General features: G+C 34.3%; 11 protein-coding genes across 16 annotated transcripts; 6 read left to right on the plus strand and 5 right to left on the minus strand.

The window, feature by feature from the left end:
* Positions 1-10,211: 10,211 nt before the first annotated feature.
* On the minus strand, positions 10,212-11,945 carry LOC140892239 (serine/threonine-protein kinase-like protein At3g51990). Its single transcript, XM_073301055.1, has one exon. The coding sequence runs from the start codon at positions 11,820-11,822 to the stop codon at positions 10,464-10,466; it is 1,359 nt and encodes a 452-aa protein (XP_073157156.1). The 5' UTR covers positions 11,823-11,945; the 3' UTR covers positions 10,212-10,463.
* Positions 11,946-14,984: 3,039 nt separating this feature from the next.
* On the plus strand, positions 14,985-21,601 carry LOC140888623 (uncharacterized). Its single transcript, XM_073296322.1, has 3 exons — positions 14,985-15,931; positions 16,951-17,005; positions 21,025-21,601. The coding sequence occupies exons 1-3, from the start codon at positions 15,046-15,048 to the stop codon at positions 21,599-21,601; spliced, it is 1,518 nt and encodes a 505-aa protein (XP_073152423.1). The 5' UTR covers positions 14,985-15,045.
* Positions 21,602-33,944: 12,343 nt separating this feature from the next.
* Positions 33,945-38,406, plus strand: LOC140891703 (agamous-like MADS-box protein AGL15). Of its 3 annotated transcripts, none has more exons than XM_073300310.1 (8): positions 33,945-34,344; positions 34,987-35,062; positions 35,389-35,453; positions 35,720-35,819; positions 36,249-36,290; positions 36,511-36,552; positions 36,693-36,862; positions 38,101-38,406. In XM_073300310.1, exons 1-8 carry the CDS (start codon positions 34,163-34,165, stop codon positions 38,162-38,164), a joined length of 741 nt encoding a protein of 246 aa, XP_073156411.1. In that variant the 5' UTR covers positions 33,945-34,162; the 3' UTR covers positions 38,165-38,406. The 3 variants fall into 3 exon arrangements, with proteins under 3 accessions (XP_073156411.1, XP_073156412.1, XP_073156413.1); XM_073300311.1 differs by having other exon boundaries at positions 36,517-36,552; XM_073300312.1 differs by lacking the exon at positions 36,249-36,290 and having other exon boundaries at positions 36,517-36,552.
* Positions 38,407-74,422: 36,016 nt separating this feature from the next.
* On the plus strand, positions 74,423-81,492 carry LOC140886582 (F-box/WD-40 repeat-containing protein At3g52030). 3 transcript variants are annotated; one of them, XM_073293240.1, is made up of 9 exons: positions 74,423-75,049; positions 75,754-75,957; positions 76,361-76,415; positions 77,838-77,936; positions 78,275-78,378; positions 78,971-79,060; positions 79,194-79,333; positions 79,958-80,042; positions 80,896-81,491. In XM_073293240.1, the coding sequence occupies exons 1-9, from the start codon at positions 74,886-74,888 to the stop codon at positions 81,254-81,256; spliced, it is 1,302 nt and encodes a 433-aa protein (XP_073149341.1). In that variant the 5' UTR covers positions 74,423-74,885; the 3' UTR covers positions 81,257-81,491. The 3 variants fall into 3 exon arrangements, with proteins under 3 accessions (XP_073149341.1, XP_073149342.1, XP_073149343.1); XM_073293241.1 differs by having other exon boundaries at positions 74,911-75,049; positions 75,794-75,957; positions 80,896-81,492; XM_073293242.1 differs by lacking the exon at positions 74,423-75,049 and adding an exon at positions 75,083-75,224 and having other exon boundaries at positions 75,794-75,957; positions 80,896-81,492.
* An 878-nt stretch (positions 81,493-82,370) lies between these two features.
* On the plus strand, positions 82,371-84,276 carry LOC140886584 (N-terminal acetyltransferase A complex catalytic subunit NAA10). The gene is made up of 2 exons (XM_073293243.1): positions 82,371-82,804; positions 83,799-84,276. Exons 1-2 carry the CDS (start codon positions 82,505-82,507, stop codon positions 84,087-84,089), a joined length of 591 nt encoding a protein of 196 aa, XP_073149344.1. The 5' UTR covers positions 82,371-82,504; the 3' UTR covers positions 84,090-84,276.
* A 1,387-nt stretch (positions 84,277-85,663) lies between these two features.
* LOC140886590 (glutamine--fructose-6-phosphate aminotransferase [isomerizing] 1) lies at positions 85,664-94,746 on the plus strand. Its single transcript, XM_073293250.1, has 11 exons — positions 85,664-86,027; positions 86,661-86,833; positions 87,924-88,032; positions 89,226-89,371; positions 89,649-89,813; positions 92,102-92,462; positions 92,870-93,120; positions 93,292-93,406; positions 93,490-93,745; positions 93,821-93,989; positions 94,154-94,746. Exons 1-11 carry the CDS (start codon positions 85,817-85,819, stop codon positions 94,235-94,237), a joined length of 2,040 nt encoding a protein of 679 aa, XP_073149351.1. The 5' UTR covers positions 85,664-85,816; the 3' UTR covers positions 94,238-94,746.
* A 186-nt stretch (positions 94,747-94,932) lies between these two features.
* Positions 94,933-98,822, minus strand: LOC140887526 (protein RETICULATA-RELATED 4, chloroplastic-like). The gene is made up of 8 exons (XM_073294804.1): positions 98,056-98,822; positions 97,342-97,410; positions 96,960-97,091; positions 96,830-96,883; positions 96,687-96,731; positions 95,748-95,887; positions 95,526-95,651; positions 94,933-95,438 (listed from the first exon to the last, which is right to left on the minus strand). Exons 1-8 carry the CDS (start codon positions 98,542-98,544, stop codon positions 95,390-95,392), a joined length of 1,104 nt encoding a protein of 367 aa, XP_073150905.1. The 5' UTR covers positions 98,545-98,822; the 3' UTR covers positions 94,933-95,389.
* A 1,768-nt stretch (positions 98,823-100,590) lies between these two features.
* On the minus strand, positions 100,591-101,219 carry LOC140893031 (uncharacterized). Its single transcript, XM_073302102.1, has one exon. The coding sequence runs from the start codon at positions 101,147-101,149 to the stop codon at positions 100,838-100,840; it is 312 nt and encodes a 103-aa protein (XP_073158203.1). The 5' UTR covers positions 101,150-101,219; the 3' UTR covers positions 100,591-100,837.
* A 788-nt stretch (positions 101,220-102,007) lies between these two features.
* Positions 102,008-103,771, plus strand: LOC140890885 (phenylacetaldehyde reductase-like). 2 transcript variants are annotated; one of them, XM_073299032.1, is made up of 6 exons: positions 102,008-102,252; positions 102,381-102,550; positions 102,658-102,849; positions 102,925-103,087; positions 103,189-103,375; positions 103,483-103,771. In XM_073299032.1, the coding sequence occupies exons 1-6, from the start codon at positions 102,033-102,035 to the stop codon at positions 103,625-103,627; spliced, it is 1,077 nt and encodes a 358-aa protein (XP_073155133.1). In that variant the 5' UTR covers positions 102,008-102,032; the 3' UTR covers positions 103,628-103,771. The 2 variants fall into 2 exon arrangements, with proteins under 2 accessions (XP_073155133.1, XP_073155134.1); XM_073299033.1 differs by having other exon boundaries at positions 103,489-103,771.
* Positions 103,772-104,637: 866 nt separating this feature from the next.
* On the minus strand, positions 104,638-105,591 carry LOC140888624 (mitogen-activated protein kinase kinase kinase 20-like). Its single transcript, XM_073296323.1, has one exon. The coding sequence runs from the start codon at positions 105,589-105,591 to the stop codon at positions 104,638-104,640; it is 954 nt and encodes a 317-aa protein (XP_073152424.1).
* A 6,344-nt stretch (positions 105,592-111,935) lies between these two features.
* On the minus strand, positions 111,936-114,714 carry LOC140888625 (zinc finger protein WIP2-like). Its single transcript, XM_073296324.1, has 2 exons — positions 114,247-114,714; positions 111,936-112,400 (listed from the first exon to the last, which is right to left on the minus strand). Exons 1-2 carry the CDS (start codon positions 114,712-114,714, stop codon positions 111,936-111,938), a joined length of 933 nt encoding a protein of 310 aa, XP_073152425.1.
* Between the last annotated feature and the right edge of the window lie 7,182 nt (positions 114,715-121,896).

A 121,896-nucleotide genomic window follows, 5' to 3' on the forward strand; every position in this document is an offset into this window, starting at 1 on the left:
CGAAACGGGGTCCAACTTGTTTTTAGTTGGGCCAATATCTAACCAGAATTTTAGTGGGCTGGCCTATGATTTGAATAATTCGTGGAGTTTCAGAAGATACTTTAAAATTAATAGAAAGTTTTCTATTTAACAACTTAAATTATAACATTTTTCGGGTATAATCTATCTATCTCCTATATCTATATCTATATATATATATATATATATATATATATATATATATATTTATATATATATAATATATATATAATATATAAATATGTGAATAAATTTTCATCACTTCAATTGTGAATTTACTCTTTCACCCCTATCAAATATTTCTGTACAACACAATAATAATAACTAATATTATTTTACTAATAATAATAATAATTATTATTATTATTATTATTATTATTATTATTATTATTATTATTATTATTATCAATTACAACAAAACAAAAATTTAAAAAAACCCAAAAAATGCTCTCCTCCTCCAAACCTCCACGCCTCTTCAGTCTTCACCCTTCCCAACCCATAGACTCACGCAACCCACTGAAATACTATCGCATTTCATTTCAATTCTTCAATTTGTTATTACGCCTTCATGCTTTCTCACACATGCGAGGACTGGTTCGATCTAACAAATCAAATTCACATCGTAATGATGGACATACCATGAATGAATATTACTTTATCGCTTAATAACCAAAATTCATTACATCTATCTCCTATATAAATGTGTGAATAAATTTTCACCACTTCAATTGTGAATTTACTCTTTCACCCCTATCAAATTTTCTTGTACAACACAATAATAATAACTAATATTATTTTACTAAATTATTATTATTATTATTATTATTATTATTATTATTATTATTATTATTATTATTATCAATTACAACAAAACAAAAATTTAAAAAAACCCATAAAATGCTCTCCTCCTCCAAACCTCCACGCCTCTTCAGTCTGCACCCTTCCCAACCCACAGACTCACGCAACCTACTGAAATACTATCGCAATCGGAAACACAATCTCGCTACGGAACACGATCGAACCCATCTATCTCCTTCATCATACGACATACAGATTATTTCATTTCATTTCAATTTTTCAATTTGTTATTACGCCTTCATGTTTTCTCACACATGCGAGGACTGGTTCGATCTAACAAATCAAATTCACGTCGTAATGACGGACATACCATGAAGGGATATTACTTTATCGCTTAATAACTAAAATTCATTACATCTATCTCCTATTCTCTTATATAAATGTGTGAATAAATTTTCAAATAAATTTTCACCACTCTAATTGTGAATTTACTCTTTCACCCCTATCAAATTTTCTTGTACAACATAATAATAATAACTAATATTATTTTACTAATTATTATTATTATTATTATTATTATTATTATTATTATTATTATTATTATTATTATTATTATTATTATTATTATTACTGTACAACATAATAATAATAACTAATATTATTTTACTAATAATAATAATAATAATAATTATTATTATTATTATTATTATCAATTACAACAAAACAAAAATTTAAAAAAACCCAGAAAATGCTCTCCTCCTCCAAACCTCCACGCCTTTTCAGTCTTCATCCTTCCCAACCCACAGACTCACGCAACCCACTGAAATACTATTGCAATCGGAAACATAATATCGCTACGGAACACGATCGAACCCATCTATCTCCTTCATCATACGGCATACAGATTATTTCATTTCATTTCAATTCTTCAATTTGTTATTACGCCTTCATGCTTTCTCACACATGCGAGGACGGGTTCGATCTAACAAATCAAATTCACGTCGTAATGATGGACATATCATGAAAGGATATTACTTTATCGCTTAATAACTAAAATTCATTACAGTCTCACCTTTATTTTAGTGAATGACTAATTATAACTAAAATTTATTACAGTCTCACCTTTATTTTACTGAATGACTAATTACTAATGAGTTGCAGTAGGAAATTTCTTTCTATTTATTTATTTAAAAATTTGATTGATTTGTCTAAAGATTAATTATTAGTTTAGATTGTTTAAGATTATTAATATTAAATTCTAGCCTCACAGTCATTTTTTTGAATGACTAATTAGTAAAGTTGTAGTAGAAAATTTCTTTCCATTTATTTAAATTTGATTTGTATAAAGATTACTTAGTTTTGATTGTTTAAGATTATTAAATTTAAATTCTACATAAATATATCTTTTAAAACTTTAGTTAAACTTTCGAGAGTAATTACTATTGAGAGTTTTTTTTTTTTTTTTTATAAAAGTGACTTGATAATTAATCAAAACAACTTCCAATTTTCATCACTCAATCATATTAATATTAAAAAAAAACTCTCGAAAGTTTAAACAAGGCAAATGCTTTTGGAGTAGGTGAATTGGTGTCTGAATGTGTATGCATACATATAAATGAATGGTCAATTCTAAAATTCTGCAAATTCGTTCTAATTGTGCCACCGTGCGTTTGCATCTAAATGGTTAGAAAATTTAAATAAGAATCACAATACATATTTTATTTTAGTGTTAAATATTTAGACTAAATAAGTTATAGGTTAGTGAATGTTACATTAAATTATTAGTTACAAATTAATAAATTATAGTAAAAGAAGCTTAACTTGAGATCTAGAAAAGTTTATAAATATTATATTTAGTGAATATTTGAATAAGTATCCATGGGAGATAACGTTGTTTATAGATGTTGATATTGCTCAAGATTTTAGATTTAATTAGCCTCACTATCATTTTTCTGAATGACTAATTAGTAAAGTTGCAGTAGGGAATTTCTTTCACTTTATTTAAATTTGAGTTGTCTAAAGATTAATTAGTATTGACTGTTTAAGATTAAATATTAAATTATGCATAAATATGTCTTTTGAAACTTTAGTTAAAATTTTGAGAGTAACTATCGAGAGTTTTTGATAAGTATGATTGAGTGACAGCTTGAAGCCTTGAACTTCGACTTTAAAGAGTTTGCTTATATAAAAGCAAATTCAGTCACTGATAATTAATATGATAAATGTCGCTGCAATTATTCTTTTAAATATATATGAGAAAAATTATGAGTTTGTTTAAAGTCTATTCCATTTTATGTGTTATTTTGATGAAAGTCCGACAAGTTACCCGTTATGCAAGAGAAGACAAGATCAACTTTTGTTACAGAAGGAAAGTGATTCTGATGAACACAATGTAAGTTCGTAAAATATAATTACCTAATTCAACATTATTATTTCTATATAGTTTCTTCCAGGCTCCAAACTATCACAATAAAATTCTGGGATGATCTCGCACTGAATGGATGAAAACCTCTAGAAGAAATTCGTATTCAAAACTCAATCGTTGCCTTCTGAAATCTTAAAATGAGTATGTATAATGGAATTGTCATAAAATTTTGTATCATTCACTTGTGTTATGTTCATGAATAATTTGGTTCATCCTCTTATTAATAATCCAAGATTTCCTAGGTTGCAGTCAACATTTATAACTAGAATGCTACAAAACCCAAAATGCAGCGAAGCAGAAAAAATAAATTACTTATGATACAAAAAAATCATTGTTCTTTTTTTTTTTTCACTTAAAGTTATTTTCTGCTACTTAACAAAAACTTTTTGGCATAGGTTGGAAATTATTGTGGGAAAACAGGATTTAAATATACCATGGGCGAAAAAATCAATCAAGGAATGCGAGGAAATCAAACTAAAGCAATGGTGGATAAAAACGATTCTTTGAAGCAGGTACAAACATATTAAAGCTCGGTATATCATTTTCAAAATAGATTTTCATAAGATAATGCTACTAAATGTATAATATAAATATAAATATAAATATAAATACAATATAAATAAATTAAATAGGTTCATGTAAGCGAATTTATGTAATCAATAAATACTGACAGTTTTATTCTTTTTGACAGAACATGTATTACTGCTTTAAGGCAACTATATGTGATATCAAAAATCAATCAAAACCAAGGTATAAAACATGTGCCAATTGTCTAAAAGCAATCACTAAAACAACAAATGAAATCAGTTGTGCACAAACCAAACTGTTTAGGTTGTACAAAGATAAAATCATACACTCATATGTTGTATTGATGTTAAAAAAATATCTGCCTATACTTTGATACAAAGTGAATCGCTACAGGTATCGTTTAACAATGACTGTGCAAGATAATGACAATTCAGCAAGACTTACGTTATTTGAAGATGTCGCTTCAGATTTTATTGGTTGCTTTGTAACGAAATACATTGAATTACTCAATAAGGTATACATAATTCCTACCAAAAATCCAAATCTCAAGTTTCAAATTTAGTGTTTACTAAACTCTCCATTCAACTTATTTAGTGATCTATCCATTGAAATTATATAATTACATTGAAATTGTAACACCCGGTATTTTTAAATACGTAAATCCGCATGCATAATTAGGATATTTAATTATTTAAATTTTAGATTTATGGGTTAAATAATTATGTGAATTATTTGTGCATGATTTAATTTATTTTTTTAAGCATTTAACCCATAATTAGTGATTTTTATGATTTTTAGTATTTTAATTATTTTATCGCGTAGACGGGACCGTGGACGGACGAGATGACAACTTTCTAGCCAATTAATTTCATGAGCCTTTTTATGCCCTAAAATATTATTTTGAGTTTTATTATCTCAAAATTTTTAGTATTTAATTTTATATAATTTTAGGAGTCCATTTTTATTCAAAATAAGCCAAAATATTGACTTTTTAGTATTTTTAAAATTTCCTTAATTATGTATTTCGAGATTTGTAAATTATTATCAGATTTTAATTGTTAGTTAGAGTTTTAGGTTATATATTTTGAATTTAAAAACCCTTATTTATATATTTTAATTATCCTAAAAACCTATCTTTATTAAAATAAAAACTCTAACCTAATCTACCCCAAACCCACCGATCCCTCACGCTCTCAGCCGCCACCCCCACTATTCATCATCTTCCTCAACCGAGCAGCCCTAAGGAAGAACACCATAGCCACGTTTTTGAAGGTCCAAAGCAAGTCGTCGTCGTCCCGTCGTCTCGGAATCGTCACACGCACGTTTTTCTCTTCAATTTCGGTGAAAGGCATGATTTTCTTCCACTTTTTCGTACCTATCAGATATTATATTGTGTGGATTGTGTATGCATCAAAAACTTTCAAGTTTTTCAGAAGATGGTTCGGTTGTTTCAGTTTATGCGTAAGGTTCTTTGTTTTCCTTCTTCATGATCACGTTTTCAGGTCCACCATGGATGGTATGGCTGCTGGTCAGAGTCCTAAGTAGGGTGAGGAGGGTCTGGACCGAATGGCTCGAGGGTCTCGAGCCAAACGAGCCAGGAAACCATCTAGAGTCGATCGGGTCCCAAGGAGTCGCAGTCTAGGGTTTCGGGATTAAGGGCTTCGGGTTCGACGAGCAGGCTGCATGGGGGCTGGGGCTGGGTCAGGTCAGGTCCGCCCAGACGTGGGCTACGTCTGGGCGGCGGCGCTCCGGCCAGGGGCGGCCGGAGCAGGCCGGCCATGGTGCTCACGGCCGCAGCCGAGAAGGGGCTAGGGATCGGGTTCTAGGGTTTTAGGTGTGGTCCGGGTCGGGTCAGTGGTCCGGGTCGGGTCAGTAGGGTAGTGGGTCGGGTTAAGTTGGTTCGGGTCCGGGTTTGGTGGGTCGGGCTCGAGTCTTTTTATTTTTAAAATATTTTATGAATTAATGGGTTTTTGGGTCTATTAATTAGAAATAAAATGGGTTTTAAAATTTTAATTAAGTTAGTCCATTAATTTTATGGGCTTTTGAGCCCATAAAAGTTATTGGGCCAGTCTTTGGGCTTTTGGGCCCATTGGGCCAGTTTAAGTTGTTATTGGGCCTATAATGCTTTAATGGGCTTTAATTATTTAATTGGGCTTAGAATAATTTTTATTGGGCTTAAATATGTTATTGGGCCAGTCTCAGTGTTAATGGGCCAGATTTAAGTAAATGGGCTTGAGTGTTAGGGCCAGCAGTCCAGGACAATCCATGAGAAAATTGCATGTGTCCTGATTATATATTTAATTATTTTTATGCATTGAAGTTATTTTAATATTTACATGTTAGTAAGAAATTTAAATTAAATATATATGAAGGACACACATTTTATTTAAGTGCATGCATTCATGAAATAATTTTATGCATAATTAAATGTTTAAGGTTGAGCAATAATGAAATATTTTATGTTGGAAGTTGAAGTAGTGTGATAATTTAAGGGGGATTCGTCCCCATATGTGAACTATTGAAGGGCAGTTTACTGCCAATTTAAGAGGTGATTCGTCACCGCCACGTACGTTGGTTTTCACGCTGATCAGTATTTAATGTATGATTTAAGGTTACACTACGGATACAACCATGCGATGTTAGAAAATAAATTGCTCAACAATGTTTATGTATTATGTTATTTAAGTTAAGTTATGTTATGTTATGAAATTTTCAAGCATGCTCATTCATGTATATGTATGTATTAGTATTTAATTGTTTTAAATTATTTTAAACCCTTGTTATGTTAGCATGTTGGGCATCTAGGCTCACTACACTGGTATGGTGCAGGTGAGTACGTTGAGGATGAGGTTGTACCCACCGGAGGCGAGGATGTATGAGCGGGCATGCAGTGACCCCGTGACCGTGATAGATGTCTGAGTCACATGCATGTTTTTGATTATGTCAGCACGTTACATATTTTATATTATTTTTTCAGTGGTTGTGAGTTTTGAATATTTTATTGAATATTGTCAGTGCATGCAAATTTTAATCATTTTATTTATGCGGTATTTTTAATTAAATGTTTGACTCAGATATTTATTTTATTTTAAAGAATGCATTTTATTTAAGTATTTAATTGTTTATTTATTTAGTTATTTTTAAATATTTTTATTCTGTGCATATATGTATGGGCATATATGTACATATTTTATTTAGTAAGTAATAAAAAAAAAATCGCATATTTATTTATTTAATAATTATAGAGTTAGGGTCGTTTCAGAAATTATATAATTACAAGAACTGCTTGAAACAAAAATTCCTATTTATCTTTACAACACAATCAAGGGAGAGCATGTGTTTCTTTTCAAGATGGATCAAGAAATTCATAAACAGAAAAGACTCTGTCTATAGTAGTGGAATGCTTCCAAAAGCTGCTGTAAGAAATCTTCGACACAAAAATATATAAAACCGAAGAGGCGCAAACCAGTTGCAAGGATCGCAAAAGAAAAAAAGAGAGAGATTCATTGAAAACTACAAATAAGCAAGATGATGTGAAAAAATAAAAAAAAACCAAGATATAAAACCATTGACATCGAAGATGACAATAACATAGCTGTATTTACTCAAAGAAAAAGACGACTATTGAATCAAAAAAATGAAACAAGAGTTAAAGTTATTAATGTGCAAAAAGAAAAATATTGATTAATTAAATTCTTGACATGTGTAGTATTATTTTAATAGTTCTTTCTGAATAAAACTATTTTAAATAAATGAATGATTCTTTCCACATATATTTTGACATTAGTGGTATTAATGAATGATTTTTTTTTTAAAAAAAAAAATTTCGTTGCATTTTTTTCATATATTTTCCACGTGCAGCGCACGCGCTTTTTTCCTAGTGGATATAAAATGAGTCATCGATGGAGTCTCGTTTTCAACCTTTAATTGCATTTTGGAATTCTCTATTTTACATGAATCCTCTATTTACATATTTTTTTAGAATTAAGTTGTACAATATTAATACTATATTTATGTGTACACACATAATAATTAATTGCAGCTAAAGGTGTATTACCAATTACATTTTGTAAAAATAAAACAATACTTTTTTGAATCATCTTTACATATATCAACTTATTTCTATAAATATTGAGTGCATCGGTATCATGCACCAAAACATATCGATTAAGCGAAATATTTTTAGAGAAGAGACACATAAAAAAAAAATTAAATATATTATCTCGCAAAGTCCATGACTCAACTTTTTCAAACATTTGTGGGAAATTGTATCAACACTAATACATCAAATCATATCAAAATTTTGTAATGGAAAATTCGATGCTACCATCGGGTAGCTACCTGAAAGGTGCATCAAATGGTCCAAACTCAATTGCATTTGATTTTGACAGACGGTAGTATTCGTCTGCCAACATCAACCCTTCTCAAGATGAATGGCGCTGAGAACCGGGAGGTCCTAGTGTTGCATTCTTGTTTTTAAAAAATAAATAAATAAATAAGCAATAAAAAAAAACTTGGCAAACATTAGTTTGCAAGAAAATCATTATAATTAAAATAGAAGTTTTCCAATTATGCCTTCATAACTTCATTAATTAAATTAACTTATACACACATATGGTAAGTGTTTTTTTTCATTGTTATGATTGAAAAAGGATAAAAGAGAAGCAATTTAAGGTCAAACATTGATGAGTGGAGACTTCACTTTTGCAAGTGCTTACTCCTATGAGAAATATATGAGGTCTCAAATTCACATGCAAATGGAGATGCACTTGACCTGTAAAGGCGAGGAATAGCATTCTTATGCATGCTGCTCTTCACTAAATGACACTGTTACTTTCAAAATGTTATGTTTTTTTGCTGAGAAATAGTTTTTTTCAAGTGAATGTGTATATTTCATGGCTTTCTTTCTTGTAAATGTGTGTGAGATTTGGCTGGATTAATGACAGGTCTCTATAACTGTATATGAAGATGCTTGGACTTTGTTCAGTCCCTTTCTATGCAGCTGTCTTGAAGAAAGATACAAGTATTTTGCTTTGCATGTATTGGATCTGTTAAATTACCCACAATCCCACCTAAATATCATTTCATTTCAACCAACTACTAGTGAGAGATATGTGAAACAAATGAAAGGTGGATGCTACACAACATACTCGACCGAGCATAGAATATTCCGAAGATATGCTCTCGCATATGATGCATGTCTCAAAAACAATACATACACGGTCAAAATGTCAAAATAAAAGACTTCTTTGGAAGTATTCAAATCATAAGATTCTATGCTACACCCGGTGTATTTATATTAGGATGTTTGAATCGAATATCTCGTTTGAAAATAAAAAAAAAGTACCGGTGGGTTTAAATGTTTATTTTTTTCGCAAAGTTGGTTCTAGCTCATTTGAAACCACCAAAGTGAGCACGAAAATAAAATGCAAAATGTATTTCATTTAATTTTATAAAATGATCTTTATTTTCAAACGAATACTAGGAGTTCGCAAATAGGACAATGGTTAGGTAATGTTTTGCAGTTGACCTATTTATAAACAAAGTCACATGGCTCATTCCCCTATACAACAGTAAAAAAGCTACACATAGTAAGCGATAGGATAACTGTAACTAAAGTTAAATCAGTGTTAAAATGAGAATTTGAAGTTAGGTATATAATTGAAATGGTCCCTCGAATCCAAACCAAAAGAGAATTCTTAGCAGCTAAGGTGTAAAAAGACATTACAGCATTCAGTGAGGACCATTTACAGATGAGAGATACACCAGCTAGAGTTCAAAAAGAAATTGAAGGAGAAAGTTACAAAACATTAGAGGAGAAATAAAAAATAAAAAAAAAATCACTAAATGTAGCTTTAAGTATACCTTTTTTCTACCGACCATGTTTGATCATGATATTAAGAGTGCGACTCAAATATTTTAAAGAATACATCAGATGACACCAATATTTTAAAAAATACATCAGATGACACCGAGATTACCCAACAAAGCTTTTCCAACAACCTTTAGGCTTAGAATTATGCTGATATGGTCTACTTTTTCGTGGCATAGTGCCATAAACTTACCTCAATAGGACATTGTGTGTGTTCGAATCCACTTTAAAACTAAAACCTCCAATCCATTGTGATCAAATAAAATTGTGCTGATATGGATAAGACAAAATCATTCAATAAAGTAGGATTCGTCAATCATGGAATCTAAGTTAATCAGTCACATAGGGAAACTTTAAGATTGACAAGTTGTCTAATTATTGTTTCTTGAAATGAAGATCAACAAATCACAACGTGATTATTGTAATGGATAAGGATGCTAAACGTACTATGAATTTGTCTAAATTTCTTGAAGAAAAGGGATCTTCAAATGAATATCATGATATTTGTCCTGGAAAGCTTGGGAATAATGAACTCGAAATGATGGCATCAAACATGTTTTAACTCATGTCAATACTATCAAGTGATCCTAGAATAGCTGAATACAAAGTGAATTGGACAAATTATCCTCACTATCAACGGAAAATATTACAATGGGAACACAAGTAGCAATTGACTAGCCCGAAAACAACGAGCTTAACAAGCGACTGATCGATGTGCTACAGCAACGAAACATCAACTAGAGCTGCTAAAGCACACATGTAGTCCAACCAAATACCATATGGAATCAACAACAAAGGTGTATTCAGCCAATGCATGACTAACTAGTTCCCCTTCAAGGAAGAGTCTTCATCTCTGTTATCACCAAGAACCATGGTCCTAACAGTAGCCCCGTCGAGGAACCTTTTACTATCAAATCTAAAACTAGGAACATGCTTAGTTGATTCCATCTTAGGTCCATCGTCCTGATTGCGAAAACTAGATTCGCCTTTAGGACCAGCCATCAACTCCATCAAATTGCTCCTAAACCCCAAGTCGGAGTACACTCTCCCCGGAACATTGAAGGGTGTTGCATCTCTAGCATCCCTATTGTTAACACCACCATTTTCACCACCCACCCTTCTTGAGTTCACTCGAACGCCTCTCGATTGAACAGGTCGCCCCACGGACTCCACCATCAAACAAGGGTTAGCAAATCCATTCCAAGAATGATCTGGGACCAATTTATTCAACCCACTAAAGCATTGCACAACGTCCTTCATCGAGGGCCTCCTCTCCCTACAAGGCCTCACGCATTTTGCAGCCACAACTGCCAATAGTTTCCTCACCGAAGGATCCTTAGGAGGTGCAACCTTGGGATCATATATACTCAACAATTTGCCTCTCCTTATCAAAGGAATAGCCCAATCAACAATACAAGGCGGCGAATGGCCCACATCAATGGCTTTCCTACCACTAATAATCTCTAAAAGCAATATACCAAAACTAAAAACATCAGTTTTAGTACTCAAGTTATCAGGGGTCACATAGCATGGATCCAAATACCCCATCGTCCCCGCTGGTGGAGTAGACCTCAGCTTGTAATCATCTACACACCTCAATGCCAGCCCAAAATCCCCCAATCTTGCATTGAAATTCCTGTCAATCAAAACATTAGCAGACTTGATGTCCCTGTGAATCACAGGGGGAGTCAAACAATGAAGCGTATCAATGGCTTTTGCAGTTTGCAAAGCCAACTTTATCCTTCTACCCCACGAAAGAGGCCGAGAATTCGAGTGCAAAACATCATAGAGAGTGCCATTGCTCATGAATTCGACCACCAAAAGGCGATCTTGGGAGTCATTATTAGTGAACCCAACAATGTTAACTAATCTTGGGCTCTGGAGCTTGGACAAAATCTCAATTTCATTCTCAACCTCATTCGGGTTCTCAAAATGCGGCAATGCTTGCGCGGTTCTTGACGGTTTCTTCACCGCCACTAGGCGGCCGCCTCGGAGGACGCCTTTATACACCAGTCCATGGCTGCCTCTGCCAAGTAGTTTAGTGTCCGAGAAATTGTTTGTCGCTAACTCAAGGTCTTTGTAGTTAAATTCTTGAATTTTGATGGACGAAGAAGTCGATGTCGAGGCAAGCGAATCGGTGGTGCAGATTGCTGATTCTGTGTTGCAAGAGAGATAACCCATCGTCAAAATCCAGAATTTCTAAGAATCGAGCGAAAATTGCATGCGTAATCGTGTGTCTGCGTTCGAAAATTTGGAAATTGAAGTGGGGAAAATGCTAGAAATGGAGGATGAAGCAGTCCAGAAGAGTAGAGAAAGATGTTGAATGTGTGGTAGACTGATAATCGATAGTAATATATACACGAATAAAATCCAAGATTTTGGGTTTGAATCCGGTTAATTTTTTATAATCGGTCTGCGGTCATTTTATTTCGAAGTTTTTTTTAAAAATTTTTTTTGGAATTATATTTCTGAGCTATCTCATTTGGGGTTAGTCTATGCTACACCCGTAGTGCTTCTCCTCTATTTTATTATTATAAGATCACGTGGAACCCATATATTTTTATGGAAATTAAAATATGTCTTGATGATCTAATGGTTGATATTTGACCACATCATGGGGGAGAAGTACTCCAGGTGTAGCATAGAATAATCCCTCATTCGAATTGTGTTTGAATGGAGATCCAATAACTCAGATTTTTTCACTGGAATTTAGTTTTTTAACATTTCGTGTGTAAAAAGAAAAAGAAAAACCGTCAAATTTAATATGTATATAAGTTTTGAAGCTCTATTAAATTCAATATCTTTCACCATACTTGAATTTAATATGTAGCTGATAGGGCTGGGTTACCGAACCAAAATACCGACTTTTCGGGATAACGTACCGAATTTTTTTTTCGATTTTTAGACATTTTTTTGGTATATCGAATTTTTTTCCAGTATCTATACGGTATCAATATGAATTTTTTCCATATCAAAATTTCGAATTTTCAATATCGATATCTATATGAATTTTTTTCATACCAATATTTTAGATACAGCATACCGAAAATCCACCCCTATGTAGCTCTATGAAGTAATAGCTTAAATTCATATGTCCGTGTGAATTTATCGAATTTTGAACATATTTTTAAACAATTGATATTGTGAGGTCTCACATTTGACGACTATATTCGGCGTACCATTCAGCATGTTTATATCATCACCCGCATCCATCCTAGCATTGCTTCAAGTAAAACACACTTGATTTTGGAATTTTAAATGATGTACTCTCTAAAATGAAAGCATACTTTATTAATATGAGTAATACATATAAAATATTTTAAGTCATCTTCAATTGTACAAAACTTTAGAATCTGTCATTCTTGCATGAAATCGATTCATTCATACTATCATTAGTTTAGAAGCTTGCCAAGCGTCACTCCTTATCTGTACAATCTATCGACACTGACAAGCACTCCCCGTATTCTTTGGTCCGGGCGTCGCAAATAATATCATTAAAATCTGTTACATGCATATTGATTCATTGAATTAAATGCGTGGAAATGAATAGGAAGAATAGAAACTAATTAAAATTGGAAGATAACTTTTGTTTGTGGAATACGTGAAGTGATAACAAGAAAGAAACATAGAATGAGACGGCTCATTTACAAAGTTGGGACAATGGGTCCGTCCTCGAGTAAGATTTATCCATTCATGCGTGACAAACATAAATGTAAGGTCTAGTTGGTTGAGATTTTGGTAGAAATATTATGTTAAGTAGATGGATTGAGATTTTTTATTTTTTATTTTAAAAAATAAGATGGATTGAGTTATTCAAAAAATACAGATTGGTTCGTCTTGCTAATCTGTTTAGATTTTGGTATGTTGAACAAATACTTCATCGATAAATAAATATGAATTGTTTATGTTAAATTTATCTGAAAGTTTAACCATATATATATACGTGTGTAAAAGTTAGTGGTTTAACAATAATTTAATTAGGCTAAAAATCCCGTATTAAGGCGTAGTTTGGGAGTTGTGGATTTTTTTAGCAAAGACAAAAAATTAAAACTTTGATTTTTGAGGGATTTTAATCGAATTATAAGACTATAAGAGAATAAAACATGGTAAAATTTTATTTTTTTTAAATATGTGTGAAAATGGATACTTTTTTCTCTCTCTTCCAACCTTCAAATTAAGCCTAATTCCTAAATATAGTAAAGTGTATAATTTATTGGCAAAATTGATTAATTTAAATTTAATATATAATAAATAATTAGGCCTATGTTATTAATATCAGGGGAGAACCCAAGTAACGACAAGACAGAGAAGTTGATGCAATCATATATACTAATCAAGATGATTAACAGAAAAAGGCTGATTTTTCAATCACTTTTGGCCTCAAATACGACATGATGTGCTAAAGCGTCTATAGGTATCGAGAAAAGGCTGATTTTTCAATCACTTTTGGCCTCATTTGCCTCAGATTCCATTTGTGGCTACAAACAGCACAATTTTGCGGGCCATTATTATATTATTACATGTAAAAAGTCATAAAACCTTTAAAACTTACAATCTGTTTCTTTCTCACACATCATTTTAATATCAATATTTTATGTAAATACACAATTCAAAATCGCCCTTTAAAAAAGCTCAAGTGTTTGACTTTTATTCAGTCGGATAAAAAGATTGTTACAATTAAATTTCGAACACAATATTTCATGTGAAACTTGAGACACTGTGTTAGATGAACTATATGTCATCAGTCATAATCAACTTTTTACAGTTCTTAAATGCTCTATTTTTTTTTTTTAAGATTAAATTTTATGTAGAAATATTTTGTTTATTTATTTGAAGTAATTTAGATTGTAATGTAGCTATCTTAACGTGTGATGAACAAGTGCAAGACAAAGGTGAAAGACATAGGACAAAATGCTAGTGGTCAAGTGGTACTACTGCCTACCCGACAACTAAGTCCTACGGCCGTTATGTATGTTTTGGGCCCAAATTTGACCCAGATTTCGGATCAAAACCCAACCCATTTTTCAGCCCAAGTTGTTCCCCAGGCTCAGGCCCAACCCACGGATCAGTTCAGGATTCAAAATTTTAGCGATCTTGAAAAAGAAAAAAAAAATGTTTGTTTTTGTTAAAAAAAACACCCAAATTTGGACAAAATGAAAGCAAGGAATAATCCATTTAAACACAACAGAATATTGGTTGAAATCTCATTGCCCTTCCTTTAAGCACAATTTTTGTTGGGCATTTTACAGTACAAGGCAAGTTGAAGAATTCAGAACTTGAAAAAAACAAACATAAATTCATGATTGCACCATAACTATATCAACCAAACCACCATCTATTTCTTTGAAAACGCAAATGAATTCAAGATAAATGAAATAATAATCATCAATAGTTCCAAAATAACATGGGAGGCACCCCAGGCCATGTATCACTTGGATTTGCTTTCATAATAATTGGCCTTTGGCATCTTTTCAATTGCACCAAACTTCATGTTCTCCACCCAAAATCCTACACAACCTTCCCATGGTTCCCACCTCCAAGGCTTAAGTACTTCGAACCCATTTCAATCATGCTGGTCTCCGTAGTTTTCGCGTCGACAGAGCTTTTCGTGGGGCGAAAACCGATACCCCTAGACGGAACCATCTCCTCCAAGAATCTCCCACATTTGGAACACTCAATCATAGCTATATCCTTTTTCGTCTCATCATTTTTCAGCATCGTTCTCCACAAAATCGCGCCTCCGGCTCAACATGGGCTAGTTTATTTGCTCCAAGCCACTGCATTTAGCCAACAAGCGCTGATTCTCCATCTTCATTCAACGGACCACATGGGAGTTGAAGGGAGATACCATTGGCTACTTCAAATTGTCACATTTGTGTCACTAATCACCACCCTTTTGGCCATTGGGCACCCCAAAAGTTTCTTGAATGCATTTGTAAGAGCTTATAGTGTTATTCTCCAAGGTGTCTGGCTCGTGGTCATAGGCGTCATGTTGTGGACACCACAATTGGTTCCTAAAGGTTGCTACTTGAAGTCGTCGGACGTAGGGCGAGACATCGTCTCGTGCCACGGGGAACATGCCCTAGAGCGAGCCAAAGCCTTAGTTAACATTCGGTTTGGTTGGTATATGATGGGATTAACTATTTTCTCGACGACATTTTATTTGATGATGAGTAGATTATTTCACCCTCAAGAAAGGATTGAATATCAACCATTGTGTTACAAGTGCGGAGAGCAAGATGGAGGGAAGTATAATGGCGAGAATGTACATGATCACAAAAATTGCCTATGTGAAACAAACATTTGATTTATGGTTTGTTAAAGATAGAGAGCCCAATATGGATTCTGTTTGATTAGTGTATTTTAATATATTCCTCGAATGAAATTAACTACTCAAATTTTATTTTATTTGATAAAGATTATGTTTGTGAATATTGTTGTGCATTATTGTGTTTTGGGAAAATTATTAGTTAACAGTGTTTTTATACGTGAAACAGTAATATCTATAATATATATATATTTTTTTCAAATCACAATTTGGAAAATATGATAAAGATAAATTGATAACAATATGTATTTTTTTCGAAAATATTTATTATCATGAATGAAATATATCTCTATAATTTGGGAAATATATTCAATATTAGCTTTATGTCTAATCAGATTATTTTTTATGACATTATATATGAGGGCAATGCTGCATGTACAACCAAATTTGTACATCAATTTGTACAACACAAAAAATTCAATACATAAATTTCATTTATCAAAATCTCATGATATATTGAATATAAAATATCACGATATAATAACAAAATCTCACGATATATTTATTGTAAATATCGTTGTATACGATATATGTTGTATCTCTAGCATTATTCTATATATGATTTTATGGGATCAATTGAAATCAAGAGTGTCACCGAATCACCATATCTCAAAACTACGAAAATCTTAAAATGATTTAATTTTCAGAATTAGTCAAATTCAAAATAAGCAATTCATTCGAAACATATCCATTTGACTCCCAAATAACAATTCTGAAAATCTCTTCCGCCATTTCCCAAAATAGTCACAGAATCAATACAATTAACTCCTCCTTTCCTTTTATACTAAAAATCAAATCTCTTGAAATTAAAATTATCCTTTCCTCGTATATATATACACACACACATGCCGCATTCTCACACACAAGACATATATATCCTATACATTTTAATTTTAATTTTAATTTAATATATTCTAGCTATGGAATCAAAGATTTTGGGATATATCATCCTGTGTATCCTTGTACTGAATACTTGTTCAGCAAATGGTGATATCTCAGGGAACATAAAAAAGCAAGAGAATCACGATGTGGATTGGTATGATTGCACAGATAAAGAGTGCTTGGGTTATTGTGTGTCAGCTTGTTCCAGCCTCAGCGTCAAGTCAAGTTGTGACAAACAATCAACGTGTCTATGTACATGTTTGGGCTAGGGCGAGTAATCGATTTTTTTTATAGGAAAAAAAAAAAACCATCATTTAAATAAAAGAATTGATATTTTCATGTTTTGTACTCTTTGACTTCTTTTATTCTCCCGTCTCCGCCCCAATTATATGCTCAAAAAGATGCCCAAAAAATTTATAAAATTAATATATATAAAAATTTTAAAAAAATTTGGGCCACCTGACTATATTCCGGGTGCCCAACATGTGGCTCTCCCCCTCAATAGTATAGGGGAGAAACGCCCATGTTTGGAGACGTTCAATCACTACAAGGTCTCTTTTTCAAAAAGCTTCAAGTATTTTCTTATTTTCACATATTATATTTTTACTTAGTTTTTTTATTATATTTTCTTGTTATATACTTGCTTAGTTTCTTTTTGGGGAAAAGTCTAAGTTTCGCACGTGCTTGAGTTAACTAGAATAAGGAATTTTGGTGTCATGATTAGTAAATTTATACATTCCCTTATCCGATGAACATGGGAAACATGCATACTCGTTTGATTTCATGTGTTATTTCTTGTTTTTTGTTTACTGTTTCGCGAAAAAAAAAAAAAGGATTTCCGATTTGTATAGGCTTTGATTATGATTCGGATGGCTTGTTAATTAGATTGTAGTCGACGTAATACGATAGAGATTTGAGTCGAATTTAAAATTTTCATATATAATTTTAGTTAAAAAATGGCAAAAATTATAGAGACGAGTGATTAATCAAATTTCACTATCTAATAATTATATTATAAAATATTATATATATTTTTAATGGAGAAATAAGATAAAGGGTGATAATAACAATTTTAAAACTATTAATATTTTTCTGGAAAAATGTCAATTTTAGTTATGCGTCTATTTGTGTGTGATATTTTTAGTCATGTATATTTTTTTGTCGGTGTAAGTTTATTTGTAATTTTCATATCTCTCATGTGATTTTTTTCTCAACTTCTATCTACTATATCTCAAAATTCAAACTATCTCGATAAAAGCGTGACTAATTTAAAAATATCATATCTTAATAAAATAATATTTTTTAATAAAAAATATCAAAAACAATTTTTTTTAAATATGTATGCACATATCGTGTGCCATGAGACACTAGTATAAATTATGCTTTTGGTATTAATATAATAGTAAAAATCTTTATATTTTAAAATTATTCGATGTTTATGAATACTTTTGTGCATTATAGTGTTTTTTTGCGGATTACTAATAGCAGTTTCATATATTTATACATGAAGCAGTAATTGTATAACTAGCGTCTCTTGCACGCGATGCGAGCATATACATAAATTTTTTTATGTTAATTGATTTTTATGTTATTTAAGAGCTCGCATGATGAATTAGATATTCAAAATTTGAAGCTTGATAATTATCGAATCTAAAAATTTAAAAATACAAACAAAGATAGCGAGTGTTAGTTTGATAAATAAGATAAAATATATTGGCTAAAATATAAAATGACTAATTTGTCTAATAATTTTGGTTTTGTTGGGAATTAAAAGTTAGGATAAATCCATCTCAAACTTTACCAAGAAGGTGTTTGACAGAGTTTATAATTAACTCTTGAAACAACTTATAAGCTCTCTATATGTTTGATAAATTTTTTTATCAAACATCTTATAACCTGTCAAAATAAGTTGTTTGACAGCTTACAAGCTGTTTTTAAAAAGTAAGGTGATCCCAATTTTTTTTAAAAAAATATATCTTATTTTGATATTTTACTTCTCCATATTATTCTTATATATTTTATTAAATTATCATCATGCCCTCTACCAATTTTTTGTACATAATTTTTAAAAAAAATCTAAATTAAAATTAAAATAATTTATTTTTAATATATGTTTAACGTTTATGATAAATTTAAAACTATTTTTTGTATATATATTAGTATTTATATTATTTTCATAGTATTATACCCTTTTTGGTAATTTTGACAATAAAAAGATCTTATAATAGCAAACACATCAACATCTTTAAGTTGTTTAAAATACATTTATCCAAACACGTAAACATCTTATTTTTAAAATAAGATCTGACAGCTTATAAGCTTCTAAAACAACTTATAAGCTCATAGAACTTATAAGTTGATTTTAATAAGTTTAGCCAAACATCCAATTAGTTAATTAAAGAGTATCTACTATAATAAGATATATAGTAAGAAGATATAATATTTTTTTCCAAATCACAATTTAGGAACATGATAAGGATAAATGATTTGAAATATATATATATATATATATATATATATATAGTTTTGATTACATGAGCAATTATTATGGGCAATTACGTGAGCAACAGTTGACGTGACAATCACTCATTGGTTGTACAAGGTTCCATGTCAGCTGTTACTCATGGTAATTGCTCATGGTAATTGCTCATGTGATCAAAACTCATATATATATATATATATATATATATATATATATATATATATAAGTAATCTGGGAAATACTTTTATTAGGCTTTAGTTGAATCACATTTTTATTTTGATGATATTATGATTTTATGTCATCAAATGAAATCAAGAGTGTCAACATGACACGGATAAGCGGAAATTTTTGAAGTGATTGAATTTTCAAATAAGTAAAACATTAAGCAATTCATTGAAAACATATCCATTTCACTCCCAAATAATAATATCACCATTTCCCAAATTAGTCACAAAATAAAGAGAATTAACTCCTCTCCTTTTTTTTTTAATAGTAAAAGTCAAATATCTTAGTATCCACTATTCAATTTATACATATATATATATACCTATTTATTAGGTAATTAAGAGGACCATAGCATGGTCTCTTGATATGATCACAAAAGAAAAATTACAAAAAAATTACAAAAACAAAAAAAACAAAACAAAACAAAACTTAACCGCATGCACCACTCAATTAGGTTGGAAAACAAAAAAGAGAAAGAGGTTATACAGTTATCCACATCTTCCCAAAAACATGGAAATGAAGTTATACAGTTGTAACGCCCAGAAATTCGTCACGTAAATCCGCATGCATAACTAGAAGATTTAATAATTTTAGAATAATGTGAAAATGTGTTAAATTAATTTTATATGTTATTATGTGAATTATGTGATTTATTGGCATGTTTTAAATATTGTTTCTGCATTTAAATCGGTATGATGTGATTTATGAATTTATTTGAGAAAGTTTATTTTATGATCACGTAGGCGGGACCGTGGACGGACGAGATGTTAGTTTTCACCCAAAATATTTTATGAGATTTTTAGGAGCCTTAAAATATTATTTTAAGTTAAGATTTTAAGAAAATCATGGTATTTTTATATATGTATATTTATATGTCCGTTTTTACCCAAAATAAGTCATTTTAATGACTTTTATTAAGCTTTAAAAATCCCATTAATAATAATTTCTGGATTTACTTAGTTTTAGCAAATTAGAATGTATTTTAAATTTTAAAATTAGAGTATTTAATTATCCTAATTATCTATTAATTATTTAACCTAGATTATCCTAAATATTATACCCTAAATCCCACCCAAACCCACGCCTCACCTCTTAGCCGCCTCCATCACCATCTTCTCCACCATTTTCACGTTCCATCAGAGTTTTTCCAGCCCCATAGCCGATATTTGAAGGTTTTTGGATTATTTAGAAGATCCGTTCGTCCCTGCGAGCTCGATACGCGTCGTTTACGTCGTTTCGTCTAAATAATTATCAAGGCATGTCTCGAATCCATTCTTGGCCACCATTTAAATCATATTACAAAGATTTTATGCTTACAAGATCTGATATTGCATGTGTTATGATCTAGAAAAGAAAACATTAAAGTTCATGCATGTTCCTCACGTTTTTGCACTTCATGGCTCGGTTTTGCACTATTTCTGGACATGGCTTGGTTCGAACTGCTAGCTGATCATTCATGGGTCTAGGTGGGTTCATAGGGGTCGGTTTAGGCAAGGTGGTTCACGGCTGGAAGGGCTGGAACCAAGGGAAAAGGGGCTGGGACAGCAGCTAGGCGGGCAGAGGGAGCTGTCTGGTTTATGGGCCTTGGCCGAGCCATGCAAGGCTTGGCTCGGGCCAGGCCTGGTCCGAGGGATGCACTTGGACCCTGGGGTGGTCCAGGTGCCGGAGCTCCGGCCTTTGGTGGCCGGAGCTGGTCGGAACATGCAAAGTATCATGGGCTGTCCAGAAAAGGGGCCTGCGCAGGTTGCATGGGGTTTAGGGGTCTTGACCGAGCCATGCAAGGCTTGGCTCGAGCCAGGCCTGGTCCAGGGGTTGCACCTAGACCCTGGGGTGGTCCAGGTGTCGGAGCTCCTGGTCAGAAAGTTAAGGGGAGTAAGGGCTGTTCCATGTGAGGGGCTGCGTGGGGTTTTCTTGGGATTTAGGGGCTGTGGCCGAGCCATGCAGGGCTGGCTCGAGCCAGGCCCCAGGCTAGGATTTCACCTGGACCCTGGGTGGTCCAAGTGCCGGAGCTCCGGCCGGTGGTGGCCAGAGCAAGGTGTTTAAGGGGCTAAGGCGGCAGCTGCCGCAATGGGGTTTGAGGATAGGTTAGGGTCGGGTTCTATGGTTTCAAGTGAGCCGGGCTCGGGTCTTTGGGTCCGGGTCCGGGTTGGGTCAAGTCTTGATGGGTCAAAATATTTTTAGTCCGGGTCTAGATTTTATTATTTGGGCTTGGGTCTCTTATTTTAATTAATTAAGAGTTTAAATAGTTAATTGATGGGTTGGGCTTGATTAATTAATTAATTGGACTAATTTAATGGGCTTTATTAATTATTGAGGTGAACCCACTAATTTTTCATGGGCCGTGTGATCCATGAGAATTATTGGGCCAAGTCGTGTTGGGTTTAGTAATTTAATGGGCTAATTTTTAGGTTAATGGGTCGGACTAAGAGTTAATGAGATAATTAATAATTATTAAATTAATATTGAGTTAAGCAATTTAAATGGGCTTAATTAATGTTTTAAGTGAGCTCATTAGTTTGCCATGGACCTGGGGGTCCATGAGAATTGATGGGTCAGGTCATGTTGGGCTTAATGCTTATTGGGTCAGTCTAGGAATTTATGGGTTTAAGTCAAGTGGTCAGCAGCTCGAACAAGTCCTTGGAAAAATAAATGTTCGTAAATATATATTTAATTTATGCATGCATTTTTATTAGATATATAAGTATTATTTTTAAGAAAATAAATTAAATATATATTTACGGACAAATTTTCATGAAAATAAAGAAATAATGAGAATTTTTATGTTCATGCATCATGTAACAATTTTTACGATAATTTTAAATGCATGTTAAGAAAAAATATATTTTTATGGAAGTTGAAGTGAAGGTGGAAAGTGATGTGGTTGGAGGCCGGGATACCTGGGTCCGGTGACCTTTCTAATGATGTATAAGTATGATGAGCTTATGGATCCAGCTGAGAGGGCTGGTGAAGTGGCAGCACAGAGGTGGAAACCCCACCGCCGCGTACGTTGGTTTAAGATTGATCAATCGCTCAGTATGATGCCACCGACATGGATACGACCTGTTGAGAACTAAGAAATCATGATATGTTATTTTTACGAAAATTATAAAGTATGATGAATTATGTTATAACATGATGATTTAACAGTATGATTATTTATTTATGTTTATATGCATATAATTTTAAGATCATGCACGTATAATTATTATTCACGTATTTTATATGATGTGTGCTTGTGTGTGGTTTCATTTTGTTATGTAAGGATAGAACGTGCTGAGCCTCTAGGCTCACTAGATTTAAATGGTGCAGGTGAGCAGAATGTTAATGAAGTTAATGTGTTCCCGACTGGCGGCGAGGGCGTATGAGTATCCAGGCGGCTAGTACCCGTGACCATCGCTCTATTATGAATTTTATGTTGAGACTAGAACATTTATGTCCGCATAGGTTTTATCATTATAGATTTTTAGTATATGCATGATTTTAGATTTAAGTATTTATTTTCTAAGTTTTCATGAATTTTTGTGAAAGAAATATTATTTAGGAGTTTTATTATGGCATTCATATAAATTATTATTTAGTAATTATTTTTAAGTATTTAATTGCATGCGTGTACTTTTATTGTATCTTTGGTGTATTTGTATTTTTAAATTAAGTAAAGTTATTTTTAAGTATTATATATATATGTATGGGCATATATATATTTATATTCATTATTTTATTATCAGAGAGTTTTTAAAAAAAAAAAATTCACTAGAAGTTCTAGGATGTTTCATTTGGTATCAGAGCCTTGGTCCTTGGAGGGTGACTAGCCTGCTGCATGGAACTCAGAAGCCGCACTGCCAGTCTGTAAGTTTTAAATGATTTAAATTATGTTTTATGCTTGGAACACATGACTTATGTTTTAACGATTTATGAAAGTAGAATTTAAAATTATGACAGTCTTAAAGTTAAAAACACTTAGTTATGCAATGCGGTTACGTGAAGAATTTACGGAAATTACAGTATGCTTTTGAGACGTATTACACACGAGGATGACTAGAATGATATACTTTTAGAAAACTAAGTTTGATAATTTATGAGACTTAAGTTTGACATTTAGATTTGTAGATTAAGTTATGAATTGTATATTTAAGTTTGACAAGTTAGAATTTTTGATATTTAAGTTGAATTTTAAATTTGCAAATTAAGTGATGTTTTTGGGATTTAAGTTTGGAAATTAGTTCTGGAAATTTTTTTATTCATTTGTTATTAGACGACTAAGTTAAATCCAATTTCGAGGACGAAATTCCATTTAAGAGAGAGAGAATTGTAACGCCCAGAAATTCGTCACGTAAATCCGCATGCATAACTAGAAGATTTAATAATTTTAGAATAATGTGAAAATGTGTTAAATTAATTTTATATGTTATTATGTGAATTATGTGATTTATTGGCATGTTTTAAATATTGTTTCTGCATTTAAATCGGTATGATGTGATTTATGAATTTATTTGAGAAAGTTTATTTTATGATCGCGTAGGCGGGACCGTGGACGGACGAGATGTTAGTTTTCATCCAAAATATTTTATGAGATTTTTAGGAGCCTTAAAATATTATTTTAAGTTAAGATTTTAAGAAAATCATGGTATTTTTATATATGTATATTTATATGTTTGTTTTTACCCAAAATAAGTCATTTTAATGACTTTTATTAAGCTTTAAAAATCCCATTAATAATAATTTCTGGATTTACTTAGTTTTAGCAAATTAGAATGTATTTTAAATTTTAAAATTAGAGTATTTAATTATCCTAATTATCTATTAATTATTTAACCTAGATTATCCTAAATATTATACCCTAAATCCCACCCAAACCCACGCCTCACCTCTTAGCCGCCTCCATCACCATCTTCCACCACATTTTCACGTTCCATCAGAGTTTTTCCAGCCCCATAGCCGATATTTGAAGGTTTTTGGATTATTTAGAAGATCTGTTCGTCCCTGCGAGCTCGATACGCGTCGTTTACGTCGTTTCGTCTAAATAATTATCAAGGCATGTCTCGAATCCATTCTTGGCCACCATTTAAATCATATTACAAAGATTTTATGCTTACAAGATCTGATATTGCATGTGTTATGATCTAGAAAAGAAAACATTAAAGTTCATGCATGTTCCTCACGCTTTTGCACTTCATGGCTCGGTTTTGCACTATTTCTGGACATGGCTTGGTTCGAACTGCTAGCTGATCATTCATGGGTCTAGGTGGGTTCATAGGGGTCGGTTTAGGCAAGGTGGTTCACGGCTGGAAGGGCTGGAACCAAGGGAAAAGGGGCTGGGACAGCAGCTAGGCGGGCAGAGGGAGCTGTCTGGTTTATGGGCCTTGGCCGAGCCATGCAAGGCTTGGCTCGGGCCAGGCCTGGTCTGAGGGATGCACTTGGACCCTGGGGTGGTCCAGGTGCCGGAGCTCCGGCCTTTGGTGGCGGGAGCTGGTCGGAACATGCAAAGTATCATGGGCTGTCCAGAAAAGGGGCCTGCGCAGGTTGCATGGGGTTTAGGGGTCTTGGCCGAGCCATGCAAGGCTTGGCTCGAGCCAGGCCTGGTCCAGGGGTTGCACCTAGACCATGGGGTGGTCCAGGTGTCAGAGCTCCGGCCATGGGTGGCCGGAGCTGGTCAGAAAGTTAAGGGGAGTAAGGGCTGTTCCATGGGAGGGGCTGCGTGGGGTTTTCTTGGGATTTAGGGGCTGTGACCGAGCCATGCAGGGCTGGCTCGAGCCAGGCCCCAGGCTGGGATTGCACCTGGACCCTGGGGTGGTCCAGGTGCCGGAGCTCCGGCCGGTGGTGGCCGGAGCAAGGTGTTTAAGGGGCTAAGGCGGCAGCTGCCGCAACGGGGTTTGAGGATAGGTTAGGGTAAGGTTCTATGGTTTCAAGTGAGCCGGGCTCGGGTCTTTGGGTCCGGGTCCGGGTTGGGTCAAGTCTTGATGGGTCAAAATATTTTTAGTCCGGGTCTAGATTTTATTATTTGGGATTGGGTCTCTTATTTTAATTAATTAAGAGTTTATGTAGTTAATTGATGGGTTGGGCTTGATTAATTAATTAATTGGACTAATTTAATGGGCTTTATTAATTATTGAGGTGAGCCCACTAATTTTTCATGGGCCGTGTGATCCATGAATATTATTGGGCCAAGTCGTGTTGGGTTTAGTAATTTAATGGGCTAATTTTTAGGTTAATGGGCCGGACTAAGAGTTAATGAGATAATTAATAATTATTAAATTAATATTGAGTTAAGCAATTTAAATGGGCTTAATTAATGTTTTAAGTGAGCCCATTAGTTTGCCATGGACCTGGTGGTCCATGAGAATTGATGGGTCAGGTCATGTTGGGCTTAATGCTTATTGGGTCAGTCTAGGAATTTATGGGTTTAAGTCAAGTGGTCAGCAGCTCGAACAAGTCCTTGGAAAAATAAATGTTCGTAAATATATATTTAATTCATGCATGCATTTTTATTAGATATATAAGTATTATTTTTAAGAAAATAAATTAAATATATATTTACGGACAAATTTTCATGAAAATAAAGAAATAATGAGAATTTTTATGTTCATGCATCATGTAACAATTTTTATGATAATTTTAAATGCATGTTAAGAAATAATATATTTTTATGGAAGTTGAAGTGAAGGTGGAAAGTGATGTGGTTGGAGGTCGGGATACCTGGGCCCGGTGACCTTCCTAATGATGTATAAGTATGATGAACTTATGGATCCAGCTGAGAGGGCTGGTGAAGTGGCAGCACAGAGGTGGAAACCCCACCGCCGCGTACGTTGGTTTAAGATTGATCAATCGCTCAGTATGATGCCACCGACATGGATACGACATGTTGAGAACTAAGAAATTATGATATGTTATTTTTACGAAAATTATAAAGTATGATGAATTATGTTATAGCATGATGATTTAGCAGTATGATTATTTATTTATGTTTATATGCATATAATTTTAAGATCATGCACGTATAATTATTATTCACGTATTTTATATGATGTGTGCTTGTGTGTGGTTTCATTTTGTTATGTAAGGATAGAACGTGCTGAGCCTCTAGGCTCACTAGATTTAAATGGTGCAGGTGAGCAGAATGTTAATGAAGTTAATGTGTTCCCGACTGGCGGCGAGGGCGTATGAGTATCCAGGCGGCTAGTACCCGTGACCATCGTTCTATTATGAATTTTATGTTGAGACTAGAACATTTATGTCCGCATAGGTTTTGTCATTATAGATTTTTAGTATATGCATGATTTTAGATTTAAGTATTTATTTTCTAAGTTTTCATAAATTTTTGTGAAAGAAATATTATTTAGGAGTTTTATTATGGCATTCATATAAATTATTATTTAGTAATTATTTTTAAGTATTTAATTGCATGCGTGTACTTTTATTGTATCTTTGGTGTATTTGTATTTTTAAATTAAGTAAAGTTATTTTTAAGTATTATATATATATGTATGGGCATATATATATTTATATTCATTATTTTATTATCAGAGAGTTTAAAAAAAAAAAAAAAATTCACTAGAAGTTCTAGGATGTTTCAACAGTTATCCTCACATTTCCTCTATCACAATATCTATCTTTGCACTCCAAATCAAACACTAATATGAGTAATACCGACTTACTTTAGCAAAAGTATCATAGATAAAAATATAATTTTTTTTGTTGGGTTACGTTTCACACATAGAGCGTGTGCGATGTCGCTAGAATATATAAAAGATCAAGGACAACGCGATCTGGATCAATATTGCACAAATAAAGGGTGCTTAGGTTATTGCATGGTAGTTTGTTCCAGCCTCGGTGTCCAGTCAAGTTGTACCAATTTCACGTATCAGTCTGTCTGGATAGGGCTAGAAATCAATTGTTTGATTAAAAAAAAGTTCATGATTTAAATCAAAATAATTGATGTTTTCTTATTATGTATTCTTTAACATATTTTATTCTCTCCATCTCAAATATATGCTCAAAAACATATGCAACTATTTCGTAATGCAATAAATAAGGAAATTCGTTAATGGAATAAATAAGGAAAAATAAGAGCCTTTAGTTGAATTCGCTTTTGTAGTGATATTTTTAATCTATGTATAAAACAAACAAGTTCATATATTTGAGATTGATGTAAACACAAAAACTCATTTTGCGAGTTAATTTTGTAACATAGATATCTAATCCTACTAGACTCATAAAAAAATCATCTCACAAGTCAATTTTGTGATATAATTCTCTGATCCTACCAGACTCTAAAAAAAAACAAAACAAAACTCCTCTTACAAGTCAATTTTCTGATATTCTATCCTAACAAACTCATAAAAAATATTATTTTTTATGTAAAAAATATTTTAAAAAATATGGATAGGAGTCGATCCAATTAGCAAAAGACTAGTACTCATATATTATATATGGGTGGCTAAGATATAATATATAATCTCCACGATTTAAACTTAACTTAAATAAGTAAAATAGAGTCACGAGTCGTGGCCGAAACTCAAACCACTACTAAGAAGATACAGAAATGAGAATGAGATCCAGCCTGCATTACTCATCTCTGCGTTTTGTATTTTGCTAATTAGGGGTTTTCCATATGTAGACAGTTTTAGGGACAAATTTTGTGGAATTCTACCATTAATATAATAGAAAGTGCTTTTAGAAATACTATTATAGATGCGAGTAAATATTATTTCCAATAATATTTTGTAAGTAAACACAAAAAGTTAAGAATTATGGCTTTGATTTTAAATCACAACTCGTGTTAATCAACTGATATTCAAGTACTTGATCGTTATTCTTAGATGATCCTATAATAGTTATTTGGTAGGAATGACAATAAGTCAAATCTATACCTAACTAAACAAGATCGGGGAGGGTCCAGGGTTTGGCCCAACCTGTTCTGAACTCGTCCTGCCAAAATATATATATATATAACTATAAAATATATATGTAATATTATATTAATATATAATTATATTTTTATACTAAAAAATTAATACTTTACCTACATTTTGAGTTTATAGTACTTTTGGATTAAAATGAATTTATTTATTATGATATGTTTAATAAGAAAATATATCATTTTAATTTTTTATTGTTAATAATTATTAATTAAATATAATTTGATAAATTTTAACTTGTAAGAAAATTTTTTGTCTTAATATTATTAATATAAATTAAAATATTAAATTTAATGATTTTTGTTACCTTTTAATTTAAAAAAATTTATTTAATAAATTTAAATTTATATAAATTATGACGGGTCCTACTGGTCTAACCCATATTGGACCCGGATGAGATGAGACGGGTCTTAGGTTTGGTCAAACCCGCCCCAAACCCGTCCCGTTCTCATCACTATTATTTGGTATGATGTTTTGTTACACCAAATAAAACACAGCTCGTGTTGACATAATTAGGGCTGGGTATGGTACGGTATACCATACCGAACTACGATACCGTACCGTACCATACCGGTATGAAGAAATTCATACCGGTACCATACCAAAAATTTGATATACCGACAAATTTTGGTATATCGAAAAAAAACTCGGTATACCGAATACCGTGAAAAATTTTAAAAAAAAATAATTTCGGTATATTCGGTATACCGAAAAAAAAAATTTATATACCGATACCGATACCGAAAATTTCGGTACGGTAGTATACTGATTTTTCGGTATATTCGGTAAATTTTTCGGTACGATATGACGGTATTTTCGGCATTTGGTATTTTCCCCAGCCCTAGACATAATGATATATCTATATATTAATATATATATATATATATTCTATATTTTATTTTATTAAAGTTGAAAGGATTGGTAATTTGGTATGACTAACCTCTTTTATTTTGCCATTTAGTATATATTTAATTTAAGTACCAAAATATCATTTTATTATCCATTGATAACCACTTATTTATGAAAATGTCATGTTTACAAGATTAATTCATTTACCTACAAAAGAGCACTATTCAAAATCGTTCTCTAATTTTTTTTTGGCTTTTATTATATAAAAAAAATTGTATCAGCACACAGCACGTACTCCCAAATACTTATTATTTATTAAATTTAAATCTCCTTTATTAACTAACTTTGGTATATGATAGGGTTAACTATTTTCTCCAAGTCGTTTTATTTGATGATGAGTAGATTATTTCACCCTCAAGAAAGGATTGAATATCAACCATTATGTTACAAGTGTGGAGAGCAAGATGGAGGGAAGTATAATGGCGAGAATGTACATGATCACAAAAATTGCCTATGTGAAACAAACATTGATTCATGGTTTGTTAAACAGATAAAGATAGAGAGCAACTCAAATTTTATTTTATTTTATTTTATTTGATAAAGATTATGTTTGTGAATAATTTTGTGCATGTGTTTTGGGAAGATTATTAGTTAACAGTTTCATATATTTATACGTGAAACAGTAATATCTATAATATAATATATATTTTTTTCAAATCATAATTTGGAAAATATGATAAAGATAAATTGATAACAATATGTATTTTTTTCGAAAATCTTTATTATCATTATCATGAATGAAATATACCTATATAATTTGGGAAATATATTCATTAGGCTTTATGTTTAATCAGATTATTTTTTATGATATTAAGATTTTTTATGTGATCAATTGAAATCAAGAGTGTCACCGTCTCAAATATGCGGGAATCTTAAAAATGATTTAATTTCCAAAATGAGTAAAATTCAAAATAAGCAATTCATTCAAAATATATCCATTTGACTCCCAAATAATAATTCAGAAGATCTCTTCCACCATTTCCCAAATTAATCACAAAATGAATAAAATTAACTCTCTCTTTCCTTTTATACTAAAAATCAAATCTCTTGAAATTAAAATTATCCTTTCTTTATATATATATATATATATATACACACACACATGCAGCATTCTCACTCACCGCACACACATATATCGTGTAAAATGAAATCATACTGTTCTAGCCTCAGTGCCGAGTCAAGTTGTGACAAAAAAAAAAAAACCAATTGTTTGATAAAAAAAAATTCGTCATTTGAATAAAGGGAATAGAATTGATATTTTTTTGTTTTGTATTCTTTAACACCTTTTATTCTCCCGTCTCTGCCCCGATTGTATGCTCAAAACGATGTGCAACCATTTCGTTAATGGATTATTAAATAAGGAAAAATAGGAGCTTTGTTTGTTGAATTTGCTTTTCTAGTCACATTTTTAATTATGTATAAAAACAAACAAGTTTATATATTTTAGACGTGGGTGGGAGCTAGAGCATTCTTTAGCACAATTTAATGGAATGAGATAGGTTGCATATACATTTGAGTTCTAAAGAACACTTGAACTTAATAAAAATGTTTAGAAATCACTAGCATATTTTTTCTAAGTCCTTATAGAAATCTCTAGAATGATGTAGGAGGGTCTAAGTCTAGAATGATCACTTATAAATAGTTATGAAATATCCGTTGAGTCTAAGTCTAGAATAATCATTTATAAATAGTTATGAAATATTCAATGAATGGAAGGATTATATCGATCTTAGTCGGTCATTTCTAAGTCGAGTAGTATAAATAGGAGTGAATCATCCAAGTTTTGATAATCCTAATCACTACAAAGTATCTTTTTCGAAAAGCTTCAAGTGTTCTTTTATATTTTTGTGTTATATGCTTAATGTGATATTAAGTTTAGCCACTCTTTGGCTCAGTATCATCGAATGGACCAGATAGGTGTATATTCAGAGAACACTTGAACTTAATAAAAATATTTATAAATTATTTGCATAATTTTTATGAGTCGTCCTTACTTTAGAATTCTCTAGAATGATGTAAGAGGGTCAAAAGGTCTAAGTCTAGATGATAATTTATAAATAGTTATGGAATATCCAAATAATATTTACTGAAAAGATAGATTAGATCGATTTTAGCCATTCATTCCCAAGCTGAGTAGTGTAAATAGGGGCGAATCATCCAAGTTTCGAGAAGTACTCAAGCCTATATGTGTCAAAACGGGCTATTTATGATATTTTGGTAAGTATGGATGAACTTATAGAAAATTTAAATAGTCTAAAGGTTTTTAAGATTAAAGGATCAAGGACAACTTATAAGCTCATATAATTTATAAATTGTTTTAGGAGCTTATAAGTTATCGGGTCTTATTTTAAAAACAAATTGTTAAAGTGTTTGGATGAACTTATTTTAAACAACTCAAAGAAGTTGATGTATTTGGTATTATAAGATCTTTTTATTGTCAAAATTAACTACCAAAAAGAGTATAATACTACGAAAATAATGTAAATAGTAATATATATACAAAAGTTTTAAAATTTATCATAAATATTAAAATATATTAAAAATAAATTTATTTTTAATTTTAATTTAGAAAAAAATTGATAAATTATGTAAAAAAATGGGCAGAGGATATGGTAAGAATTTAATAAAATATATAAGGATAATACGGAGAATTGAAATATCAAAATAAGATTTTTTTGTCAAAAAACATTAAAGTGTTTATAATTTCTGCATAACATCCTTTTTCAAACAAATTTAAAGTGTTTATAAGTTCTGTCAAACACACTCCTAATGATATATACTGACTTAGAGAATAAATCATATTATAAATACAAAATACTATATATATTTAATTTTATTTTGGAAACTAAGTAATCAAATTTGGAATAGAATTACTTGTCCTTCTCTAAAAGCCCCGATATTAAAAAGCAGTAGATTGCACGATATATTTAATTTTAATTATGTTGGGCTATATATTTAATTCTATTATGGTACATAACTTCAAGGGAATCAAAATAAAATTATTTTTGTTAGAATAGTTTTGTTGTCTTTTCCAATGTTAATCCAAGATTTAGTATAAAATTTCTTAGCAGTCCCAACAAAGTGCCAAGGCTAGAAAAACAATAAATTGCACCGTAAATTTAATTTTGTTTCCGTGCAACTTTAAGGAATAAAAATGAAATTATGTTATCATTCAAATTTATTTATTTATTTTTTTTTGCAACAATCTTCATTTATTGTTTCTGTAAAATAAAATAAAATGATTAAAGAACATATATATAATTTCCATGAAAATATATATTAGGAAATATAAACTACCCTATTTAATTATTTTGAAATATAGAAAATAGTAATAAAAAGGAAATTTAAAGAAAATTAAGACTATATATCGTATAATATTTAAGAAATAATGGTTAGAATAGTAATTTCTCTAAATCTTATTTTAAAAACAATATACTCTATATTATGAAAAATAATTATTTGGTTTAAAATTCTAACAAATTATTTCTTAAATACAAAATTCCAACTCTCAATCTGACTTATAATTATAGTAAGCTCGACCCCAAACCCATTTTCCATCCTCAAGCCAAATTAGTTGAACGAATTATTTAAGCTATATCTAGGAATATACTGTAATATAATATTACTATCTAAAGATAATTTAATTTTCAAAATGGTAATGATGAATTTTTAGGCGAGTTACCGATTAATTTTGGCAAGATAAATCAGCAACTCCAACTAATAAGATAGAGGTTTAAGATTTACTATATTCCATCCAAATATAACTTTGAATTTTTGTTATCATCAATAAACGAGATAGTAAAAGCGTAGTAAAAAAATAAAAACAAGATATAAATATATAAGATTCACTTATAGATGTTCAATCCAAAGATAAATTTGAAATATTGATAAATGATATATTAAAATCGTGGTAAAAAGATGAAAAAAAGATAGAAATATATCAGATTCACTAACATCTATATTCAATCCAAAGATAAATTTGAATTTTTTTTTATCATCAATAAATGAGATAGTTATTCAATCCAAAGATAAATTTGAATTTTTTTTATTCATCTTAGTAAAAACTTTTGAAAAATTGAAACCAGTCTAAGTCAAAAGCAATGCCATCCAAATATCAAAAGAAATCAAAATAGTGAAATACACACACATTTTTGTTTCGGGAGAGTGTAATTTATTTTGGACTCTTTAAAAGTTTACCAAATGTAGCCACGTTTTTTTACTTCCTTTGCAAGTATCTCATTTGAAATTCCTATCTTATTATCTTCCTATTTTTAGGATAACATTGTAAATATGAAAATGAGTAAAAATAGATTCTATTTTCTCTAATCATATCTCCCTCCAAAATCTATATATATATTTTACACAAATATAAAATAAAAAAATTGATAAAAAAATGGAAAGTGGGACCAGCGTGAAAATACAGAATTTCAAAAAAAGGAAAGTCTAATCTTAATGAGGCAACAAGTACGATAAAAAAAGAAAAAAATAATAAAGAGTCATGCATTGAAATGCATACAAGTATAGGCCATGCAGAAAAGAGCTTCCCAATTCGATGCCATTTGTGGACTCACAAAAACCTCTGCCTTCTCTCTCCCGTCTCTCTGTATTCTCCTCTTTTCTCTACACTAGTCTCCTTTTCCATTTCAAGTAAAACCCAAAAACAAACTCTATCTTTGACTGTAAAAACAAACAAAGATAAAAACAAACAAAGAAAAAAGAGAAAGAGGCGAGATCTGGTGTTTTTGATCTGCGATTCTTGGTGGGTTTTGGGAGAGGAAACATGGGTAGGGGCAAGATCGAGATAAAAAAGATCGAGAATTCGAATAGCAGGCAAGTTACCTTCTCCAAGAGAAGGGGTGGCCTTTTGAAGAAGGCCAGAGAACTGGCTGTGTTGTGTGATGCCGATGTTGCTGTTATTATTTTCTCCAGCACTGGGAGGCTGTTCGATTTCTCTAGCTCCGAGTATGCATGTTTCGTATGTTTGATTTTTTTATTTTTTTTTGTATTTATTCGTTTGATTGCATGTGTGTTATTTGGTTTTGATGTATTGATTCTCCTTTGCTTTTTTTGCTTTATAATTTTTTTAATAGATAAATAACTGTGATGAACTTTGGATTTTTATGTTCTATAACAAAAATGTAAAGATCAATTTATTCTTCCGGTTATTGTTCCGGAAAGCAATTGTCTCTATGTAGTGTAATCTTTGTTGAAAAGATTTCCCAAGTTCCCCTGTTTATTAGATCTGTGTGCATACGAATAATCTTGTATTTGGATGTTTGTTGGTTTATCGAAAGTTATTGTTGGTTCTAATGGTATAATTCCATAGCAGCCTGAACATAAAGTTTCGATAGTTTTCATAGTAGGCTCAATTATTGTCTCCAAAGAATGCTCCGTATAATTGGTTCGATTTTGAATTTGTGTGAATCGAACACATGACCTTGGCCTCATATGAATTGTATGTATGGGCAGCGTTTGCTTTACTAGAAATTATATTGGTTTCTAAATTTATGTGTGTATATATATATATATAAGTCTTTTGTTTTTTTTTTTCAAACAAGAAAGGATTTTGATTTTAAAGCGTTAAAGATTTGCACATGTTTTCAGCATGAAAAAGATACTTTCAAGATATAACAAGTGCCAGGATTCTCCTCCGGTTCCTGCACTGGAGTACAAGCCAGAGGTATGCTACTATATCTCTGAAGCATGAAAAGTATCATTTCGAGATATATTTTTTGTCGGATTATCGTAGACAAGATGGATCAAAATAATTAGCAAAAATCCGAAGTTTGGTATTGGACCTACTATAACTCTGAAGCTTTTTAGATCCGATGCTGATTCGTTGAATGAATTCGGAGAAGAGATTGATCTTTGTGGGGTTTGTAGGTTACACGCCATATTTTCTTATGAAGTGCCAATTTTGACGTAGTAAAGGATGTTATTGTACATTTACAATAGAGTGATTAAATTTTGGTGCCTTTCTGTGAATTGAATTTTTTTTTTAAACAGGAGCAGCAACACGAGGAAGTGGATGAACTCAAAGAGGAGATATTGAAACTCAAATCAAAGCAACTGTATGATTTCATTTTACACGACATCCTTCGATATAAATAAACATCCCTCGTATTTGCATTTGGATTGAACGATTTGGATTTGAGAAAAGATTTCAAATGACTTCATTTTTTGGGAATTTGACATCCATTGCATTACTTAACAAACACATAAAAAATTAAAATGGATGGATTTATGGATTTGCAATTATAGATTCGAAATCCTTAGCTCCAAATCCAACAATCCAAATATAACCTAAATTATATACCATATTGGTTGTTATTTGCAGGCAATTGTTGGGTAAAGACCTCACAGGCACCGGCCTACAAGAACTGCGGGAAATCGAAGAACAATTGACCGAAGGGCTGCTGAGCGTTAAGGAGAGGAAGGTGCACATATATGTTGAATTTTTAAAATAATTTGTTTAGATATCCCATTATCTTTTACGTTTCGTCGTAGAATTCCAGGCAAGCGCAAATTCACCTGGCCATATATAGTGTTTATCCTCAAGATCCCTTTCGGTGATATTCTTCACAGCCAGTATCATTTTTTCTATTGGCGGGGAGATGTTCACACGTGCCGTTATGGCATTAAGGATTCTCTCCTGAAAAATTCGATACCTGGACATATAGCCTCATAACACTGCCATCTCCTATATCATCATCCATTGATGTATGTAGTGCTCCTAAGTATAAAGGAGATCAATGTTTGAAATTTGTTTACTGAATTATTAAATAAAGTAATTCGATATATTTTGTTATCAAGATGTGTGTTTTTGGATTATTTCGAGTCCAATGATGTACCTTCTGTAATTCCAGGAGCAAATATTAACGCAGCAACTAGCACAATCTAGATTACAGGTGTGTGAAAAACTTTCATTACTATCGATCAGTTGCTAGGATAGAAAAGGTTTCTTTCTGGAAAGATAATTGACCTTCTCATTTGTGTCACGATTGTGCATATTGTTTGATAGATTCTGATTTTGGAGAACGGAATTTTAACCACAACAATTTCCTTACAAGGATCCATTCTTTTTCCTTATTTGAATGGAATTTTGCTATGATTAGCTTTTCTATGCAGGAACAGAAGGTTGTGTTGGAGAATGAGACCTTACGAAGGCAGGCAAGTGTTCCTAGGATATTTGAATTTTCGACATTACATATATATCTAAAAACATTACGCACACACATATACAAACCATTTCTTGGCTTCCAAAAGAAAAAAAAAATTCATATCTTGGCTTAATATGAAATAAAATGTAGGTTCAAGAGTTTCAAGGTTTTCTATCGACCACCAATTTTCCGTCACCACCTTATATTCAGTATCAACTAATGGAAAAGTGCAACTCAACCATCAAAGATGGCTCCAGAAGCCCTGAAACTACATGTGACAATTGTCTAGATGAAGACTCCGACACCACCCTTCACTTAGGGTATTCCGTTTCCTTTACGTTCCTGCATTTTTTCTTAGTTCCATCTACTCTTTCCCTATAATTGCACAACTAACATATTGTTTGGGGCAATTTGATCCATGAGGTTTGCAAACAAGTGTATATCTTCTCATGAATATATGGGAATTCAATATTTCTATTAGAACCGATGTGGTACAAATACATTATAGGTAGTTGTTTGAGATTGCTTCCAAAATTTGTGAAGGAAAAACTCAAAACACTCTTTTGGAAGTAATCTCAAACACTACCATATTATGATGTTGTCAAGATTTTGTAATCTCGACAATATCATAATACGGCAGTGTTTGGGATTACTTCCAAAAAGTGTTTATGAGTCTTGATATAATTTTATTGGTGTGTGGTTGGAATTATTTAGTCTACTGTATTCATCCCTTCATCCCTTCATCCCCACTGTCTTATATATGGTCATGGAAACGAGATTGTTTTTTCCATCTTTTTTTTTCCCACCATGTGCGTCGCATCATTTAGGTAGTGTTCATGCTGAAAAGTGTTTCATAGAAGTGTTCGGTAATCAACCAAAGTCTCACATTGGAAGATCAAGGAAAGATCATGGTCTAATATATGGAATATTATCTCCATTGGTATGAGTCATTTTGGGTGAAAACCAAAAGCAAATCCATGAGGTTTAGACCCAAAACAGACAATATCATATCATTGTGGAGATATCCGGATTTCGTTGCAAGAAGCAATCCCAAACACTACCTTAAATGAATCCATTTCAGTTACTATTCCATGTGGAGGACAGAAAACTGCTTCATTCTTGTTCTTATGAACAGATACCACAAGATGAGAATATGACGGACGTATTTTGGCTATCTTCTTATGATTCCATGGATGTAAAATTAGAAGATTAAATCTCTCATAGTTTTGTTCTGCATGGGTGATCTTTGTTTCTTTATCATCTTGCCAGCAAAATCATGAAGATTATTACTGTCTGTGTGCTCTCTGAGCAACTGTTTTCGATACAACACTACGTAAAGATTTTGGTTTCATGTGTACATGCTCCAGTCATATTTTCATGTTTAACTTCTTCATGGGTGCTTCTGAAGTCTATGACTCCTTCCGTGTTAAAAAACCGAGATAGACTTTAAGAGTTGTAGTCTTTTGATCATTTGTACTGGCGATTTAAGGGATGTAAGGTCTGTAAATGAAGTGTAAGAAATTTACCGGTTCTTAAACACACTCGCTCTCTTGTCCAGGCCCCCCGCTGGTATTCGTACGAAGAAGGCAATTGAGACTGAAACACATTCCAGCAGTTCTTAGACTCCAGTGGGTTTGCAATGATCAGTTTCTGGTTGTTATGCCTACGGTTAACTATTCCGTTAATTTCTCTCTGTAATGGAGTAAGCACGATTTTTTCGTTTGCACTTAACCAAGAGTCGCTTGACAATTAGATTGTGTTTATTCTCATATGAACTTCTCAGGTGTATAATGCTTGTCCATTTGATGATATGCTATGTTGGCATTCTATCCAGACTGCATCTTTATAATTTCTTGACATTGATTCTGGCATAGCTTCTTTGAAAATTGCAATGGTGTACTGGAACCAAGGACTTGAGTTTTCAACTTTACTTTTCGTATGTACTTAACAGTGTATGTATTTAACAGTTTAGAAACTGATCATTTGGATTATAAGTGTAAAAATTATAAGATGCAAGGAAAATTAATGTAAAAAACATAAAATGTAACAGAGGAGAATGCAAAATTAGCTTGTTTAGAAACGCACATAAATTGTGGCATTCACTATGGTAAGATTGGATACTCACGTCTCACTGTTCATTAACAAATTCTTTAACTGATGTAAACCACAAAGTATAATCTACACAAAGTCTACATCATGTTCTGTTTCGAGAGCCGAAAATTGGCTAGCAGTTGATTTCTGGTCGCCAAGACCTCAGAGAACAGATTGTTTGATTGTTTCTCTATATCCTGCACCAAACTTTCCACCACTTCCAATCTTGTCTTCAGTTTCTTGATTCTCTCATCCCATTCTTTACCCGATATCGCCTCGGGGACCCTCTCCAGCATGTCGTTTAACTCATCGACCTCTTTCGCAACACACTTCAATCCTATCATCTGACTAAATCTCAAGTCCAGGCCTTTGATCAAAGAGTCTTCGAACCTGCCCGAAACTCTTCTTAGTTCCTTGTAAGGTTCAGCATCACTGCACAGAAAAGATAGTATTAAACCAAGTGCGCAGTATCCGATCATTTTTGTCACCATTAAAGCTTCAAGAGCCACAGATTCCTTCTCCGAGAATGGTTTCTCCTCTGTGACAAACAAGCCAGTTTCCTCTTTCAACTCCAATCCTGGATTTCTTGAAGTGATTCTCTTGAATTTTTGTGCCGCGGAATATTTTGGATTTTCTAACTGATTCAGAGCATGGAATATTGAAAGCTTGGCTTCATTGAGGTGTGCAATAGAGGAGGTAATGGCATTCAACAGGTGCAGAAAGTTTAAGGTGAAGTTGAGGTAACTCTCGATGGCTCTGCCACCCCATGTACTCGTGGGATAGTCTATTTCCACCACCAGCTTAGCTAAAGCCTTGCTGGCAACATGTATTAGCTCGAAACATTGGGATAGCCCGGCCAGTGACCGGGGGTTCGATCCAGATTCATTTAGAAACGAGGCTTGGCTCATGAAATTCGATATTTTGGATCGAAATTCGCGTAAAGACGCCGATAGAGCCGGCGAATTCGGGTGGTGATCTTCCAGCTTGGAAAAAAATTTGAGGGATTGGCCAAGTTTTTGAAGTTTAGGTACCATGTCAAATAAAAATCTTAACTTGTTTTGGTTGATTTGTGTTTTATATATGGTGGAGGCAAGTTACTTTCATAAACAAGTGGCATGAATGATGAAACCATCAAAGTCTAATTGTGAGTTGTGACTTTTGAGTTGCTTTGGATAAACATTTGCTTGAATTATTTATTCAATATAATTAAAGTTAAACAAAACCAGCAACAGGCTATATGTGGTTTTCTCTATTGTTTTGAGAAGTTTGAATCTAATAATTTTTATTTACTTATTACTCAAATTTGACATTTTGGATGTTAAAATATACAATTTCGAAATATCTACATAGCACGATTCAATTATTTTATTTACGTCAAATGATATTATATTGAAGATCTGTGTGTCAAAAATTTAGATGGCATTTGGCGAATTAGTTTATATTAAAACTTCTAACAAGTATTCCAGCTTATGATTTAGAAATTCGATTCATTCTATCGATGACTAAGCATAATTTACAGGTTATTACGTTAGTTCGAAATTTAATTTACAAATTATTACGTTATTCAAAATTTTATAAAATGCGTATGGAATGATACCGATTGATGACTTTTCATTTAGAAAAAAAATAAAAATAAAATTGATGGCCCTAATTTAAATTTTTTTTTTTTTTTTTTATAAATTGATATAATCGGTTGGTAATCAAACAAATATTCTTATCCGTATCATATTTGCGACACGCATTCGATAAGCATCAGGTGCTTCTTTTGCACGCATTAAACATTTAAAGTCCGAAGGCCGAAAGCTCAGTCTATAAAATATGTTACACAAAATCAATATTTTCTGTATCTTTAATTATTAATAATAATAATTTACTGATAAACATAAGATTTTGAAACTTGGCTTGCAATTTAATTGATTTTTTTCTTATGTATTTGATTCTTCCTGGGAAAGAATCACTAATTTTTGTGCCAAAAACAAAAAATACATCTTCTCATTACAAAATATATCTTCTTATTTAATAAAAATATAATAAAATCTATTTTAGTTATTTTGTATATGGGATATAATTAGTATATCTTAATAAATATATTTTTTATCTTTATTTATACATTTGAGTTTTTAAACGATCCAATAGTAAAAAATAATAATTAAAAAATTGATTTGTAATTTAATAATATAGATAGATAGATAGATAGATAGATAAAAACAAATAAACACTTTTTTTTATAAACTTCAAAGATTTTCTAATATAAATAAGATATATGTTAGATTTAGATAAGTAACGAATTTACTAAAATATATTTATATGATATTTATAATTAAATAATAATTTAATATTTTTCTCATTTGGTAGGGTGTTTTTGGTACTTGAAAGAGTTGTACCAAAAACATAAAAAGGTTAATCGAAGGCTGTGATGCTTTATAATATAGTAGTATTTAATAACATAGATTGGTATCACGTGCTAAAAAAAACTCCTATTTATAAAAATATATAATAATTGAATACTAAGATAACTTATGGTTCAAAATAAATTTTATAACAATAAAGATTACATAATATCAGAGTTGGTGTTTAAAAAAAAGATGAGAGATGAAGATATCGATGAAATAATAAAACAAATCTTAATCATCTTATAACAAATTAGAAGTTTTGAATTATAAGATATTGATGAGATAATAGCACAAATCTTAACGAAAATATTTGATTAATTTGGAAAAAAATATGTTTATGTTAATTATGAAGATAAGTTGAGATTACTTTTGGTGGAATAGAATAGATTCTATAATCATTAACAACGAACGAAAAAAAATCAATTTATTTATATGAAAATTAAATTAAGTGGTCAATATCTCTCCAGTATTGAGTTTATAAAATATATATATATTTAAAAAGGAATATTTTATTTCTTAAATTTCTCTTGAAAAGATTTTATTTAATATTTTTTGTTTTTTTTGGATACGATGTAACAAATTATTTATTTTCTTGAATAAGTTGATTTGAGATATTGATAAGCTTATTATAATATTTATCAAATCATATCTAATATATATCTTTCTTTAATTGTGTAGATTTAATATGATCAAATCACAAGAATCCTACACATGAAACAAGTTGAAGAAAGCTATAATTCTAGCCTATATATTGAGACAGGCGTGCACAAGAAAAAGTAGAGAACATATAGAGGGACCGATCGATAATTAGAGAGACCAATTAAGAGTTACTTAATAGCTTCGAACGTTGAGAACGAACTGAAGATTGTCGGAAGCTTATATCGGTCGTGACTACTTGAAGCATTGAAGAACACTTGAAGATCATTGATCGGAGAAGTGTGCTGCTCACGTATTTTGGCTTCAAGATTTTTATCCTTGTATCGTTTTACTATTATATCTTTCATAGAATTTTTAGGAAAAACTTTTATTCGTTTATTATTTTCTCAAATGATTGGAGAAAATTTATTTTTACAATAATTACTAGTTTTAGGGTTTGTAAAACTCTTTGAATTATTTTTTAGTGAAAGTTTTGCCCTGAGGCACTGCAAGAGTATTTTATACTCTTGCTTAAAATATTTGAGTTTATTTATTTGGTTGCTTGTTTATTTTATTCACGCTTAAATTATATTCCGATGCAAATTACTCAAGGTGTTATTGTAGGTGTTGTCAACACCTTGTGACAACACCTCAAACTGTTTATGTGCAACCCTTTTTCCCTTACAATATATATACACTAGAACAAAGGGTTTGGTTTGATCAGTCTCGATCTATAATTTATTTAAGTAGTTTTAAGTTTTAACTCTGAAAAACAAAGTCGAGCAAAGTCAAGCATAGAGAAAAGCGAAAATTAATTCCCAAGACTCGTAGGGCGTGGAACATGCACAGGTACAGCTGTCAAATGGGCAAACCCATGGCGGGTGGGCCGGCCCACCAAAAACTCACCTTTTGGCGGGTCGATGGCGGGCTGAAAATCCTCAACCAAACCCAACCCAAGGTGGGTTGCGGGTTAGGCGGGCCGGCCCACGGGTTGGATCACGACAAATAAAAATAAATAAAAAATATTATAAATATCATTTCATAAATAAATATTAATAGAAACATATTAATAAAAATTTTAATTATTGATTTCATGTGTGTAAATTTTATATAAAATAATTAATACAAAAAAATCACAACTTTTATTTAAAAAAATACAAATATAACAATAAAAATAAAAATAAATTATAAATTTTCTAGGCCCGCGGGTTGATCGAGCAAGTCATCAGTTCCTGGGATTTACAAGAAGAGCAGAGGTAAAATATTAATTGTTATTGTTATTTTACTTGTAGATTTTAATCGTAAGGATTTGATACCAATGATATGGAATCGTTTCATATCAGAAAATAAAAATTTTTAAACTTCCGCTGCTCCGGGTATCAGATCTGACTGATCTGAAAACGTGTTCCAACAGTGGTATCAGAGACAGGTTGTTCTCAGATCAAACGATTAATATTTATCGATTGTACAAAATTTTGGCCTCGGTTTTTGAAAAACAAAACAAAATTTTTTAAATTAAATTTTAAGGAAAACACGGGCACGGGCAGCGATGATCGCTGCCCAGGGCAGCGACGGGCTGCCCAGGCCCCACGTGGGCTGCCCTGTCCCACGTGGAGGCGGGGCTGCCCGGGAACATCCCGGGCAGCCCGGGAAAATTAAAATTGATTTTTAGAATTTTAAATTTTTGAAATTTTAGTTTTTGGTCCGATCGAAAATTGTTTTGATTAGACCACGAGGCATCGGGTCAAATTGTTTGAGTCCAAAATTTTTAAAATTGATTTTTGGATAAATTTGAATTTTTGGAAAATTTATAAGTTTTATCCGTTAAATTAGATTTTATAAAATTAATTATTTTGGTACAATTGATGATAAGATATGATCTTATGATTATATTAGATAAATTTTGATTTTATCTTTTTAATTATATTGCCATTGCATGTTATCCAATGATTTAATTATTGAATTAATTATTGAATAAGAGGATGATCGATTGTCATAACCAATTTTGTAGGTGTATGTTAGGTTGTTTACATTTGGTTTTTATTATTGTTGTTGGGTTTTATTAATGGGCTTGATTTATAGCCCAAATTGATTTATCATTTGTAATAAAAATGGGTCTGATTTATGGCCCGTTCCCACCCTTAAATATATATCCCCTACTTGTCATCGAAATTTATTGTAAATTTATTAGACTTAGTGGGAGATAAAGATTTGAAGACAATGGTGGGCCCAACAGACAATAAAGACCGAAAAAATTTAAATTGGAAGCTCAATGTAATAGGATTGCATTGCATACTTGTATATCACCTAGAATTGGACTTAGACTCGTGATTGGCAACACGGGTCGATAAGATCTAGGCATCGATCATGCTTTATATAATATTTGATATTATTGTTGTATGCATGTAATATCTGAAAAATCCATAAATCTATTCATGATTTATTACAATAAATTTTAATGATTTTAAGTTATTTCATTTTATTATTTATGATTTAAACGTTATTCTTAATTAAATATTATGTGTTGTGTAAATGATTAAAAAGTTTATGTTTCAGGTATTAAAATATATGTTTATTTGTTGTATTAAATTATTTTATTAGAATTTATTCTGGACTGAGAATACAAGTCTAGCCTACGAACGATATCGTAGAAAATAATTCTACGAGTGTTTTGAGTATAATATTGCTATGATTTTATTTTAATCATCGGGATGAGAAAATTTTATTAGTTCGAGTTGAGGTGTGTTGGTTTGACTTTGTTTTGGATAGTCAGCACATGCTTTGAAATTATTTCTCCACACCCTACTTATCTATCGGTTTCCCTACACCATTACTACCTTGTCCCCTTATCTTCTCCCCCATCTATTATCTCATTCTATTCCCTTCCATACGTATCATCTTCTTTTCCCTTTTTCATTTTCTCAACCTTCATCCTCCAACTCGCCACCCTATGAGCAGCTGCTGAATTGTGCTCATAACTCCTTCATCCGGTGTCCAAAATTCATTCCGTTTGAAGGGTCATCTTCTTTACATCCGTATCTTTGATTTGAGTTATGAATCGCTATTTTTGGTGGTTGTTTCAGCCTAGATCGAAGCCATTTTGTAAGACATTTCTGCACAGATTTTCTATTCCCTTTCTTCTTGTATTTTGTCTTTGATTCTTGGTGTATTATCACCATATAAAAGTGTTATTTGATCTTAGGAACAGCTTAACAACCTCTTGGATTTCATCTTCCTTTGGTTACCTTTTTAGCATGTTTCAATTCCGTTTGAGTAAGATTATATCTCTACCAAGATCCAAGATAGTTCCGTTCTTCAAATAACAAGGCAAGTATTTTAAAGTATTTTTAAACCATCATTCAAGAATATAAATATTTTGATACGAAAAGGTGTATGTTTATGTGATCATTTCAAGGATTTTATGAGTTTGAAGAGCATGATTTATGTTTGTTTGAAATTGTGAAGAGTAAGTCGTTTTTGACGTTTTATTGAGTATGATTGAGAGTTAAATGTTTCTTTTAAGTTTTGAAGAGTTTTAGTAGTTTTGAAGAAAGTTATTTCAAGTATTGTAGTGTGAAAAGTATGATTGTTATGATTTAGAAGTATTTGAGTTAACTTTTAAGTTAAAACTTTGAAATGAGACATGTGTTTGGTAGCACCGGATTAACGACACCGGTTATAATTTTTAAGATCAAAATTAGTGTACTAATTTAAATGATATGAGGCCAATTTTATTGGTAAGATAACTTATTTATCTACAATTTTTGTGTTTTGAGTTTTGTCAAAATCGTTTTGGATGTTTGGCCAAAATCTCCCCAAAGTGTGTCGGTTATTTTGAATTTCTTTAACTGACCCTTCTCGGGAGAATGCTTATAACTTTTTACTGAAAACTCCAATTAAGGTGAGGTTTTCGGCATTGGACATCCAAGATCAATAGCTACAACTTTCATGTTTACCAAATTTCCAAATTACGCATGCAAAATAGAGTTTTAGGGCAAGACAGCTGACCCATGCGCAGGGCATGCGCGCCAGCGCCAGAAATATGGCGCCCCCGCGCATGGCCTTCGGGTTTACACTTTTATTTATGTTATTTTAGGGTCCTAAATTTATGGTTATGATTTTTGAAGGCTTCTAAAGTATATTTAAGAGTTTCTATGCAAAAAATTTCAAGTTTTAAGTCAAGAACGAAAAGAACGACTTATGTGGATCGATTACATTATGTGATGCATGTACATGTCTAAGTTTCATTCATGAAACCTATGTTCAATATGAAATTATGATTTTTATCATCTATGACATGCATGAAGTAATGGAGTAAAGTTTTATGTTCATGAAATGAAAGTTATGACGGAATTTACGATGAAACAATGATGTTTCATAATGAATGAAATGATATGATGAATGATGTTAAGATGAAGCATGATATGATATGTTGATGCATGAAAAGATTTTGATGTCTTATGTGTCTTTGTGGTGGCAAACACGGGATTGGTGCTCCGGTTTGGGCTCCGGAGAGGGCCTTTCCAAACATGGCTCAAGAGACAGATAAGTACACGGGACTGGTGCTCCGGGATGAGCTCTGGAGAGGGCCTTTCCAAAGAACGAATGTTATGAGGCTTAGTGCCATATGCTTGTTGATCAACAGGAACTATGAATGTGCCCATTATGACGGTTGCCACAATTTCACATAATTCATCACCCCAAAGTGATAAGTTTTTATGTTATGTTCATGGTTTATGTTCATGAATAATTGTATGCTCAAATTGCATGATTTACATTAGATGTTATGTGTAAACGTTCATTTAAGAATGAAATGGTAAAGTTTTGAGAATATGCATGAGGTATACTTTCAAGATTTAAAGTTAAGTTGATGTCCAAGTTTAAGTTTCTTGCATCTTTTAAGAGTTTTGAAGTTCATGTTCAAGATTTTAAGTTTAAAGTTCCATTATGTTTATGTTAAAATTCTTCAAGTTCAAGGTATCATGTTAGGTATGTTCAAGTCATTTTAAGTTTAAATTATTTTGAAGCTATAATGACATCGATATGTATATTTTAATCTTGTTGAGTCCTTTAGACTCACTATACTTGAATGGTGCAGATGGTTTAGCAGTTTTGATTTAAAAAGCTCTGGTAGCATGGCTGAAGAGTCCAAGAGGCGAAGTCATTACATGACACGACAGTTCAGAAGCTCTGATGTATTTAAAGCAAAAATATTTACCTATGCTTATTTATATCATATTGTTACAATATTTTATGTACGATGTTTAAGAGTAATGATTTAATTATTTGAATTGTCAATCTTTTAAAGATGAGTTTTGAGGATTTCAAATGGTTCGTATTTTAAATATTTATTTCAGATAATGTTCTTAAGTGAGTTCTTTGATTATTTTTAATTGTATTTTATATACATAATTAATTAATTGAACTCAATTTTCCCTATCCTCTTTAAATGTTAGTAGTAGGTTTTGACGTTCCGTATTTTAGATGGTCTTGACAGTAGGGTTGCATCCGTATTTCTTAGACTTCAAGAACATTGAGACACGATTTTTATTGTTAAAAATTTATATTTTATTTTCTTTGGGAATTAGTGTGATGCACACCCTACATCGTTTAAAGTTTAGAAAAATTTCTCACTCTTTTTCCGCAACTATTTTATTAAATGTGTGAGACCTCGGTTCTAAACAACTAATCTCGGTATTAAACAACAATTAGGCAATCAAGAACCAAGATTAAAAGCAATAATTTTTTTTTAAATGAACAGTGCTTCGCTCGATCTGCAAGATCTTGCAGATCGAGCGAGCCAAAAATCTCAAGCCTCTGTCCGAGGCAAAACAGCCCTCGCTCGATCCGCAAGATCTTGCGGATCGAGCGAGCCACAAAAATCCTAAAACAGAGGACTGAACGTTTTCTCTCGCTCGATCCGCAAGATCTTGCAGATCGAGCGAGGACAGAAACAGGGCAAAAAAAAGGAACAGCAGAAGCTAGCTGAAACTCAATCTCACACATTCAATATACAATCATGCATCAAAACATACTATCTCCAATTAATACATGAAGTTCTAGAGTCGATCAACTACGCATATGGAAATAACATGAAATCGAGGAGCTCGTATAATCGATACAACATAAACAACGAAGTTCGAGATCTAAACATGTTCTAACATAAACTAGTAGACATGCCGACACGACTTCTAAACCGAGTCTCACTTCTACATCTTTCCCTCGAAGCTAACCATGCCTCTTATGACTTGGTCCTGCCCCACCTGTTGCCAAGTACACATGCAAAACAAAGCAACAGCCGGATAACCGGTGAGAATGATAATCCCAGTAAAAGCAACATATCAAATAATAAATAAACAACATGCTATCAAGACAACATATTCAAGTCAAGGTTAATGATATGCATGTCTTTAAAAACTAGGATTTCGATTCTGATAAACAAGGGATTGCTGCAGTGCTTTTGGGATCCCGAGGATGAGATCACCTAACGACTCACCGACTCTCCCAATCGAGGTGGTGCCACGTATCCCACTCCTCTAGACTTTGAGCAACTATAATGAGTATGCTAGCACCAGACGAAATGACTACGACCCAGGCCACTCAATCATAGTTCCCAAACGTCTAAACAAAAAGGACGGTTCTGCCCGCTGAAAGCAAGATTGGCTCAAGATGAATGCATAACAGAAACATAAACATAAGCCACATAACAAAAGTCCAAGAAATCAACAAGACACAAGTTCTTCATGCTAGAACAAGTGTACAAACAAGTATGTGATTTAAAAAGGGAAACTCAAGAACTAAGCTGTCTCGAGTATGCTATCCCGCTACGATGACTGCTTTTACCTTTCAAGGCAGTAGTTCCAACTTCTGAAAAGCTACAACAAAAGATTGTATCAACAACTATACAACCTAAACAACAATCAACGATTCATGGAAATCTCTTTACCGTTCTTCGTCCAACTCTCGACGATCAAATGCTGCTAACACAGGGCTCGACAACTCCAACGAATTTGTACGAATACAAGAGATGATTGATCAATAACCACGATCAACTTACAAGCCAAGTTCATAACTCAAAACGGTTCGAAACTCCAAAACTCAAACCCACGGCATAATGACTATAACTGAACAAACCGACAACGCAGACAGCAGTTCAATACCAATATCAACTCAATTCAATGCTAATACAACAATAACAAGACAAACCCAACAAATCTCAAAACCATGATTTTCGAAAATAGCTTCCAAAAATCATAACAATTCTGAACGTCGTTCTAATTCAAAACCGACAGATAATAAACGATCAGAACTCCGCCAAGAACAACATACTCGAATCTAGAATGATTCTAACAACGTCCAAAAACTAGAATGTATCTGATCGTAGAAAAACTTACGATATAACGAAGCTCTCGCTGCAGTGATCGCTAAACTGCCTTCAGAAATAAATTCCAACGACCGGATCGAGCTCGGAAGGAAATCTGAAAGCTCAAAACTCAAAAGAGGAGTTTCAATGGAGGCTCACGGTTTTGGAGAGGAAGATGGAGGCTTCTCCAATTAAAATCTATGTGTAGATAATATATAAAAATCAATATTTGCGTTTTAGTCCCTGAAATTTCCAAAATTTGCAAAAAGGACCCTGATCAAAATCAAACCGGCTCGAGAACTCTGTAATCTCTGATTAACTCAAATAAACTCATTTAAGATAAAAACGAGGCGTTACAATTCTCCCCCACTAATAAGAGATTTCGTCCTCGAAATCAACGAGAACCACAACTCATAAGATAGAATAAAGAACTAAAGACAGTAAGAAGAACTCACGTCATCCGAATAACTCTGGAAAACGCTGTCTCATGTCAGACTCTGTCTCCCAAGTCGCTTCCTCGACTCCGTGACGGCTCCACTGCACCTTCACTAACGGAATCAACTTGGTTCTGAGTTGCTTTTCTTTTCGATCAAGGATCTGAATCGGTCGTTCAAAATAGCTCAGAGTCTCGTCTAACTCGGCTTCGTCAGGCTGAAGGATATGTGAAGGATCTGGATGATACTTTCGCAGCATAGAGACGTGAAAAATGTCGTGAATACCAGATAAATACGGAGGAAGTGCAAGTCTGTAGGCAAGATCGCCTATCTTCTCGAGAATCTCGTACGGACCGATGATGTAACACCCGGTATTTTTAATTACATAAATCCGCCTGCATAATTAGGATATTTAATTATTTAAATTTATGATTTATGGGTTAAATAATTATGTGAATTATTTATGCATGATTTAATTTATTTTTAAGCATTTAACCCATAATTAGTGATTTTTATGATTTTTAGTATTTTTATTATTTGATCGCGTAGACGGGACCGTGGACGAACGAGATGACAACTTTCCACCCAAATTATTTTATGAGCCTTATTAGAGCCTTAAAATATTATTTTGAGTTTTATTATCTCAAAATTTTAAGTATTTAATTTTATATAATTTTAGGAGTCCTTTTTATTCAAAAATTAGCCAAAATATTGACTTTTTACTATTTTTAAAAATTCCCTACTCTAATATTTCGGGATTTAACTTTCCCATCAGATTATTTTTATTATTAGGAATTTTTAAATAAGTGTTTTATGGTATAATATAATTCTAATTAAGTTATTATCTTAATTAAATTCTATTTAACCTAAAACCCTAAACCTAATATCCCTAACCTCACGTCCCAAAGCCTTAGCCGACATCTCCCTTTTTCTTCAGCACCTCCATCGACTGAACAATCTCCAAGAAGACTCCATAGCCGATCCTCTTCAAAGTTTTAAGGTTTCTCGTCGCCCGTCGTCCCGGAAACGTCCTACGTGCGTGCTAAATTGATTTCTACGGTGAAAGGCATGTTTTATTTCATCTTTATTTCACCATATCAGTGTTATATGTGCATGTTGTGTATGCATCAAGATCCTTAAGAACTTTTCAGAAAATGGCATGAGTTTGTTGAGTACCTCACGTTTTTTTTTCATTGGTTGGCATCATCTCACGTTTTTTTATTGGCAAGGGTGGTTCATGGCTGCTGGCAGGGGTCTTCATGGGTGTGTGAGGGTCCCTAGGGTCGGCCTAAACCAGGGCTAAGGGCTGGAGATGGCTAGGAAGAGGCTGGGCATGGCTGCACAAAATCTGTGCTGTTCGCGCAGGTTTAGGGGTTCAAGGAAGGGAGCTTCGTTCTCCTTCCTCAGACCACGGTTTAGGGTAAGGCCGGTTGGGTTAGAACCCCATTTGAGTTTTCTAAGTTTTTGCAGAAGGTTGCATGGGCTTTCGTGGTCGGAGCTTCGAGGACGAAGGGTTTTCCCGCAGCTGCTCGGGTCTGCGCGACAGTGCAGAAGGGCCGGGTTGCAGGGCTTCGTTCTCACTCCATAGTCGACGGTTTGGGCTGGTTCTTGGCTTGTTGGAAAGGTCTGGATGTGAGCTAAGTCCTAGGGGTGGTGCTCCGGCCGGTGGGTGGCCGGAGCATGGCGGCCGCCGGCGTTCTTTGCAACTGCTCGTGGCCGCAGCAGTGCAGGGAAGAGGGTGATCGAGTTGGGGCTTTGGGAGTGGTTCCGGGTCGGGTCTTGGGTCCGGGTCGGGGCGGTTAGGTAGTGGGTCGGGTTAGTGAGTCCGGGTCCGAGTTTGGTGGGCCGGGCTCGAGTAATTTATTTTTTAAGTATTTTACAAGTTTGTGTGTTTTTGAGTCAAATAAATTGAAATAAAATTATTTGGACTCCCAAATAATTTTATTTGGACTTTTAAAATTTTAATTAAGTTAGTCCATTAATTTTATGGGCTTTTGAGCCCATAAAAGCTATTGGGCCAGTCTATGGGTTTTTGGGCCCATTGGGCCAGTTTAAGTGTTATTGGGCTTTATTAATTTTAATTGGGCTTAGAATAATTATTTGGGCTTAAAGTTTGAAAGAATGGGCTTAAGTATGATAATGGGCCTGATATAAGTTAATGGGCTTGTGTGTAGGGCCAGCAGTCCAGGACCATCCATGAGAAAATTTGCATGTGTCCTGATTATATATTTAATTATTTTTATGCATTTAAGTTATTTTAATATTTATATGTTAATAAGAAATTAAATTAAATATATATGATGGACACACATTTTATTCAAGTACATGCATTCACCATGCACCGAGCTTGTCAGTGTTGACGGTGCAACCAGTTCTGCGAGATCGGATTAGAGAGGGGCAGTCCACTGATGAGGAGTTACAGCGATGGAGACAGAGAGATGAGGCTAGAGGAAATCTCTTATATACAGTGGAGGATGGCATTGTTCAGTACCGTGGGAGGATGTGGGTACCGAACATCGATCAGTTGCGAGCTGAGATTTTGACAGAGGCTCACGCATCTCCGTACTCCATTCACCCCGGAAGTACGAAGATGTACAAGGACTTGCAACTATTGTATTGGTGGCCCGGGATGAAGAGTGACATCGGGAGAGTGGTGTCAGAGTGCTTGACTTGTCAGCAAGTCAAGGCAGAGCATCAGCGTCCAGCAGGACTTCTTAGACCACTCCCCATTCCGGAATGGAAGTGGGAGAACATTACGATGGACTTTGTAGTTGGCTTACCGAGGAGTACTAGAGGGTGTACAGCGATTTGGGTGATTGTGGATAGACTCACCAAGTCAGCTCATTTCTTGCCGGTAAAGACTACTTACACCTTGACACAGTATGCAGAGCTTTACATCAGAGAGATTGTTAGACTGCATGGCATACCAGTGTCTATCGTGTCAGACAGAGATCCGAGGTTCACCTCAGCGTTTTGGAAGAGCCTGCACACAGCTTTGGGGACTAGACTTTTGTTCAGTACAGCTTTTCATCCCCAGACAGATGGTCAGTCCGAGAGAGTGATCCAGGTTCTCGAGGATCTTTTGAGAGCTTGTGTCATCGATTTTCGAGGATCTTGGGAGACTAGACTGCCATTAGTGGAGTTTACCTATAACAACAGCTTTCAGTCGTCTATAGGTATGGCTCCATATGCAGCACTCTACGGGAGGAGATGCAGATCTCCGGTGCATTGGGATGAGGTTGGAGAGAGGATTTTGTTGGGTCCAGAGATTGTGCAGCAGACAGCTGACATTGTGACGCAGATTCGAGACAGGATGAGGACTGCGCAGAGTCGGCAGAAGAGTTATGCGGATGCCAGACGACGCGATTTGGAGTTCGCGGTAGGTGATCACGTATTCCTGAAGGTGTCACCTATGAAGGGAGTAGCGCGTTTTGGGCGGAGAGGCAAGCTTAATCCGAGATATATAGGGCCAGCAGTCCAGGACCATCCATGAGAAAATTTGCATGTGTCCTGATTATATATTTAATTATTTTTATGCATTTAAGTTATTTTAATATTTATATGTTAATAAGAAATTAAATTAAATATATATGATGGACACACATTTTATTCAAGTACATGCATTCATGAAATAATATTTTATGCATAATTTAATGTTTAAGTTGAGCAATAAAAATTATTTTATGAGCCTTTTTGGAGCCTTAAAATATTATTTTGAGTTTTATTATCTCAAAATTTTAAGTATTTAATTTTATTTAATTTTAGGGGTCATTTTTATCCAAAATTAGCCAAAATAATGATTTTTAATTATCTTTAAAATTCCCCTAATTCTTAATTTCGGGATTTTATAAATTTTAATTTAAGTTTCTGATTTAAATTTTTATTAGAATGTTTAAATTTTATATTATTCTATTTATTAACCTAAAAACCTATTTCCTTAATTATTAAAACCTAAATCTACCCAACCCCACCCAAACCTCACGTCACTCTCAAACTTCAGCCGCCACCCCCACTCATTTCCTTCATCCTCTCGACCCAGCAAACCCAGAAAGCCATAGCCAAGGATCGTGAAGCTCCAAGAGTCCCGTATTTGCGTTCCGTCGTCCCGAAGCCCGTCGTACACGCTTGTTGCTCTATAAATCGGTGAAAGGCATGATTTTCTTTCAACTTTTCGTGCCAATCAGATATCTATATTGTGTTGATGGTTTATGCATTAAAGCTTTCGAATTATTTCAGAAAAGGGTTGAAGGGTTCGAATTTTTCCATGCTTTGCTTCATGTTCACGTTTTTTTTTGATATAGATTGGTCAAGGGCTGTTGGCAGATGTTCCTTGGGTCTGGTAGGGGCCTTGGGGTCGAACCATGACCGGGCTAAGGCTGGGTTGGGGCTCGGCCGAACAGGGTTAGGCTAGAAGGGCAAGAGGAGCGCAGGATAGGGTTTCGGGATTATGGGTTCGGCTCGGTGGTTCCTGGTTGCATGGGGGTTGGGGCCTGGATGGGTTAGGTCCGCCCGGACGTGGGCTACGTCCGGGCGGCGGCGCTCCGGCCAGGGGCGGCCGGAGCCGGCCGGCAGCAGGCCAAGAGGGCCTGCTGCTCACGGCCGAGAGGCAATGGGAGAGGGGGGATCGGGTTGGGCTAGGTTAGGGGTCTGGGTCGGGTCTGAGTGGTCCGGGTCGGGTCTGTTAGGTAGTGGGTCGGGTTAGTGAGTCCGGGTCCGAGTTTGGTGGGCCGGGCTCGAGTATTTTATTTTTAAAGTATTTTACAAATTTATGTGTTTTTGAGTCAAATAAATTGAAATAAAATTATTTGGACTCCCAAATAATTTTTTTTGGACTTTTAAAATTTTAATTAAGTTAGTCCATTAATTTTATGGGCTTTTGAGCCCATAAAAGTTATTGGGTCAGTCTATGGGTTTTTGGGCCCATTGGGCCAGTTTAAGTGTTATTGGGCTTAGTGTAATTTTAATGGGCTTTATTAATTTAATTGGGCTTAGAATAATTATTTGGGCTTAAAGTTTGAAATAATGGGCTTAAGTATGTTAATGTGCCAGATTTAAGTTAATGGGCTTGTGTGTAGGTATGGGACTACATAGTTGAGGAGGGTTTAAAAGATTTCATATGTACTGCTCATATCAAGAAGGTGCATCTTCTTTTCAGAAGCTCATCACATAAGAACTCCAAAGTTAAGCGTGCTTGACTTGGGGAAATTATAGGATGGGTGACCCCCTGGGAAGTTTTCCAGGGTGCGTGTGAGTGAGGACATAAGCACGATAGAGGAAAAACCCTTGATGAACTTCCTTGACCAAGAAGAATGCGAAGTTTATATGAAGTTCAGACTGTCAGAGGAGCTTCGATCAGCTGAAGGAAGCACTCACTACAGCACCAGTGTTAGCGATGACAGTACCACATGAGGAGTTAGTGGTTTACACCGACGCGTCTAAACTTGGTTTAGGCGCAGTGCTTATGCAGTGTGGTAAGGTTATTGCGTATGCGTCGAGACAGTTGAAGATTCATGAGCAGAACTACCCGACGCATGACTTGGAGTTGGCAGCAGTGGTCTTCGCTTTGAAAATCTGGAGGCACTATCTTTACGGCGAGAAGTGCAAGATTTTCACCGATCACAAGAGCCTCAATTACTTCTTCACCCAGAAGGAGTTGAACATGAGACAGCGCAGATGGTTGGAGTTGGTGAAGGACTATGATTGTGACATTAGCTACCATCCGGGTAAAGCTAATGTAGTGGCCGATGCTTTGAGTCGGAAGTCATCAGTGGTAACATGTTTGACTGTGCAGTTACCACTACAGACCGAGCTTGTCAGTGTTGATGGTGCAGCCAGTTCTGCGAGATCGGATTAGAGAGGGGCAGTCCACTGATGAGGAGCTACAGCGATGGAGACAGAGAGATGAGGCCAGAGGTAGTCTCTTGTATACAGTGGAGGATGGCATCGTTCAGTACCGTGGGAGGATGTGGGTACCGAACGTTGATCAGTTGAGAGCCGAGATTCTAGCAGAGGCTCATGCATCTCCGTACTCCATTCACCCCGGAAGTACGAAGATGTACCGAGACTTACAGTTATCGTATTGGTGGCCCGGGATGAAGAGTGACATCGGGAGAGTGGTGTCAGAGTGCTTGACTTGCCAGCAAGTCAAGGCAGAGCATCAGCGTCCAGCAGGACTTCTTAGACCTCTCCCTATTCTGGAATGGAAATGGGAGAATATTACGATGGACTTCGTGGTTGGCTTACCGAGGAGTACCAGAGGGTGTACATCGATTTGGGTGATTGTGGATAGACTCACCAAGTCAGCTCATTTCTTGCCGGTAAAGACTACTTACACCTTGACACAGTATGCAGAGCTTTACATCAGAGAGATTGTTAGACTGCATGGCATACCAGTGTCTATCGTGTCAGACAGAGATCCGAGGTTCACCTCAGCGTTTTGGAAGAGTCTGCACACAGCCTTGGGGACTAGACTTTTGTTCAGTACAGCTTTTCATCCCCAGACAGATGGTCAGTCCGAGAGAGTGATCCAGGTTCTCGAGGATCTTCTGAGAGCTTGTGTTATCGATTTTCGAGGATCTTGGGAGACTAGACTGCCATTAGTGGAGTTTACCTATAACAACAGCTTTCAGTCGTCTATAGGTATGGCTCCATATGCAGCGCTCTATGGGAGAAGATGCAGATCTCCGGTGCATTGGGATGAGGTTGGAGAGAGGATTTTGTTGGGTCCAGAGATTGTGCAGCAGACAGCTGACATTGTGACGCAGATTCGAGACAGGATGAGGACTGCGCAGAGTCGGCAGAAGAGTTATGCGGATGCCAGACGACGCGATTTGGAGTTCGCGGTAGGTGATCACGTATTCCTGAAGGTGTCACCTATGAAGGGAGTAGCGCGTTTTGGGCGGAGAGGCAAGCTTAATCCGAGATACATAGGGCCATTCGAGATCTTGGAGCGAGTTGGCACGTTGGCCTATCGTTTAGCTCTACCTCCAGGGCTAGCGGCAGTGCACAACGTTTTCCATGTATCCATGCTTCGGAGATATGTCTCCAATCCGTCGCATGTGTTGGATTTTGAGCCCTTACAGTTGCCACCAGATCTTGTTTACGAGGAGAGACCAGTGCGGATTTTGGCTAGAGAGGAGCGGAGGCTTAGGACGCGGGTCATACCGATGGTAAGAGTCCAGTGGCTGAATCACTCAGAGGAGGAAGCTACTTGGGAGACCGAGGAGGATATGAGGACTCGCTACCCGGAGATGTTCGGGTAAGTACTTTAATTTCGAGGACGAAATTCAATTTAAGGGGGGGAGAATTGTAACACCCGGTATTTTTAATTACATAAATCCGCCTGCATAATTAGGATATTTAATTATTTAAATTTATGATTTATGGGTTAAATAATTATGTGAATTATTTATGCATGATTTAATTTATTTTTAAGCATTTAACCCATAATTAGTGATTTTTATGATTTTTAGTATTTTTATTATTTGATCGCGTAGACGGGACCGTGGACGAACGAGATGACAACTTTCCACCCAAATTATTTTATGAGCCTTATTAGAGCCTTAAAATATTATTTTGAGTTTTATTATCTCAAAATTTTAAGTATTTAATTTTATATAATTTTAGGAGTCCTTTTTATTCAAAAATTAGCCAAAATATTGACTTTTTACTATTTTTAAAAATTCCCTACTCTAATATTTCGGGATTTAACTTTCCCATCAGATTATTTTTATTATTAGGAATTTTTAAATAAGTGTTTTATGGTATAATATAATTCTAATTAAGTTATTATCCTAATTAAATTATATTTAACCTAAAACCCTAAACCTAATATCCCTAACCTCACGTCCCAAAGCCTTAGCCGACATCTCCCTTTTTCTTCAGCACCTCCATCGACTGAACAATCTCCAAGAAGACTCCATAGCCGATCCTCTTCAAAGTTTTAAGGTTTCTCGTCGCCCGTCGTCCCGGAAACGTCCTACGTGCGTGCTAAATTGATTTCTACGGTGAAAGGCATGTTTTATTTCATCTTTATTTCACCATATCAGTGTTATATGTGCATGTTGTGTATGCATCAAGATCCTTAAGAACTTTTCAGAAAATGGCATGAGTTTGTTGAGTACCTCACGTTTTTTTTTCATTGGTTGGCATCATCTCACGTTTTTTTATTGGCAAGGGTGGTTCATGGCTGCTGGCAGGGGTCTTCATGGGTGTGTGAGGGTCCCTAGGGTCGGCCTAAACCAGGGCTAAGGGCTGGAGATGGCTAGGAAGAGGCTGGGCATGGCTGCACAAAATCTGTGCTGTTCGCGCAGGTTTAGGGGTTCAAGGAAGGGAGCTTCGTTCTCCTTCCTCAGACCACGGTTTAGGGTAAGGCCGGTTGGGTTAGAACCCCATTTGAGTTTTCTAAGTTTTTGCAGAAGGTTGCATGGGCTTTCGTGGTCGGAGCTTCGAGGACGAAGGGTTTTCCCGCAGCTGCTCGGGTCTGCGCGACAGTGCAGAAGGGCCGGGTTGCAGGGCTTCGTTCTCACTCCATAGTCGATGGTTTGGGCTGGTTCTTGGCTTGTTGGAAAGGTCTGGATGTGAGCTAAGTCCTAGGGGTGGTGCTCCGGCCGGTGGGTGGCCGGAGCATGGCGGCCGCCGGCGTTCTTTGCAACTGCTCGTGGCCGCAGCAGTGCAGGGAAGAGGGTGATCGAGTTGGGGCTTTGGGAGTGGTTCCGGGTCGGGTCTTGGGTCCGGGTCGGGGCGGTTAGGTAGTGGGTCGGGTTAGTGAGTCCGGGTCCGAGTTTGGTGGGCCGGGCTCGAGTAATTTATTTTTTAAGTATTTTACAAGTTTGTGTGTTTTTGAGTCAAATAAATTGAAATAAAATTATTTGGACTCCCAAATAATTTTATTTGGACTTTTAAAATTTTAATTAAGTTAGTCCATTAATTTTATGGGCTTTTGAGCCCATAAAAGCTATTGGGCCAGTCTATGGGTTTTTGGGCCCATTGGGCCAGTTTAAGTGTTATTGGGCTTTATTAATTTTAATTGGGCTTAGAATAATTATTTGGGCTTAAAGTTTGAAAGAATGGGCTTAAGTATGATAATGGGCCTGATATAAGTTAATGGGCTTGTGTGTAGGGCCAGCAGTCCAGGACCATCCATGAGAAAATTTGCATGTGTCCTGATTATATATTTAATTATTTTTATGCATTTAAGTTATTTTAATATTTATATGTTAATAAGAAATTAAATTAAATATATATGATGGACACACATTTTATTCAAGTACATGCATTCATGAAATAATATTTTATGCATAATTTAATGTTTAAGTTGAGCAATAAAAATATTTTATGTTGGAAGTTGAAGTAGTGTGACAATTTAAGGGGGATTCGTCCCCATATGATTGAAGGGCAGTTTACTGCCAATTTAAGAGGTGATTCGTCACCGGCCACGTACGTAGGTTTCCACGCTGATCAGTATTTAATGTATGATTTAAGGTTACACTACGGATACAACCATGCTATGTTAGAAAATAAATTGCTCAATAATGTTATGTATTATGTTATGTAATATGTTTATTTAAGTAAGTTATGTTATGTAATTTTTAAGCATGCTCATTCATGTATATGTATGTATTAGTATTAAATTGGTTTAAATTATTTTAAACCCTTGTTATGTTAGCATGTTGGGCCTCTAGGCTCACTACACTGGTATGGTGCAGGTGAGTACGTTGAGGATGACATTGTACCCACCGGAGGCGAGGACGTATGAGCATGCATGCAGTGGCCCCGTGACCGTGAAATATTCTGAGTCGCTATGCATGTTATTGTTTTTGTCAGCATGATACATTTTTATTATTTTCAGTGATTGAGGGTCTAGAATATTTATTTAATATTTTCAGTGCATGCAAACTTTTATTTACTTATGCAGTATATTTTTAATTAATGTTTGACTCAGATATTTATTATATTTTTAAGAATGCATTTTTATTTAAGTATTTATTTGTTTATTCATTTTAAATATTTTTATTCTGTGCATATATGTATGGGCATATATGTACATATTTTATTTAGTAAGTATAAAAAAAAAAAATTTCCGCATATTTATTTATTATAGAGTTAGGGTCGTTTCAGATGAATCTCGGAGATAACTTCCCTCTCTTACCGAATCTGACAGTGCCTCTGAACAGAGAAATCTTAAGGAATACACGGTCTCCCTGCTCAAAACTCAGAGGTCTACGTCTGACGTGCATACTTCGCCTGTCTATCTTGAGCTGACTTCATTCTGGTCTGAATGATCTTAACCTGCTCTGCCATATCTCGAAGCATTTCCGGCCCCAAATCTGGTGACTCGGACAAATCATCCCAAAACAGCGGAGATCGGCACTTCTTGCCGTACAAAGCCTCAAAAGGCGCCATACCGATACTCGCTTGGAAGCTGTTGTTGTAAGAAAACTCGACAAGAGGCAAAGAATCCTGCCAACTAGTGCCAAAGTCTAGCACCACCGCTCGCAGCATATCCTCTAACGTCTGGATAGTCCGCTCTGACTGTCCATCTGTCTGAGGATGATAAGCTGTACTCAGATGCAATCGAGTACCAAGTGCCTCCTGAAGACTATGCCAGAAGTGCGAAGTGAATCTAGGATCTCTGTCTGAAACGATCGACTTCAGCACACCATGCAATCTCACAACATTGCTAACATACAACTCAGCCATCTGATCATGACGATACGTCATCCTGTACGGAATAAAACAAGCAGACTTCGTCAATCGGTCACTACCCAAGTAGCATCGCATCCTCGAACGGATCGTGGTAGCTTCGTGACGAAATCCATAGAAATGTGATCCCATTTCCATTCAGGAATAGATAGGCTGTGCAAAAGACCTCTTGGTCGCTTCCGCTCTGCTTTTACTTGCTGGCAGTTCAAACACCGAGATACAAACTTCACTACGTCGCTCTTCATTCTCTTCCACCAGAACTGACTCTTCAGATCGTTGTATATCTTACGACCTCCAGGATGAATACTGAACCGACTGCAATGAGCCTCTCGGAGAATACGCTGTCTCAACTCCGCAATATCTGGCACAACGAGACGGTTATTCACAAACAAGACATCATCTCTAACCTGGAATTCAGACTGATGCCCAGATCTGACTTTCTCTACTGAAACCTGAATGCTCGGCTCAGACTTCTGTGCTTCTCTGATTGCAACAAACAACTCCGGTTCGACTTGAATAGCAAACACTCTGATAGTCTCCCTATCTGTTTCAAACTCTAAACCAGAAGTGCAATAATCATCGATCAACTGAGAAACACCAATAGTAGAAAGAGATAAAGAACAAAGCTTTCGGCTCAAGGCATCTGCAACTGCATTCGACTTTCCGGGATAATACTTGATTTCGCAGTCAAAATCCTTCAACAGATCTAACCATCTTCTCTGTCTCATATTCAGCTCCGCCTGTGAAAACAAGTACTAAAGGCTCTTATGGTCAGAAAAGATCTCGAAAGACTCATCATAAAGATAGTGACGCCAGATCTTTAGTGCAAAGACGATCGCAGCTAGTTCCAGATCGTGAACCGGATAACGGGTCTCGTGCGGTTTCAGCTGTCTCGATGCATACGCTATCACATGCTTATGCTGCATAAGAACACAACCCAAGCCTCGGTTAGAAGCATCACAATAGACTGTGAAACCTCCAGTACCCTTCGGAATAGAAAGAATCGGAGCACTGGTCAGTCTCCTCTTTAGATCAACAAAGCTAGCCTCACAATCTGAAGTCCAGACAAAAGGCGCATTCTTCTGAGTCAGCTGGGTAATAGGCTTGGCAATAGACGAGAAACCCTCGATGAATCAGCGATAATAACCAGCTAAACCCATGAAGCTTCGGATCTCAGGTACTGATGTCGGTCTAGGCCAATTCATTACCGCTTCGATTTTGCTGGGATTGACAGAAATCCCATCTTCAGAAATAATATGACCGAGAAAGACAACTCGATCTAACCAGAATTCACACTTAGACAGCTTGGCAAACAACTGCTCAACTCGCAAAATCTGCAGTATGTTCCTCAAGTGCTCTGCATGGTCAGTACGGTTCTTCGAGTAGATAAGAATATCATCGATAAAGATAATGACGAACTCATCTAGATAGCGCTGAAAGATACGGTTCATCAAACCCATAAAAACCACTGGAGTGTTGGTCAAACCGAACGGCATGACTATAAACTCGAAAGGACCATACCTCGTTCTAAATGCGGTCTTAGGCACATCTTCCTCTCGCACTCTTAACTGGTGATAACCTGACCTCAGATCAATCTTAGAGTAGACAGAAGAACCCTGCAGTTGATCAAAAAGGTCATCTATTCGAGGTAAAGGATACCTGTTCTTAAGTGTAGCCTGATTCAATTGGCGGTAGTCGATACAGAGCCGCATAGAACCATCCTTCTTCCGAACAAAAAGCACAGGAGCACCCCAAGGCGACACACTAGGTCTGATGTATCCCTTGGCAATCAAATCCTCAAGCTGCTCCTTCAACTCTCTCAATTCAACAAGTGCCATACGATAAGGAGCTTTTGAAATAGGTTGAGTACCTGGCACTAAGTCAATACTGAATTCGACTTCTCGAATAGGCGGCAATCCAGGAACATCTTCCGGGAATACATCCGCAAATTCTCTAACCACTGGTAAATCTACCAACGCGGGGCTAGATTTCAGTACATCCACTGCATACACCAAAAATCCTTCTGCACCTCTCTGCAGCAAACGAGTCATAGATAACACTGAAATTAAAGGAATTTTAGATCGAGAACCCTTACCAAAGAATTTCCACTCGTCTGCCATTTCAGGTCTGAACCTGACAACTTTCAGAAAACAATCGACTGTCGCCCTGTACTTGGTTAAAGCATCTATCCCGACAATACAATCAAAATCTGACAGTCCAAGTACAATACAGTCGAATTCTAACAAATTTTCTTCAAAACACAGTTCACAGTTCCTGACTAATCTGACAGAAATAATTCCTCCACCCAAAGGTGAAGTAACAGCTACTACTGTAGGCAACAATTCAGTTGGAAAAGCATGCAATAACACAAATTTCTCAGAGATAAAGGAATGGGAAGCACCTGTATCTATCAATACATGAGCAGAATAACCGAAAATCGAACAGTTACCTGCTATAACATCGTCAGGTGCTGCCTGAGTCTGATCCTCTGTCAATACAAAGACTCGTGCCTGCTATCTCGGAGGCTGATTTGCACTAGAGTTACCTCCCTGTCTGTTCTGCTGCTGAGGCTGGAAAGAGTGCACTGCAGAAGACTGCCTCTCAGGCTGAGCTGCAGGTCTAGACAAACTCCCACTCTGAGCTCTATCTCTGTTACGCTGTGGGCACACTTTAGAGAAGTGTCCCGGTTGCTGACAGGTGTTACAATTACCAAAGACTCCCACACACTGATCCGGTGAGTGTCTTCCTCCACACTTGCTGCAGTACAAGGATGATGACCCAGAACTTGGTCCTGAACCGAATTGCTTCGAACCACTGGAACTGGACGAACTGTTCCCATGCCTTTTGAACTGTTTACCTCTTGCCTTGTACTGATCCTTTCTGTTTCCCTCACTATTTCCACCTTCATACCTTTGCTGCTGGTTCTGATGCTGCGGTGGCTGATTCTGATACTGAGATGGTAGGTTCTGATACTGCCTCTGCTGCTGAGGTGCTACCTGATTACCTCTTTGCCTCCACAAGCCTGCTTCTGCTCCCTTTGCGTGATTCATGGCGTCCGCAAAGTTGTCTGGCCTAGCAGTGTTCACCAAAGTGAAGATGTCAGGATTCAAGCCATTTATGAAGTGGTCGGCCTTAGCTTCTTCATCTCCGGCAATTAGTGGTGCAAAACGCAACAGACTATCAAACTTGGCAACGTACTCTTCGATGTTCAGATTCCCTTGTCTCAAATTGGCAAATTCTGTTCCCTTGTCCTTACGGTACGAGATAGGGAAAAACCGCTTATAGAATTCAGATTTAAAAAGAGTCCAAGTAACTTCCGTACCTCTATTCTCTATTGTTTTCTTTGTCATGATCCACCAGCTCTTAGCAACCCCACGTAGCTGATGAATGACTAACCTGATTCTGCGGTCATCTGTGTAATCAATGGAATCAAATAGCTGATCAATATCATCCAACCAACTTTCACAGTCAACTGGATTTTCTGAACCCAACAACAACGGCGGATTGAAAGACTGAAACCTCTTCAGCAAGGTTTCCATAGGCGTTGCTGAAACATCCAACTGATCAACTTCAGTGCTAGCTTGCTTAGTTGCAGGGATAACTGGCGGTGTGTTTCTGTTTATCACTCGATGAGGACCCATCTGATAATTAAAGGTTAGGACACGAGATATCTCAATCGCTACAATCAGTGCCCTTACAACCGCTTGGAATACCGAATACCAGCCGATAACAGAAACAATTATATCTCAAGTGGATCATGCTTTATAATTTAAATCACATAACCATGTAATTAAATAATTCTCAATAATAAAGCATGCTCGCATGGAATTAAGTACACAGTTAAAATAATTCAAACACATGCGAGGAGCCAATATACGCAGACTCGATCTACCCGCTCACTCTAGTTCGACCAAGAATCTTAACTCTCTGATACCACTTAATGTGAGACCTCGGTTCTAAACAAATAATCTCGATATTAAACAACAATTAGGCAATCAAGAACCAAGATTAAAAGCAATAAAAAAATTTTTTTAAAAAAAATGAACAGTGATCCGCTCGATTTGCAAGATCTTGCAGATCGAGCGAGCCAAAAATCTCAAGCCTCTGTCCGAGGCAAAACAGCCCTCGCTCGATCCGCAAGATCTTGCGGATCGAGCGAGCCACAAAAATCCTAAAACAGAGGACTGAACGTTTTCTCTCGCTTGATCCGCAAGATCTTGCAGATCGAGCGAGGATAGAAACAGGGCAAAAAAAAGGAACAGCAGAAGCTAGCTGAAACTCAATCTCACACATTCAATATACAATCATGCATCAAAACATACTATCTCCAATTAATATATGAAGTTCTAGAGTCGATCAACTACACATATGGAAATAACATGAAATCGAGGAGCTCGCATAATTGATACAACATAAACAACGAAGTTCGAGATCTAAACATGTTCTAACATAAACTAGGTAGACATGCCGATATGACTTCTAAACCGAGTCTCACTTCTACATCTTTCCCTCGAAGCTAACCATGCCTCTTCTGACTTGGTCCTGCCCACCTATTGCCAAGTACACATGCAAAACAAAGCAACAGCCGGATAACCGGTGAGAATGATAATCCCAGTAAAAGCAACATATCAAATAATAAATAAACAACATGCTATCAAGACAACATATTCAAGTCAAGGTTAATGATATGCATGTCTTTAAAAACTAAGATTTCGATTCTCATAAACAAGGGATTGTTGCAGTGCTTTTGGGATCCCGAGGATGAGATCATGTAACGACTCACCGACTCTCCCAATCGAGATGGTGCCACGTATCCCACTCCTCTAGACTTTGAGAAACTATAATGAGTATGCTAGCACCAGGCGAAGCGACTACGACCCAGACCACTCAATCATAGTTCCCAAACGTCTAAACAAAAAGGACGGTTCTGCCCGCTGAAAGCAAGATTGGCTCAAGATGAATGCATAACAGAAACATAAACATAAGCCACATAACAAAAGTCCAAGAAATCAACAAGACACAAGTTCTTCATGCTAGAACAAGTGTACAAACAAGTATGTGATTTAAAAAGGGAAACTCAAGAACTAAGCTGTCTCGAGTATGCTATCCCGCTACGATGACTGCTTTTAACTTTCAAGGCAGTAGTTCCAACTTCTGGAAAGCTACAACAAAAGATTGTATCAACAACTATACAACCTAAACAACAATCAACGATTCATGGAAATCTCTTTACCGTTCTTCGTCCAACTCTCGACGATCAAATGCTGCTAATACAGGGCTCGACAACTCCAACGAATCTGTACGAATACAAGAGATGATTGATCAATAACCACGATCAACTTACAAGCCAAGTTCATAACTCAAAACGGTTCGAAACTCCAAAACTCAAACCGACGGCATAATGGCTATAACTGAACAAACCGGCAACGCAGACAGCAGTTCAATACCGATATCAACTCAATTCAATGCTAATACAACAATAACAAGACAAACCCAACAAATCTCAAAATCATGATTTTCGAAAATAGCTTCCAAAAATCATAACAATTCTGAACGTCGCTCTAATTCAAAACCGACAGATAATAAACGATCAGAACTCCGCCAAGAACAACATACTCGAATCTAGAATGATTCTAACAACGTTCAAAAACTAGAATGTATCTGATCGTAGAAAAACTTACGATATAACGGAGCTCTCGCTGCAGTGATCGCTAAACTGCCTTCAGAAATAAATTCCAACGGCCGGATCGAGCTCGGAAGGAAATCTGAAAGCTCAAAACTCAAAAGAGGCATTTCAATGGAGGCTCACAGTTTTGGAGAGGAAGATGGAGGCTTCTCCAATTAAAATCTATGTGTAGATAATATATAAAAATCAATATTTGCGTTTTAGTCCCTAAAATTTTCAAAATTTGCAAAAAGAACCCTGATCAAAATCAAACCGGCTCGAGAACTCTGTAATCTCTGATTAACTCAAATAAAATCATTTAAGATAAAAACGGGGCGTTACAAAATGTTTGAGAAATACGGGACGTCTCAATGCATGTTTAGACTAAATTGCATGAATCCCGCAAGCATACAAATTATGAAATGATGAGACAATTTTTCAAAATTAAAATCCCTCATTTTAAATATGATTTAAAATTGATATCAAGATTAACAAAATGGAATTTAAATATTGTTTAAATGTTCCTACCTTCCATCAACGATCAATGTATGAGATGCTACCCGCGGGCATGGTCCGGCTCATATTATTGGAGGGGCCCGTTCGTTGGAAAGTTATACATTAGATCGACACACGTTGTAAGTTGGGTGGAACTCCCATGGGATTGGCTCATATTATTGGGGATCCACATTGCGACTGTCCATCAAAACTTAATATCGATGAGTCATCTTGACATGTCACAATAAACGGCGTCATATTATTGGGCCCTTATTGGACATGAGGTAAAAACATGGGGGTTGCTTTGGAAGCAATTGGGCTTTACCTTTTGAAAATTATAGTTGGCTGATATTATTCGGGACTATGATTTGTCAATTGGACTCCATGTTCTCACTAAGAAAACCAGTTTCTCGTTTTCACTAGAGGGTAGTGAAATCGTTAAAATAGTGGGAGTGTGATTCATAAAATTAATATCGCCTTATTTTATGTCTTAGTAAATTAATTAAGCAATCACTGATTATTGTCTGTTTTTTTCAGTATTTCATTATGATGAATTCGCGAAATCCATTATACTCTATTCTCGAACAAAACAAATTGACTGGCGCAAACTATACAGAATGGTTCCGTAAGTTAAAGATTGTTCTAAGTTCAGAAAAGGCTTTCTACGTGTTAGAAAAGTCTCCTCCGAAGGAAGCCCCGACTGATGTGAGTCCGGAAGAGTTGGTTAAACTTGATAAGTGGTGGGACCATGATATCAAGGCGAAAAGCTACATGCAGGCTTCGATGTCTGATGAACTTCAGAGGCGATTTGAGGATGCAGTGAATGCTGCATACATTCACAAGGCCCTCAAGGAACTTTTTGGAGCTCAGTCGAGATCCGAGAGGTATGCGACTGTCAAAGAGCTCATGACATGCCGCATGCGAGATGGGAATTTGGTCCGTGAGCATGGGGTACACATGATTGGGCTCATTGAAAAGTTGGTAACACTCGATCTGACATTGGAGCACGAACTGAATGCGGACTTATTACTTCTATCTCTTCCTTCGTCGTTTGACGGTTTTGTGATAAACTTCAATATGAACAAGATAGAGGCCATCCTTGAAGAGATGGTTAATATGCTTGTCACATATGAGGTCACATTAAAGAAGGATAAACCGGTACTCTTGGTAGGCTCCTCTTCTAACTCTAAGAAGGGACCAAGTGCAAAGGGTAAGAAACGTTCTGCCCCACCCAAGAAAACTGGACCGAAGAAGAAGAACAAGACAAAGGCTTCAAACGTGATCAAATATGAAGATGTTTGCCATCACTGCAAGAAACCCGATCATTGGAAACGTAACTACAAAGAATATCTCGAGCAGTTGCGAACTGCAAAGGGTATGTTCTATATTGAAATAAATGTTTCACTTAATACTACTTCTTTGGTATTGGATACCGGATGTGGATCTCACATTTGAAATGATTTGCAGGTGATGACAAGAAGTCGTAAGCTTAGGATGGGGGAGACCCAGTTGAGGCTCGGAAATGGTTCTAGAGTTGAAGCCAAAGCTGTGGGAGACGTTTATTTAGTTTTGCAGAACGATTTTAAGTTATTTTTTAGAGATGTTTTATTTGTACCAGATTTGGTTAAAAACATTATTTCTGTTTCTATGCTTGATAGAGATGGTTTTTCTTGCAATTTTGTGAATGAGATTTGCAATATTTACAAGAATGAATGTTTGATTGGAAATGGACAACTTGAAAACGATCTATATAACTTAAAATTAAAAGACGTACCAATTAATTATGTTGATAAACCGACAACAACAAATAGAAGGAAAAATGATAGTCAAAACCCGGCAAATCTTTGGTATGCTAGGTTAGGTCATATTTCCTCAAGGAGGATGAACAAGCTAGTGGGAGAGAACATGTTTGATATGTCTGATATTAACTCTCTACCAACTTGTGAGTCCTGCCTAAAAGGAAAAATGACTAAAACTCCTTTCAAAGGAAAACTTGAGCGTAGTCAAAATCTGTTGGATTTGATCCATACAGATGTTTGCGGCCTATTTAGTATTGGTACTAAATATGGTCACACCTACTTCATTACCTTTACTGATGATTATTCTAGGTATGAGTATTTATATTTGATGAAATATAAATTTGAATCATTTGAAAAGTTCAAAGAATTCAAGGCTGAAGTAGAAAACAAACTAGGTAGGAATATTAAAGCACTTCGATCAGATCGAGGTGGAGAATACTTAAGTACCGATTTTTTGGGCTATCTAAAAGAGAATGAGATTCTCTCTCAGTGGACTCCTCCTATGACACCTCAGCTAAATGACGTTTCGGAGCGTCGCAATCGAACTTTGTTGGACATGGTTCGATCTATGATGAGCTTCACTGAGCTCCCACCTTCATTTTGGGGCTATGCACTTGAAACGACGGTATTGTTGTTAAACAATGTCCACACTAAAGCAGTGAACAAAACTCCATATGAATTATGGAATGGCAAAGCTCCTAAGTATTCGTACTTAAGAATTTGGGGATGTCCATCTTACGTGAAGCAGACAGTGGGAGATAAGTTGGATAGTCGATCCGCCTTATATTATTTTGTAGGGTATCCGAAGAATTCAATCGGATATTATTTCTATCATCCTACTGAAACAAAAGTGTTTGTTTCGAGGAATGCCACCTTCATGGAGAAGGAGTTCTTACTTGATAAGAAAGGCAAGATGATGGAACTCGAAGAAATACGAGAAGAACCCGAGATACAAAATAACGATCCCGCACCTCTGGAACCAATACTTGACACGCCTCTTCCTAGAAGATCCGAAAGGACTTCTAGACCTCCTATTCGACATGGTCTGCTTATTGAAGGGGATCAAAGTGAACCCAACATTGGATGTGATCCAAAAAACTTCAAGGAAGCAATTTCTGATGCTGATTCGAACTTATGGCTTGAAGCTATGCAGTCAAAAATAGACTCGATGCATACAAACCAAGTTTGGTCTTTAGTAGATCCTCCCGATGAAATTGTTCCAATAGGGTGTAAATGGATCTACAAAAGAAAACTTGGGCCTGATGGTAAGGTACTGACCTACAAGACACGATTGGTAGCAAAAGGTTATACTCAAAGACAAGGTGTTGACTATGATGAAACTTTTTCACCAGTCGCAATGTTCAAGTCCATAAGAATCCTTATTGCCATAGCAGCTTTGTATGACTATGATATATGGCAAATGGATGTGAAGACTGCATTCCTTAATGGAAACATTAAGGAAGAAATCTATATGATATAGCCCGAGGGATTCACATTCATGGGAAGCGAGCATAAGGTATGCAAGCTTCAGAGATTAATTTATGGTCTCAAACAGGCATCAAGAAGTTGGAACCAAAAATTTGATGAAACAATAAAGAACTTTGGTTTCATCAAAAACCCGGAGGAACCGTGCGTATACAATAAAGTAGTTAAGGATGCTGTGACATTCTTAGTACTTTACATTGATGACATCCTACTCATTGAGAATGATGTAGGGATGTTGCAGTCAACAAAGATATGGTTATCAGGTAGATTCTCGATGAAGAACTTGGGTGAGGCGTCCTATATTCTAGGAATACAGATCTATAGAGATAGATCTAAGAGAATGATAGGACTCACTCAAGCAACCTACATCGACACCGTATTGAAAAGGTTTTCTATGGATGAGTCCAAGAGAGGACATCTACCTATGTGTCATGGAGTTTCTCTATCCAAGTCTATGTCTCCCAAGACTGACGAAGAGATAGAGAAAATGACACACATACCATATGCGTCAGCCATAGGGAGTATCATGTATGAGATGATATCTACCAGACCGGATGTGGCCTATGCTCTGAGTGTCACGAGCAGATACCAAGCCAATCCCGGTCAGATGCATTGGAAAGCTGTGAAGGATATTCTTAAGTACTTAAGAAGGACTAAGAATGTATTCATGGTTTATTGGGGAAGAGAATTGAAATTGGAAGGCTATACCGACTCTAGCTTTCAAAGCAACGTGGATGACTCGAAATCAACCTCTGGATTTGTATTCATGCTCAATGGCGGTGCTGTCTCTTGGAAGAGTTCTAAGCAGGACACCACAGCGGATTCCACCACTGAGGCAGAATACATTGCAGCATCAGCTGCTGCTAAAGAGGCCGTTTGGATGAGGAATTTCGTCCAAGAGTTGGGGGTCATTCCTAAAGATGTTGGTCCAGTCCCGGTGTACTGTGACAACACTAGTGCCGTTGCTCAGGCAAAGGAACCAAGGTCTCATCAAAGATCCAAACACATACTGAGAAAATACCACATCATCCGGGAGATCGTGGAAAGAAGAGACATCACTGTCGAGAGAGTGGCCTCTGCAGACAATATCGCTGATCCACTTACTAAGCCCTTGCCAGGACCATTATTTGACAAATATCGCGAAGCAATGGGACTACGTAGTATGACTAGTTGGCTTTAGGGCAAGTGGGAGATTGAAAGAGTGGGTGCCCGGTTATCCAACTTGTGGCTAAGGTTTTTTGTGACTCTATGTGTAAACAATCTTTGTTTAATATAATTTACACTTTTATATTGGCATTTACTTTATCTTTTATCATATTATTATGTTGTGACGTACTATACGATATTTAGATAAAGACCTTGAATATATTAGAGTGCATGTAAGATGTGATAGTAGAATTGAATGACTATCATGAAACACATCTTATAATCACTGTATATTCTAAACAGTTCCTAGTCAATTGAGCCGTCCGCAAATAAGGATAAGGATCGCTCGAGATTGAGACTAGAATTTGCGATGCCTAGTACCACGTTTCATTGGTATAGAACATAGAGATGTTCGAAGCATGCAAATGGATATTCATATGATGGATGATCGAATTACCCTATTCGAACTTTCCAAGTGGTTATCATTAATTGAGTGGATAAGTCCGCGGTTTTGGTTGTACACCATTAGTCCTTACTACTTGAAACATCATAAAGACTCTATATGCTAGTACTGTACTTTGACTCGTTTACCGACTCTATGAGGGTCATCAGGTGTCGAGATTGGGTACAGTTACGACACATATAAGAGTCGATGATTTGTTGTCAAGGATTCACCACACGCTTGCGAGTGTGGATATCCTATGCGATCTGAGGAGATATTAGTGTGACAAATCTCTGGCCAGAGTACATGATGTGCTTTAGGTTACTTGGTTTCCTAGTAGCACATGCGATGTCACTATTTGATCTTCAAGATGCATTGCATAGTTATCGAATCTCGAACAACTCTCGATGTACCAATGGTTGTTGATTTGATTGGGATATATGGATGAAGGGATCGTACTGTACGCTAACCAAAACCTACTGGTTCTTGCAAACACTATCAGTGATACCTAGGGAATCATGGGGCGATGTTGCTAGGCGCTCTTACCATGATTCGATGGGTAAGTCGGAAATTGTTGTTCCGAGTCACAAGGAGTTGTGAGCCCACGGCTACATGTATCCCTGAACCATTGAGGGTTACACAAGTAATGGATTACTAATCCCCGTTGAAATAGTTAAATTTAAAAAGTTAAATTTAGCGAAAGAAAAGTTGGACTTCTTAAGTAAAGGGAGTGGAATTTTCTAAAATGACATAGGGATGTGCATTTTTGAAAATCACTGAATTCGGATTCAGAAAAATTATCTTGACTTTAAAAGGTGCAGAAATGGTTTCTGAGCACATTGGTGAAATCAGTTTATCAATCGGAGTCATGATGAATTTTATATTAATTTTTATAATAACAGGCTTGGCTTGTTGGGATTAATTTATGACTAATGAGCCCTAAGAAGTTAGTGTCCTATTAGATATATAATTTAATCCAGTACAGAAATTATATATATATATAACACATAGGGATTTTCAAAAAACACAAGATTGCTTATCTTGAAATTTTCAAAAATCTCATATTATTCTAAGTTGAAATTTTCGAATTCCTTCTCCCTTTTGAGAGAATTCGGTCTGTGATTTTTCTAAAAATTACATTTTAAATTGACAGATCAAATCTGTAAATCTCTTCGATAAACATCTGATTGATTTCTAGTGCAATCAATCAGAGGGTTTCTGTTTTCTATTCGTGGACCTAATTCAGGAGTTGATCGAGCAAGTCATCAGTTTTTGAAATTTACAAGAAGAGCAGATTTAATCTGTTGGAGTCCATTAATCAAGCCTTAGCTTGAAGAGGTAAAATATTAATTGTTATTATTATTTTACTTGTAGATTTTAAACGTAAGGATTTGATACCCATGATATGGAATCGTTCCATATCAGAAAAGAAAATTTTTTAAACTTTCGCTGCTCCGGGTATCAGATCTGACTGATCTGAAAACATGTTCCAACAGCAGGCCTAGGCGGGTTGGCCCATCTAGGCCCACCTTTTGTTGGGTTGAAAAAATTTCAACCCAACCTAATTAAATTGTGTGGCGAGTCGGGTCAATCCAGCGAGTCTAACCCAAATTGACGGCTCTATGCACAGGTGATGAAAAACGTTATCTTATAAATGGCTATGATTATTGTTTAATCAATTGGCGAAAATACCAGCGACTATTTATGAAAGGAGTTATCTGAAGGAGATTGGGAAGTATTTATCTTTCGTTTGGAAATATATTTATAAAACATTTTTATAAATGTGTTTTTTTAAAAAAATATATAATTTTTTAAAAAAGTTTTTTTAACAATAAATATCTGTTTTGACAATTATTTTATAGAAACATTTTAATATCACAAATTAATGTTATTCATTTTTTACTTTCATAGTTTAATTTTAAAAATATCTAAAAACATATTTCAAGTGTTTTTTAAAAACTATGTTTTGAAAACATTTTTTTAAAAATATTTTTCAAAAATATTTTACAAAAAAATTATCCAAACACACACTTTAAGTTTTTTCATTTATAAAACACTTAAAACGTTTTTTTTTTACACATATGACTTTTGGAAAATAGAGAAAGAATAAAACAATCTGTTTTTTTGGACGTAAGCGATGGAAACTGTTGATCGATCAGAATAAATTTTATATAGAAGAAGACAACTTCTCATTTACTCTGAACCACCGATTAATTAATTGTCAACTTTTAATTGTCAACTACGTACTACTGATTTATTTGAGAACCAATTAAGTGAATTAACGGCTACTGACCTTTTCTTGTCCTGAACATATGAGCTAATAAAAATCTAATCTACCAATGAAATTATTTTTCATGAAACACTCGATTGCTTTTTTGTAAAAAAATAAAATAAATTTATTTATGTTTTTAAAAAAGGTATTGTCAAGTTAGTTTTCTCTTCAACACGACAATCAGATGTCTGCAATAGTTGAGTGTTGAGTTCATACAAGCATAAAGATATTACATTAACTTTAAATTTAATAATCAAAAAATTATGTGAACACGTGAGGTCTATTATAACGTTTTATATCTGGGTTCTACTATTTACGTATGTAGTTGTGGTGTTAATTGTTTAATTGATTATTAACAGTATATATGAGATTTATGTCACAACTTTGCCTTTCTAAGTTCACATGCAATCTTTGTCTCTACTTGGTTTTTCTAAGTTCACGTGCGATCTTTGTCCATCAACTCCGCCCCTACTATTACTAACCAAAACAAACAAGAGTAGATGTATAGATAAAAAGTACAACATTTAATGTGAGAAAGATAGAAATGTTGAAAGTTGACTCGACAAATGTTGCATACATTTTTATGTCTATATAATAAACAAGTCATTTATATCCTTATAATGTATAGTGGTTATTATCAAGTCTTAGAGTACTCAACACTATTTTGTACATTTGGTGGTTCTATACCTCTATGTACTTTTCTTCTACATAACACATGAAAGCCTTAGAATTGTCTTGACATTCGTTTAAGTTTCCACACTTCTCTAGATTGTGTCAGAGTGATCTAGACGCGAGCTTTTCCAGTACCACGTTCTAGATAACTCTACATGAATATAGAATGATAAAATCTTATCCACCACGTTCTTGGTTTTTTTACACGAACTTAGAACCTTCAAGTCCTTCATCGACTTATCTAAAATATTCTCTTGCCTGCAAAACAATGTTAGAACACTCAACAAAATTCCGCATACTTTTCTTCGCCAAATTCTATGCGTGTCAAGCTCTGAAACTATCAGATCATGATACTTCACAAAAAAAAAGTGACACGTCGTTTTAACCACACTTCTAACATTATTTATTAAATGATATGGTATAAGCATTCAATTAATTAGTCTCTAACTTTATTTATAACTGGATTCTACTATTTACTTATTTATTTATTTATTTATGTTTGTCATTCATTCATTCATTTTTATTTATTTATTGCATCATTTAAATTGGCTATGGATACATAAAATGGGAAGTGAAATACGTTAATTACGGCCCACCCAGCGACCATAAACACAACGAGATCAACAATGTACTAAATATCCGTTACTGGACCGAAAAGGCCCATTGGGCCCAAACTACTCCGATGTAACGATGAACACTGACTTCCCCCACCGCCCACGAGCTTCACAGGTGTAAAACCAAAGCTCATGGAAGCCACGACCTCCGCGGCCAACCAGCTGCAGTCCGTGAAGAAGCGGCGGCACACGGCCAGGACATCCGTGGAAGCTTTGGGTGACGATGTGTTGTGCATGATATTCGTTTTGCTCGACCTCGTCCACCTAATTCGGTGCTCAGCCGTTTGTAAGTCATGGTACTGCTCTCTTCTACTTCTATTGATGTGTAAATCATCCCATATAATTGAGTATGGATTTTATTTTGGGTAACAGAGCATGCTAATTATGCTAAGCTAATATTTCGGTTTGGATGATTTTTAATTGAAATAACTGGGGCACAATTGAAAGACTACTGAAGTGATATTGTTTATGGTATGCGTGGATGTTTCTAGTTACGAGTGGAGACAGAACTTTTGAGTGTGTCCATGTCATGGCATGATCACCATGCTGCATCACTTCCAAAAGTAACATCATTGTGCACATGAATGGTCTCTTGATTTCTGCACTTAATGAACACCTTGTTATTGTCCATGTTTATGCATCATGAGCTCATATGGAGCTTCGGTTTTCTTATTGCTTGAGGAGGGCATAAAAAATGTTTTTCCACTTCTTCTATTGCTGGTTTATGAGAATATAGGATTGAAAGACCTCGCGTATCCCACAGATACAAATCGTCAAAGAGTTGCTGACTTAGATGGATTTACTCATATTTAGGGTAGAAGCAATGTACCTAAACTTGAATTTTGATCTGTCCGAGGAAAAGTATGTAAAAGAGCAAAAAGCGTAGCTGCTTCTGAATTTTTCAGATGATTTTATCTTTATGCATCATATTTTTATTATGTTAAATAGTAACAATAATAACAATGTTCTTTGTTTTTCTTCTGTATAATCAATCCGGAAGGAGCATGGTGATTAATAAACTGAAGTTACTGCAATTGCAGTATTACAAGCAGCAGCATGTGGATTCTGCTGGCCTCTCTGATGCATCCACTTATTCAGAAAGATTATTAAACCAACAATTGGGCCAGCTCGCCATGGATAGGCACAGTTGGTCTTTACAAGAGGGTCCTTGTGATGTTTTCCGGTGGAAAGGTCACTTGCGAGGGTAAATATTTTATACCTGCCATTTAATGATTGCAAATATCTGGATGTTATGATTAGAATGTAAAGGGTAAAGAGTTTTGAAATATGTTTGTTAGTATTTATTTTCCTTCTGGATAGTTTACATTTCATACTTGGATTTAGATTCTGTACATTTGATACTTCGGTTTGCCATTTCTCTTGATGTAAACATTTTCCCCTTCCCAACAATTTAGTATGTACTTTTCATCTCGGAGATCTATTAAAAATAAGTTGTTACACCACTCTAAGATTGGCTATGACATTAAGATTACTCAGTTTTCATTATACAACGCCAAGCTTCCTGAATCTTTTATATTTTTTGGGCTCAAGTTTTGGTTGAGTGTCCAACTTTCTGTTTGACTTTCTCTGACTTGGTTTCCTTATAGATTTAACAAGTGCAGAATGAAGATGGGATTGATTCTTACTGGAGTTGGTGATAAGGTAGCTCCATGACATGTTAGAATACACTCGATTTAATGTTTAAAACAAGTCTTAAATCGAGTTTTCTTTCTCATTATATCGATCATGTTGTACTGTTGAATTGTTTTGTATTTATAGTGTGCAAAAGATAAATCTATCTGTGTTGAATGAGGAACTACAAATCCTATCTCAATAATCAATGATTAGGATAGATTATTATTTGTATTATAAAGTATATTTAATCTTCTAGAGATAGGACTCCTAGTTTTAGTAAACTAGGTAAGTAGATCTTTATAATTTGATATCTTGCATCAGACTTATTAATACCTTTCTCTGAATAATATTCTTCAACCTCCAAAATCCTATGTGCATTCCCCCTTTTGCTACAATATGTAGTCATAAATTTTTGTTGATATGGGCCAATTACAAATAAATAATCTTTATTGTATTATAATCATCTTACCCCTTACTGAGAAACTCCCCCCAACATGGTAGTAGTTATATTTATGTTTCTAATCTTGCATTCTATGTTAGTCGTTAAAGATTTGAAAGTTATAGTTAATTTGTTTGAGGAAGATTAAAATGCACCATCAAATCAGTTTCTTACTAGGGAGGTTTTGGTTCAGTTTCCCTCTCTTCGATTGTTTTCTGATAAAAGCACGCCTTGTGCGCTTGTCTTGACAAAAATTGAGTTTAGGATCACACTAATTATTGGTATTTGTCTTGGTTAAATTTATAATTTAAAATGTTTTTGCATATTTAGGCATCCGTCATTTTTTAGAGCGCTGATTTTCTTGTGTGATTTCTAAAAAATAATGCGAGACTATGAGGTTGACTGAAGTGGGATCCCAGACATACATTCAACAGACTTTGGAATGCATCGTCATGATTCAGGAAACTCAAAACTTGACTGTTAGTTTCTCATTTATCGATTGCAACTAGATTGCTTTATGTCATGGAATCATTCATGGCTGTGGGTATGTTGCGATGAAACTGTTCGATCTAGCATTTTTGTCAGATTGCTATGGCTAAAGTATATTGGTTAGGGAGTAAATGCCTAGTTCTTGAGCCCTAATTCTTTTGAGTTACCACATCTGACAGACAGAGTTCACAAAATGTTTCTATGTTCTCTATTAAGACAATTCTTGACTGGTATGATGGTGATATATCGACACTTGGGTTTGAGTATATAAAGAAATGTTCTGTTTTTTCAGCATATATCAAGGTTTTCTTTTGGTCATGCATTTTGCTGAAGTTAGTTGGATTTAATATGTTGCATTGCATAGATTTGGTGATGAGTTTATTGCCAACAGTGTATCATTTTGTGAAGTCAGGAATGTGTGAAATAACTTGTTTATATGCATTATTTGTTTTATGATATTTTCTTGGATTTGAGCTGCGTATTTATATGTTTACTGATATTGTGATTGCTGATAACCGTAGGTGATGCGTCTCTGGTCTGCGGAGAGTGGCAAAGGCTTGGATGAATATATTCTACCTGATAAGGCACCATTAATTGATTTTGATTTTGATGAGGGGAAGGTAAATCGAATGTGAACAATTTGCTTTTCTAATTTTTGTGTTTGAATTGCTTGCATGTAACTCCGCAGTTTTCTTGATGTGATGGTTGTTTTTAAAAGGTTAAGTGACTCCATATTATCTGGGTTGCAAAGCAATCAGTTAATATGCTTTACCATGCAGAGACTGGCATGGGAAGTTTGACATGGGTTCTTTGACCCGTTTGAAACTCCTTGACAGAATAGGAAAGAGTTGTTTCCTTGGATTTATTCATTTATACGGTCAAGAAGCAAATCGTTTCAAGTCCAGTCTGAAAACTTATTGAATATAACCTTTGGGTTTTTTTGATAATTGTCTTATAGGTTGTAGGTCTTGTGGGGACTCGTATATGCATATGGAGGCGTGTTGGTTCAAGAGAAATATTTTCCTCCCGTGAAGGATTGTTTGCCAGGGGATTGTGCATGCGGTGTGTTTTATCTCACTATCTTTGAGTTTTTTCCTCAATTTCTTAGCATTTAAGCTTCAAGAAATTCAATTGTGTAAAAAATTAAGGACTGCTTACCTTTGTATTTGTTGACAGCAAATAGGCTGGATGTGTTTGCTGAGTGGTTGAGTTCTGAGCTTCAGAATTTGAGAGTTAAATCTGTCATACATCCTCTGAGGCCAAATATTGGAAGTAGTTCTTTTTTTACTCTCCCTCCCCAAATCTAATATCCAAATAAGAAATTACAGAAGTAATGAGAGCTGTGATGACTCTAACTGAACAGTTTGACCCTGGCATTATGCTTCATGGAATCGATATTGTGTGATAATCTGCATAACTTAATGTATGAACGCTAGAATCTTCCAAGTGTCATTATCATAACACGACATATTATAATCACTGTCAAATTTGCAGAATGTGACTGTTTCCCCTATGTTACCCAAATACCACTATAAGACGCGTTTTACGGGTTGTTTGTTTATATCCTATCGTTTTAGTTTACTCCCGTTATCTGTCATTTTTTCAACAGGTACAGTATAATTTACTGAAATCCCAATCGAATCTCCCTTTGCAGCTATGTAGACCCACAGGCCGTGATTGGGTGTGAAGATGGAAAAGTTCGTGTTTTTGATATGTATAGTAGAAAGATTTCACAAATAATCAAGTATACACTTGCTTTACTTCAATCTCTAATCAACTATTGCCAAAACTTGAGATTATCAGTATTATTATTATTAGCCTGGTTCCTAGTTCCGGGAAAACATTTCATGATTGTTGCTCTCATTTTATTGTTGTAGGATGGATCCTGGGTCAGTGTCATCTTTATGTTTCACTGACGAACAAATGATTATCAGTGGTTCATCTCTTGGAAGTATTTCAATATCAGATCTTTCATCAGATCAACAGGTGGCTACATTGGGAACAACTGGTTCTGCAGGTTATGTGACATAGTCATTCATTGGGTGATGACTCTTTTTTGGGGTTTATTTGCGTGTATCAGTATAAAACTATAGGACCACCAATGGGATTTCACTTGTTTGCTCATCTGAAGATTTTTCTGAATTTGGATCTAGAACAAGGGCCATCTTACCCAAATCTCCCTCCCCCTACTCATGTACCTTTCCAAGTTCACCTTCTTCATTATTTATCACTTTTAGGTAAAAAGATCTATATTTCATGGTTTATCCCCCATTGAACTCGCGGTATCTGTAACATAACAAACTCTCTGGTGGGTGAGTGATAATCTCTCTGGCAGGCGATGAGTCTTCTAATATACCATCTATTATGGTGGTTATAACAATATCAAAACTATTTTCACTGTTTAAAGAGAAATTAATAGCTTAATGCATCTCTGCATCTAATTCTAAAGAGTAATTGATCGACACATTATTTTAGGCTATATCCAGGACCAGCAGTCTTCTCTTTCCATAATTTTAGAAAACAGGACCGAAGTGTTTACAAAAGGTTCCTTTGGAATGGGCCCATAGCATTTATGACTTCAATAAAATTGTCAGAGACTCAGAATTGATCCGCATCCCATTTCATGGACATTTGGGCACAGGCATCAGAACTTTGTGTTTCAACCCAAGCTCCTATCAACTCTTTGCTGGATCAAGTGCGGGCTATGCATCTTGTTGGGACATAAGGTATGCATATCTACGATATGTTTACCTTAAATTCACTTTGAGGTGTTAGTATTTTAGTTTTAGGAAGGATGTTTGAGCAGTTTATGTTTTCTGAAAATGCTGTGGATGTTATTAGTAACCACTGCAACAAAAAGAGAAATACTATCATGAATTAAACGCAATCAAACTGAAGAATTGATATAAGAAATTGAATATTGAAGAATGACAATTGCTTGTAGAAATATTTATGTCTAGTAAAGTCAACCTGTGAACCACCCTTTTTAGGGAAGGAAATCGATTATGGTCTCAAGGCAAGCTAGCGATAACAGAAATATGCTGAACGCCTTCCACTAGCAAACTCTGCCCTTGTATGTTCTTTCTTTTTTCACTCATTCTTTCCTAATATCGTGCCCAATTTATTTCCTCGAATCGTAGCCTTGTCCTTGAGGTGGAAATCGGAAAATTTTGTTTGATATTCGTGGAAATCGGAAAATTTTGTTTGATATTCGTGGAAATCGGAAAATTTTGTTTGATATTTTCAGTTTCTTCGCACGTCACATTGTTCACTTCATCATCCAGACAGACAGCCTTTCCCTATGGACCTTTCCACCTGTTAATTACATCTCCAAATTTGGTGGCTGTTTGATAACTGAGCTGATATATATGTTGAGCCCAACCTGCTTCTAGTTCTTTGGAAGATGTGATACATGAAAAACTGGATTTATCCACGATCCTACACGCACACTTGAACAAATAAAAGATTAATAGATGCAGTATAGTCTTGGCATGGACAAGATTAGCTTGTGGATTCGATTACGTATCCCTGTCATTATCGAATTGAATGAGTTATTTATTATATGTTGGTTCCATGCAGGATGTTGAAAAAACTATGGGAGACACGAGTTAGTCCCAACGTGCTTTATTCCATGCATCATTTACGAAATGACAAATTGACGTTAGTTGTTGGTGGAATAGACGGGGTTCTAAGAATCGTCGACCAGGACACTGGGACCGTGCTGTCTCGATGGATCATGGAGGAAAACAACATAATAGACCAATCAATGGGGAAAAATGGAGTCGTCGAGAGAAAAAAAGCGTTAAAACTTTCCGAGGACGCCCGTATTGATCTAATGCCTAATCGGCCTCCCATAACATGCTTAGCGGTTGGAATGCAGAAGGTTGTTACCACACACGGTGATAGATTCCTCAGAGTGTGGAAGTTCCGTGGTGTGTGACAGGTTATTGCAGAAAGGTTTCGGGATAGTGAACCTGAGGATTAGCAGCATCTTTTGCATCAGATGGTGGAAAATTTATTGATAAGATGATACTGTTTTCCGTCTGTACTCTACCAGTCTACTGTATTATAGACACCAGTTATATTATTACCGAAATTATTTTTGAACATTTTAATGAATGAAAATCATCATAATAATCTATTGTAGCAAATTTAAAACTCATTCATAATTATGCCCTTTTTATTACAGTTTTGTTGCACTAATTCTCGAACTCGACTACCTATGGCTATTTCAATCCGTTGAGACTTGAGATGATAAATGATGTATAATAAATTAATATATGGATTATATATAATGTTTATTTTTTAAATATGTTATTTTTCCTGAATCTCACTTGTTTTATATTTTGAAAGCATTAAATTTAAGAAATTTGAAGATATTTTAAATTATATTTATATTACTTATATTTAAGATATATATAATATAAGAGTTTCTTTCAAGTGTCCACCTATCATGCCCACCAATGATGCGGTACTATTCTATTGGACCCATAATTTACCAATGATGCGGTACTATTCTATTGGACCCATAATTTATCACATCTTTATCACGTTCAATAGAATAGTGTGACATCACATCATTGGTGGGCATGGTAATGGATATGATAGGTGGACACTTGAAAAAAACTCTATAATATAAATAATAATGGTTTATTAATTAATATGGTTAAAACCAAACAATATCCACAAACTCGGAAATAATTATTTATAGTAGAATAAGAAATCAAATTTGAATGAAAACTTAACTTTAAGTTATATAAATTTCGAATTTTGACCTCGCACTTCAAAATTCTCAATAAAATTCAAAATTGAATTCTAATATAATATAAACTATAAAATCGATCAATGTATAAGTTTTGCTTGCACAAAAATTCGTGTAAAAATATAAAATAATTCAATCAGTGAAATCAACCTCTTGTTCGATTTGATTAATTAAAAAATATTTATTTTTTTATGTTAAAAATATAGGACGATCTTTTGAAAAAATATATATAAGACGGGTCTATCGATTATATATTAATTATTATAGTTGTTTATATAAATATTTAATTTTCTCAAAGGAAAACAAAGGGTAAACAGCAGCTCCAAAACACAAAGTAGCCACACAAAAGTCACCAAAATCTTCATCTTCCTCGCCACCAATCAGTCTCTGCTAAACCCTAATTATCCCAATCGGTGAATTTCAACCATGGTGTGCATCAGGAAGGCGACAGTGGATGATCTACTGGCTATGCAGGCGTGCAATTTGTTCTGCCTGCCGGAGAACTACCAGATGAAGTATTACTTCTACCACATCCTATCATGGCCGCAGCTACTTTACGTGGCGGAGGATTACAACGGGAAGATTGTGGGATACGTTTTGGCGAAGATGGAGGAGGAATCCTCCGAATGCCACGGCCACATCACTTCGCTTGCGGTGCTGAGGACTCACCGCAAACTAGGGCTCGCCACCAAGCTCATGACTGCTGCCCAAAACGCCATGGAACAGGTTTTTTGACGCATTTTCATTAGGCTTTCTATTTGTCTAGCTGTTTTGGGTGATTTGGCGGATTAAATTTGGTCTAGTGTGTTAGGATTAAGGATGTCGATTTCAAGTTGATGAAAAGTATGAAGCTTTGATGTTATGTTTAGTGATAGATCTAGCAGGGGAGGGGCGTAATATTTGCACTCTTAACACCATAATGCAACCCCATCCCCCGGCCTTCCCCAACAAACCAATTCAAATTCATGAAAATTGAGTTCTTACTTCTCTGAATTTGTTCTCTAAGTAATTGTTTTTCTTAAAATTATTTTGCTGTTGAGATTAATTGTATTTGTAACTTTGCATAGTCAGATGAACATTACCTGTGAATGGGTTGTGAATACGGACAAGCTATGATAGTATTTTTCTCTTTTTTCCGGTCCTAGCTTCCTGACTTTTTTTGGATACCAGTATGTTCTTAACTTCTCTGTGGCTATTGGTTTGTATAAGCCAATGGAAAGCAAAATCATATTCGCATGCCAAGTTTATTTTACCTACACGCCACTTGAATTTAGGATTTAGTGTTAGGAAATATATAATAAAAGAGAAATAACTTTATGCACTGGTTTCTTGTTTAAATCTTCTTTTTTCTTTTTTCTTTTTTGCAAATGCTCCAAATTGTATCCAAAAAGCATTATTTTTCTGAGTTTAACACACAACAGAGATTGAAATAGGTTTCAAAGTTTTTCTGTCATTTTGTGGCATCATTTGTGCATGAATTTTGAATGTAATGGCTGAACAAGCAAGTTGCTGGTTTTGGACCTTTATGGATCAAGGCTTGTAATTGTGTGATGATATGTAAATTGTGTCAAATCTGAGGTTGATTATTTTGCTGACTAGTTGTTATTTTACTCTCTTTATGCTGTGTATTATTTCACATGGGTGCCATTGGTAGATAGAAATTGAATAAAAACGTCCACTCTGACAGATAATTGAACCCTGGGTTTCGTTTCTTGAACAGGTTTATGGGGCCGAATATGTATCTCTGCATGTCAGAAAAAGCAATAGGGCTGCATTCAATTTGTACACCGAGACTTTGGAATATAAGATTCATGATATAGAGGCTAAATATTATGCCGATGGTGAGGATGCCTATGATATGAGGAAGCAATTGAAAGGCAAGAGGCAGCAGCCCCATCACCACCACCAGCACCACCACCACCATCACCACCACCATCATGGTGGCGGTTGTTGTTCTGCAGAGATCAAACCAGAGGAAAAGCCCGAGCCAGCAGCAGCCAAAACCGAGTGATGAGATTAATAAAGGGTCAGAATTTTGTTATGTTATATATTTGGTTTGCCAGAGTGCAATCGCCAGTCCATGCTTGATGCATGAAAAATGCTCTGAACTTTCTTAGCAAGGTCTTGGAAGCTTGAATAATTGTTTTAGACTTGTATGTTTCGCGCATTTATACATGATACATCCTTGGTTTTATTAATCATTGCATCTACAATTATGTTATTTTTTTATATAAAAAATAGAATCTATCTATTATCAAATGTTGGCTACTATCAATAACAATAACTATTAATTTCAAGTGGATTTATTTTTCTATATTTCAAAATTTGTAAAATCAAATTTTCCTGCAATTCTTAAGCAATGCCAAACAATTTTTTAAATAATTAATAAGCTCTAATCATTGCTACAAGTTTTTTTTTTTTTCCATATCCATGTTTCATACTGCCTAATGGTCTTTGATTAGTTATTTCCATTACATTAATAAATTGATTTTTTCATTTTTTTTGTACGTACAAAATATTTAATTCTCTTCCTTTAAAAAAATATTTAATTCTCTGGTTTTGCTACAATCTACTTATCCTTATAAAAATTAAGTAAACCATTTTAATCATATCCATGAATCCGTAAATTGTAACGGCGAAAAGAAATTAATTTTTAAAGTTTTATTCTAAAATTTTATCTTTTGAGATAATTTTGGAAATTGCAAACAAATATGAATCAAATAAATTCTGTTGAATTTAAACATAAAACTTTTTTCCCCTGAATCAACACAAACATAGTAATACGCAAAAAATAAAATAAAATAAAATCGGAGTAATTCTTTTAAAAGTTTGTTAATTATTTGCTTATAATTTTAAATGTTTTGGAATTTTTGGTACTACAATTTAACTTTTTTTTTTGAAAAATAAAATACAACTACAATATTTAAAATATAAAATTATTTTAATTTTTTTTTCAAGATAATATCTCAAAAATATTAAAAGCCTGATTAACATAATGATATTTACTATTTACTATATTATAATACTTCCGTACCCTTTTAAAAAATTCTTTGGTCTGTAATTGATGACATAATTCTAATATTATATTTATACCCTCAAAAATGTCTTTGTATCTTTTACTATTTATTAAGGATGGACATACTAGAATAACTAATTGGTGTCTTGATCTGTTTTTAAAAATATTTAAACTACCATCACCCAACTTCTCCACATTTTCACGTTCCTTATTTCCCACCCAAATCTCAAACACATTCCTCTTTCTTTTATATCACACACATTGTGGGTACTTATTTGCTAGTTTTCATTGTTGTTGGGTAAAAGTGACAAAAATAGTTCAATATTAATATATTAACCCACTATTTTCATCACCCACTATCTTTATTAACCACGTTCATCATTTCATCTAAAAAAATATTTTTCTCTTTTTCAAATCAAATATTTAAAATAAAATAAATATAAATATAGATGTGTAAATACATAAAATTTATATATTACATGCCTGTGCTTGAATGTTAATAATAATAATAATAATAATAATAATAATAAAAGCCACCATTGGTCAAATGCCAAAATAAAGCTCTAAAATCCAAAAAGTCAGTCAACTATTTTCGTCTCTCCTTCCTCAGCTTCATTCTCCCATTTTCTGCACATATATATTTGCAGGAATTTGACAGATTCGACAAAGCGAAGAATTTGTGGGGAAAAATAAATTAATTCAGCAAGAACAAACATTTGATAATGTGTGGAATTTTCGCGTATCTAAATTTCAACGTGAGTAGAGAAAGAAGTTATATTTTACAATTGCTTTTCAATGGACTCCGCCGCTTGGAGTACAGAGGCTACGATTCCGCCGGAATTTCCATCGATTATTCTCATGAAGCTTCCACTGTACATCTTGTGTTTCGCCAAGAAGGCAACATTGAGACCTTAGTCAAATCTGTCTACCAAGGTGATTTTTTTTTTCTCGTTTTCATTTCCATTTTTGTAGGGTTATAGTTTTGATGATGGATTTTCGGCGTTGAAGTTTGGTTTATGTTTAGGATCAAATCATAATGACGTGGGTTTTGGGTTTATTGATCTTCTATTGGAAATAATCATCGTAAGAATGTTTTTGCATATTTGCATATGTGAGTTGAGAATTTGTATTGAGATTTATTCCGGTTTTGTGCATGGATTCAAGTTTCATTTTCAGGGTTTAAGTCGTTTTATACAATATCCCTTGTCTGATTTTCTTTTTCTTGTGATGGAGCTAAATTAACAGATTCGTATCTGGCGTGATCACATTTTTAAACAGTGTTACGTTCGATGGATGTATTGATAAGAATACAAGATAAATTCCATCCTTTGTTTAAAAAAATGGCATGATTGGCCTTAAACATTGGAGAAAAATATGCAATCTCACTGATAAAACATTTCAAGTCTATTCCCTTGGTATCTATCCATAATGCATCAGGTTTTTTTTCCTGGTGGGATAGCTACTTAGTTGCAGTGGCTATAGTTTGGTTTTTTCTGCAAGTGAAGTTTCTTATTCACTTGCCTTTTCTCCCATGCTTGTGTGATTATTATCGGTTCATGTTTTCAGAAGTTGGTGCTACAAATTTAAATTTGGAAGAATCATTCTCAACTCATGCTGGGATTGCACACACACGCTGGGCTACACACGGGGAACCAGCTCCAAGGAATAGTCATCCTCAGACTTCTGATCCCGAGAACGAATTCTTGGTGGTTCATAATGGAGTTATAACCAATTATGAGGTTTGTTTGCCTCTTTTGTCTTTCTAACTCTATCATATATCTTCTTTTACAGAAAACATATTTTATCTGATCATGCAGATGTATTTGTTCATTTGTTGTTGTATTGACTATTTGCGTTTACAGTCTTCTCTGTTGCTTCATATTCTAAAAAGTGCTGTTTGTTTCTTTACGACTTTTTCAGCATTACATTACTCGACCACATTAAAATCTGTGAAATACTCAACAAGCTGGAGTTCAATATTTGCGGTACACGCAAGCTTTGTAATTCTTAATAGCTTAAGCCTCAAGTTAAGCTCTACTACTTTGCACTCCTGTCTGGGTTATGAAATGGTTCAAATTCTTGATGTAAAGAACTGCAGGAGTGAGATGTCAAGGTCTTGTTTTGAGATAAACTGGGAGAAATTCCTGCAGTAGATATTATCATTCTGAAAATGACAAAAACTTTGCATATGAATAGGAAATCATCAAATACGACTTCCACCATTAGATAAGCCTTTGTCTAAAATGGAATTCACCTATTAAAATATATTTTACATGACCAGAAAGTAAAAGTTACTGACTAGGAGTTGAACTAGTATTTGAAGCCTTATAGTTGATTTTACTTATTTTGATTAGATTATATTTTTATCTGCTGTGTGGAATCCTGAAATATCTAATGTAATGGGTTTTTGGATTTGATCTCATTAATGGGACTGCATAGGAACGAAATCTGAAGTGCAAATATGTGTTTCATGTGGAATAATATATTTGGTAGCTTCATGCTTTCCTGCTCACATTTGCTGGAAGATATAAAGTGCATAACATGATGCTATGTGAATAACCATTACTACTGAATCTGAACTTTTGTATTCAGCTTCTCCGTTTTTATGGTAATTTTGATTTACTTGGTCTTATGGATGACAAAAGGAATCTGTTCTCATATATATCAAGAATCTTTTTTTTAAATCCTTGATTTTACTGGATTTCTACATAGACTTAAGATGGCATTATTTTAAAGCTTGCGTGCATATTCATTTGCATAGCGATATTCTATGCCCTATTATTCCATTTCTTGCCCATCATTGTAATGTTATAATATCGTGTTTTTTAGGTGTTGAAAGAGACACTGGTACGACATGGTTTTACCTTTGAATCTGAAACAGATACAGAAGTAATTCCAAAGCTTGCAAAGTTCATATTTGATAATGCAAATGAAGAAGGTATCTTACAATAGTTGTGGGTCAATTATACAGTTCCTTTTGTTTAATGTCTCTGTTCTTCCCTCGATGCATAGTTTAATCTTCAATCAATTGCTGTGTGCATAAAAGCTGCACTTTTTTAACAATAAGAAAGAATACTACAAATTCGGTGGTTCAATGCTAGGGATGTAAACGAGACGAGCCGAGCCGAGCCGAGCTGAGCTTTTGAATGTTCAAGCTCGGTTTATTTATAACCGAGCCGATCCCGAGCTTATTTAACGAATATATTCATGGCTCACGAGTTTATTCGAGCTTTTATCGAGCCTAAACGAGCTTAATATATTTAAACTATAAATTTAAATATTCATTAAATTAATTAAAAACTAAATTATATATTTGAAAAATATATAATATTATTATTAAAATTTGTAATTTTATTCTAATAAATTAATTTTTATAGATTTTTCAATATTTTTCATAAGTAAAGTGTAAATTTATAAATTAAATATCAATACTATTATTTTTTCGTCTAAGAGATGACTTACGAGCTTGTTAACGAGCCTGTTCACGAGCTAACGAGCCTGTTAACGAGTATATTTACGAGCTAACGAGCCGAATATTGTAAAGCTCGAGCTTGATTCGTTTGCCTTAACGAGCCTCATTAAACGAGCTCGAACGAGTTTTTAACGAGTCGAGACGTTCGGCTCATTTACATCCCTGTTCAATGCATTGGAATTCAGTAATGAATAAGGAAATTGTGCATGAATGCCTTATCTACTGCAGTAACTGAACAAATTAATACACAGGCTTTATGAACCTTAAGTTCTATAATGCTGTTTTTAAAAGGGGAAAAAAACCGTTGAGAGGTAGAAATTGCAACTTTTGTGAGAAAAAAATAATGTTCTGGCTAATCCTGAAACAGTTGGTAAGTTTCATAAAGTGTGGCTAGCAATCCTCCCTGTTTCCTTTGTCTCTCTTGATATTTCACGTATCTCGGTTCATGTATGATAATTCCTTATCACCAGTGTGTGTTTTTTCGTCATATGTTTTTCCTGTTGTTTTTGGTACATTTTATTGGATTAAACTGTGAAGCGTTTTATAAGAATTTAACAGGCCACTTTTTTCTCACTTTTTATGTTCTTTCTATCTTTTTTTATGAGAGTATTTGTTACTACATGATCACAAAGTTCCAATTCCTCAACTATTCGGAGCAGGTGACAAGAGTATGGCATTTAGTCAAGTCGTGCTTGAGGTAATGAGGCATTTGGAAGGAGCATATGCCCTTATTTTCAAAAGCCGGCATTATCCCAATGAATTGATTGCATGCAAACGTGGCAGTCCATTGCTCCTGGGTGTAAAAGTAAGTATATTACCTCTTGTTGATGCAAAACTTTAACATACAAAGCAAGTAATATGTTGCCTCGTGTTGATGCATTAACATATGCAATGAAAATGTGACAGTCCACGGAATTTATATGCATTATGAATGACACATTATTTTAGTTTTGTATATCCTACAGAGATCCGTGCCCAACTGAAGCACAAGCCTGCTGTTTCTTGAAAAATGCCCATAAAAAATAAATTATGCAGCAACTTTGATTACGTCTGTTCTGAAAAAGATATTGTCATTATTTCAGGAGTCAACAGAGAAAACAAGCAATGGAACATCTTTTAATGATGTGAACTATCTTTCGGGCAATGGGCAACCAAAAGAATTCTTTTTTTCGAGTGATGCAAGTGCTCTGGTGGAGCACACGAAAAAGGTCTTGGTGATTGAGGACGGAGAAGTTGTTCATCTCAAGGTATTTTAAACTGTCACTAGATTGTGATCACTGATCTATAATTAAGCTCATCACAATTGTTCCCTTGACCATTAAAATGACTTCGAGCATTTAAGAAGTATCACATGCTCGTTATGTTCTACATTTTAAACCCGAGAAAATATCATTTCCCAATTCTCCTGATTAAGTTTCTGTACTATTCTTTTCGTTTTTTTGGTCATTGTTATCTCTTCTTGAGTAAATGCATGAAACAGAATATTTGCAAAAATCTTGAGCTTTGGAGGTGTCCAAAGATCAGATATTCTGTTTTATCTGATGCAGGCCTAACTATCGCTACCTAAGGGCTTGTCTAAAACTGTTCTACACTTGAATCCACATGATCATTTTTTTTTTAAATCAATCATCTTTATTGTGCTATGAAATAAAAACAAAATTAAATAGGCTGTTCTCTTCCTCAAGAGTCTTAACTTTCTGTATTTCAAACTTGTCCGTCCTTTAATTTGAATTAAAAATTAAAAGCATTGACCATATCCTACCAAAACTTGAAAATTGATTATAATACTTTTACATGAAAATATTCTCTGTGTCTAAGGTCCCAAAATGGTACCAAATATAGTTAAACAGGGAAGGAATGAAAACTAATGATGTAAATGTTTAGGAGCACCGAGGTTGCGGTCTTTGGACATTTCTATAGTTTGTACTTAGTAATTCTTTTGACTTTGAGAGTTATGTTTACATATTACTTGATCTTTTGTGGAGATAACTGCTTTACTCGAGAAACCATCATTTGTACAGTTACCGGCGGGCTTTGGCGTGTGTTGCATATGTTGCTTTTCTATGTTTGTTCTCCCATTGTTTGAATTCACACAATTTCCTAATATTCCTTTCTACTATTCAAAGTGCATTTTTTATTTTTAAAATTCAATGGAAGTCAATTGACCAATGGAGTCCAAAACAAAGGTAAATTGTTTTTCAAAACAACCCCTTGTGCTGATTGAAGGTATCCTTTTAAATTATATTTTGTGCATTTAGGAACTTTATGAATCAAGGATGTGTTTGTTTAGTGCGATGATTATTCGTAATTAGTTTCGCTTCGACTTATTTCAAGTTATGAGTTGCGCACGAGGGTGATTGATATTCCCAATAGCTGTGATTGCACCTGGAATTTTGATTAATTAGGAAACCAAATTGCCAATAATGTTGGGTTGCTTATCCCAATGGCTGGGTTTTATTGTCGAGTATCCGCTGGCAGTGATTTTATCTTGTGAAGAAGGGGAAGTAGTGCAATTAGTCTTTTTAGAAGAATGGATAAGGTTAGAATTAAGTTGAGGACATTGCTGGAAGAAGACTTTGCTATTCATCAACCCACAGGGGGCCTAAAGAAATGACTTGTCCTAGTATGTTGAACAACATCTTCAATGAAATTTCATATTTGGTCATTGTATCTTTATCATGCAAAATACAAGTCACATACATTGACTTGTTTGAATACATCTCTGCAAAATGAACCTTTTCCTTAACAATTTCTGAAAATTATTCTCTGATTTATGATCCAAAACATCAGACGGCTTGTTCACATGCAAATGTTATATTTTTGGTTCAATTTCCGCCTTCTGAAATTTGTATTATCTTGATTTGGGTCGTTTGCCTGTTTCACCCAAATAGATTAGAGCTTCAATGAATTGGATGCAAAAGTGAAGATTTTAGGCTTTTCAAGGAAAAAAATTATGAAGTGTAGGTCGAGACAGAAAATTTAATGTGCTTTAACCTTATTTGAGAACTTTCCTTATGGTTTGAGTTTGTTTGTTTTTTTTTATCAGACTTATGGTTTGAGTTTGTTGCCACTGGTACGTTATATGACATGAATTATGGTTTGAGTTTGTTGCCATATGTGCGTTATATGACATGAATGGTAACAACAAGAAGCTGATTTATTTATTTATGCTTGCTGCAAATCTATGAATTTATTTACGTACTGATACAACCACACTTTTTATATAATAATGAAAGATGAACAAACTGTAAATAGAGAAGATAACCCAGAGAAATCTCTGTACCTAGCCAAGCTAGTCCCTAGCACAAGCTAGTTAATATTCACTCTTAAGAAAAATGAACTGAATGCCTCCCAAGTCACGTTCCTCTCATATTTATTTCACACACTCTTTCTAGACTCTTCTAAGCCTATTGGGCTATTTAGATCTAGGCCCAGGTCCGTAACACATACATATAATGAAGAAATAAATAGAGTTTCTATTCATTTGTTTTACTGAACTTAAGGACTTCACTTCTGTTGAAATTGGTGGCTCCAGGATGGAGGTGCTTCCATTTTCAAGTTCAATCACATTAAAGGTAGCAATGGAGGAACTCTTACTAGGCTCCCTTCTATTGAACGTGCTTTATCGGTTCTAGAAATGGAGGTTGAACAAATAAATAAAGGGAAGTACGAGCATTATATGCAGAAAGAAATTCATGAGCAACCTGAATCTCTTACAACATCAATGCGAGGAAGGCTTTTACGTGGAGGATCCTGTAAAGCCAAGAGTGTCCTTTTGGGAGGCTTAAAGGATCACCTCAAAACCATAAGGAGAAGCAGAAGGATCGTTTTCATTGGTTGTGGTACAAGTTATAATGCAGCTTTAGCTTCAAGGCCCATTTTAGAAGAACTTACTGGTTAGTTTTGCTCAACGATAAATTGTAGTACTAAACATGTATTGCATGCGTCTAAATTAATTAATATAGAATATAATTATATTTTTTAAGTATCAAAGTTAATATACTACATCATTATAGGGGGAAAAAAATCAAGTCACTAACATAACATAAATTTAGAGCTTCATACAAATTTTAAGAGAGAGAAATATTTTGGAAAAAGAGACGTCAAAAAGAGACCAAAATGTGGTCACATCTAGAGAACCTAAAGTACTATACTATAGAGGAGCCTTTAAAGAAACAAAATGTTGCACCAAAGAGACCAGAAGTGATGACTCTGGGTGGCTCTTGCTTAAATATGGAATATAAATTTCTAATGCAAATGGTGAGAATCCATTCCTAAAATAATTACATCACTGGCATTGCAGGTATTCCCGTGACAATGGAGATTGCTAGTGATCTATTGGATAGACAGGGCCCCATTTACAGAGAAGATACAACCATTTTTGTTAGCCAATCGGGTGAAACTGCTGATACATTACTAGCATTAGAATATGCTCTTGAGAATGGTGCATTGTGTGTTGGCATCACAAATACCGTTGGTAGTGCAATCGCTCGGAATACCCACTGTGGTGTTCATGTAAATGCTGGCTGTGAGATTGGTGTAGCTAGTACCAAGGTAAACTAACCGCATATACACCCACACATTTGATTTACGTAATAACACGAAATGAAGACCTGGGTTCTAAGTTGTTTAGCAGTGATGGTGTTGAGTTTCTCAATCCTTAGACTTAGGATTTGGTCAGCACCCTTTCATGAAGTTAGCCAATTATTTACTTTCATCAAACAGGCATACACAAGCCAAATCGTGGTCATGGTTATGCTGGCGCTTGCAATTGGAGATGACACTTTATCTAGTCAAGCAAGAAGGGAAGCTATCATAGATGGTCTATTTGAGTTGCCAAGTAAGTATGCATAAACCTAGGTTATTTGCCCACACATTTTTTGATGGCGTGTGCGATCTAACTATTTTTTTAATAAACTGTAGGTAAAGTAAAAGAGGTGCTGAAGCTAGATGAGGAGATGAAAGATCTTGCCAAGTTACTTATTGCCGAACAGTCTCTTCTTGTTTTTGGAAGAGGATATAATTATGCTACAGCTCTGGAAGGAGCCTTGAAGGTAAAAGAAGTGTCACTCATGCACAGTGAAGGTATGCTTGCTGGTGAAATGAAACATGGTCCATTAGCTCTAGTCGATGAGACTCTTCCTATTGTCGTTATTGCCACCCGCGATACTTGTTTCAGGTTAGTCTTTTGTGTTAGAGAAACACAATTGCTTTCATTAAGAGAATTCCCTTAAAAGTTCCTTCTCATGAACAGCAAACAGCAGTCGGTCATTCAGCAACTTCATGCTCGCAAGGGTCGACTTATAGTCATGTGTACTAAAGGAGGTGCAGCATCCGTCTGTGTTGGTGGATCTTGCCGCGTGATTGAAGTTCCTCAAGTTGAAGACTGCCTACAGCCTGTAATCAACATAGTTCCATTGCAGGTAATCTTGTCATTCAAACTTATCTAACACCTTTTGGCATAATCTTACAATTGATGGATATATCCCTTGGATATAATTGTAACTTGTAAGTCAGGAACTCGACTTTGATAAGAATGGAAATTTAGCGACTCCATTTGATTCCTGTTAGTTTTCTTTGGCTGCAGCTCTTGGCGTATCATCTAACTGTATTACGGGGATACAACGTTGATCAACCAAGGAATCTTGCTAAGAGTGTTACAACTCAGTGAGGAAGACAGAGACTTGACTTGTGGTTGTATGCCTTCTGAACCTTGACGGTAACTTTAAGCTGTTCTTCAATATTTTGCCATGTCAATTCGGGTTCATCCCACTTTAGGCACACCTTAAGTGCTGGGAAATCGGTAGTTGGTACGATGATGTAACAAAGTGGCTTGTCATCAAGAAACTGTTCATGGAAGGCTGTCTATTTCGTCCGTTTCGATGAAAACTTGAGCCTCTTCAGATTTGTGCGGGAAGTGAGTTTGGAATGTGACACAAGCCTTTCTTTTTTGTTGAACCACTTTTGCACTCTTAATTCTTAGAAGCCGCTGCCGGCTGTTATAAGGAGCTTGTACTAATTTATAATTGGAGAAATCCCATCTTTTTGTGTTCACTGTTTAGGCATTGTGTTATGCTTGTTCTCTTTATATTCGTACTACTTTCAACCTGTACAATAGCATTTGGTTTGTACCAAATGAATTGAAAACGAACCAAATAACATTTGCATTTTTTAGTTAAACTATATTTTAAATTATTTATAGTCATATCAAAGCTTAAAAATTGAATTATTTTAAATTAAACTCGATCTATTGGTTTAATGTAATTGTTGAGCTGTATTTTAAGAAGATAATCTTAGTTTCAGATTGTGCCGCATCGAACAAAACTAATTTAAATTAAAATAGAAATGAAAATTTAATATGGCAAAATTCAACTTAAATTCAAACCTTAAATTTACGTTACATTAGCAATCACTATCGATGTGATTCATTTGCATCCAAAGATATACACTCGTATTAGTAAAAATTTCGCTAAAAAAACAAAGAATGGCTGGGATATGCATACTTACAGGAAGAATATAAACTACATAGCCTTCAATTTTCACACACATTACCGAACGTGTGAAACCATAAGTCTCGATGCCTCGAACCTAAGAACAATGATCTTTCCAACCGACTTCTCGAGCAACAGTTCCATGACTCGGGCATGAAACATGAGAGTCTAAGGCATCTAAGCTTGGCAAACCTGATGTAGGAGCCGGAGGATGATCATTTTCTACAGGTTATGTAAATTTTGCCGTCGAAATCAGAAAATATAAATCAGACAGGTTAAAAAACTGCCCAGCTGATTCAGTAAACGTCTTGCCAAAATTAGTCGGCATGTTCTCATTCATTTATCGTTTGGATTCCGATCCAATGTGCATAAGCCACCCACCTAATGCATGAGATTCAGGAAGTAGAATCAGGGCAATGACGGATACAAACAAAAAGGTGTTCTAGTAATCAAGCGCGAAAATCTTACATCAGTGATCCCAAAAAGGTGTTGCCTGTTCGAACAGCAAAACAGGTTGCCCCGAGTATGAGCTTATTTTCATGGAACAACGGTTCTAAAATACGTTGTTCTATAACTCCTGCAAGTATTTGGTACCTACGCAATTAAAGAAAACTAGTCACTGGAACATGGCAGAAGAAATGCTGCATAATTTCAAAAGTTAAAAGTTGGTATAAGTTGTACAGACTATACCTAACGTTGCTTGAAACTGCCATAAAGACCCCATATGCAACACTTGTTGATAGAATGGGTAAATCGTTGGTTTGACCATCAAAAGATACATCAATTGCTATTCGTGCAGCGATTAACAGAACTGTTAAACCAGTGCCGATCTACATAGAATATCACATAATGGCTTCATAAAAATCATCTGCCATGATGAACACAGCTTGAAATAAACATACAAAACATGGACTGTTACCTTATAATAGAATGCACAAATAAAAAAAACACAAAAGCAAGTAACCGGATCAAATTTCCGTGTAAAAGAAAACGGAAGTTGGAAAGTAAACAAGAAGTTTTATGGTGGGTAAAGCAAGAAGCAAATGGCAATCTCAATCGTCCATATACGCAGAGATGGGCTCAAAACTTTCTCTGAGGCCAAGATGGGACGGAGGTCAGCTCTATCACCAAATTCATACATAGGAGAAATCATTTGGAATAAGTTCTTTTCTAAAATGTGTTTGAATAGAGAAGTCAAACTGAAAAAAACGTGTTTCCCCCCCTCAAGAAGGCACTTTTAGGTTTAATGTGGACATTTGATCACACTTTTCTAACTTAAAAACCCTTTAAAAAGCTGTAATAAAGAGGCCCAAAAATGTAAATCTACAGTTTTTGCTTCAATATCTGCAAGTTTTTTTTTTCGTTTTTTTTATACAAGGTGCTTTTAAATTTGAATATTTTTTAAAAAATATTCGTTGATAAAGTGGTCTTTTTAACCTAACCACTTTTGTATCCAAACCAGCCACTAACCACTTTAACATTGACAGAGACAGAGAGAGGTAAAAGTTCATAATAGACAGAAAATACTCCACATCTGATAAAATGCAATCAATTAAGAGCGCTGAATTCCAGAATTTTTTTGCAAAATTAAAATAAAATTTATTGTTTCCTAAATGGAATACGACTCACCAGAGATGCACCGGTCCCAACTACAAATAGTTTTCCTCCATTTCTCTGCAAGGCAGATATATTACTCTTAAGTTTCATGATTTCACTCAATCCTTAATACAGATCTGTGGCTTCAATCTATTGTTAAATAAATATTAACTAACCATTATAGCCCCTATCCTTTGTAAAAGCGAATAGGACATACCAGAAAAAGCAACCTGCAACAGGGCTAAAATCATTTAGCAGCCAGTACACAAGTTTGTGAAAAATGAGCTAGCAAAGTTCAAATCTCACCTGAAATGCATTATCAGGGCATGCATAAAAGAACTTATTGAGACATCCAGCATTTAAAGACAGAGGTGGTCGGAGAGAAACAGTAGGGGCTGGAAGCCAAACAAGCATGAAATCTGCGATGATGGCCATTGCCTGAGACATGGAATATAAAATATATAATGAAGGAACAAAGCCAAGTTTCACTGTACAAGTAGGGGAAGGACCAGCAGAGACAAGATTACATACTCATAAGTCATAAGAAATTAAGAATCGTGCGAGTTTAGCAATGGATTTTGATACAAATTTCTAACAATCTCGTAATTACAAGAACAGATAAGTGATGTATCACATTAATCCTTTTTTTTCAGTATGGCTAAAGATAATAATCTGACATTAGACATACCAGGTCAGCAAATACAAAATCTAGCTCCTTTGTGAAATATTCTTGACGCCCTGCCAGCTCTGCAGCAGTCTGACACACAGACGTTATATGGTGAGCAATAATCACATGTCTGATTGCATGATTTGCCAGGATTTTTACAAAATGATTGAAACCTATAAACAAAGGTTTTCAAATCTAGAGTTGAAATTAACAACTTGACATTGAGAGATCATACACACCAAAAATGAATATCGAAAGGAAACAAACAATCAATCTTTAACTTCTATAGAGACCATCATCAATTTTAAAGGCTGTTCTAACAGTTCCCATTGGTGACGCAAAACAATAGACCAACTTTTCCATAATGCCTTCCTTCCACAATAAACCCGAGTTTGAATGGACCAAAAAAGTCCGCAAAGAGACGCCCTTTAATGCCTCTATATACCAATGCCCCGAAGAATTAGGAAAATGGAAAGGCGCTGTAAAACTAAGGTTCTAGTGAGAGTCCGACCAGGAATTATGTTGAGGACTAGATTTAATTAATGTATTTCGGAGGCCACAAACTTTTGAGAAATCTGAATTTCCCCCCTCATTTGAGAGCTACTTCCCCTTTGGTCCACCCTCTCCGGCCTTGAGAGAGCCAGATTTTCAGTAATATCATCCAATATTCCAAAATTAGAGGGAAAAGTACAGCATCAGCAATTAATCTTGAATGATTTTAATAAAAGGACAAACCTTGGCGAAGATTCCAACACCACACTCTATGGCGACTTTAGTCAAGAAAAGATCATCAGCAAGCAACCTTTCCTTAAACCCTCCAAAACGAAGCAACCAGCCAAGTACCGGAGAATTCTCGAGGTCAAAATACCGATGAACTACCATCGCCGGAATCTTCCCCGACTTAATGGCAACGGCCAGATCATCGGGAATATTACTCAACGATCTACCCACCTCAGCCAAGGCCCCGAGCGCCTCTCCCCTGTTTAGCTTCTCCACCATTCCATCACTATTATCCCCTCCACCAACATCGCTTCCATCAGAACTGGAGAAGGTGCTGGTGGAAGGACGAGAGAGGACTTTTGGAGATGAAATGGAGGAGAGCGTAGTTCTCCGCAAATGGGTATTCAAGAATACGCAAGTGGCGGATGATGGGAAGTAGTTGCTGCACAGATATGGCGCTACCACGAATTGGGACGGTGGGTGCGAAAAAACCGCGGTATTCATGCCGGCAGCGGTTTGAATGTGCGCGTAAGTGATCAATCCAAAGAGGCGGCGGCTCCGGTGCTTGCAGACGGAATAAAAATTCGAAGAAAACCGAACCCGCGGAGGCGAAAAAATATCAACGTGGGGATTTTGGTTCCAGTATATATCTAAAGATTTGTTTTTTAGGATCTCGAAAAAACAAAAGAAGATATGTTTCTTTTGTTGTTTTCCGGCAATAATCAATTGGCATAGAATGGAAGGCACGTTCGAAACATGTAACCGGCTCAACTAATTTCGATCCCTAGGATCAAAATATCAACATCTCTCCCATCTCCTGTCAAAAAATAAAAATAAAAATAAAAATCTCTCCCATCTCAAATATCTAAAATTACAATTTAATAGATGACGTGTTACGTTTCAATAGCTCAAATTATTTGCATCGTAAGACCCCCATGCCAATTTTTTTTTTAAGTCGGTTCGATATTTAAAAAATATATAACACAAAAACTCTTGTGGACAAAAAATTATCTAACGGTGTATACATGACATAAAAATTGGTATGGGGGTCTTATGAAATTGAATTATTGTACCTCTAACAAGATATATTTAGAGGTAGAAACAACTGGATAAAAATAATTAAATCATATCGTTGTTAATAATAGAATTGTAAAACCGATTTTCCCAATTCCTTCACGAAAATATCAAATTTTAGATCGATTCAATTGGACATGTAAGTTGAAAATTCAATATTCTGACTAGCAATAACTGAATTCAATCATGTAGAGAAAAGGGGAAGCTTTGCCTTTGTTAAATATCTACGTTATCCAGAAATTCCTTGAGCACCTGCAGTCATGCATAATAGATTCTAGAATCTTGAAGTCAGGTGAAAAAAACTTTATGCTCAAGTGAGAACTAAAAATTCAATCACTCTAGTTCCGGAAACCTGTATAGATATTAAAACCCGACAAAACGTATGACAAGGTTGAAAACTCGATGACCACAATAAACCGCTTGCCTCGTTTTACACCTTGCATCCCAGACTCTGCGATATATATATACACATTTGTTCATCTTGTGTTTCTAATAGCTGTGTCCATACATAGTGCATCATCTAGGATTTTGATTTCCTGGCGAACATATGGAGCACCAATGAAGTAAATGAAGTCCAACTATATAATTACAAGCGTTTTGCCGAACTTGAAATGTATTATTTTCAGTGTGACATCTAAAACTCTAAAAGGAACTGATCGAGAACTAATCGATGATAAGAATGAGTAGGAAGAATGCTCACTATTCAGACTGTCAACAGGATCAGAGCAATAATATTCATGCATTAAGCAAACAATATCTAGAAATGAAAGCTGCTCCCATAAACCACCCAAAGCACCAGTTCACCAGTTAAGATAGACATTGATATATAGCTTCTGCTCGTAATATCCTCTTGAACCAAAAGTCCAACACCAGAACAAATCTCATTTTTACACCATGAAACTCATATCAGCAACAAAGGTCCCATAAAATAAAGACCAGACAGTTTCAAACACCAATGCTCTCAATTTCTTGATAAACGAGGAAACAACAGCAGCAGTAGTTACATTTTATTTTTACAGACAAAATTTCATTCTTACAAGCTGGTTCCATTTATGAAGGCAATCTTCGTCCGAAATTTCACAGGTACTCGCGGCACTCAAGAATGCAAGAAGAATTTCGATTCACGCAAATTGCAACTAATAATGAGAGGGAGAAAACAGAGAAACCGAGACACAATACCCAGGTGTGGAGAAAGCATTAACAGTTTACATTGACTGGTTTACCACCTAGGAAAAAGAGAGACAACAGCAATCTCAAACACCCACCTGCGGTTTCTACCCGAGACATAACCCGCTTGTACACAAATACACACATAAAATCCATAAAACATCCTATGATCAGAAATACTGAAGTAATTTCAACTTGAACACATCAACACAAACATATATAATCGGGGATAAAGAAGGGGCATAAAATAATTGGGATGAAACTTGTTCTTTTGGATTGTTTCAATCGCCTCTTTCCACCACTTGTCCGCCCCTGATGTAATTCCAAGAAAAAACATAACTCAGCTAGCACAAACTAACAAGGAGACAAAGAATCAAATCTTCTATGGTAATATTGGCCATCAGAATAAACAAACCAAAATGTTATTATACCATTCAACAAGATTCAGAAAATTTTACAAAAAAAGGTCATCAGGTACCCAAACAAGCTCTATATCCCCCCAAATTCCCCACTCAAGCTCAACATATAGGCTTCCGGAATACATTACACGATCAATTCAAAAGACAACACGGAATTGTGGTGCCTCGGCGCCACTTGCCGGCAGAATCTCCCAACGGCAAGGCTCTAGTTCATCAGATACGGGGCAGAACCCCGCCAGAGTCACCTTGTCAGCGGAAGCAGCGACGGAACCGAACTCGAACACCGATATTTCAGCGAGAAGCTGGTCGGGTTTCCGAACCTCCATCGCTCCGTTCATGCCAGGAGCCTCCGAAACCGTTTTGGCATCGGATTTGGGGGCCGGAGTTGGCTCCTCCTGCTTGATTCCATTGCCGTTACCTTTTCCGGTGAACCACGAGAGAATTCCCATGGGGATAGGGTTTTGTGTTGACGCCAAGTTCAGTAGGAACCAAACAAGGGTTTTGCTGAATCTTTGCTCATAGAACCGCTCCGTGTATGTGAACCCTTCGAACCGGTCAACAATATGCCAACCGGTTCACCAAATAGGCCTAATTGTATATTTTTATTATGGCCTCGTTTGGTTTCAAAAGCCAGGCCAAAAAAGCACTTTTTTAAGTGCCTTTCAGTTAACAAAACTATTCTTCTTATAGGAGTAATTGGAAAAGCAAAGTGCTTATTAATTACTAGTTCATAACAAAATTACACTTATTTTAGTGGAAATGATGTGTTTGTGACCCAAAATTGATTTGTATATATGGGGTCCATGAAAATATATGCACCCCCATATATCGAAATTAAACTGGGATCATTGAATATAGTATAAGGTACTACTTTTATGCTAACATGTTATCAACCGTGTTTGTAATTGAAATTTGAATCTAGAACTCAAACTTAGACAATCGAGGTCAAATGAATCTAGGCAAAATAATAGGTACATTGGGAAAAATTTCATACATGTACATACACTGTTTTAATAGTGCATCTAAGGATAAAAATTTATCAGTTTATGTGCGGTTAACTGAAAAAATAACAAGCTTCATATATATTAATAAATCTCCACATTTAAATTTTAGATTACATACATTTTCTTAATAGTGCATCTAAAAATATCCCGTAAGTTGGAAAATAGAGACCAAAAGATTAAAAATAATAATAAAAAATAGAGACGGACAATCCAATTCGGCAACGATCTTGAATTTTATTTTATTTTATTTATTTTTTTAAAAAAGCCTCGTATTCGGTATTCTCCCGTTCAAACAAGCATAGAAATCAATCATTAAATTGTTAAAGAGATGGTATATTACAATTCAACCAGCTCCAAATCATTGTCTTACAAAGTGACAAATTCAAAGAACTCAATTATTATCGTTAAAGTCAACCACCTCCAAATCATCTCAAGAATGGATTCAAGATCAGTGTGTGTAACAGGAGCTTCGGGGTACTTAGCTTCATGGCTGGTTAAGCTTTTGCTGCGAAATGGCTACGCCGTCAAAGGCACCGTCCGAGACCTCGGTTAGTGACTCAAAACACATGTTCTTTCAAGTTGACTCATGATATAATCAATAAAAAGATATTCAAGTGGGGATGTGATTTTATACATGTAACGGATGCTGATTTTTTTTAAAAGAAAAAATACGCAGGGGAGCCTAACAAAATTGCGCACTTAAAAGCACTGGAAGGAGCCAAAGAGAGACTGCAGCTGTTCGAAGCCGACTTGATAAAAGAAGGGTCTTTCGATTCAATCGTACATGATTGCGTAGGTGTGTTTCACACCGCATCTCCCGTCTTGTATTCGATTACTGATCCACAGGTTCGTGCATATATATATATATATGTTATTGTTCGTCTTAATTTGTTTTCGTTGCCAGTCGTTAGCTAGCTAGTATATAATTTCAAGTCGTGGCACAAATTTATCAGGAACAACTGATTGAACCAGCGGTGAACGGGACGCTTAGCTTGCTCAAGTCATGCGCCAAATCGCCGTCTATCAAACGAGTTGTGGTGACATCTTCTATAGCTGCAGTGACACTCAACAGAAATCCCCGTGGCCCGGGTACTGTAATGGATGAGACCTGGTTTTCAGACATCGAATTATGCAAAGAAACAAAGGTTTTTTGTATATATCTACACTTAATATATATTTGGTGAAAAATTATCAGTTTTTATGTATTTTATTTCTTTCAGCAATGGTATTGGCTTGCCAAGACATTAGCAGAGCAAAGTGCGGTGAAGTATGCAGAACAGAATGGGATTGACTTGGTGGTGATGAATCCGGGGTTCGTGATCGGTCCTCTCCTTCAGCCAACTCTCAATACTTCGTCTCGCTTTATCTTGGACCTCATAAAAGGTACTGCATGTATATATATATATATATATATATATCCTTCAATAATAGTAGCAACTAACAAAGTATCTGTATGTGGTTATCTTATTTGAATGAATTTGCAGGAAAAAATGTATTTCCCGACTATCAATTTGTTGATGTTAGGGATGTGGCGACTGCGCATGTTTTGGCTTTTGAGAATTCATCAGCTAATGGAAGATACATATTAGTCGAATCGTCGGTGAGCCATGACGAGGCTGTGCAGATTTTACATGAGCTAATTAGCCCTTCACTGGACAATCCTCATAAGAAGTACTATATATATTTCTACAACTTTGTATTCATTCATGTTTTAAATATATATATATGATAAGATATGGTGTTGTTTATTTACTTGTTAAATTTGATTGTGATTGCAGTACTAGTACCGTTACTGGGAATATGACCTTTAAGGTGTCCAAGAAGAAAGCAGAGAGTTTGGGGTTGAATTTTATGCCTGTGGAGGTGAGCTTCAGGGATATGATCCAGAGTTTGAAGCATAACAACTTCCTCAAGAAAATTTAGAAGAGCCAGAGCTTATTGTGTTGCTGATTTTAAATGGGAAAATTGAATATGTTATTTTTGCTCTCTATATATTGGTTAAAAATGATACAATATTTGACGTTATATCAAATATTATACTTGTTGTTAAGTTAACGATATAATACAAGCCTATTCATCTTCTCTTGAATCTTCAAATTTCAATGAATATATCATTTTTTTTCAAAAAAAAAAAAAAGTAATTAAATATTCACTTTTCTGGTATAACTAATGTGGCTGTTTTCTCTTAATAAAATACATTTTCTTCACCACAAACATCTTTAAAAAAAGTACTGTTTAAAAAATTCCAACCAAAATTGTAATACTTGAAATGTAATGACAATAAATTTAAAATTTTGTAAACAAAAAATCAACTATGACATGTTCTGTAAAAGAAGTTTCTTAGTTTATTTATTTATTTTGGGTTATATCAATTAAGAAATCCAAAATGGTAAAATGTAGATTCTCTTTCATCTATGCAATAATGCATTGCATCCCTTGATCACTTTAATTAATTTTGTATTTTTTTTTTTACAAGAAAACTCTTAATTCTCATTAACAAAATAATGTCAGATTACAAATTTTCTAACAAAACTGGAAAATTTACAGATTAATTTTTTATTTTTAAAAGAAAGGAACTTTGCTAAAAATATTGAATAACTGTATGTATTTAACACAATTATAATTATATTCATAATTACAATTATAATTTATATAAATATTGAAAAATTATTTGCGATCATCAGTGGCTCAACCAGCTAGTTTAACTTCATATTAAAAATGTTCAAGTTATTCCCAAATTCACACATATATCATATAGACACATGCAGAATCCCATGCTAATCCAAAGCATGACAGCAATATGTTCAAATGGTGTTTATATACTCGCTAGATAGATATATATAGATTTCACTCTGCTATAAAGAAATGGATACAAGTAATTGGATCCCATTTACAACTCCATTAATTTTTCTTCCTTTGATAATATGTACGTATTACACAGGACTGACTGCTGCCGAATCATGGTGATGAAAGCATCTGGGGACCAACGAGCTGATGCCGTGAGACAATCTTGATGCGAGGTGGTGGTGGTGGCGGCGGCTGCATCTTCCGGCAATAGGGGCGGCTTTGACGAAGGGATGATCAAGAAGCATGTCGGCAGTACATCTTGATCTTGGATCCTTAACAAAACACTTTCTGAGAAAATCCACGGCCTCTTTCGAAATTTTCTTCGGCATCTCCGGAATCTGATCGCTACAAGCGATTTTCATCAACACATCTGCGGCCTTCATAGATCTATCAAACTTCCAAGGGGAATTATTCCCCGTCAGCATGGACAAAACGGTGCATCCCAAAGACCAAACATCCGATTGAGGTACGTATGTTTGTTTGGCTATCGACTCTGGCGCCGCATAAAGAACAGTTCCCCTGAAACCCCCATCATCTTCATCTTCATCTTCACGCATGTTAAGAGCACTTCCAAGGTCTGCTAGCTTTGCGGTATCTTCTTGAACATGATCTTGTTTAACGATCAAGATGTTGTGTGGCTTAATGTCGCAGTGCACGTAACCCAGTGCGTGCATATGAGACAGAGCCATTAGAATTGATCTTGTGTGATTCTTCGCAAGAGGCTCCGGCAAGCCAGCTGATTTGATGATGATATCTGCCAAACAACCTCCGGATGCGTATTCCAGAAAGATATTGTATAACTCCTCACCATCTTCTTGGGACGTCTCGTCTCCGAAACATCGGATTATGAACGGACAATTGTTGAAACGATCCAGCAACTTCTTTTCCTTCACGAGAGATTTGGACTCGGTTGATTTTGAAGATTTTACGGCAACCATGGAAGGAATATTAGTGTTCCCATCTTCTTCTTGTTGGATCAGGCCTTTGGAGACGAACGCAAAACCTCCTCTCCCGAGCGTTTCTCCTCTGATCCAATGCATGATAATTCTTCGTATGTTTCTTGCGATGTTTGATTCAGAATTTGGTTCTACGAAAATATGAAAACAATATTATAAATTGGAGGGTTGGTGATGTATATATCTAGCTAGCTATAGGATGTCCTACGAAACAATGAAAAGAATTATATTGGAGGGTGCGTGTTTATATAGGATGAATTCCCGAGCGGGTATAATTTGTAGTTCTGTGAGGAGTGTGGTTTTCTAATTAGGATGGGTTTTTGGGATTTTGTTGGATTGCCTAAAATTTTCTTTAAAATAACGCTACATGCCACATCGGTTAGTATTTCTTTTTAATTGAAAAAAAAGATTACTTTTTAAAATCTATTAGAAGGACCTATTTAAAATTTACAAATTTAATGCTTCAAAAAAAAAAATTTGGGAGTTTAAAACATGATCACGTTTGTAGCATTTGCAAATTAAAATTAAATATTTTCAAAAAGTTTAAAGTATAAAAAAAAATGTTGCCAAAGTTTATTTGGAAAGGGGATAATATATGTCTTCATCCCTAAATTATATGGCCCGGCCCCTTTGTTTTCTGTTTGTCGAAGGCGTTCTTTCAGTTCTTTTCCTTGCTCTTTGTTATTTTCCCAAACTATGATTAATTCCAAATCTTTTTTAAATAACGCTGCATGCCACATCGATTAATATTTCATTTTATTTAATTGGAAAAGGATTACTTTTTAAAATCTATTAGGAGTACCTATTTAAAATTTACAAATTTAATACTTTAAAAAAATTGCGAGTTAAAATATGATCATAGCTTTTGCAAATTAAAATTAAATATTTTCAAAAGTTTAAAAATTACAAGTTCGACTCGTTTATCTGATTTGAGTTTGGCTCATCATCATATTCGTGAATATGCTTGTATATATAGCTTTAAATTATTAATATCCAATATTATCAAAATAATATTTATTTATCGTTATTAGTTTAAATTTTAATTCTTAATTATAAATCATTATAATTTATTTTCCCCAATTCTTAAGCAGAACCAATCAACTCCACTAGCCAACTCACTACCAACCCAGTACCAAATCCCTGTTACTTTTCAAGTCTAAACCCTAAAAATTAACAATCAGTTCCATTCAATTTTTCAGTAACTCAGTTATCGAGGTTCAGAATTTGGAGCTCCACTTCTCACCGCTTTTGTATTCCCCAGCACGTATATATATATAATTTGTATTTCTGTGAGGAGAGTTGTTTTCTAATTAGGATGGGTTTTTGGGATTTTGTTGGATTGCCTAAAATCTTCTTTAAAATAACGCTACATGCCACATCGGTTAGTATTTCTTTTTAATTGAAAAAAAAAATTACTTTTTAAAATCTATTAGAACCTATTAAATTTAATACTTCAAAAAATAAAAAAAAATTGCGAGTTTAAAACATGATCACGTTTGTAGCATTTGCAAATTAAAATTAAATATTTTCAAAAAGTTTAAAGTATAAAAAAAATGTTGCCGAATTTTTTTTTTTTGGAAAGGGGATAATATATACATGTCTTTCATCCCTAAATTATATGGCCCCTTTGTTTTCTGCTTGTCGAAGGCGTTCTTTCAGTTCTTTTCCTTGCTCATATTATTTTCCCGAATTATAATTAATTCCAAATTTATGGATTTTAAATTTAAATTTAAATTTCAATTTCAATTTCAAATTCAAATCCAAATCCAAATCAAAATCAAAATCCAATTTTTGAAAGAACCAAACACACTATTAGAAATATAATTAACATCAATATTTTTCCAGTGTATTTTGCAACTTCTAAACTTTTTCTACGAATACTTTTATAACATATTATCGACATAGACCTTTCTGCATTATGATAATATTTATAACTAATTCATTATTTTTAAATATTTTTATCATCAATTTTAATTATCAGTTGCACTATATATCAACTATGATTAATTCCAAATCTATGGATTTTAAAATCAAATTTCAAATTTAAATTTAAATTTAAATCCAATTCCAAATCCTAATCCATTTTTTTAAAGAACCAAACACACGGTTAGGATAATGTAACTAACTTCAATATTTTTTCGGTGTATTTTGGAAATTATAACTTCTTTTTTGAGCAAGCAAAACTTGTAAATATTATTACGAGAAATCATTCAATTCAAATTCTACCAACCAATGAGGAAACTCACCATTCATTCAAATGAAGGACGAAAGTGAGGAAGAAGCAAAAAAATCAATATTATGTGCTACGCTATTAGCTAGTAAATTCTCATGCACAAGTACAGTGAAAGTGGGATACTTCAAAACATCTCTAATTTCAGTACAAATTATAACTTCTAAACGTTTTCTACGAGTAATTTTTTAATATATTATTGACATATATAATCTTTTCTACAGTTGCACTAATTCATTATTTTTTAAACAAATTTATCATCAATTTTAATTACACAGCTGCACTATCAACTAGTTCGATATCCACAGCCTGATATATTCCATTGTTTCGAATGTAGGAATTGAAATTGCCAATTAGGGATAATTTTTATCCAAATCAACCGCAATTAACCCCCTATTTCAATTTTTAATCAACCTTTTATATATATATATATATATATATATATATATATATTATATTCATTATTTTATTAAATCCAGCCTTTTAAAAAAAATACTTTTGAAAAAGTATGCTTGACAAATCTCTTTTTTTAAAAAAAAAAATATTTAATCTATATTGATCCCAAAAACTGACTAATAAATTAAGTTAAAAAGTTGGGTTGCGATATCAATTAGAGAAAAGATATAGGTCAAGTTCTTTTTTATTTGTCTCAAATAATCATATACTCATAAGTTTATGCTATATTTAACGATATTTTTCTATCATTTCACTAATCCACCTCAATTAATTATGTCTTCAAAACCGTGCAATAATTTTTTGAATGGACTAAATATCGATAAAATAGTAAGATGGTATAAAACTTGTTTTTTCAATGATTTGTTTTTTAAAATTTGCGTGAAAAAAAAACGGGTTGATCCAACTCAAACTAACCGAAATTGATTAGTAGAATCGTTATATAAGTGTTTTCGTACGCGTGTAATATTATTGCCTCTGGTAAAATACCAAATAAATAACATGTGCATTTAATATTATATTATATATATTTAATGCATAAGGTACATGAATTATATGGGGAAAAAATGATGAGAATCCCCAAAGGCAACGACAAAATAATTCCACACGACATACATGCAATTTGCCCTTAACTTGTCTATATCTTCGACTAGCTAGTTCATGTACATTGCAAAGAAGGACAATAGGGACGCCCCAACAAAGGATCCAACGACTGGTAAAGCAGCCATGGCACCATTTATCACGGACGGGCCGGGCGCCTCGGCCGCGGTGTTGGTGTTCTCCGTGGCGGTGCACATGGAGGCGGCCGTCGCCGCAAAGACGGCAAGGAATGCGATCTTCTTCATGTCCATTTTCACGGGAGGTGGCTGCCGATGTAGGAGATAAACCTCAAAGGGAGCCGGACAAATATGTATATGTGTTGGAGATTAATTTGAATGAAATTTTGTGGGGATTTCGATGGATTTTTATAGGCATGGTTTGAATTTTGGGTGGAATTGATTGTTTTCTTGTGGCTGGACGAAGTTATAGCATAGAACAATTTATGAATTATGAATGATGTTAAGCTACGGTAAATAAATAACTACTCTATATTTAGGATTTATATAGCATTGGTCCATATTTTTTTGGGCGAAAAGGAGTTGGTCCTTTATTATCCAGAATATATATGGAGTATTTGTATTGTATATATCTTTTTTTAATCCTTAAAAATCATGAGACACACCGATTTGTAAAATCATATGTTCTCTCTGTCCCCACCTATTTAGGGTGATTTTCTTTTTTCATCTATCTAATTATATAGTCAAGTTTCTATATTTAGTATTATTATCCTTAGTCTTTTATTACTTTTTTTTTATGAGAATAGTCTTTTATTAATTATTTATCTCTGTTAAATTTAAAACATAAACTACTCGTATTTATCTTTCGAAACAAATCTAAATAAGTGGATGGAGTGGAAAATTAACAATTTAGTCCTCTTTGTTAATTTGATTTTGGTTTTCGTCTAGTGTATGTTGTCATATTTTAAAAAATGTGGAGTTGACACAAAATTACCTGGAACTATTGATTATCATGTGACATAAGTTGGTTCCACGTAAGCAAAATTATCTATAAAAAATACAATTAAAAAAATTTAAATATAAAAGAAAAATACATAAACCAATTACCTCAACAAATTTTGACACAAACAAAAATTTAATTGAAACGGTCGACCCCATTCGTCCCAACAAAAGGAATTTAAGTGGCTAAATTGTCTCTCACATGATGTGGCAGATGAATACACTAATACCCGTCATTGACCTTGACAACAATATAATTGTATTAAAACAAAACCTAAACTAACATAAAATTTCTTGGATTTTATTATATAAGAGGTGTATATATATATATATTAGGTTTTTTAGTTTTTTCATTTTTTTTCATAGTTAATTAATTTTCTTATGTGAAATACAACTTATGCCACATAGGTGTGCATGGTTCGGTACGTTATACCGCGGTATTCAACGAATATCACATACCGTACCGAAAATTTCGGTACCAAAATTTTTGATACCGATACCGTACCGAAAATTTCGATATACCAAAATATCGGTATGAAAAAAATCCATACCGTTCTTATCGAAAAATTTCGATATACCAAAATTTAGTACGGTATCGATATGATATCGTGTATACCGATAATTTAAATATTTTTTAAAACTATTTTTTTAAAAAAATGTTGGTATATGCGGTATCATACCGATACCGTGTATATCGACTTTTTTTATATTTTTTCGGTATACTAAAATACCAAAATTTCGCAAATCCTATACCGATACCGAAAATATCGTATCCAACCGTACCGAAATTTTTGGTATATACGGTTTTTTTCGGTACGATATAGGCGGTATAACGGCATTTCGGTATTTTTTCCACCCATAATGCCAAATGATAATTAATCGATGTCATTAATTTAGGCGAAATCTTATTTCAACTAAACAAAACCCGATAGTTTTCTCGAATTTCGGTGACACCGGATGAAATAATAATAAAAACCCAAGTTCTATGTTGTATCTTTTCCAAGGTACATGACAAGACGCATAACCAAAACAAAAAACAGACCAACATATGTGACTAAATTGCTAATTGTCTCTCCGAGACTGAGGGAGTATGTATAAATTGTTGGTCTATATATTGTATGGCTTGGATCGAATATTTCACATTCCAAAAATACAAGACTTAGTTCGGACAAATACTTATACAACATTTTTATAAAAGAGTTTTTTTAAAAAAAATATAAAAAAAATTTAAATTTGTTTTAAAATAAGTCTACATTTGGACAATTATTCTATAAGAACGTTTTTAGAGTTTAAAAGTAATATGTTCGATTTACATTAGTGCACATTCAATTATAAAATCATAAAAAAAATATATCTCATTTTTTTAAAAAAAAAAACTAAATCAGAACATTTTTTAAAAACAAAAACAAAACAATTTTCAAAAACAACTTACAACTTACAATATATAACCTTGTCCAACACATTTTAAAATTATTTTCTTTTATAAAACAATAAAAACGTTTTTAAAAAACTTCTTCAAACAAACACTAAAATATATATATTTTTAACCATATATAACCCTAATGTTTTTTAAAAAAATATCCTAATATTGATCACCAGCCTCGCCCTATTTTTTTCCCCCAAAAAAAAGGTGACATTAGGGAAGCCAGATTTGACGCTCATTAACTCTACAACCGTTATAACTAATGAACATATACAAATTATTTAGAAGTTACTGATGAAGACATGATCATGTTGTACGATGATTTGATTTATGACACAGACGAAATATATTGATAGACGTTACATAGTTACGGTAACATGATATGACAGTTTATAATAATAATAATAATAATAATAGAACATAAAATAAGTGAGGATACAACTATAATTATCTGCACAAACAAAATCATTATTGGAAAATGTCATAAAATTATTTATACACCAAAGACAGCACTGCAAGAAAATATAGGCAACACTTTTATTCATTAATAAACACTCTTCAACAAACATTTCCATGAATTTGTAAGTTCATAACACAAATCGCAAACCATTTAATATACAACTCTAAATACAAAGTAATATACAAATAAGGAAGACAAATGAAGCTACCAACAAACCAAAAAAAAAGCATTAATTAATTATTGTTATCACAAAACAAAATAAAAATCATAACAAATATCCTCTTTAAGAATAAAATGAAAATCAAATCACATAGATGAAGAGTAGTGATCTCCTCCTTGCTCAATCTCAGACGCCGATTCTTCTTCGTCTTCCTCGTCGAGCTGCTCGAGCTCGAGCTCGACCCCCAGACCCCCATGACCTCTCCCGAACGCCTTGATATGATCTTTCAAAGACCTCTTATGCTTAAAATCAGAGCCACAAATGCAGTACCAAATCTTGCCACAGTTCTTCTCATGTGTCCTCCAATCACCTTTCACCGCGAAAGGTTTCCCGCACTTCCTGCACATGAAGGGTTTGGTCCCATGTTTCCTCTTGTAATGTGTCTGAAGGGTTCTGAAATCCTTGAGTGGCTTCGCCGTCGGGTTATCGATGTTGTGCTTGCAATCTGGCGCGCAGCAATAGCATGGTAATCTTAGCATCGCCGTCGGCTGCGTGCCCCGTAGCGATTCGGGTCCTTTCCTGTATTGTGATCCATGCCCCCACATATGCATCTGAAATCACACGGGTATATGCACATTTTGTGAGACGTAGGAGCTTTTCCTTAACAAAATTTTACGTTTATCATATGAATATATGAATACAATGCAGTTCATTTTATGTACACAACGCAATCAGTGGAACCATATATTATAAACTCATCCCAAAAATTATGATATAAAGTTATTTCTAAAAATATAAAAAATATGAGCTCTTAATTAGGATACGGATGGTCAGTACATGAGAATTAAATTTCATTTGTTTCAATTTTAAAAATGTATTTACGAGCTTTGACCCATTCTAAATCACGTACGTTCCCCATTATCCATTTATCCTCATACACCAGGATTTCGGCTCAGACAAGGAGGCGGCAGCATATGGGGGGAGTGAAATTAAAGCAGTAATTAATTACCCAACCAATCAAATACTGTAGAGGTAAATGCAGAAATTTACGGTACTGCTGTAAAAGAAAGTAATTAATAATCCAAATTTCATTTACTGGAAACAGTACGTAGCATGTAGGGTGCGGACACATAAACTTTTACAATGAGCATGTACTGTGTCCGAAGAACAGACAAATGAAACATGCGTCGTGTGATTACTGTATTATGTGCAGTGGCCGGAGAAAGAGACATCGATATATTTATATATGATGATGGAGATTTTAATTTAATTAACCCAATAATTTTATTTTTTAAAAAATAAAATAAAAAGAAAAAATCTGAATCAGTATGCACTGCAAACGAGTTCCTGTTCATGTTCCTATTTTTGACCACATGCATTTGGCTGACTTCCAAAGGAATTTGCTAAAAATATACTCTTTTGCTTGGGAAAATAAATATAATTATTTGTTTGCTCAAAATTAATAGTGGAGTTCGATCGCAGTCAATTTCGTTTATCAAAACTTTGAAAAATAAAGTTATATTTTTTTTTATAAGCCGGATCTAGTTATCGATAGGTTAGATTACGGGAAAAAAATATTTCTTTTTCTAAAAAATATTGAAAGCCAATCCATTATATATTATCAACAAAATTCAATCTCATCATGATTCCATTGAGTAGGTCTATAAATTGCATTAAAAGGTTCATAATCACAAATTAGTGAATTTAAGCTGATCATATATATAGTGGAACACACATCAATCTGTAAAAAAAAATATAGAAACGAATTAATGTATATTTAAAAAAAATGAATCAAGTTTTGAAATTGAAGTGACATGGGATAAGAGATGGGATGAGAAAATAGATTTGTAAAATACATAATTGAGTTGTTAGAGGACATTTTCAGAATCATGTTAACAATGAAATATAGGAGGTATAGTCATTAAGTTTCGAAGCATAGAATTAATTTAGTAATTTATTTTAAAAAGACAAGTTTCTTAATTATGGTCACATTATATTCACAAAATTTAACACGATTAATTAATTTCAATATCTACCTCATGACCGTAGAAACCGATGTTACGAACCACTGCAATTTGTTGATATAAATGCCCAATTTCAGAGAAACAAAACAGAGGACAAAAAATAAATAAATTACATTTAAAAGCCATAACTAAGAAGAGGCTAACGTACAGGATGCAGGGAGAACTTCTTGACAAATAAAGAAGAAACTCGACTGCATTTATTAATTAATTAATAAATTAAGAAGAAGAAGAAGAAGAAGCACTAAATCAAAACATCTTCTTGATTTCAACAAGATGAATAAAACAAATTGGTATATAATATTATATTATATCATATACTAAAATTAAAAGATGCCGATTATAAAACTTTATTCTAGGGTTCATCTGAAATGAATTAACATAGAGAAGGGACAAATTAAATAAAACAAAAAGAAAAGAAAAAAAAATATTATACCTGCAGATTATTGTATCTGTTAAAAGTCTTGGGACAAAGGTGACAAGAAAACTGAGTCGGGCCGATGAGAATCTGGGAAGGAGTGGGAATCCAATACTGGCCCATGTTTAACCGGTTCAAAGGCAAACCGGAGAGTATATCGACTCCATCTTTACCCACGATTTCGCCATAGCCCACCTCGGAACTAGGGCTTGGGAGCCCTATATGCAACGCCACGGTCACATTTTCATCTTCAAAGTTAGGATCTTTTTCTGGGTTTTGTCGGTAGTTTGGCGAATAATCATTCGAGGGTTGGGTGCCGCATGAATCTTGGTTGAGGCTTATGGTATTGAGGAGAGGGAGAGCTTCTCTTGGAGGAGACGAATCATAATACTGATTATGATGATGATGATGATAAGTGGATGATGAAGAATGGAGAGGAATGAAGTTGAAGCACTGTGCTGTGAAATTATTGTAGGGTTCTGTCATGATCGACGGAGAATGTCGGAGAAGGGATGGGGAAATAAAGAAGAAGTAGTGTGAGCTTGGTTCGAGTCGAATGAATGAATGATTGAATGAATGAATGTTATGTAGACTACTACTATACTAACTACTACTGTTATATAAGATCAGCTGACACAGCTTGTGGTGGCTTTGTGCCCATGTGGATTGGTCCAACCATTTCAAGAAACTCATGGTTGTATGTTCTCGATTCATTTTACTTCACTATGTACTACTAATTACTGTTTCACAATTGTGTTGTAGATTTGTTTTCATGATCAGTTTAATTTGTAGAGAATGAAAATTATTTTTATGTTGTTTTAATTAGAAAGATATATTCATCTTTGTAATTTCAAAGTTTACGTGTAACCGTGCCGTGTATATAACTTTTATTGTACATATTAATTGTTCAATATTAAGGGGATAAAGTTCTTGGAGCTAGTTTTATATCTAGATCACTTGAGCAATAATCATCCTTCCTTGAGCTAACTTTTTATGTTGAGTTAGAGCAAGTTCATAATCTTAACGGTAGATTCATAGGAATAGTTTGCAATTTCAAAGGTAATGTAACCGTATAACTTTTATTGTACATGTTAGTTGTCTCACATCGATGTGATAAAGTTCTTGAGAATTCTATATACAGACTTGACCAAGTTGATCACAGATTTATAATCTTAACGGTAGAAGATGTTGCATAACTCTGATTTTGAATGATCTTTAATCATATTGAATGATCTAATCACACAATAAACCTTAAATATGGACATGCTTTTGAAGCCAAACTGCCACTATTAGATGGGGATTCATGACATTTTAATCCAAGTTCAGGTACAGTTAGCCATTTTCCCCTGCAAATTCACACGCGCACACACACACAAATTCAAGATTATTATAAGTCTCCTCATTTAATTAGAGTGGTAATATTAGGTTGATATACATTCAATATAAGAGATGAAGTTTTAAATTTAGGTGGAGCTAATTATAAATTGTGGGTGTAAATTTGGGGGTGGGGGGGGGGGGACCTTTTACAAAGGTAGGTTTTGCAAATGTATGTAAAACCTGGCCATATCAATTTTTTCCTGGATGCCTTCATTATTTATATATGTGAATGATGCAACGTTCTAATACGATATTTTTATGTATAATTATCTTATATATGAATATAAATTGGTAATCCAGCTAAAAATAATTCTTATACGATACACTTCATGGACATTTTAAGGCGTATATAAGCGTACTATTGAGTTTATAGTCGTTTATAAACTGGATCATTGCAATTTTGGTTTTCTATGTCATTATTTTTCAATTTTTGATAATTTGAAATCATCTTAAATCAGAGTTATTGATTTGACACCACAGATTTGAGCACATCTGAAGTACTTAATTGATGCAAGCTTCTTCTAAACAACATTATGGAACAAGGTAAAAATTTGTGATTGTAAGAGTATTTTTTAGAAAAAGAATTATTTGAATTCACATCTCTCACAAAAGTGTACATCATGGGTGCTCATAATATCAAATCTATATCTATATATATATATATCTATATATATATATATATATATATATAGCTGGCGATGGGTTTTTTTTATAAAAAAAAATTAAGATAATAAATTCTAAGGGAGACGTAAAAATGATTATTATACGTACGTAGATCTTGGCAAGAAAGGAATTAAAATGATATGACAGGGTATAAATTTTAAAATTGAAGTTTATACGATACGTATTTGAGGGGGTTATATAATACAATACATATTATATTTAGGGATTCGAAATTTTAATTATTGCATCCTAGAGAAAATTACATTTTTGTTTAGAAATTTGTAATTGTTTTTATTTTTATCTGTTAACTTTTATTTAGATTTTTAATCCTACAATTTATGTAATTTTTTTAAAAAAAATTGGTGTCATTTTTTTACGGAGATTCCATGAAGGAAAAAATGGGGGAAAAATTAAAATACCAAAATAAATAAATGAATTACAAGACTAAAAATATAAATAAAAATTACAGTGAGTAAAAATTAAAAAAACATATAAATTACAAATCCAAAATTACAATTTATATGCATATATAATATGAAGATCCAGAATCATTGTTATGCTCTAGCTGGTGGGGAATATATTGTGATTGAAAATTTAAAAATAAAAATGACTGCAATTTATAAATATTTAATTTTTATAATTAAAATTAAAACGTTGTCCCTTTGTTAAGATCGAAAACATGTGTAGAGAGAGGGGTCAATACACACTTTAAAATACTAGTAAGTACGACATGTGTTGCACGTGTTTTACGATCTGAAAAGATAAAATTTATAAAAAGTTAAAGAGAAATTAAATATTTATGTAATTTTATTTGGGAAAACAAAATTTTCATTGTCCATTGATATTTAAATAAAAAGCATAGCGCTCATTCTAATTTTTGATATTAAAAAGTATTATAAATTTTTATGCTGCTTAATTTTTACTTTTTGCTCATGATTATGTTGTTTTTTTTGTTTGAGTTTCTTGATCCTTCTATTAAAATCACCAATTCTCTCATCATCTTGAATCATTGTGATAATTTTTACGGAGACGAATGACTTTGGTTTTGCCGTTTTTTTTACATCTGTTCTTCTTTTATCACCAATTTGTATTTTATTCATGTTATGAGTATTTATAGTGTCACATTTGTATATGAGACCGAATTGTCTAATTTGAAAAAAAAACTTGTGATCTTATTTTCTTGGGTGATAACTTATGTTTTTTTTTCCCAATATACATGGTTGCGATAATATAAAATACATAATTATTGGAAATGTTATACTAAATATAAAAATACTGGAATGAATATTTTAAATTAACTTACAAGTGTGCGTGTCGATATATTTTCAATAGAACAACCAATAAATAACACTGCAACTATTCTTCAAACAATGTTACTTATTTTAGACGTTTCAGTTTGATCTTGGGTGATTATTGTTATTTTATACGTGAAATCAATTATAAGAATTTATACACAATAATTAATTTTTTTTATTAAGAATATATATATAGTTTAGCATAGGTGAGTACCTTACGACGTTTTTTTATATTGATTATGACATAATTTTTTGTAATTAAATAAACAACAAGTTTTGATAACATCTAATTTGTAACAATTACTGCAAGCCTTGTACCACGACAATGCTTTATTTTCAATTTAAGCGATGGTTTTTTTGATTTAATTATACTTGTCATATATGAAGGTTATCTGATCGTGAACAGGTCAAATTATTTTAAAGTCATAATCAATATACAAAATTTGATTAATTTTAATTAATTTTGTAGTTTTTAAAAATTCACGGGTATTCAATCCGAACTTTTGTATTCTCTACAAAATACTAACAATATTCAAATTTGACTTTTTTAGAGTTTTAAAAATTCAATTTATATTCGACCTTGACTTTTAAAAATCTTTCAAAAGTCTATCGGTATTCAAAATTGATAACAAATTGATTGAATCATTAACATAAAAACATTAAAACATAAAGTATAACTATATATTATCTACAATTTTCATTGATACAACCCAGATATTTGAATGTATTTTTAAATTTTATAATTTACATATAAATTTTATCTTTGTCTTTTTCTTTCTCTTCGTCTCGTCTCGTCTCGTCTCGTCTCAATCTCATTCTCTTTTATCTTCAAAAAGTAGTTTATTTTTGCACTATTTAATTTTCATTTTTATATTAGGAATATTTTTTCATTTTTCGTACAAGATGCAAATACTTTCTTAAGTCATTAATCTTTTTACAATAGTTCGAAATCAAAACCAAATTAAAATTTTAAGTTTTTTTAACAAAATTAGTACAAAAATTTTGTTTTCCATAGAATTAAAAGCCGTTAAATTTTTCAATAAATAAAATCTAATTTTTTTTTCAATTTTTGAAATTGATTTTTTTTCTTATTTTCAATTATTATGTAAACTAATATATTTTTATTCAAAAATTATATTTACAAAATTGTAAATAATGTTTTGAAATATTTTTTGACATGAAGATATATATTATAAATTCAAACATAAGCTTTCTGATTTAATACAATGACATTTAAAAAAAATTTAATGATATATAAAGAAGCCAACAGATACACGCGTATGTATGTAAGGATTAAAATTATTTAAATTTTAAATAAGTAAAATCTATATATTTTAATAAATTAAAAAATTATTTCAAACTAATATATATATTAAAATTTATTAATTCAAATAGATCAATGAAAGGAATAAGTTACAACAAACTTAGAAATACATATCGCAATTAGACAATTCAATTATATATGAAAAATGTGGCGTAATATTCAAAATCATGGATATTAATATTGACACTTATATATTGAAGTTTTTTTTTAAGAAAAGTAAATTAATTTCATCGCATCAAATCTTACAACGTTACATACCACAGATTCAACAAAAAATACATTATTGTAAAATCGACTGCCAAAAGAAGTGAATGAATATATTATTGTACGGCCATATGCTTTGACGAAACGAAAGAACATGAGACAACACATATTTGAACAAATATTGGAGAATTGTTGGAGTAACTAATAAGTCCAACTTAATCTTGTTAGAAACTTAATTAAACGACAAAGGTTTCTGAGAAAACGTCCAAGCCCGAAAAAATTGACACGATGAGATCGATGCAAGTACATGTAATCGATCCTAGTCCTCTTCGTTGAATGTAAAGAAAAAATAATTAATCAACAACATAGAAAAGATAAAATTAATTCTTATACATCTTTCACATATTTAATCAATCTCAAAATCCCTAACTTTAAATTTACTTAAATATTGTTATCATCCCTATTTTTAGTTAAAAATCTCACAAAATAATTGTTCTTTTTTAGATATTTTTATTGCATGCAAAATATTGGGATTTTTATGTAGAATATTTTTATGGAAATTTATTTATGTTTAAAAATATTTAAGAAATTATTTATTTGATATATGTATATGTGCACACGTTTTTATTTCATATATTATATTAAATATTTAGTTATTTATATATTTATTTATGGATGCACGATTTTTAAATATATATTATATTAAATATTTATTTATTTAAAAAAATTAGTAGTAGTAGGATCAAGTCGTATCAATATCACATTGACCTAGATAATATTCGAACTAACTGATCTGGTCTGAAATATGTCTTGTAGAGTTTTGAGTTGGCTTTTCAAGCGTCTTGACATGTGGTTATTTGAATCATCGAGTTATGAGATATGTTCGAACAATCAATTGTGTCAGAATTCCAGCTTGATTATTAGAGTTTTAACTTTTCAAAACTTCAAACTTTTGATCTACCAACTAACACTTAAGTAAATACGTTAAAAACGCAATAACAAATTTTGTTATCATAAAAATCAAGACAACTTTTGTTTTGGAATCCAACACCCAGCTTCTACCGTAATATTTAATTATCTTATTTTTACTCGACCCATCCTACCAAATTTTTTGGATCATCTTTGTTCAAAGCTGCATCTTCCCACTGGGTTTCTTTAAAGTAACTTTGCACCGTATAAATAGTTTCAAAACTTAAAAGTGAAATCACGGGACGTCAGTTGGGTAAAACATTAACATTATTTATTTTTATTATTGTTATAATTATTACTGGGAGAAAATTTTGGTCATACAATATAAATTAAACAATTGAGTTTATGTTCGATTTCGTTGAAAATATTAAGTTTTTTTTTTTTACATGGAAATAAAAAAGATATATTTTTACCCGTATATTCTCAAAGTACGTTAATATTACATTCATCCGGTACATTTTTTTTAGGAATTAAACTTTCCAATGGTGTTTAGTTTGTACGACCAATATATATAATAATATTTGTATAAAAAAAGTGTAGGTTTCTTATGAGACATTCGGGTCAACCCTGTTATATTTCCTTATATTAAAAAAAATATTTTGAACATAACAAAATATTTTTTTATGACTGATCAAATAAGAGACTCGTCTCATAAAATTGACCAGTAAAACCGTTTCATTGGAGTTTATGTGAAAAAAATAATTTCATATCCCAAAAATTTTTACATTCATAATATATAATGAAAAATCCTATGAGACGGTCTCAATGATCATTTTTTTAAACGAGTTTTTTATATGGGTTATAACACAACATCATGACGATATTTCATAATAAAAAATTTACATGCAAGAACTATTTCACAAAACATGTCCTAAATTAAGGTAGATGGATTCAAATACATATAGGTTGAGGCAACTTTCCGTGATAATAATAATAGATATGCATTTTGAATGAAAAAAATTCAATTTCTGTGTCATTCCTCCTAACAGGAGCATAAGGTAATGGGGCCTGCCAAGAAGGCAATAAATGCAATAATATTTGGTTGTGTATGCTTTGTTTGAGAATTGAGGCGGGCAAGCAAAAAGAATGGGGATAACCAAATTCACATTATTTTTGTTATTATTAAAATATAAATGAGACATTTTTGGGTCATATGTTTTTATTTCTGACGGATAGCCTTATCATTCAATTCTATGTTAACCACAAACACAATTTCTCTTCAGAGGTTACTTTTGTACATATATATAACATGCACACAAGCCTGTCGGTTCCCACAATACTTTTAGTTTTCTTTATGTGTTAACGGATATGAAAATAATTGACTACAATGCAGAAATATTTATATATATAATTGTCACTATTGGTAAAGATATCGAGCAACGGTGTTTGAGTTATTGTTGATTTAAAAGATTTGAGTTGTAACTGTTAGATCAATGGAATTCGGATATCTCCACAATGGTATGATATTGTCCACTTTGGGTATAAACCCTCATGGTTTTGTTTTTGGAAACTCACCCAAAATGCCTCATACCAATGGAGATATCATTCCATTTATTAATCCATGATTATTTTCTTGATTTACCAATGTGGGACTTAGGTTGATATCCTAACAATCCTCCCCTCAAACGAAGTCACACCATTATTCACATGGTCCGGGCCTCCCCTCAATCCGTCTCCAATCGAGGCTACTCCACTACACTGCGTTGAGGCACACGTCTTACATGAATTCCCGAAAGCATCACCCCTCGAGAGCTTAACACGGATCTTACCGGAAGCCTCACCTCCTTCGTTTTTAATTCCGAGGATTTCACCCACATTGGTTCGATCATACCATGG

Source organism: Henckelia pumila, chromosome 3 (assembly GCF_033568475.1).
Source record: "Henckelia pumila isolate YLH828 chromosome 3, ASM3356847v2, whole genome shotgun sequence".
In the NCBI taxonomy this organism is placed as follows: Eukaryota; Viridiplantae; Streptophyta; class Magnoliopsida; order Lamiales; family Gesneriaceae; genus Henckelia; species Henckelia pumila.

Excerpts from the sequence above, each read along its gene's own strand:
- LOC140893031 (XM_073302102.1), bottom strand. The coding sequence starts at position 101,149 with ATGGGAATTCTCTCGTGGTTCACCGGAAAAGGTAACGGCAATGGAATC.
- LOC140886582 (XM_073293240.1), top strand. The coding sequence starts at position 74,886 with ATGGAAGCCACGACCTCCGCGGCCAACCAGCTGCAGTCCGTGAAGAAG. Across the intron at positions 75,050-75,753 it reads TCAGCCGTTTGTAAGTCATG|GAGCATGGTGATTAATAAAC; the intron begins GTACTGCTCTCT and ends TCAATCCGGAAG. Across the intron at positions 78,379-78,970 it reads GCCAGGGGATTGTGCATGCG|CTATGTAGACCCACAGGCCG; the intron begins GTGTGTTTTATC and ends CTCCCTTTGCAG.
- LOC140892239 (XM_073301055.1), bottom strand. The coding sequence starts at position 11,822 with ATGGGTTATCTCTCTTGCAACACAGAATCAGCAATCTGCACCACCGAT.
- LOC140888625 (XM_073296324.1), bottom strand. The coding sequence starts at position 114,714 with ATGACAGAACCCTACAATAATTTCACAGCACAGTGCTTCAACTTCATT. Across the intron at positions 112,401-114,246 it reads ACAGATACAATAATCTGCAG|ATGCATATGTGGGGGCATGG; the intron begins GTATAATATTTT and ends GTGTGATTTCAG.
- LOC140888623 (XM_073296322.1), top strand. The coding sequence starts at position 15,046 with ATGGGAGGCACCCCAGGCCATGTATCACTTGGATTTGCTTTCATAATA. Across the intron at positions 15,932-16,950 it reads TGATCACAAAAATTGCCTAT|CAAATGGTGATATCTCAGGG; the intron begins GTGAAACAAACA and ends ATACTTGTTCAG. Across the intron at positions 17,006-21,024 it reads GAGAATCACGATGTGGATTG|GTGGGTTCATAGGGGTCGGT; the intron begins GTATGATTGCAC and ends TCATGGGTCTAG.
- LOC140890885 (XM_073299032.1), top strand. The coding sequence starts at position 102,033 with ATGGTATATTACAATTCAACCAGCTCCAAATCATTGTCTTACAAAGTG. Across the intron at positions 102,253-102,380 it reads AGGCACCGTCCGAGACCTCG|GGGAGCCTAACAAAATTGCG; the intron begins GTTAGTGACTCA and ends AAAAATACGCAG. Across the intron at positions 102,850-102,924 it reads AATTATGCAAAGAAACAAAG|CAATGGTATTGGCTTGCCAA; the intron begins GTTTTTTGTATA and ends TATTTCTTTCAG.
- LOC140886590 (XM_073293250.1), top strand. The coding sequence starts at position 85,817 with ATGTGTGGAATTTTCGCGTATCTAAATTTCAACGTGAGTAGAGAAAGA. Across the intron at positions 92,463-92,869 it reads CATTTTAGAAGAACTTACTG|GTATTCCCGTGACAATGGAG; the intron begins GTTAGTTTTGCT and ends CTGGCATTGCAG. Across the intron at positions 93,121-93,291 it reads TTGGTGTAGCTAGTACCAAG|GCATACACAAGCCAAATCGT; the intron begins GTAAACTAACCG and ends TTCATCAAACAG.
- LOC140891703 (XM_073300310.1), top strand. The coding sequence starts at position 34,163 with ATGGGTAGGGGCAAGATCGAGATAAAAAAGATCGAGAATTCGAATAGC. Across the intron at positions 35,454-35,719 it reads AAACTCAAATCAAAGCAACT|GCAATTGTTGGGTAAAGACC; the intron begins GTATGATTTCAT and ends TGTTATTTGCAG. Across the intron at positions 35,820-36,248 it reads TGAGCGTTAAGGAGAGGAAG|GAGCAAATATTAACGCAGCA; the intron begins GTGCACATATAT and ends CTGTAATTCCAG.
- LOC140886584 (XM_073293243.1), top strand. The coding sequence starts at position 82,505 with ATGGTGTGCATCAGGAAGGCGACAGTGGATGATCTACTGGCTATGCAG. Across the intron at positions 82,805-83,798 it reads CCCAAAACGCCATGGAACAG|GTTTATGGGGCCGAATATGT; the intron begins GTTTTTTGACGC and ends TTTCTTGAACAG.
- LOC140887526 (XM_073294804.1), bottom strand. The coding sequence starts at position 98,544 with ATGAATACCGCGGTTTTTTCGCACCCACCGTCCCAATTCGTGGTAGCG. Across the intron at positions 97,411-98,055 it reads GTGTTGGAATCTTCGCCAAG|ACTGCTGCAGAGCTGGCAGG; the intron begins GTTTGTCCTTTT and ends TCTGTGTGTCAG. Across the intron at positions 96,732-96,829 it reads AAAGGATAGGGGCTATAATG|AGAAATGGAGGAAAACTATT; the intron begins GTTAGTTAATAT and ends TCTGCCTTGCAG.
- LOC140888624 (XM_073296323.1), bottom strand. The coding sequence starts at position 105,591 with ATGCATTGGATCAGAGGAGAAACGCTCGGGAGAGGAGGTTTTGCGTTC.